The following is a 144,179-nucleotide window of genomic DNA, read 5'->3' on the forward strand; positions in this document are numbered from 1 at the left end:
CAGGAAGAACGTGCAAAGTGTTCAGTAAAAAAAAAAGAAACTTCTTGCTGTGTGAGCCCCCGCACGCCGTGAAAATGTTTCCTGTGTGAATAAAACGGGCCGACGAGGAGGCAATGGTGGTTTTCTAGCTGGAGCCCCTCGACCACCGCAAGTTCCTTCCAATACCTTGAAGTCCTGTTTGTTTTGTCTTTAGTCGGAGCACGGTGTCGGCATGGTTACCGGCCAGAGGCTGTCAGGAAGGAAGAGACTGACCACGAACCATCCTGTGGTTGGTTACACAGAGACTCAGAGAGCAGCAGTTATTGCCCTTTGGGTCTATGTTTTTTACATAACATCTATACATGGGGACTTACAGACTTTGTCCTCCAATTTTTGAGCCAATTTTTTTCTGGATATCAGACGACATTACAAGTAGCAGTTCACAGCGACAAAAAAAAAACCTTTGACGTACTTTCTTGGCAATAATGTGGTCTTTGCTTCATGCTATATATACTGCAGCATATGCAAACAGTTAAAAGCAGAACAATGTCCTCTGCCAACCATGACACTGTCTTAATTTCTATACTCAGACAGCATGCATTGTATAAAATATCAGCTTTCCAATTTGCAAAGGAAACTGAAGCTGTGCTACCATAAAACGCTTGTGTCTTAAGACAGAATGAGAGGACAGATGTGGAAGTTTTCAATGTTTTTTCATGCATTCTTGATGTTTCAGAATGCAGTTTTGGAATCGTTTGGCTTGAACCAATTCTCTTTTGCGCAAGGGACAATGTCAGCACAAAGAGTAGCTGTTTTCAACGACATCAGCATTCTCTAAAAAAATGGTTTAACTTTAAAAGTCAGCATCAGGGTGTATTGTGAGGTGGCGAGGGAAGGGAATGATAGAAAGAGGGGTAAGGAGAAATGTGCAGGTGAAAGATAAAATGAGGGTAAGATGATGAAGAGGCTAACATAAGATTTCCAGAAAAGTCCAGATGGTTACAAAGGCCTCCATTGCACCCAGCGTCCAGTTGGAGTGCCGGCCATCCTTTCACCCACGCAGGGCTAAAGGTAATATTTAGGGATGCATGGGTACATCTCCACACACACCTCGCTGTAATATAAAAGTTGGAAACTGGGAGGAAACCAGGGAACTAAACATGTGGAGATGCTTTTTCTCTCTCTCTCTCTCTCTCTCTCTCTCTCTGTGAGGTGAGACTATAAATATTAGCCAGTGTCTACTGAGCCATCACAAGGACTTTTACTGGACAGTCAGAATTAGTTTTTCAGAGATAAGAAAACAGGTCGGAAGACTTATAATTAATAATATACGTGTTTGGACAATGTTACTTTCATTCAGTAACATTTACGGGTGCTCTCTACCGCTGGTGTTTGCGTGCGGCTTGCCTCTCATCCTTCTGTTGAACGATGGGTACTCGGAAGCCTCCGTGTACCACATAAAAGGTGAGGACTACTTCTTCTTCCTGTAGAGTGATTTGTTTATCCTGCAGTTGTGCAGCCCGGCCCAGTGCAGGGGTTACTGCTTTCCCACCCTGGGAGCATAAATCAACTCTTGTTGTGATTTACCTCTAGCCATTCAACCAAATGTCCTCTGTACAGTGACCTTCCATTCAACCGCTCCTCACAGCAGTGTGTTCCTATTGATGCCCCTCAAAGGTCAATGACAAACCCCACGAGAATAACTCCAGCAGCCTGCAGGGATGGGGGGTCGCTAGATGTTATTATGCCTGACCTAGGGCAACAGGCCTTTATGTATTTCGTCTGCAAATCTTTGAAGCAACCTCTTGTAAAAGACTTTCACCTAACCAGGTCATACCTCGAATTAGAAAAGGGAAAATATGAATATACACACAAGAGATTGATGTGTCATACCGGTGCTCATCTCCTCCTACAGGCGTCTGTTCTTATAAAGACAAGCACTACAAAGCAGGAGAGTCTTTCCGGAGAGGCTGCGATAAGTGCTTCTGTCATGACTTTGGGTCCTACTGCCTCACGTGAGTAGATCACTCACTTCAGGTCCGTGTTAATGGATTTCAATTCAACACAAGTCTTGCTCATGGGAGTTCTGTCATGGTGAATATTTGACACGGTCTCTTCTCTGTCCCTCCAGGCCAATGAAGCCCACCTCCTGGCCCAAGAAGTGTCGTCGGATCAGGACAGAGTGCGGTTACACTGTGGTGTATAAAGAGGACCCGCTGGCTGAGTGCCGAGCCTACAGCTGGATACGTTGACATGCAGGACGTTATGATGGAACTGTAGATGATGCATGTTCTACAAAGTACATATTGTGTATTCGTGTATATAGTGTTGGTTCTGGACAGCATTACCGTGATATCTTTTTTTATTGACAAGTCAAATCATACTTTGATGCTTAGGGTCCTGCTGGAACGAAAGAGGGGGTATCATCCCCAACTAAAGGTCAGGTCACCGATGTTTGACTTCAATCTCGTTTGTTGCGTTTAACAATGTTAAATGCAGTTATGTCTTCACAATGGTGTCTTTGGGAGTAATTGACATTGGTTAGTACAGCATAGCATAACAAACCAAGTGGTCACAGTTTATACATATCAAGCTAACCATAACTAGTCAGATGATGATTCATTTCATCTTTATCCGGAGACCGCTGTTCGTGTCCCGCGTGAAACCAAAAGTAAATGTTTACTCATGTTTGTTACGTATAACGTTGTTATGCTTGTTAAGTAACGTTACGTAAGAAAGTTCACTAAAGGCGGTTGGTGTATACTGTTGTTACTGCTGTTACGCTACGTTGTTACGCTGCGTTGTTACGCTGCGTTGTTACGCTGCGTTGCTACGCTGCGTTGCTACGCTGCGTTGCTACGCTGCGTTGCTACGCTGCGTTGCTACGCTGCGTTGCTACGCTGCGTTGCTACGCTGCGTTGCTACGCTGCGTTGCTACGCTACGTTGTTACGCTATAATTTTAACACAAACCATGATGTTTTTTCTAACCCTAGCTTCAATACGTTAACCATGTGGTATTGTGGTATTTCAACCGTGATACGAGGCTGAAATGAAACTTGTTTATCGTTCAGAAATGACATTCAACATGTCCCGCGGCATCCCAACATTTTTCTGGCAGCTAGATTGTGCATGAAAGTGGAACGAGAAGAAGTGTTATAGTATTAAAGGAGCTAATGTTACCCATAGTCGGCACTATGATGTATGATAGGTTATAATAGGACAGCATTACGTTACTAAGAAAGCTACTGAATAGGCAATCTTCTTCAAAAACATTTTGTTATTTGTTGACATTCCCTTGACATCCCGACAGCCATCAATAAATCAAATACTAATGAAAAGAAATCTGGTTTCTGTGTCTATCGCATATTGGACGGACTACCTGCCTGTCCATCCATGCTAGTTTGACAGCTGTGAGTATTAATAACCATGTTCGTTGTTTACTTTAATTTTTTGGGGAAGTGGCTTTTGAGGCAGGCCTGAAGGGATGGGTTGCAGAGTTGGCAACACTGGGCTGAGTGTTTCGGTTAGACTCTTCTTCTTTTTTTTAATCCAGTGTACTCTTGCTAGTTTCTTAAGATTACCAACCCTAGTTCTAAAGTACATAAAATATGAATGATCATGAAATGTATACTTTAAAAGTTAATAATTATAATCATTCACAATGAATCTCACTGAATAATAGCTTCACTCATAGTTTGTATCAAATAGACAACTTCTCACTGGCTAGTCGTGTCAGGCCTGTCAGTTTAGCAAGAGATGATGGAGAATCACTCTCTGGAGCTACTTGTAGGACTCTGTGTGGTAGTCAGACTTATAGTAGCTACACTAGAGAAAATCCATGTAAAACAACAAATAAAAAAAGCAGCATGAAGTCCATGATGGGGCTCCAATGGGGACGAGTATCCTACTCTTTATCTGGTGCTGAATCTGGAAAACACCACATTCTACAGGATTTCACTAATTAAAGTGAGTAGGTCTTTGGATAGGAGGCCAATAAAATCGTCAAAGAAGCCCTGTGCATTTTTTAACGTCTCACAGATTGAGTTTGTGGCTGGTATACGTTCACAAGTCAGCCAGGCCGAGCTCCTGACAGCGTCTGGCCCGCGAGGACGGCAGATGGGAGACGACGCCTGAGGTGTCTGTTGGGAGGCTATCAGGAGGTCAGCCAAGGGTGGCGGAGGCACTGTGCAGCGGTAGCCCTCCTCTCCGGATGGTAGTCCAACATGCGAAGAACGAAGTCTGAGAATCCAGTGGCCTCTTCCAACAGGAAGTGGTATTTCTCCACCAGAACGTCGAAGAGGCTCCAGAGCCTCAGCGGGCCGAATTGACGTAGGTCACCTGGGTGACACGCAACCAGTATTACAGGAGGATGCTCACCAGTAGCAATTTTGAAATGATTTACTGGAATGATATCAATTAAAAGTATAATTACAATAAATACCACAAGACATACATCAAAAATAAGTTGTGGCCTTACCGCTGCGGTTGAAGTACTCTGCAGAGTATTTACCCGACAAGGCAACAGCTGGTGGGATTTTACCAAGCAGCTCCATGATCTGGACTATATGGTCTGAGGTGGAACGGACACACGTACGGTACAAGTCAGCATGCACTGCATCAACATTTACCAAGTAGCCACGGTGTAATCTCAGTTGTTCCTGTGTCAGTGTTTGTGACAAACACGCGTATGTCAGCGTCAGCGCACTGAACTAAACCTACCTTCCTTCAGGGAAATGGACTCGCTGGCTTTGGGTTCAAATAGGGAGTCTCCAGTAACCAACTCGAAGGCCTGAGAGAAGGCAAGAGACAATCAAAAGGGTGAGATGTGTGGCCAAGTTAGTGTCTCAATGTTAACCACACTGATTGGCAAACTGCAAACTGCCCATTGTTACGACCGCCCATCAATCAGGAACCCTGATAGTCCACAAAATGTCACATTGACCGTAAGCCCATTTGTCTGACAGCCCGTCATCCTGAAAAAAGAGGACCATTATCCCAAAATACACACTCTCCCTGCAACAAACAGAAGCACATGGCTAATTATTCTGCAAAATGACTTTATTGGAACTTCCCGATTTTTTTTCTCTCGGCGAAGGCATTACCCACCGCTCTGCCTCTTGGTACTCGTTGCCTTCGTTAGTTGGGTTGGTTAGGTTTAGGCATGAGGAGTGAGATTAGTTAGGTTTAGGATTAACAATACCAGGGTAAACCAATCAGAGAACGAATAGGGTGGATCATGACTTTGCCATGAGTGTGTATTTTCGGAGCAATGGCCTTTCAGAATAATGGAAGTTAGATGTCGGGATAATTCGCTGGGCTTTCAGTCCAAAGGGTCCTTTTTCAGGACTATTGGTGTTTTCGTTGGAACAATAGCATGGCTACCATGACTGAAATATCTCAACAACAGTTGGATGGATTGCCATGAAATTTGATTATCCACTTACTCAACATGTGCACCCACTAGCAGGTCAAAGTTGGGAAACATCTCTGCAACCACAAGATGGATTGGCACATACCTTCGTACAGACCTTTATGATTCCCAAAGGATGAATCTGAATGCACATGATACATCTTGTATGGCTCAATAAATGCAGAATCAGTTTATAGATTACCACCCCAGTGACCTACTGGTGGGTCAGTCACTATAGGCTATTGCTATGCAGACAAACTTTGTTGAAACTTGCATAACTTTATGCAACAATCTAGTGGAAATCCCAAAGATAGTCGGGTCAAATTTTTTGAAAAATGTCTGCGAAATTCCCCACAAAACTAATATTGTGGGTTTGAATGTTTCAGACAGTGAAACCTTAGTATCATGTGTTTTTCCCCTCACCATGCAGGCGACGCTCCAGATGTCAGCAGGAGGACCGTACTGAGATCCCAGTAAAACCTCCAGTGAGCGATACTGACGGGTCTGAATCTCCTCACAGAAATGTTTGTACTGGTCCAAGAAAGAGAGACAAACAGCAGACAGTAAAGTCTAAAGTGTCTTTTTTCCACAAGGTGTTTTTAACTGTTAATAAACCTGCAATAACATTTGTTTTTGGCCACTTGGGGTCAGCGAAAGCAAGTTGTGAACACAACACGAACATATTATTTACCTTTTAAGTATATGGCAAACTTGTTAGCAAACACTTGCTTCTTTACACAACCAGCAGTTAAGGAGCAAACATTAGCATTCCAACGTGATCTCCCTTGTCGTCAGAATTTGCCGCTTGGGCAGAAGCTGTCGTGTCTTGACGCAGAAGGTTTGCGCGTGGTTAGCTTTGCAACATGTCGCTCGTAGCTTCAGGCAACAGAAATACTTGGTTAAAAGAGATCATGGTTGGGTTAAAATAAGTATGTCTGTTACGTAACTTAATACAGAGGTACAGTACGTAATTCGCTCTGAGTGTTTAATAAGATAGGTTATATATATATATATTAATAAGATAGGTTATATATATATTCTTTCCACAAAAAAGTAGTATTTCTCTGGTTCTCTCTTTTAGCTCTATTTGTCTCCACCTACTCATAAGAGAGATGTCGGGCTCCTTAACTTCTAAATACCCAATAATGTTAACAAGCTAATCTCTTTTTTCTGTCGGCTGTGGAGCAGAGTGGTGGGTTTTTGAGTTTTTTAAAAGCTCTGCCTGTTGCGGCTTGAGACGATGATAGTGATCAAAATAATAATGAAATAGAAATGATTAATTGTTTGTTCAACACTATGAGCGACCGCTTTCCCATTACAATTTTTTTTACATTGCCATTGGAAAAAAAAAGACAAATTTTGTTTCCGAACTACATACTTTGTACTTTTATGAGGTCAAATGTCTTGTACAGATGGACCCTTCTTGTAGGTCTAGAAATTGAAAACAAATTCAGCACTTGGCTAATGTACTACGTCAAACTGTACAATGACTGTGTGTGAAAGAGCAACTACTGACCACCCAGCAGGAGCTGCCCAGGTCAGCAATCTTCACTCTAATTTCCTTTAAACTGTACGGCTTCACCTGCTCCTTCTCTGGAAGAAACAATTATAAATCATGTTTTTAAAATCTGATTCTTTCCAAGATGGTATTTTGGATTGGACACATCAAAGCATTTTTTTGTTATTTCTTACTTTAGATGTCAGTACAACCTGTTTGTTAACCCCGAACATTTACAAAACGTGTCTACAGAGCAGAGACTCTACTTTCAAAGCATGTCATTGGCACACAGGTTTGCCTCCTCGCCGCTCAGACGAAGCCTTCAGACTTCACTCCTAAACAATCTCCAGCAACTGTTTTTATATATTTAAAAAAGAACGTGCCTGTGGACTTGGCCTCTTTGCCAGTCAGTACATAGGAGGAGCTGCTGTCCCCTGCTGGTACTTTGTGGGACTGCTCCTCCAGACACAGCAGGATGTTCTCGGGCTTGACATCCGTGTGGATGATTTTACACCAAGTGTGGAGGTAGTCCAGGCCTTGAAGAACCTAGACACAACCCAAACATGATGTTCCCCTTACATACAACCAGTACTGAACTTTTCCTCTGATCTCTGGCTCAATCAGGGTGAACTGGTGGTTTAAAGAGATGAGGATTACCTGAGTGAGTATTTGTTTAACTGAAGGCCGCATCAGTCCAGGAGCCCCCAAAACACTTCTCAGGTCGGACCCCAGCAGCTCCATCACCAGACACATGTCTGACCAGCAGGCATTTGAGAACGTTTACACGTAAGCTATTGGCTAGCAGCGCTTACTGTACGATGCAATCAGGCGTCAAACTCCGGTTCTGCCAAGTGAAATCCATGCGGAAGTGTCTTAAAACTTGCATTCTAACTACTGACCAGCAGGGGGCGACTCCTCTGGTTGAAAAAAGTAGTCAGATTATATAGAAGTCTATGAGAAAATGACTCTACTTCTCTCTTGATTTATTCCCTCAGTAAACATTGTAAACATGAGTTCATGGTCTCAATCTCTAGTTTCAAGTCTTCTTCAGTACAGCGTGATGTTCATTTGGTAAATGATGGTCCATTTAGAGTCAAATAACCATAAAACCATAAAGCGGAGTATGCTTTAGGGCGGGCTTACTATGATTGACAGGTCGCTGCCTCTATCAAAGCCATATACGGCGTCACTACTTCACTCCTCCGCATTTCAATTTCCGTTTATCGGTTGCATAGAACAACAACATGGGGATAATCCAAGATGGCGACGGCGAAATCGTCAAACTCAAGGCTTTCAAAATGGCAGTCTAGTCATGTCCACTTCTTATATACAGACAGTGTATGGATGCCATGCATAATGCCATCTGTTGTTTACATCTCTGAAAGATTCAGTCTGTTTGAGTTTGCAGAAATAAATCAAATACATGTTGTTGTAGAGTTGATATTGACACATTTGACAGAGGCGTTTTAGTGGCTCTTTTAGAGACAAAAGCTCTTCAGCCCTCGGTGTCAGGTTGAGAGTGGACGCCCAAGAAATGGTTTGTCTATAAAAAGGATACGAACCCCGTTGACCCCGGCCAGCTTGAACTCATCCAGCAGCTGAACGATCCTTCGACTGGAAGGATGCCTGCTCGTAGGACCACTAGCCTGATTAAACGGAGAGGAGGAGGGGGAGCGGTGAGAGGAAGAAGGGGGATGAAAGCAAAGAATAAAGAGGACAAGGACGGATAGAGAGGGATGGCATTATTGTGAATAGTGTGACTAAGTGTTGAGATAAAAGTGGAAAAGGGAGATGTCTGACAAGGGAAGAGAATTCTAAACCCAAAGGCAAAACAATCAAGAGAAATAGCATTTGACAGAAATATCAGGACATGTTAGAGAGGCAAAACACAAAGAACGTGTCACTGACGCATCTTAGGAGAGCGAGTTCGTCCTGTCCTGCCTGGGTGAAGCCAGCTCCGCTCTTCAGCACCTTCACAGCAACGCGCCAACCGAGCCTGCTGACAGACGCTGGATCAGATCTGTTTTTCAGATACAGGACAGAATCCTGCTCTCTGCTTAAAAAAAAAGAAAGAAATCTGAATCTTGCCTCCACATCCCCTGGGTTGCCACATTACACATTATGTTTATTTACATGTAGCCATGGTGACTGATCAAATGCGTATATCGGTATTTGGGTTTTAATATGCGCATATAACAATATGATATCAAGACAGAAGTTGTGTGGCCGTTTACAAAGGGTGTCAATTCAATATTTCTTCATCCAAAACTGAGTCAAAGCTGAGACTCACTTGGTCACACGATTACAAACAGTCACGTTCTCTGACATGGGCTTGTTATTGGTCCGAATTGTATTAACAATTAATGTTACATATTACGCAGTTGGGTGAAAAGTTGTATCTCAATTTATGTTCATGAATCAGTTGGCAAACTCACAAAGAGCAATTTTTCCAACATCGAAAGATCTAGCCAACGTAAATTTCTTATTCAGAAACAGAAACTGGCTGAAAGTCATTTTTATTATTAAAACGCCTAAAAATGAATATCCCGTGACTAGTCACGTACACTGAGGTGCCGATGTAAACGGGAAGTAGATTGGTTGCTTAGTTGAAAAAAATACCAAAGGTCGTGTTTGATACTTAAGATCTTCCTCCATAAACTCAAACAGACACATTTCATGGAAAGTTGTAGACGTTTTATTTTTTATACTTAGTTACAGCGCTGCGGGTCTTGCTCCATCTCTCACACATCAAATTTACTTTAAAATCAACACTTGCACATAAAGGTTTACTAGATTATGGGTCCATAAATATGGTCAACACACGTCTCTCACTCGTTCCCATTGTTGTCTGTTCTCACTCGTAGCTCTGCTGGTGGCTGAAGTCTCTGTCCTACTGGAGAGCAATCCATGTTTTGTTCCTTTAGTTTATCTGTGGACTTCACAATAGTTGTGCAGAACAAAATAAGCATTAATAAGGATAGAAAAGTCCCCCGTTTTGTGTCCGTCCTCCTCAAAGCCGCTAACCGTGACTTCAGACGGCCGCTCCGTAGGTCTGATAACGCCGCTCACTGATCGCTCCAATAACAGCTGCTTCCTCCGCAGAAATGCAGACTTCAACCAGATAACAGCTGCTAGTAAATGTTGAATTAACCTGGTAGTCGATCGGTAATCAAGGCTGTTGTTTGTAAATTTCCGGGTAAGGGTCACGTGACAGGGGTGTGACCAATCAGGGAAGGACACGTCGTGACTGCTAAGAACCAATCAAGTAGTGAACACGTGATCGTTTCCACGTATGCCGTCGACACCCTGGAGTTTTCAAACATATCCGTCTTCGGCAGCGTTTTTTCAAACTTAGTGTGGACACTCAGTGTAAACGTATCAGAACATGTGCATTTTTCAAATGGAAGTGTAGTAGTGTGGACATGGCCTGAGGCTTTGACAAAGAATAACATGAAAATAAATAACGGTATTTTAATTCAATTTTTGCACAGTGGACAATCTTTCAAACGGAACACCTCTTATCTTGGAGTTTGAGGTGATAATATGTCACTGAAAATAGCAATAAAATGTCAAGAATTGTCTTTATTCTTGTTCTATATTTTCATAAATACAAACTATAGTTTTTGTATATATATATATATATGTATATATACATATACATATATATATATATACATATATATATATATATATATATATATATATATATATACGTATATATATAAATATACATATACATATATATATATATATATATATATATATATATATATATATATATATATATATATATATATATATATATATATATATATATATATATAAACTATATCTAAAACTTTATAAGCTGTGATATCAAATAGCTTTTGCGGCTCCAGACACATTTTATTTGGTGGAAAATAGGGCAAAATGTCTCTTTGGATGGTGATGGTTGCTGACCCCTGGTACAGTCCTTAACTAAACCTACCTGAGGTCCAGACACAGCCACACAGTGGAGTAATAGCCCCAGCCCAGCTTGGAAAGCACCTGGTATCGTCTGTTGAAGGTGTCTCCTATCTGGACAGGGTGGTACCCACCTGAGATAGAAACAAGAGAAACCTTAGAAAGGATCTGTTCGCATCTATTATCTTTTTGTATTATTCCATGATTGAAACGTGAAACCTTTTTATCATACAGTAGTTTCCATCTGTTGTTTAGAGAGCTTAGAGAGCGAGGACTAAACTCTGGCACTTCAGCTATTTCTGTGATGACAACTTCCTCTAAAGCTATACCATGTCTGCAGTGAGTATTTCTAGACAGTGAGTACAGTCAAACCTCTCAGCGGGACACTGAAACATTAGGATGCAGAAGTTTGTATCAGTTGTCTTTCAGCCGGCATGACACAAGCGTCTTGGACATCGTCAAGAACTCTTGAAATTGAATCTCTATTTCTATTCAGAGTGACATGATATATATATATATATATATATATGGTGGTGTATGAGTTATTACTGTGTTAGGGATGTGTGGTATCACACACTCACCAGTTGATCTACTTTTAAGAGGAACAGGCAGAGACCTGCACAGCTGGCAAGAGGTCAAAATGGCAGGATCAAAAGGATGCGGCGGGTTCTAGTGATATATAATAGTATACTATAGTGCAGGGGTTCTTAACCTTTTTGACCTCGGGGCCCAACTTTTCAAGTACAAAGTGTCCCGGGGCCCACTCTGACTATATGCATCAAAAGTGTCAGACAACCTGTAGGTCATACAGAAACAGAGCAGTGGGCCTTTGGAGTCAGTACAAATTTAAGATTTTTGTCCGCATAAAATAAAAAAGTATCTTTCAGGATAAATAACTGCTGGTGGCTGTATCTGTACAGGTAAAGGATAGTATAGGGCTGTAACTACACTATCAGTGAACAACTGCCTCAGATTTGAAGAAGATTGGACAAAGTATGACCATTCTACAGTCTTTCTTCCATGAAGAGATCCAGGCGGAGCTCCAAAAGGACATTTGGAGACCCAAATGGACACATGGTAACCACATGATATTCTGACACACTAAAGGTGTTTCTCCCTTTATATTTTGATATTATATTATTTTCCTTTTATTATTAGCCTTTGCAAATTGCAAAAACGATGTATATATGGCCGAAGACATGGTGTGTGAGTAGCGGACTTGCTGTGCTTAATGGCTGCGACCGAGCACACGAACGAGAATGAGAATAGCTCAGTTACGCAAACGTTGGTTAACGGCTTATGGAAGAGGAAGATACGGTTTGGACTATAAGTACTAGCGTTTTCTGAAGGCAGTAGCTCCATGGTAACATCCACTAGCACGTTGTCGGGTCTGTAATGTGTCTTTTTCCGTCGAAATGCTGCAAGATACGACTTGCAGCGGTTATGGCGACTTTGGACAGTGTGTGTGGGCTCCTTTTGTGGAGAAACCATAAGAAATGAAAGACAATCGATGATTTCTTTGCAAAGATGAGGATTTTGGGCATGCTGGGATACCAAACACGGACATGTTTTGTGACGTATTTGCGCAAACAAGCCGTAGGAACGGAAGGGGAGGGGATCGAGGATGCCGGTGTTGAACAGGCAAAACCCGTGTTAAATAAATGAGATGATACAATGTGATGATCACAAAGACATTTATTATCATGTGTATGGAAACCTGCATACACAACAAGAAGCCCAACAGACTTTCCCACGAGCGTTGGATGTTTCGTCGCTTGGTGTCGCTTTATTTTTGAAGGCTTCAGTGCTTCGTTTGATAGCATTAGCTCACATTCCACACACTGAGCCCTCGGCTCTGCCTCGTTGCCTCCGTTCACAAAGCCGTACTTAAGAAAGTCAGGGTTGTACTTGCGCACACATTTAGACTTGTGGGGGGTATGGCACCACTGTCGTCTTCATTTTTTCTTTTTAATAACTTATCCATAACTTTCGCTACAGGCTAGCGGCTAGCTGAGTGTCTTCTTCTGCTTATTGCAGCTTGTTAAACAACTGACTGACGCATTACCGCCACCAGGTGGTGGGAAGCTATATTGTAACTGAGCGTCTCATGGATAACAGATATCTCTGGTGTCTTCAATTGATAACCTATGCGGTCCCGCGGCCCTCGCGGCCCACGGGTGCAAAACTGAAAGTTTTTCGCGGCCCTCTAGGTGGCGCTCGCGGCCCAATCATGGGCCGCGGCCCTATGGTTAAGAATCACTGCTATAGTGTGTTCACGCTGTGAAATGTCCAACTCAATACATCTTGGTCGCAATTCTATAATCACCAATGGTAACAACAGCCCAGTCGCCAGGAACACATTCTGGCTCCTATGGTTCTGCAAATTACCGATACGTTGAATGTAGACGTTTTTGCATTCGGTCAGAGCAAGTGATGAAGTACGTACCGGTACTGTGTATTGAGCGAACGTTGTTGAGATTAACTTGGCATAATCATGAGTATAAGAATCAAGACAGTCCACAAAGGGCGGGTCGGCAAGTGGGTTTGGTTGTAAACACAGGACTTTCACTAAGGTAACCACTGTTTGTGTCCCATGTGAAACTATGATTTTACATATTGTCGTTTAATAGCGGTTGTTGTTTATTTACGGTCATTACGTCACGTTATCGTTTCAACACTAACCGTGATGTTATTTCCAACCGCAAGTAGTTTTTGTCGCCTAACCCAAACCAGTCGTTTCACAACTTTAATCCTTTGGCATTGTGTTTTACGAGGCTGATATGAAACGTATTTATGAAACATATTTGGTTCAGAATCTGCGATGAAATGAAAGCCAATCAGAATAAAGAAATATTTATTTTGCATATATTTGTGATACAGTATATTGCTTTAAGTAAGATAAGCCTGTCTCATTTGAAGCAATATACTGTATCAAAGATGTGGGCTGCTCTGATGGGATGGACGGGCTTCGGATGAAAGTGTGGTGACATTGGCAGCGGTGAACGGGTACATCGGCAGATGATGGAGTGAGTTAAGAGGCTCTGATGTACCAGAACAGTATTCTCCTGGGTCCTCAGAGTCTTGCCTGTCCTTTGGATCCAGCTGCTCATGGCGTCCTAGGGCCTCAAAGTTATTCAACGACCTACAAAACAAACACACCGACGTCACATGAAAACTTGATTCCATAGTCTCATGCCTGCCTGTGCATCCTCCTGCTTACAGTGTGTGTGTGTGTGTGTGTGGGTGTGTGTGTGTGTGTGTCAGTGTCGAGTTGCTGGGGGCAGCCGGGAGAGTTGCACTACTTTTAGAGTTTCCACATGGACTCGTCTTGTCATGGAAACTTGTCCGACCGCCCGGCTGAGAGTGGACACTCGGCAGCGGAAGTTGCACTATTTCTGACTCAACTGTCAATCATTTTGCAGCGTGCGGTCACGCAACCTGATCACTCTCCCTCCCAGCTGCTGTGGCCATCGACTGTAGCGACGGCTGGGGTCACGTCATGGCTGAGAATACTGAACACAGATCAGGTGTCTGTGTGGCTGGAGGGACGTGGAGGTTGGTGTGCGGTATGGTTTGCTCACTTCAACAATTGGTGGCTTTCTTTTTGTTCTCTGTGTGTAAGACTCGTGACACTTTGATATCCTGTCTGAAACTCTAAACTAACATTCAAAGCTACAGTAGATAACGTCAATAGAAAAATTGAAGATTTCTGGTAACTAATTTATAGTCTATATGAAATAACCACATGGTAAAGCCTATTTTTGTTTACTCCTGTGCACGGACTATTTTCTTAATTAATTAAGAACTTTTGTGCAAACTTAACTTAACTGATTGTAAATTGCATTTCAATGAGTGATAATGATTTTCTCAGGAATTTAAGTTGGTATGTGCATGTTATGAATTCAAAGAACGTGTGTATCATGATATCTTGATGTAGGAATCAATCACGACACACGATAAATTATCGTATTGAATTAACGTCCGGTCAAACTGTCACTAAATCCTGACACGAGCACATGAACACCAAGTTCCTCTGCCTCTTTTTATGCCCCTTTTTAGTGCATTTGCAAAATTCCACCGTACCTGGAGAAAAACAACCAATCAGAACAGAGGAGTCTGATTCTATTCACAGTTTTTCAGTCTCGTGTATTACTGTCAGGATACAGTGACAGTCTGAGCAAATAGGACTAAAAACCTTATTTTCATCAAAGTTACCAACTGTCACCTCTGTGATGTCTAAAACAATGTCGGCATGCTTTATTTGTGCGTTATTTGTGCCAAACTTAACTGCTCCATTGCATTGCTATTGCCATGGAAAAAAATAAGTTCACCAGCCAAGCTGCATTTAGTCGAGTTGTGTGTTTCAGGTTTAAAACACACGCTGTCCACAGTGAAATAATCCGGTTGCTTCCAGTGTTTCAAGTACAATCAGAAAATGTTTTCTACAGTATCCCGTTATTATAAAAGTCCCATACTTACGCGTGAGTCTGCTGAGCAGTGTTGTGCGTGGAGTGGGGACTCCGCTGCATGGTGCGGTCCAGCAGATGCAACGTGTGGAGCAATTCAAAGAGATGGTCCCTTGAATTAAGAAAGTGGTGGATGAAATCTTGCAAGTGAAACTGCAGTGTTGCACCCCTTGAAAACTGTTTCTCTCCGTCTGCTACTGTGGGAAAGCCTCAACAGAGATCTGAGGGGCTAAATGATGAGGAGTGTGGCATGAGGCCGCACCGACGGAGGAGAGGGAGTGACAGCTGCTGAATCCCCCCGTACCCGTCTCAAGGGGAGTTTGACCTTTTGGGCCGCGGGGATCACGCATTCCTAAACCCCGGGCTTGAGAATGGGATCCCCGTCCTCCAACAAGAGATCAAGTATCACAATAAAGTCATCAGAACGAAGGTCGGCTGAGGAACTTTTTTTTTTAATTGGGCATCCATCTTTTTCTTCTCTGACGTTACGCATCAGACATTGGCGCTCAAAGGGGTCGATGTGTTAATCTGTGTGTTGGCGGTTCTACTCCACCCCTCTTTACCAGAGACCCATTGTTGACTTTTTTCAGGGCCCCGGACAACCGCCAAGTCTGTCAGAGTCCAGGACTGCACCGCGGGAGCTGGCGGACCCGTCACAGTCCGACACCCAGCCACCGTCGGACCACAAGAGCCACGAGTGTGAAATCCAACAAGCAGCTCGACCAGAGTCCTGATCCACCTACAGGATCTACCTGGACTCCGTGGCTCGTGGCCACAGTGTGTTTTTGCTGCAATAATTAAGAAGCTGATTAAGAATCTGATGAATCTGTGAGGAGCAGGATGTCAAAGTGCACAACCTATAACTTCCTGGTGCCACTAGGGGCAACTGTTTCTATGTTGTTGTTTTTTTACCAGTATAGTTTTTCTGATTAAAACATTTTGGCAGGTGTTTTATTGTTGACAGGTTAATTTTCAAAGTAGTTTTTTCCATCTGTGAAAAAAGCCTGAGCTGGCTGGTACTGTTTCCCATTTTTAGAGCGCTTTAATAAGACACCTCCCAAAGGAGCAGGAAGCGTGCAGTGTACGCTGCGAGACATCCAAACAGCACCTGCATGGATCTAGATCACTGGGCTAGTAGGGGATAAATATTAGGTGATAAGAGAAGTTTGCCTCACATGTTTTTGTTCCAGTTTTACTCTGAAACGTCACACTAAATTCATATTTCGTGATATAATCAGACATTTGTCATAAAACACTGGAAAGTAAATAAAAGCGCGAGGGCAGCTGGTTGAGCATCTTGTTTCTTTATCATAAGATATATAGCGTGGACACATATCCATGGACTATACATTAGGGGTGTAACAATACGCGTATTCGTATTGAACCGTTCGGTACGAGGCTCACGGTTCGGTTCGCATGACGAACCGAACAATACGTTTGAATAAAAAATATATATATATCTATATATATATTTTTTTTAACCTTTATTGAACCAGGTAGCCCCATTGAGATTAAAAATCTCTTTTGCAAGGGAGACCTGGCCAAGACAACAGCAACACAAGAAACACATCGTTAGACAGAAAAACACAGAACAAGACAAGAAATTAAATTTCCGCCACCCAGCCACCCATTGATCAGCATTCTCATACAATGTAACTTCTTTACATTCTAATAGAATGTAAAGAAGTTACATTGTATTACAATGTAACTTCTTTACATTCTAACAGAATGTAAGCTACAGTGTGTAGAATGATTCTATTGAAGTTATTCCTTTTTTAAATGTTTTAGACGAGTCACTAATCACTTTTAAAGAGTGATTGTAGCTGATTTAACTTACAGACATGAGATTGATCTTCTCATGTCACTCTCTTTATACAATGATATAAATTCATCCCCGTTTTATTGATATCTTATGAAAAGTTACTCCTCATTTTTCGTGTGTTTTTCCTGCAAAAGTCCAGCAACATGAGTCTGTTTTGGCTTGTTACATGCATACTGTCTTTTCAAAATAAACTTCCATCTTCACAGGAAACAACTGAGGTTTAGGCGATGAAACTACTTAGTCAGGTTTAGGAAAAGATCGTGGTTTGCGTTAAAATATCTACGGAAGCGGCGTTGCTTAAGTACGGAAGTCACGTCACAAATAAATCAACATTGGCTTCTCGTTTCACACACGGCACAAACTGCGGCCTCCTGGAGGAAACACAGTGTTAGTTTGACCGTCCACCTCTCCTCATCCCACCCGTCCTGAGTGGAATGCTACTCATGTAGTCGCTCGCTAGCTTATAGCATGTAGCATCCTGGCATCACTGGGAATCACAACACCGCGGCTTTGAGAGCACTTGTTTGCAATTGTGCATTAACGTGATGAACCAATGATTTAACTTGCTGCTAGGACCACTGGTTCACCAAACCTGCTTGCTTGCAGTCTGTGTTCCACCATAGTCCCCGACGCTGCTCTCGTGATTCATTTTGTTTCTAAAGATAGATTTGATTTTGTAGCGAGTAACGAAGGTTTCAGGGGAAATGTATCGGAGTCAAAGTATCAGTTTTCTTTGCAAAATGTAGTGAAGTAAAAGTAAAAGTCAACAGAAATATGAATAGTAAAGTACAGATATCCAAAAAAACGACTTAAGTACAGTAACGAAGTATTTCTACTTTGTTACTGTACACCACTGGTAGTGGGACAGTATAGGAGGACTAAGCTAGCAAGGCTAATTCATTAGCACTTTTTGGCAGCCCACTCACCTGTGGTTATCCGTGACTGGAACACACCCCAGGTCGACTCTCCTAGATACCCGGGCGTCAGTTTACAACTGACATGGAGTGTTCCGGTACAAAATGTCTGCACTAGGTGTCCAACAGCAGCTACACTGTACTATTACCATTATTATACTATTATGATGACTACTGGTGTGTCGTACAATGGGCAGTGTGCAATTTATTATTTGATAACAGTCTGCATGTACTGTTTTGGCATTGTGTGCGTGTGTGTGTGTGCGCGCACGCACGTGAACTAGCGTATGCATGTTATTTAGCATTTTCTAATACAGCAGTGATGTATGTGTCCAAGACTTTTCTTTCGGGACAATACAGACTATCTCATGGTAGAGCGCTGCAGGGATGAGGTATTTCTGTAGGCCAACAGGAAGTTATAGCATCAAACTGGTTCCCTTGACAAAAAGCCAATGCGGTTTACTTTTGTTATGTAACTTGCGTACTTACAAGCTAACTTTCATCTACGCGAGTTATGTAACAAACATATTTATTTTAACTCCGATCTTTTTCTAAACCTAACCAAGTAGTTCTGCACTGCAGACGCACTGATCTCTTGTGTTGCTGGACATTCGTAGAAGGTCTCCGCAAGATGTCTTTTTCTACTACAATAAGTTGGCCTGTGACATTTTGAAAAATACTTAAAATGCAGTAATTTGTTTCGATTTTTGATTCAAAGGATTTCATTTTTTTCTTAGCTGGACTAACGACGAGGCATCAACACTGCACTGCATTAAGTAAGAAGAAGATAACTTCAGACATTCATTAACATCGGGACCACTTTATTGCGTCACATGAAGTCGGTGTTAGGTTCATCCTGTCAATTAGTCAGAGAACACTTAAGTCAGGAGTAGTTAACAGCAGAATGCATCGACAGGAAAATGGTACACACATCGGAGCTTTGCATACACAAGTAATACACAAGCAACACTAATGTGCAAAGAATGGTGTTTGAATGCAGAGTTAAAATCATATTTCTCTTTTGCTTCTAAAATGGATGCAAAATATAAAAGGAGATATTGAAACTTTCAGAATTTCAGGACAGCTGATGTGAATTTGATTTAGACTTGAGTAGGACAAAAAGAAAACACCGTCAGGTAAAAAATAAAATAAAAAATAAAAACTTTGTAAAAAGGTCCCTTTGAAAAATACACGTCTTCTCAGATTCAGAGGGCATAAGCAGTATTATTTCATGTATCGGAAAATAAGAACTAACAACATATGCAATAGATAATAAATACAAAATAAATTTAATTTGAAAAAACTAGTAAAATACTTTCACATGTGGCACCTTTGTTTATTAAACATGTCTGATTTAAGTCTTGAGAGAAAGGGAGGACTTTCTAAAAGATGGAAGACGAAGTGCAGCTTTGCTTAACACGGTTCAAATCTGGCACCAGATTGTTCCAAAAGTCCATTATTCTGAAAACTAGACAGTCCGAAAAAATGTCCCACTGAGGAGGAAAGCCCGTTATCCCGAAACCAAACGCCCATTATTCTGAACAATGTCATGGTGCTGTTCATTCAGCATGAAATGTTTGTGTGCAGAACTCATAACAACCATCCAGTGGAGGCAGCTGTTACCTTAATATTGTTCAGTATCAATAGAAGCCCATAATATTAAAAAGGTACGCGTAATAGTTATAGACTACATTTCAATAGCCAAATGTGACTTCTGTGTATTTAAGTGGGGGAAGAGAGAGCCAAGCTTTTGGGAACTGGCTGTGTGGAAATCCAAAAGCAGAACATAAAGTATAGGCAATAGCGACACATCTTATTAATATGGAAGATCAAATCAGCCTTAAATAAATTTAAAAAAATAATTTAAAATGAATTGGACAAAGCTATTAAACACATCTGTGACATGCACCTATATGCAAGGTAACTGTATCAATATGTAGCGATGTAATTCTGCAACATGTATTACAGTCACCTCATACTGTCAACCACACAAACAGTGTTGAAGGGAAATAAATTACACAAATAATAAATGAGGACGGGAAATAAATACTGAAGGGCAGTAAGACCTACTAATTCCTCAATTCCATTAGACATTATTCATCTATTTGTGCATTTCTTATCCAAAAGGCCGGCTTGATCTTCCATACAATATAAGATGTGTTTTCATTGAATTAGTACAGACTACGGTACATCTGTGAAGGGTTTTGTCTGCATGTAATTCATTTCACTTTGTGGTTTCTAAGGACGGATCAGTTTAACGAGTTAGCTGTAAGTTCCTCCGCCAAATTGTCCGGGGTAATACATCGTCTACAAACTGGATAAACATCTGTGCCCAAGAAAAGGAACAGTCACAATAGCAGTAGGTCATCATAGTGTTTGTGGACCACATCCTCAACCAAATGAAATCAACGCTTTCACAGAATGCCGGTGTTCAGTTCAAACTACAGGCAGCATGTAGACATTGCGGTAAAAGCACAAGTGGCGATGTGAAGCTTTAAAAAAAGGGTAACGGTTCACACAGGACAACAAGCTGCCCAACAACAGCTAATAAAAGGTCAAAGAGAAAGACTCGTAGAATGATTTAAGGAAGATAAAAGCAGAATGAAAACATGGTTCCAATAGGACAGGCCTCCACGGTACTCTGCCATTATCGCTTCGTCCTTCATGTAAGACTTTGACACATCGGAGGAAAACTACACGGCTGTCGACATTTGAGTCCTAATTTTTCCCTTTTCCCTCCTCGTCCAACGGTTTCTTCAGCTAGAGGACGAACACGTGGAGCTGGAAGCTTGCAGGACTGTTCAGTGCAGTTTGTCAGAAAAAAAGTCCACGAGACACGTAGAGTGGGAGGAAAAAACAGAAGGACCGCTTCTCATATTGTCGCTCCCTTTAGTGTGAATGCAACATGGGAAATCCTTACGAGAGGTGTCATGAAATCCCTTTGTTTTAATGTGCTTCATTTCACAGGTCACCCCCCCCCCCAGCTGTGTCACTTTCCTCCCAGTGTTGGGACCTGTGGAAGTTCCAAGGGGGCCTTACTGTACCTCCTGGACTCGGGACAGGAAACATGGCCCAGTATCAGTGATCCTCTTGAGATCATTTGTCCCTTCGCTAAAAATCAGTCCGTCAAAATGACAGCAAAATCACAGCATGTGCCACAATGATCCGTTGTCCTCCATCTTGAAAAAACGAGGGAGGAATTTTCTCCGGGAGACAGAATATTCGTCCCCATCATCGTCCATCACTTCAAGGTTAAAGGATGAATGGTACCCGGCCCTTTGGGTCATAGGTCTGTGACTTTGTTTTCTACGGCGGCAGCAACCTGTTGGAGCCTGTAACCGAGCTGCATCTTCTGGGCAGTGGCGTCCTCCTCCAGGGCTGTGATGATCTGACAGGATGGAAGACATTAGGTTCACAGATGTATACATTTAGGAAATATTGTGTAATTACCTCAATAGGCTTATCCTTTCATGAGTGGACGTGAAAGGCTGAGGGGATTTGAGCGACGCATTAATATAATTGGCCTTAGCTAAACCCCTCCCCCAGTGTCTACACTTTGAAACAGTGTGCTTGAGTAAGAGAGATACTCTGCCTTTAAAGAGTTTGGAGGGCGGTGTCATTTTATAGCTTACATTGAATTTAACGAGAGTATTGGTCTGCATTCCTAGTTTTCTTACGACAGTGATGACATCAAGGCCAAGAAACACAAAGTTCAAGGGTTGAACCTAGACTGTATGTAAGAAGTGGATGTAGTCATCGTGACGTCACCCATTGGTTTGTGGACTGATGTTTTGAAGCCGCGAGTTTGCCGTCGCCATCTTGGATTACAGCTGCCGCCATGTTGTTGTTTTTGCAACCAATGAACAGAAGTTACCATATTTGGAATGCGGAGGAGTGACGTCGTGTCAGTGACCTGTCACTCACAGCAAGCCCGCCCTAAAGCATCCCCTGCTTTATGGTCTGTTTGACTCTAAATGGACCATCATTTACTAAATGAACATCATGCTGTATTGAAGAAGACTTGAAACTAGAGATTGAGACCATAAACTCATGTTTACAGAGGTAATAAATCAAGAGAGAAGTAGAGTCATTTTCTCATAGATATCTTTACAATCGGACTTATTTTTGCAACAAGAGGAGTCGCCCCCTGATGGTGGGTAGAGAGAATGCAAGTTTTAAGTTTCTGCATAAGCTTGGTTTGCGCCTGGTTACGTCTCACTGTACGTCCTCGGGTCCCCAGTAATACACTTGGACTGGGAACTGGAAAAACCTTTTTTTATGTAATTTTGTAATATGAACAATCCTACATGTTGTACATCAAGTAAAATGGATCAATCTTGTGGACTTTGAGAGCAAAAGTTTTAAAAGTTGTAGCATGACGAGTTAATTTGCCAACGTCGCACGTCCTTCGCGGTGACGCATGTCGATGCTAAGACGGTATATCTGCAGCCCTACCCGCTGGAAATGAAATATTGGCCCGAGACTGTTGTCAACCTACTCGTGAAGCCAACGTTAGCTTCACTAGCTAGCCAGCTGACCTGCCATGAACAGTGTTCATTGCAGCTGAAAAAATTTGATGTCAGCGTGTCACTGTATCGTGTTAACTATAGGGGGCGGGGCTTATGTTATGCATATTATTATTTACCTAATGTGGTTCTGTATTGTCACGATTTCAGAGATTCAATCACTTTGACTTCCAGTCAAGATGCATCCAAACTACAGCGCGACATTCTTTGTATTTTTGTACGTTATACTCACTTGATCGTAGTATTTGTTGATGTACTTGTACAGCTCGTGTAAAGCCACGAGACAGTTGACCTCGGCGGCGTAATTCTGTTTTGTGAGAGTAAAAAGAACAGAGAGGAGAGGAAACGTCAGAGGGGGGGCCGTTAAAAGCTGCAATGGTTGTCATTGATATTTTATTTCAAACTCCACATCTAGCTTGTCAGACGCCAAATGATTCATGTGTTCAACTGTTAGCCTTTCACTCTTTAAAATGGGAAAAACAAAGAGCGGGTAACGTACACGAGAGAGTTCGGCTAGAGCAGAGTTCATCTCCTGGTCACTGGCGGAGATGGTCTGACGGATGTCTGCGTAGTACCTGTACACACACACACACACACACACACACACACACACACACACACACACACACACACACACACACACACACACACACACACACACACACACACACACACACACACACACACACACACACACACACACACACACACACACACACACACACACACACACACACACACACACACAGAGAGAGCGAGAGCGATGTACAGAAAATAACTGAATGGAATTACTGATGACAGAAAAACAGCAGATGCTCTTTCTGCTATTTTATTGTTTTACAGTTAGAATAGAGTTTGAAGCCTTGCGTGTGTTGAGCCCCTTCATGGCAGTATTTTAATGGCACAAATTAAATTTAAGTTTTGAATGCTTTCATCTGAAACCTGCAATAACATTTCTTTGCTACAGTGAACACAAACATTGAGGTTGTTACACATGGGCTGTAAGTTGGAGTCTGCTCCGGGTGATTATTCTCTCTGTGGAACGTGAAAGGGTTCATCCAAAGACATGAACACAGTTGTTTCTGCCGTTGTCGTTATAAAATGACGATTAGAGCAGCATTAAATATGAGCAGGAAACAGAAGTGTTGCTGTACGGATGAGCTGCTCGGCCTGTTGATTGAAATACATGTGCTGTAGAAGCACAGCTGCTCTGGAACCACTCGGCCCGACAGACTTCTTTTAAAGGGGACATATCATGAAAAACTCACTTTCGTGCTTGTGCACTAACATCTTAAGTGCCTGACAATCCACACACGGTGGAATAAAGACAACCCAGGCAACGCCGCATTGCTTCTCGAAAGCCAATCGGAGAAAATTAGACTTATTTTCAGGAGGGTGTCTTAAAGAGACAGGCACTTAAACGGAGCGTTTCAGACAGAGGGTGAATAAAGGTATATTCAGACGGACGGTATGAGCAAAATAATGTTTTCTAAACATTAAAGCATGTCAACATGTTCTAGTAGAGACCCATAAATACAAGTATGAACCTGAAAATGAGCATATGTTCTCCTTTAACTTAAAGACTCATTTTATTTCATTTAATGACAAGCTGAGAAGCCTTGTGATACACCGTTCGCTCATCCGACAATACCGTGCAGTGATGTCAGAGTGTACCGAGTACACTCTGACATCACTGCAGTATGGTGAGACTTTAAACAGCTGGAGATCGGCAAGTACAAGTCTTACATTGATTGTTAAGTTACTTTAAATGAAGCCAGCAATCATCAGCCAGTGAAATCGGAATGGTTAAACTGGATGAATCTATAGCATGTACTGTATAGAATATAAAGAACACGGTTTCCTGCAGCTTTATCCTTTTTTTAAGTTTAGATCAGAGTAGTAAGGCTTATAAAACAGGCCTATTTGTCACAAAGCTTGAACACACCACCGGTGGAATCTGCAGAGTTTAAAGCGCAGCAGACCGGAGCAAGTGTAGCAGTCTGCTCTGAGACCATCCATGCATGGGAGCCTCGCGGGCTTGGTCTACCCTCTGTCTGGTACTGACAGATTGTTCTCGGCCTCCCTCCCTCCTCCAGAATGTTTTCATGCCCGGGGTCAGTGGGGCGACTGGCTGCCATATTCTTACCTCTCCACCATCTGCTTGTAGCGTGGGATGTCTCTGGCGTACAGCAACTTGTTGATGGGGGAGTCCTGTGCGAGGAAGACGTATGCATGAAACGCATCCTGGATTTGTATAACCTACGTTTTCTACGACATTGGAAGTGCCTCGAAACGACGAGCTCACCCGTCCCAGTTTGTGGTCGGCGATGGTGCAGGAGTCCATGAAGGTCTGGGCGATGACGGACAGCACGGCGTCCACGTGGTCTGAGGTCTGCACGTCGAAGATGAACTGAGGGTTCTTAAGGATGTTGATCCAGAACCGCAGCGGCAAGCTGTTTGGCAAGACAAGAAAACAGTGACCCACTGGTTATGATGTTTATTGAGAAAGCATATTGATATATCCTATTTTTCTGGCCAAATGACCCAAACGACGAGTGTGAGAGGAACCTGAATATGGTCTGGTTTTCCCTGCTGGGGGTCAAAAAAGGTGCATCGTATCTTAAACAACCCTTTGATGAAAGAGTTGATGAGCTTTGGTGATATTTGGAGGAACCACCATAGATATTTCTGATGTTAGAAGTAAAAAGTACTCGTAATGTCAAATGCATCTTTAGAACAATTCATAGTAAAAACACGTGTTTATAACTTGTGACCAGAGACCGGTCCTGGCCTTTTAGTGACCAACCGGTTTACCTGTTGGTTTTCCAGATGTGGATGGTCTCGGGGTCCGCGATGTTGTGCTGCAGAGCCTGCTCGTCCAGCAGGTCGAAGAAGTATTTGACCGCCAGAGGCACGGGGCGACTGGTGCTGAGGATCGCCGTGAACAAATCGTCCACGAACTTCTGCAGCGTGCCCTGAGACGGAGGAGCAGAGAGAACCAGATCCACTCACAAATCTGCACTCGTAGTCGTCTCACTCAGCTCCTCTGCTGGTCTGGAAAAATCTCACGCTGATTCTTACTTAGTGTATCTACAGAGGAGCAACCGCCGCCAATGTTGAGCCTGATGGTTTCTGCCATAGTTGACAATCGCTTGTAACACTTTTTTTTTTTTTACATCTACACAGATGTGGCACGGCCTTGACGGACACCGGCTCTGATCATGTGGTTTACCTTCATGGAGAGCAGGCGTGTGAGGTAGATCTCGGGGATGGCCTTGGCCCTCTCGCCGCCCCGCTCCCTCACGCTGCCCCTCCTGTGCTTAGGCAGCTCAGACTCCTCGCTGGCTTTCACCAGATGCCAGAGCCTCACTCCTCCCTCCTCCCCGTCGTCCAGCATGGGGGTCTCTGGTGAGAGGAGACAACGGTTGGGTCAGTACGGCTGGTGGGCTAAGATACACCAAAGCAAGGTGCTGTTAAAACTCTTTGATGGTCTGGTGTGGTGCAACAAAGTCTCAGCATTAAAATAATGTATTCCATGTTTTTGGCTTTTTCTCTGCTGCTAAGTGACTCTCATCTCTCCCACTTCATCCTACCCAATAAAACAGAACTGTAGTCAAACAGCGCCCCCTCCTGGTTGTTCACGCTCTGTTCAGATAACACACGACTGCATTAGCTAGTACAGTGGTGACATTTGGCACACATCACACACACGTGGATATGATATTTTTTTTTCAGGTGAAGGTGTTTTTCTACGGCTCCTCATAGTCTGCAGCGATGACAAACTACTTGTGTGTGTGAAAGTGTAGTTTGCTGAGCTCCTTGTGAAGCTTAACTCCACGGAAGATGTTTTTGTCATGTGACTGTTAGTCTTAGTCGTATCAATCATGGCTTCCTTATTGCAGGATGTGGTTTCTTCAAACGGTTTATTGGGTGCGAGATTTTAAATGAGACGTAGAATAAATTTTAAGCTTAGTTTCGGTTGAGAACCCCAGAGTTAAATATTATTATATTATATTGAATATATTTTATATATTGAATCAACTTTATTCAAAGTCAACGCTATCTCAGTGATCAATACAACTGTTATTCTAACAGATTGTAAAACATGTTTTGTTCAATCTGCAGTAAATATATCTACACACATTTCAAGCAAATCGATTTGACAAACGACCATATTTTTGTTCCCTCTGCTGGTCAATGTTAAAAGTACAAAAGTAATATTTCACAGTAATCTAAATGAACAACTTGTTCTCTGTTTCCCCACTTCTTACCTCCTGTATGCATTTGTTTTGGTATTTCGGTTCATCCCTTGCACAGCGGCTACATCTCGGTGAGCACAGTGAGCACCTGAACACAACCTTTTTCTCTGTTGTTCCACTTAAAGAAACAGTTCACCCCAAATTCAAAACTACATATTTTCCTCCTTACAATGTCGTGCTGCTCATCGATCTAGTTCGTTTTGGTGCGAATTGCCAGATGATTCCAACTGCGTTATCTGTGGTCATGTGACATCAAACACCATGACGCACAGACTCAGGTTAGACTTCATGAGGTTTCAAAACGGGCGCTACAAACACGAGCGCTTCCATCCGTCAGATCGCACAGTCAATAGCTTTCAGCCACCGCCGGTGTTTCAGTTTAACGAGTGACCGCGTTAACTGGTGACTCTCAGCAGAATGCTTCGTGGTTGCCCGTAGTGACGGCAGCTGTTAAAAACACCAACAGAAGCAAAGAACCAAACATGAAGGCGTCCTCGAGAAAGCCTTCAATCAAAAGCATGGACGCATTTGGCCGAGAGTCACCAGTTAACACGCCACTCAGGTCGTGATCCTGAGTCCTGTAGAACTCAAGTCAGAGTCAAAACAGCATTGAAAAAAGATCTGAAACGCCCTCCGAACCGTTTTGCATGAACTTTTCTTGTAATGCAAAGTAATGCAAAGTGCCGGCTTCAATATCAGATCACCAGGTAAGAATATCAGCTTCATCCAGCACCGATCAACAAATCTGTTAACGGTGACACTTTTATTACAGGAGGTTTCCGTTAACAACCATCCATATCTGCATGCTGTCGTGGGGACACTCACTTTCTCCAGGCATGTAATCATGGCTGTCGTGGACGTGGTTCTTGGTGTTCCTGGGCACGAGGGCCACCGTCGCTCCGTCGGGGACCTGCGTCGCACAGTCACATAACAACGTTCACGCTTCCTGCCTCAAACAGTGTGTTGTGCGTGTGTTTCAGCGGTCGTGTGACTCGCGCTCACCTTGTAGTGCTGCAGTGTGTTGAGGCGCTTCCACAAGCCTTGCACTACCGATGTCAGATCCTCATCTGATAAGATCAGGTGACCCGCGACACCTGAACGCCACTCTGGAGGGAAAACAAAGGAAATGTTAAGTAACCTTGTGCTTTTTCAAGAATACCAAAAATGGAAACAAACTCACTACAACTATTAGTGGTGCAATGGATCATAACGCTCGCGGTTCAGATCATATCACTGATTAGAGTCACAGATCAGATCAGCACAAAAGAAAAAGAGCAAATAGAACTTGTTTTGCCGCTGACACTAACTGATGATCATTGATGATCTATATTAACAGACACAGATCCCTGTGTTTGGTTATAGCAGCTAGTCTACAAGGATCCAGACTATTTGTTTTTGCAACTGTCCAAAAAATCATTTCAACTGCTCTGAAGTCAGTAAAACATCAAAAATGATCCTTTTACTTTCTTCATAAAAACACACAATTTGAACAATAAGGAAGTAAAAGATTGTATTTTTATGGATTAAAACAAATCTAGTCATTAGTAGTTTTAACGATGTGTTATTAGAGCTGGTGTAAACAGCTCATAATTCATCTCTAATATATATTTATGTTGTTGTGAAAACATCTCCTTCAAACTACTGGATTCATTCAAGTTTCTCACCAACACTACATTTGACGAGATCACATTGAACACATCATGATAACGTTATAATTTACCTTCGTTCAAAACTCATTTTCACTGACCAGAGCCTGAACGCATCATAATGTAACTGAAGAGAGCCTGAACGCATCATAATGTAACTGACCAGAGCCTGAACGCATCATAATGTAATATTCGTTTGTTAGCCGTTAGCGGTGCTGCTAATGCTAATAGTTCTCCTGTCAGTTTAAACACAGAGTTACACAGTTAACAATGTAACATTATCAGAGACTAGAAAAGCATAAAAGATGTCCTGATCACATATCTGACTGAATATTGGTGGATAGCGATAGTCAGTAAAACTTTATTTTTACACTGTGATGGTTAATGTTAAAGTGTGTCAAACCGTGAGGGGGATCTGTTGCTGTGGTCCGTTACACCACTACTAGTTTGTGTGATGGACTGCTCTGATACTAAAGAGAAGCCTGGTGTTGTGAAATGAACTGACCGAGGTGCAACGAGTCAACGTGTGGCCTCTGGGAGAAGGAGGTTCCCTTCCAGGTCTGCTCCAGGAGTTTCTCCTTCACTTGGGTGATGGTGTCACAGTCCAGGACTTTGGCCGGCACCGTCTGCGTGGTGGCGCCTCCGCTGGTGGCTGAGGCCGGCATCGCTACATTTAGGGTCTGGACAGATTAGGAACAAGTTAGTGGTGGAAATATTGGAAATAATATTGGTTTGAGTCAAACTTGCCATCTAAATGTATCAATTTATGTCATTAAATAAATTTGAGTAGTACTAAAAGAAGGCTAACAAATAACCTGAAGGGTATTTTTGGTATTTCTCAACCTGGACCCTATTTGCCCATGTTTTTGTGTAGTTTCAGTCCTATTGGTCCAGTATTGAGCGCGAGGGCTGCGGCCTCCAGCTGCTCAACGGACTATCATGTCATCCGTCAATGTACGTCCACTAAAGTGCTTGTTGTTGGCACTGACAGGCTCATAGTGTTATTCTAAGTGTCTGAGAACATTATGGAAAGTACCCCACAGAGAAATAAAACAGGTTTCTTTCCCTTTTCGCTTGATCCCGTCTGTTTGTTATTGTGTCCAACAAAGTCTCGCTCAAGGGAAGTCTCGTTCTGAAATCTCGCCTCACATCCACATTGTGGAAAATCACACTAAGCGGCGCTTTCTGTCCTCCAACACAACTAAGTGACAACACCGGCACTCCTCTCTCTGACTCTCACGCGGGTTTCCACCGGTGTCTCCTGGCAGCAATTCACCTCTGGTGAGATTAAAGAACGAGACTTCTCTTGAGCGAGACATGGTGAAGCAAAGTAAGGAAAACAGGTTGTATTTCTCTGTGGGGTTCTTTCCATAATGTTCTCAGACACTTAGGCTCATATTATTATTCTGTCAGTGCCAACAACAAGCACTTTAGTGGACGTACATCTACGGTGAGAAGTTGCCAGGTATGATTACATTGCAGCCAGTTTAGCGGCTGCAGCGTTCTCCTTCCATACATTTGTCCCCACTCGTCATTTAGACACCAAAAACATGGGGACATATCCAGGTTGAAAAATACATGTTACCCTTCAATACCATAAATAATTAGGAAAGGCAGCATGAGAAACAAGGAGAAGGAGTCAGCTATGTCTTTTGTAACATACAGAACAGATTCCCTTCATGTCCTTGCCATGACTAACCCGGTCTGTGTGAATGTATTCAACATGGTGTCTGTGTGTGTTCTGACCAGCGTGCGGTACTCCACGTCCTCTCGCAGCAGCCGGTTGTCGTTTAGCGTGTACTTGGCTTTTCCCGTCACGGCGTCCACAGGTCCCTTGTCCACCTGGTGCTTTATTGCTCTGAACAGCATGTAGAACGACTCCCCTGCGGATTCCTGGCCAAGCATGAGAGACGAGAGGTCAACAGTGTCCTCCCACGACAGAACATCAGTCAGGAGTCGTTCAGTGACCGAGTCACGCTGCTGAGCTAAAGATGCACTTACTTCAGTGGAGAGTTATTGTGAAGTGTTTCTAACTGAAAAGATGTCATTTGTGTATAATAAATATATTAACATTATTGATTGTTGTAGATAAATAGATGGACTTTATTTCAGACTCGGGGTCCATACAGATAGATACATAAAAAGACAGACACAAACAATAAAAGTACATAGGCCTAGCAATGCCTTACAAAGAGACAGCTGTACCAACGTAGACAACGTTGCAGAACGAAATATGTGATTTATTAAGAAACAGAAACCGTAAAATAACATGTTGGGGCTCAAGACAGGGTCTAAAGATAAATAGATGAGGTCCTTGGACAAATAAAAAGGAAATCAAATTTTAAAAGTTATGTTGCGCAAACATACGTTTTTTTGTTTGTTTTTCTGACTAAATAAATACTTTATTCACTGATCAGGGGTCACAGATAGTAGTGGACATACCCTCAGAAAGGTAAACAGACAGATGGACATCCAGTTCGTCAAAAGCTTCTCAACCACTGATTCCGTTCTGGAGAAAGAAGAAAGTAAGCACACGATTTATGGACGAATGTGCTGAAGACACCTCGATGATCTGACCACCTGACTTCGCCCTCACCTCCTGAGCATCAGCTTGGGGTTCTTGGCCACATACTGTTCCACTAGGTCATTGAGCAGTGTCTTCAGGATGTCCGTGAAGTACTCCAGCTTACCGTGCAGGGCTACGGTCAGCAGGGAGGCCACATAGGCCCGGTCCCTCGGGGAGAACGTCCGCTGGACCTCCAGAGTGTGGATAAACTGTGGAGACGACGGGGATAAGAACAGCGAGTTATTGGGGAAATCTGTTTTACAGTTTCTATTTATTCTATTGGCCCTAATTCTGACAGAGAGGATGGGAACATCGATGTAAAGACCTTTCCCAATGACAAACTGCTCTATTTAAAGAGATCCATTCCCCTGGTGTCTGACCTTGGTGAGAAAGAGTTTGCTGTTGAGCAGATTGGACAGCTGAACCAGCCCTTGCTCCACAGTCTGCCTGCGACTCTCAGGGACGTCCAGATCTCGTCTCAGTGGCGACTCCTGGTGGCCGGGGAAGAAAATGCGCTCGGCGTACACCCGGTAATCCAGGATGGGGATCCCTGAACCCACCAAATCACTGGACACGTCCATCATCTCCGTCATCAAGTCTGAAGGAGGGGAGGAAAGGGAATGAGGGCATTGGTTTGCGTATCTCTCCTGATTTTGGTGAGCTGATGTTATTTCCTAAAAGTGAAGAGGAGTGTACCTGTGAACTCCTTCTTACAGCGGTCTCTCACACTGGTCTCCAGGTTCTCCAGCTGGATCTGCACCTTCTTGTAGTCCCTCATGGCCTGTTTGCTCTTCCTCCTGATAAACGACAACGATGCAGACAACATTCAGGCTAAAAGATAAACCAGCAATGTGTTATCAGAAAGAGGAGGATGAAGGAAGAACAAAGGAAGGAAGAAGGAAGGAAGAAGAAGAAGGCAGGAGGAGGAAAAAGAAAAAAGGAAGAAGAATGACAAAAGTAGAAGAAGTTTTTGATGGTCACAAGATTGCCACACATTAGTTTTACGTCCACACACACACACACACACACACACACACACACACACACACACACACACACACACACACACACACACACACACACACACGCACACACACACACACACACACACACACACACACACACACACACACACACACACACACACACACACACACACACACACACTGTGGAAGTTCTTCAGCGGTGGTGAAAACGAAATGTGTCACAACTGCAAGTCCAAAATCACTTGATCAGACTTCTCATGTAGTATTTCATTGCCATCATGCTGCTCAGAGTGATGGACGTGCACTATGATGTGTTGTTGTCGAGCTCTAATCAGTACAAATGAGCATGAGGAGCAGGTAAACTATACCGCAGGCATGATGCGTTCACATCTGGAAAATGTAGTTTTCGGCCAGAAACTTGAATAAATACAGTTGCGATTTGTTTTTACAGCAATATAAAATAGATATTAAAGAGGGAATTATGAGCTGTTGAACACCCTAACAGTAGCTTTAATATATAATATATCACTACTACTAATGCCTCGGTTTTCTTTTCTTAAAAACAATAAAAAATGCAATAATTTATTTCCTACTCATTTGAATTGTGTGTTTTAATGCAAATAATCATATTTGACAACAGTAAAGTAAAACAACTACATTTAGAGATTTTGATGGTTTACACACCGACCTCCGGATGATTGACATTTTTTTTCAGGACAGGGTAGAAAACAATTCTGGAGCCTTGTTAATTATAGTAATTATTATAAAAATTGGAATCGGCAGGACAGATTTTGATATCATCAGATACCGGCCAATCAAACCTAAAGAACAGCTTGTATGACTGAAAATCAGATTCCAGCGACTGTACATAGCAGCCCGTTGAGGCCCATGATGCTGTCTGCTTACCTGTATATGAGGACGATGATGAGCACAATGAGAGCCACTATGGAGGCCCCCACCCCGACTCCCACCTGAGCCTCTAGAGGAAACGTCGACTGGGCCTGGCTGTCGTACTGCACTCTACCCAGAGAGAAGTTCAGATTCCCCATTTTCACCTGGAAAACACAGTAAAAAAAGAAAAAGAAGAAGAGGAACAAGTTTGAATCAAACACTTGAGTATGAAACAGTTTATGATTTCTGATGAAAAATAAGATGGATGAAAGCAGCGGGAGGTCTTCACTGAGACCTGGATCCATCGTGGTCCAGGATCAAGCTGCACTTGTTGACTCAGGACTCTGTTGGACCAGAGGAGGAGGACTCTGTGTTCACATCATGATGCTTGGTGCTCAAACACAGTCACAGTTGATGGACAGTGTTTTCCTCATGTAGAATATTTAATGTGAAGATGTCGGACATGTTATCTGCCCAGAGAATGGTCGTCGTTGCTGCTGTTTACATTCCTGATGATGATAATTCAAAGATGTGTCCGACAGGAATATACGACTGATTGTTATTTTGTTTTGTTGTGTTTTTCATGTGTTTGTTGTGTTGAAAATGGGCTCAGCTGCATTTCGCTGTGCATCCCTGTGTTGCAGAATGACAATAACTGATCCTTGAATCCTTGAATGTGCAACTTGACTTCCAGGTCCACGGTGACATTTACTCACCGTGAACTCAGGCAGACTGTCCATGCCATCTGCTTTCTTGCCAGCGGTGACAGAGGGCTGCTGAGCTGGCGGCTCACAGTACAAGTGGTTGTGTGTCAGGGTCTTCACGGAGCACACCCCCGCCCCGATCCGAGCCTCCACCTCGTGCTTGTAGATCGCTCGATCCAGGTTCTCTCCCTGGAGCGGGGAGATGTGAAATGAGTGAAACTACAATATTTACAAAGTATATCGGGAGTTTAAGTGCGGATTACTATTATTACTGCACTGTAGTTATTGGCACCCACCTCGACGGAGATGATGCTGCCGGGTTTGTGGTGGTACGGTTTGCTGGGATCGTTCTGGTTCAGCAGGTAGAGCTGTGGGTTGGGCTCATAGCTGAAGGCCCCGTTCCCCACGGAGCCGAAGTCAAAATGGAGGCTGTCCAACAGGAAGTGAACTTTGACCCGGGCCTTCCTGGCCTCTGGACCCACTGCCGGAGTCGGACACAGGATGAGGGTGGAGCCATTGACTGTGCAGCGAGTCTCGTACTGGAGGGGAGGAGCAATAAAACACAAAAATATGATATTTTTAAGTGAAAATGATGTACACCCATATATATATATATATATATACACTTACGTAGAGAAAATAGTTATATTTTCTTCCAGGTCATCCTTTGTTATTTTTTTAATGCAGTTTTTTTTTTGTCCTAAATTGTACATTTGGAAATCTGCATTTTTTAAAATGGTTTTGAAAAAAAATAATAATAATAAAGACAAAAAAAATCAAAAGGTAAATTGTGATCATGATCCCTACTCTCCATTCTGAATTGTATTTATGACTACAACCTTATTTTTCTTTTTTTTACGCTCATTTGCTCTCCAGGTGTTAAGAGAAGCTCACAGATGCACACAGCTGTATGATTCATACCTGTTTGACGTGACACAGCGCACCCTCGGGGCAGTCTGCCTCCGGGACGATCCTCCTCCATCTCTTCAGTGGACCCTGATGATCCCGTCCTCCGGTCGGGCTCCCTCTGGCGCTCCTCCTCCTCCTCCTGGGAGGAAGAGTATCAGGGGGACTGAGGGTCACCCTCATTTTCGGCTCCTGGACCACATCCAGGTTCTGACCAGAGACCCTGATGATTCGGCCTCCGCTGAAGGGCAGAGTAGTGGAAAAGAAGAAAAAGATTCCTTGTCGTGACCTTTAGATGACGATCAGAACAGACAAATACTTCTTCGATAGATTTCTGCCTAAAGTAAGACGTTCAAAAGTCAGTGTCCAGGCCACAAGCTTAAGATAGACTATCGCGTCAGCACAGCAGTTATGGAATCTAGATTATGGACATGGGTCAAGATTGCTATTGAGACTGATAAGCACCTGAGGAAGCTTTTGGAGGGAGCAGCCATTGAGATGTTGGGGTTGGGGGTGTAATGATACACCAGACCCGGTAGGTGGCGCTCTGTGCCACCAAACCGCACGGTGATGCCATGCGCTCCTGTTCTGTTGCTGCCTCTGGTCAGACAGCTGATCTGATCCTCCTGGATGTTGAGCCTGAACGGAGAGAGAACTTTTTTTATTCATTTTTGACATTTCTACCAATTGTATTCCAAATACAGAGAAAGAGAAAGTCTGCCTTTATAACTCTCAATGTCAATAACTCAAAATGGTCTTAAATCACTGTGGATTGGAGACACTTACACCACGCACGGCACCCCTCCGATCAGGACGCCGGCCTCGCTCGGGTGTCCGGTCCTCAGTCTCCGGCCTCTGATGGTGAGAGAGGAGCCCCCCGCCTTGGGCCCTCTCTGTGGGAAGATGCCGCTCAGAACTGGATCCTGGTGGTGGAGGGACGAGGAGAAGAACGATGTACAGGATAAAATGCAAAAGGTGCACAAGAGAGGAACAGAAAACGTACGATCAATAATCTGATACTGAGCTGGTGATTTATCGGGCAGATAAGAGACACAGGGGCATTCTGGGAAAACGCTAGAAGGTCGCCTCACAGCCTGCTGAGTACAGCAATTAATTTGCTTGTCACTCGGTCTAATTAATTAAGTCAACCTACAGAGCTTGTGCTGTTATGGTAATGAGGTGACGTGCTGCTGTGACTTCAGTGCATTGCAGTGGTTCACTTACATTTCACACGGCACAGTTCCAAGTGATGCCTGATTAATGAAAGCCATGTTGTCATTCAGACTAGTAAAAGTAAAAAAGTCACCTATTAGAATACTACTTGAGTAAAAGTATCTGATATTTATTGTACTTAAGTATCAAAAGTAATTTTCTGATGTTAAATGTACTTCAGTATTGAAAGTAAAAAAAAGTACAAGTAAATGCAAAGGGTCAGAATTTTGAGAATTATGAAGTTTATTATTTTATCCTCGCCACCTTGATGACTTCTCAAAGCTGCTATTCCTGCACTAAAGGAGAACACAACGGCCTTTGTGCTTTGTTCTCTGATCCGCCATCGAGTTAAACGTCTGAGTTCATCAAAGAACTGAACAAAGAAAGGAGCGAGAGAAGCGAGACATAGTCGACCCTCATCTTACATTGAGGCACGCGATGTTGACACTTCCTGAGCGACGGGTTTTGATACGAGTTACAACATTATAATTTTCCCTGAAACATTTAACCGAATAAATAATTTCCAAAAGAATATTCATATTCTGGGTTATTAAATAATGAATTCACATCACAACATCAAGAAACAGACGCAAATCATGAATAAATAATACAAACGCATCTTGTCATCCAAAATGGACAGTACAAATACAGAATGCAAGTTACATGTTATTCATATAACTGGGTGTCGTTATTAGTATTAGTATAGACCATAGACTGTCTATAAGAAGTGGACGTAGTCATCATTGGTTTGAAAAAATAGAATTTTGCTTTCTTGTCTTTATACTTAAAGACTATTAGTTTAAAAATGAGAATAATCTGGTGTTAAACATTGAAAGGAAGTGACCTCGCCAGCCCTAGAAACAGTGTGGTAGAACTGTGGTGACAGCTCTGCAGCAGTTATACACCGAACCTGTATGAACACATCTCAGCTGATTTGCTGTTTCTTTTCCTTCCGTTTACCTGAAAGCTGAAGATCTGAGCGGACAGTCCGACTCCTCCTCCCCTCACTTGGACGGAGGCGTGGCCGCTCCTCTCTCCTCCGCTGCCCGTGGTCTCACACACTATCCTGCGGGATCAAGACGTACGATGGTCACCATTACAACTACAAACGCTGCTGTGTGCCTCCGCCCACCATCACGTCATCCTTTTATCTTATTAGCAAATGACATCTTGGGTTCAGACCAAACACATGTTTTGTCAAGTCAGTGACCTTTTGACCTCCGAATTCCAATCAATGTGCCCGAAAGCACCAAGTGGACGTTTGTGCAACATTTGAGAGCATTACACTCGATGCGTTCCCCGAGACGCCGCTAGAACGTCACAGACGTGAGACCTTCACACTAGAATTTGCCCATCCTTTGAGTAAAAGGACAACTCGCCTCGAGGAGACTTCGTATCTGCTGTGGATGACGCTGCAGGGGACCCCGGCCACCGTGACAGAGTTCTGGATGTCTTCACTTCTCTGGCCGAGGTTGGAGCCCGAAATAGTCACGACCGTCCCTCCCTCCACGGGACCGGATGCCGGGTCCAGCTGAAACACAAGAGGACCAGATGTTTGAAACGTACATCGGGATCATCGCCTCAGACAGCATAACAGCGTGACAGACGTTTTGTTCACCTGTTCTTAAGTCATAAAGACAGGAGAGAGAACATTTGAGCCTTCCGTACATTTCTCCTACTGTCCCTCTCAAAGCAAAGAACGCATCTGGAGCGTCTCAGTGCCCCTTTGTGTTCCAAAGAAAGGACGAATAACACTTACGAAGTGAATGACGGGCGCGGGGCAGGTGTGTTTGACCTCCTCAGCGCAAGAGTCCCGGTACACACAGCGAGAGCCGGCAGCGCCGCCGCACCAGACGCAGCCGTATTTGGGGTCGGCGGTGCGACACCGGCTGCAATCCGACCGCCCCACTGAACAATTGAACAGAGTCACTGAAATAAAAGAGCGACGGGGAAAAGTCTGTGAGGAAGTGGCATTATTTGGCATCAAACAACACGTCTCAGACACGCCGGCGTAAAACACGCACCGTACAGATCCTCGGCGCTGTCGATGAGGAAGTAGTGTTTCCTCCTCACGTTGATGGTGGCCGGGTATTCCTCCATCGAGGCAGAGTAGGCGTACTGAAACCAGAATCAGCAGACATATTTGTGATGTGGTATATGAGTTGATGGTATACCCGCATCTGTCAAATGATCTGGCTAGAAGAGCTAATGAAACACATGGAGATGCAGACGTACATGATTATATTGTATTATTAGAGCTGGTGTAAACAGCTCATAATTCATCTCTAATATCTATTTATGTTGCTGTGAAAACATCTTCTTCAAACTACTGGATTCATTCAACTTTCTCACCAACACTACATTTATGAGATCACATTGAACACATCATGACAACATCATAATGTATTTGTTCATTACTCATTGTCACTGAACAGAGCCTGAATGCATCATAATGTAACTGATCAGAGCCTGAATGCATCATAGCCGAACATGATAAATGATTATATATTATTTTCAAAAATCATATTATAAACACAGTTATGGTTACTCTCTCTCCTCCCTACACTCGTATTATGAGTGGAATACATTTGCCTCAAAAGAGAAAAAACACAATAAAAAAGTTAAAGGAATATTTAACTGACAGCATTATTATTATTTTGTCACAATAATATCGTTAACATGAATGCTTTTGTCGATTATCATGTAGTGAAAATCGGACATTGTGACAGCCGTACTGTGATTGTTGATTATTAATAGTTTATGTTGTTGGAGAAATACTTTCAAAGATCTGAAAAAAAGTTTTTAAGGGCTGTAAAAAAAAAAAAAACAGACAAATATTCCCAGGACTAAACACCACGAGATGGATCACTACATGGAGAATGTTCTGACCTGGTGGGGTTGGCAGGTGATAAAGAAGGCTGATGGCTGAGTGGCGTCCGGCTCCACGGAGGCGTCCACCACTACTGACTGATTCTCAAAGTCCAGCACACACTCGTAGTCCAGGTTCTCATCCTACATGTGAACACCACACACATGGAAGTGAACGGGCACAGCCTCTCATAGGGGCAGTGAGAACTGAAGTGTCACTGCAAAAGCTGATGAAGTTGTGTGACGACTTTCCATAATAATTAGGGGTGTAACAATACGCGTATTCGTATTGAACCGTTCGGTACGAGGCTCACGGTTTGGTACGCATGACGAACCGAACAATACGTTTGAATAAAAAAAAAAACACCTTAATTTAACCAGGTAGTCCCATTGAGATTAAAAATCTCTTTTGCAAGATGTAAGTAACAATACTACATAACATTAAGGTGCAGTTTTTGTTTTTTATGCTGATGTGTTGCTAAGAAGACACCCCAGAAGATGAGTCACTCAGGTATAGTTCCATCATTGTTCAAAGTCAAAGAATAACTTAATGATGTTAGTTGTCATGAATAAATATATTTTAAAATCAAGTACATTTCTCCGACATTTATAGTTTTCTACTGTACCGAAACTGTTACACCCCTAACAATAATGCATGCTATGTTATGGCAGTATGCATAAAAACTCATTTGAGCCTTTATATCTCTAGAACTAGTATTTTTTTAATGTTCATTTTATGTCTGTCTTCCTTTAAGCACTTTAAGCAGCACTTCTTGTATGAAAGGTCCTATTATGGTATTATTATTGTTTGCTATCCAAATTAACGTAATTATTATTAATATATTATTTTATTATGTACTATACAAATCAAGGTTATTAGTATTGCATTAGTATGTGCTATACCAGGGATTCCCAAAGTGTGGAGCTGCCTCCAGGGGGTGCGCGAGAGGAAAAATGTAATGGTGGTCTAATGGTGTAATAATTAATATTAAATATCATTTTCACAAAATAAAAACATGAATGGAACAGACTGTCTGATGTTTGTCGTTCTGGTGTTGACGATGATATGTCCTTGAGGGTTGCCGTAGCGAAGGCGCCTCTGGCCAAAGGAGAAAACAATAATAAAGAGAGTAGCCGTGGTCTGATACAAGATGTCTCATCTCCCGACTCCAGTTACTACTGTATGATAAGTGCCCTTATACACGAACCCAAGACGCTCGGTTACATGAATTATACTTTTACGTACACTAGCTAGCCTAGCTTGTGCAGCTAACAGCTAAATTCATTCATTCAGTAACATTCATGCAAATATGCTAAACTGGAAGAAATCGAATGGGAGTCAGAGGAAGATGTGACAGAGGAAGGAGGAAGGGATAGCACAGACACATCGGGAGCACATCGGCCCATCGCGGAGTCAAGGTGAAAAAAGAGGAAACGAGAGTGAGCATCAGACTGGGAAAAAAAAGAGGCAATATGATGAAAAGTATGTGTGTCTGGGCTTCACTTGGATTGGCAACGCAGATTCCCCAAAGCCACAGTGCGTGGTGTGCAGTGAGGTTCTGGCTAACAGTCTGAAGCTCTTATTTACGTCGCCACCTGAACACCAAGCATGCCAGTGCAAGTCAAAAGCCCCTTACATTGTTTATATCGAAATTGGAGGAGTTACAAAACAGCCCAAAACAACTGCAGTCTCATTCTATGTGTGGTTGATTGTAAATTAAATGTGATAATCTGCCTCTGAGCCTGTGCTCGCATCCGTATTGCTCTTTAAAAGTGACGCCTCGTGTAACTGAAAGTTATTGAAACTTTGTTGCAGTGTTTCAGGGCGTTTTCACACCTTCAGTTAGTTTGCTTTGTTCTGATTCAGGGATTAATATGATACAATGTTGCAGTTGCTCCTTTGTTCGGTTTGTGTTCACACTGCAACATTTAACAGCGGACTAAATCTTGTAAACAAACGCCACGCGCGAGCAAACTGTTCTCTCATTGGTCAGATTTCTATGCAGCAATAAATCGGCTCTGTTGCTTCTTTTTTAAGGTGTGGGGGATTGGGGGTGCGTGAACCCGGTCGGGATGTAGAAGGGGGTGCGCGGCCTAAAAGGTTTGGGAACCGCTGTGCTATACAATTAAGTTTATTATTATTATTATTATGTGCTATACAAATATAGTTTCATTGTTTTATTATGATGTGCTGTGTTAATTAATATAAACTGAAACAGAAAATGTACTTTACTAAATGTTTGTAAAGCTTCTCTTGGACTTTAAAGGGACAGGTCAACATAGTCGCCTAGTTTCGGAGAAGCAGTTTCATGTAGGAACTATTTTCCTTCAACCAGAGTTCCAGCAGGAAACTGCTCACAACGAGGTCTGTGGATTATCCTGAGTGACAGCGTCATTATTTCTGAAAAAAAAGTATTTTTATGGCACTTTGAGCACAACAAGACGATAGCCATCTAGTCGCATTATATTGGAGACTCACGCCAAAACAATCTCGATAGATAGCGCGACAGGTAAGAGGGAGAATACGTATTTCTTTTACCTTTAAGACTTACTTATTGATAATAACATGTAAACAAATCCCTGAACATTTGTAGCTGAAGAGATACGATGTATGAATAACCTGCATGATTACAGCTTTAAAAGTTGCACCCAACAACTCTAGTCCAATACACTTTCTGTCCATCAGTGCGCTGTGAGTGCGCCGTGTTGATACAGTGTGAATGGGAAACAAACCGTCCTCCAGCCAGGAGAGGGGAACGGCCATGGGTGTGTAAAGACAAAGGCAGTGGGAGCGAGAGGGGACGGTACATCTGGAGAAGAGTGTTGTTTGGTTGGGTGGTTGAGGTCAAACATCAAGTCTTTCTCCAGAATGGCTGACCCCACCTTTAGTGCTAAGACAAGACAGTAGACGGCTACATTACCTGAAACAGGTTCAGGTGTTGTCCCACCAGAGTGACCTTCCTCTCCACGTTGACAGGGAGAAGAGAGGAATCCTGAACTTTCTCCACACACGGACACTCCTGCAGAAATATCATTAACCATTTCAATGAGAAATATCTACACAGAAAATACAGCTATACTTTATAAACCTTTATCTAGAGCCTGCTCAAAGGGGTTTCTGTGAACAGATACACTACACAATCATTTGTACATGGTGGGTCTAAACTGCTGAGAACTTTTGCGTTCTCTTAATTGTTCCTCCTTACCAACTATGAAGCTGGGCATTCTCCAATCCTCCAAATCTATTTAAACAATAACTCAGCGACCACAGTCACAAAAACACAGCACATAGATGAAAGATCAGATGTTCGAGTGAAACGCGAGGAACGTGGACTTGAAAATGTCACGATGTTCCTGAGCTCAAGGGAGGAAGTGCAGCTCTCGCTGAGTGGAGTGAGTGGAGTGAGTGGATGAGTCAAGAAGACCTGACGGGTTAAGTGCCTCGAATTTCTCAGTTCCATCCTGGCATCTGAGAGGACATTGATTTTGTGATTAGCCTCTCTTGTTGACAGGAGAGCTGATAAAGATTATCAGTGCAGAATTCAGTATTCGTCATTGCTGGCCTTGCTGTAGAATGAGGACCAAGTAGTTATATATTTACTGTTGATTAAAGCTGAGATGTTCTTGGGTTAATTATCATGTGTTGTTTTACAGGAAAATGTCCACAGTTTGGGCAATGCCCTTTTTAGTCCAAGATCAGAAGATGGATACCACTCTATAATCTGTCCGGCTTGGCTTTCAGTCTCTATGCTAAGCTAAGCTAAGCGCTCTCTGGCTGTCGCTTCATATTTAACACATATAAATGAGTGGTATCGTTCTCCTCATCTAACTCTCGGCAAGAAAGCCCAAAATAGTATTTCCCACAACCTTTCCTTTGAAGTCCCAGTGGAACTGGAGTTAGAGAGTAGATTGTATATAAGAAGTCGACGTAGTCACCGGGGTGTCACCCATTGGCTTGTGGACTGGGGTTTTGAAGCATTGAGTTTGGCATTTTGTCCGCTGCCATCTTGTTTTTTTGCAACCAGAAATGAGAAGAAATAACTTTCATGAACTGTAAACACACTGTGAAAAGGGGGAAGCTGTAAAACAAAAAAACCTGGACAAGCACAGACCGGACAACGCAGTGGTAGAGACCTGTCAATCACTGTGTAGCCCCGCCCTAAAGCATCCCCTGCTTTATGGTCTGTTTGACTCTAAATGGACCATAATGTACTAAATGAACATCGTGCTGTATTGCAGAAGACTTGAAACTAGAGATTGAGACATAAACTCATGTTTACAATGTTTACTGAGGGAATAAATCAAGAGAGAAGTAGAGTCATCTTCTCATAGACTTCTATACAACCAGAGGAGTCACTAGAGAGAATGCAGCTTTAAGGAACTTCTACATTGGTTTCACTTTTAAGAGTGAGTTAGAGTGTCTTTAGCTTCTGCTACGATATCAAATCTTTGATGACCCATCCTGCACTCAGGGGCAATAGGAAAAATAATCCAATCAAATGAGACTTTGGACGACTAGCTAGGTCAACCAGTCATATAAAACCGCTCTTTGCCGTTTGTGGATAGTAGTTGTTAATACAACCAATAAGGAGTGATAGAAAGAAATGTGTTTGGATATCTGTGGGTAAAAACAATTGTTTTCATTTCCAAAAACAATGTGACTGAGGTCTTACTCATTCAAGGGAAGCGGATGTCCGCCGGATGAGAGCGGAGCTCGGGCGCTGGTGGCACGGAGGGAGGCCTGGTGCCGTTCTTCTACATGTAATGCGGGGAAGTGTACCTCCCATCTCTCTCAACAACGAGGGAGGTGTGTGTGAGGAGCAAACAGTCCTCCCAAGCTCCGTATCGTGCTAAACTCTAAGCCCGCCCACTTTATTTAGCGGTCCAATCAAATGCACAGGATTTGATTTAGACTCCTAAGGTGAAATGCACACCGCTGAGATATTCGGTTTAACTGTGAAACGCGTCGTTTCACTGGGACTTTAAACAGCTTGTCATGGCGACTGGAGCGCGGTACGATTTCTAGACTAGCTGCACGCGAGGCTTCTGCACTCACCGGAAAATAAGAGTTGGTTGATGAATCTAATTGATAGTCTGCTGCAGACTCAGAGACGGGGGCGATAACTGTTTCAGGCGGTTGTGTGAAGATGAGCAGCTTTTCGCTGGAGCCAGCAATGGATGGACCTGTTGCGGAGTCCACGGCGGGCTCCTCCCACTCACTCAACCACAGAGGTAAGTCATTCTCTTCATAGCTGACCGGAGGAATGGCGTCCTTAGTGTCGCTGATAGAGAGGTCTATTAAACGGGACACTTCTCTGGAGGTGGTCGGGCTTACATCGGAGGAGGAGCCAAACGCTTTGCCAGACGGCTCTAAAAACCCCACGTCACGGTCTACCTTTTCGCTAGTGCTGCTGGGTAACGTAGTGTCTGGGGTTTTGTCAGTGATATTCCAGCTATCGGTCTCCTCATCCTCTGAGAAACTTGCAATGCCGCCGTTTCCCTCGGTCGTTCCCTCGCTTGTGGTGGGGGCATCGGTGTGCGTCGTAGTGGCCTGGCTGAAGATCCCGACAAAGGGGGAGGTTGCGGCCAGGGTGAGGGGGGAGGTGGGCTTGGTGGTAGGGGTGGTGGGTGGTGTCACTGCGGTGGAGGTTAAAGGGACAGCTGCTGTGGTGGGGGCAGGAGTCTCTGTGAGTGATGGCTGTGTTGCTGCAGCAGCACGGACAGTAGGAGGTAAAGGGGTCAGATTTCTGGCGGGTGGTGGGATGGTGGGTGTTGGCGGTTTGAACTTGACGATGGAGAAGCACAAGTGTACAAAGCGAGGACAGGAGGGGGACAAGAACAAAAAAAGCAGGGGAAGACAAAATTAGGATAAAACAGAAAGGGTATGCAAATACATTGAGAAGCAACTCATGAGTGGAGAAAAAAAAGAATGATTTATGGTGAAAAAAACCCAATAAAAAAGACAAACTACACCAAACAGAGTGAACAGACATAAACACACTAATATGTGCAGCATGTTGCACAGTGCAGTGTGATACATGCTCAGCAAAACAAACCTAGTGCCTTTTACTGACACGAAAAACACAGTAAACACAGTTTATTACACCTAGCTAAAACTATTGCAGTCTAACACATCTCTCCTGCAACGAACCAGACTTTCATAAAGGACGTAATGTTTTGCTTTTGTTAAAACAGTTTGACAAAGGTTTTGATTCAAATGTGTTCCTTGGTCGGAGGCTGCAAATGATATTATACTCTTAATGTGCCCCCTTATTGATGTTAATGATGTTTGACAAAATAAAAATAAAAACCTCTGAATATAAGGCAATACTATTGAACAGACTCAACGTTGACTCACATTGTGGTTGTAGATGGTGACCCCTCGGCTGCAGGTGCGTTGGTGCGTACAGACGTGCTGGTGGATACACCAGTTACAGCCCCAGCGACTGCTGACGCAGCCTTGGCATCTAGCGGAGCACACAGCACGGGTACAGGCAGGACAAACAAACAAAAGAAACATAAGTGACGATAACAAATTCTATTTTCCCCCAAACAATATACAGTGAATGTTTAGGGATGGTAATTTAAAAAAATGAACTATGCATCGATGTCTGTGTGTGTGTGTGTGTGTGTGTGTGTGTGTGTGTGTGTGTGTGCTCACGGCCTGCGTCCAGAGAGCTGCTGCACCAAGCTGCAGTTGTAGAAGGTGAATTCGGTCTCCGCTACCGTCACGTTAGTGAAACGCAGCGACAGGGCCACCGTCACGAACTCTGCATCAGAATGAATATATGTCAACTTGTGTTGCAACTTCGAGTGTCTATTGAAAATCGATCTAAATGGCGCATCGCTATGTAAAGCAGGATCGTCAATTCTCCCCGTAGTTTGTTTTATATTCCCGCCCCCCTGTCCATTTTTCTGAAAAAACACTACGAAGTAGCGTCGCTTACTGGTAGCCTCCATCTGCACTGTTCGAGAGTCCAGCCACTGCTGGATTCTGAGATGACAGAGAAACAACAGAACTGGAAAATCCTGCTTCCCTGAGGTAATCATTGTGGCAAAATTTGGTTTCCCCCAGAAGTTATGTAAACAATGAACGTTGACAGAAACACTAGAGTTTGCAGGCCATCATACATGCAGGTACTGTACACTGCCTCACCACCACGCATGCTGTTGCCATCTAGCGGCTCAATTGATTGGAAAAATAAATTATTGACAGAACATTTCAGTTATTGTTGTTACACAATCTTCAGGGCGTTCCAAAGATATCACAAGAATCGGATGGACGTGAAGTCAGAGTGACCTTGACCCCCAAATAATAATCACTTCATCATTGAGTCAAGGTGGGGACCGAATGTAACGAAATTCGCTCCTGAAGTTCCCGAGGACAGACAGATGGACGGACGGACAAAATCAAGATTCCACAACCTAGCAATGGCATAGCAGTCAGTCAGTTTTTTATTGAAAGTCGAATGGAATCATATATTTGGAGTATCGGGACGCCCTTAATGTTTTGTGCATACTGAAAGAAAAAAAGGTGTCCCATTGGGTACAATTGCTGACAAAATTCAGAAAGTACTCACCATCTCCGTGAGTAATGGGAGGCAGGCTGCCGGCTTCAGGGGTCGAGCATCTCACACCGGTGTCAGTGAGTGAAGCAGGAGCTTCCGTGTCCTGGAAAAAGCATGAGTAGGCCTCTCCTTTTCCTAGACTTGGGAGGCCCTCTACCGACACCGTAATCTGAAGGGAGGGAGACAGAATGGGACAGGGGTGTCAAGAAAAGAGAGGAGCGAGATGGAAAAGAAAAGGAAAGCGAGCGGAAACAGATTCCCCCTGTATTACATCGGTTTCCTCCCCGCAGCTGATGTTGTAGAGGCTGAGGCGCTGGATACCGAGGCACTGCTGCGTCTGGTTGAAGCTCCACAGCCACTGGCCCCGCACGGACCCTCGCTGGCACTCCCAGCGCTGGCCACACCTGAAACAACATGGAGAGGTGAGCGAGGCAAGGAACAGACAAAAGTAGATGGGGGGGGGTGGGGGGGCGCAAGTGAGCATTGGCAGTAGCCCCGCCGTTACATGTCTACTGACTCACCGTCCCTCCAGGACGCACCAGCCACAGTAGGGGTCTTTGGCGGACAGACAGGATTGACAGTCCAGGTGGTCTCCGCATTCCGCCACCGGAAGCTTCTCGACCTGGAAATGACAGGCACGTGAGTACTCAAAGACAGATCCATGGGGTGAATTTAGGCGGACACCAGGGGTGTGCTGCTAGTGGTGATCGTGTCATTTTCACCTTCACGGTCTCCTCATAAGACTAATAAAGTACAACATTCGAACACACTTCATCACAAAAGCTGCTGCACTATTTTATCTTGGGAAACTCACTGCATCATCATTCCCCGGCAAGAACAAAGCTATGGTTGCTCAGCTCACTCACAATCAGTGTGGAGTTCAACAACCTTATGGTTCGCGATTCAGAGAAATCGGAGTCCTTCATTAAGGCATGAGACCTCATAAAAGATCTTTAGTGCCTTGGGCGTCTTTTGATTGTCAACCATATCGTTATAGACTTACATACTGACTGAGTAAGCAGAATAATCATTGCCGTACTATAACTGTTCACCAAATCCTGGAGAGCACTTCGGCCTTGGTTATGCTCCGCCCGTTTGCTTTGTTAAAAAAAAAAGGTTTGACATGGACATGCAAAAAACTCGTCGCAGGGAACCCCTGCAAGGTCCGTGTCCGAGGGTGCAAATTACGCTTCAATGGTTTCCAGTTTTCATATTTTTTTTAAACACTCTTTAAAAAAACATCAACGACAGAGTAAAAATGACTTTATATTTGCTTCCATTGTAGCCAATGGCCTCTTAATTGGTTTTCCCAGAGGAAGCATGAAGCAGCTGCAGCTGGTTGTGAATGCTGCTTCTAGAGTTTTACCCAGGACTATGGGAACAGAGCACAGAACTCCACTTTTGAAACTTTCACACTGGCTTCCAGTTAGTTACAGAATAGATATTTTAAACTAGTGCTACAAACTTCCTAATCATGGTTTAGGAATACATTTCTGATATTCTAAAAGGATATGAATCGAGCAGGGCTCTTAGATCCATGGACTCAGTCCAAACTAAACATGGTGAAGCAGCATTTAGCCGTTATGGGGCACACAACTGGAACAAACTGCCACAAGATGTGCACCAAATGTAGCAAGTTTTAAAACATTTCTCTTTTCATGTGCCTAGAAATGTAGCTACTATGTTTATGTAATGTATTTATTCTGTTTATATACTTATTCATTATTTTGTACCATATTTTACATGTTTTGTCTTTTAATTACATTATACTCTATTTAATGATCTTTCAATCATATTTTATGCACGGATAATTCTGTTTATTTATTTCTGTAAAGCACACTGCATTTTGTGAATGTGCCATAGAAATATACTTGCTGTAAGTAGTGATTGCTATCATTGTTTTTTATATACTATTTAATCTTCTTATCTTTTTCTACTTTGTTTTTTATTGTGTTATTTATCTAGCCATAGAATCAGTCTTTGCTCACACTCATACAAAATATAATAACTTTTCTAACTCCAAGAAACTAAACTTAAATCAGCTCATGGCACACATCAGTAGCTCCAGGACAACTGCAATGCTTGTGATCATATTTTGTTACAGATTGATGTTAAATATAACTCGATTAGATGAAGGCCTTCAATGGTCTGGGATTGAGACTAGCCATTCAATGTATAGACTGGCAGTTTCCCATTCATCAGCATCTATGGCTTCCACACAGACACTCAGTAGGGAGTGTGCCAACACAATGGAGGCCACTTTCCCTGATCAATACCATTGTTATTTCTGACCTACACCTCCTGCTGACTGTTGTACCCATTGCAGCGGGGTTAGTGGCCTTTGACCCCCACAACCAGCTGGCCTCTCGGTTTTCTCTTATGTTCATTGCCTCTTATTCTTTTATCCTATTTCTGTGCGAGAGAGACACAGCTTGAGGAAGTATCAAAGCCTGAAAAAACTCTGACAAACGATCATTTGTCTGACGATGAATCACAAGCCATGTTCAGATCTTGTGTATGGAGACATCTGGGCGAGTGGTTTAATGGGCAGACGGGCCAAGAAGGGCACGGCTGTTCATACATCTGTTGAGTAGTCCAAAGAAAAGCGAAGGCTGTAAACAGAAAATGACATTTCACCACCTCTAGGTGTTACATTTGTATACTTACAGTAGTTTTGGTCATGACGTAGATGTGTGCTCCAGACTGGTCCAATAAAAGGTCACCGTTTATGGGCGAGTTGAGCTGGATCGTCGTGTTCGCGTATACCTCCACCTGGCCGTCTTGGCCCAGATATACCTGTAGGAAAACAGACACGTTGGTGTAAGACTCAAATGAACAGCTGACGAAAAAAGGAAAGAAGAAGAAGAATACAAAAGGAATATCTTCTTTGGCTAACAACTCAAACGCAAATCAAATCACACTTGTGCAGAAATCGCAGCAGAAGTGGCCGTGAATGTGATTACGGCAAAGCCAAATCTAATATGAAGCACAGGAAGACACCTCTGGCTTAAGTGATTCCCAGGCCCTCAAACTCTCATGTTACCTCATGTTGATGGGATTAGCAGAGGTTTCCGTGCCTCTTTCCAGAAGGCTCTCACTTGATTGCTGTGAACAGGATGGAGAATCAGTTGTCCCATTAGGGGATGCACTCAACGCATCACGGGAAGTAGCTCTGATACGGGCGCCGACTTTTATGCAGTTTTGCATGTCACATTTTGTAAAGAATGCGATGCTGTATTGAAGATGCAATACCTGTGCAACAGGTGTGTGACTGGATTAAGCTAGGGAGACAAACGGGAAGATATTGGTTGATCAACTAGCTCAGCATTTTGGGAAACAGTGTTGCACTAAAAGGTTGCTCTTTTTGTGAACTGAATATATCCGTTTGCAACTAATGAACATGAGCGTCGTTAACTCTCGGGGCGGTCGACGCTCGTTACAGCTCCGTGCTCTCAGAAAAACATTTGTGCGTGCGACGCAAAAAAGGTTTGATGGCCTTTCTGTGCACTCCTATCAAGTGCACGCGCCTGGTTCTTACATGCATTGGTTTTGATATGCACAGCAATTACAACAGCATGACTGGAATCTACCAGTAGCTGTAGCCGCGTATATGGGAACTGGCAAAGACTTGGGTTGCGAAAGCTTTACGTAGTCCGAGGTGTGTTTGCTTTGCTAAGAAATAACTCCATGTTGATCCTGAGACGGGTTAGGCAGTGACAGACACATTGGGTAGGGCTGAAAACTAGGACACTGCTGTAATAGGAAATTTGTTTTGTGGCCTGAATTTTTCTCTGTTATCCCAATGATGTGTCCCAGGGCGTCTCCCTGCCTCCCTCCCAGTGCATGCTGGGGCATGCTTAAAGGGGCCTGAAGAAAACTGGAACAACAATTCAAAGCACTACGTGGAAATGAGCTACCTTGTGCAGAGTCCCTTTGGAGTCTCCGAGGAAGGCGATGCTGTGTCCATCTCTGACACTGACGGCCACCGCAGTGAGACGGGCGGCCGAGGTGTGCCAGGAGGCCCAGGTCTCCAGGGGCGCACGGCTCGCCATGGGACTGGGGGTGTGGTCGGAGCCACAGGGGTACGCCTTGAGGGTATTCTGCAACACATGAGGGAAAGTTCGATCGCTATTGTTGTCCTTGATCTTACGTGTTTATTTGAACTGAACGCACCAAAAATACTTTTGTTTTATTGCTCTTAATATGTCAAACAGCTAAGCTTCAGACTAACAAGTTCATGCTCCCATTCCTTCCTGCTGTTGCCCGAGGAGCCTTCCAATGCTCTCGATACTCCGTAAAAGGATTGCGCCACAGATTAAAGCAGACTCATACAGACACAGGCCACTGGCTGTTTTGGGTTCACAAAAGAAACGCTTTTTAAATCCTGCTTTCTGGTAAGTCTCAAAGCTCCGGCTGCACATAATTGGCCCTGAAGGAGGAAGTAGAATGAGACATCTTGAGTTCGTCGAAAGAGAGTTTATCAAAAAAAAAAAGAAAGAAAGATGGCTTATCATTGTTTCAAGGGGAACTGTGATCTAATACATCCTCTCCTCATTCAATCATCTCTCTGTGTGTCATTCAGCGTTTCCTTTTCTTCTTTCTCCCTGTCGCTGTGTGTGATAGTCTTTCTATTCCCATGTGCATGCCCCCCCCCCCCCCCTTCCTTCTCTCAACTTTAATCTCTATGTTATGTCAGTGGGTTTAAAAAAACAAAACTCCCTTGTCAGAGCTCATTAAGCAGCGGCACAGCTGATTCAGGGTTAGCTTGGTTTATTGATCCCTAATGGTCTCATTAAATGGGTCTGAGGGTTGGCAGGACCTGGGTGACAGCAGAGGGGGTCACCGGAGCGCTGCAGCTGGGCAAAGCTACTCCTGGGGCATCTTGGAGTTGTGGGCTTTCCAACCAGGGCCTCATTACAATGCCTTCATTCTTCCTGTTGCTAAACTTAATCTGGGCAATCCAGTCATCCCTTGTTACTGGGATGTGCTTTCTGTTTGCTCTTTTTTTAACCACCGAAACTAATTGAGTCAGTATACTTCAGGTACATAAAGACAGCAGGATATAATTCGTCATGATGCCCTACTTTACGGCATGCAATCCTGCTCTCGTTATTGACTAAATCAGTTTTAAAAAGCCCATCTCTCCAAAATATTTGCTCTTTTTCCGTCACGGAAACAGTCAGCTTCCTTCCCTGTCCTTCATCCGCCGCATCCTTACCAAGGGCAGGTTGGCGCAGCTGGACTTGACCTCGTACTCTATGTAGGCCACCTCTCCTCTTCCCTCCACCCGGCCGTCCTGGGTGTAACAGAGGTCGCGGGTGGAGTCGATGTGTCCGTCGAGCTCATCCAGCGGGTACACGCACAGAGCCGAGGCGTCCAAGGCAGCGTTGTTTGTGGAGCCGCCGCGGGTGGAAAAGACTCCCAGCAGATCCTCGCCTTCCCGGCCGACGCCTTGTCCCACCTGTTGCAACAAAGGCATGGGAAAGCAACTCAGTTCAACACAGCCAGCATCAGTAATACCTTGATGTTAAACCATTTCCGAAAGACTTGAAATTCAGACACACCAAGTAGTTAGGATAAAATACCTGGGCAGCCTGGAGCAGGTTGTAATTCCTGGAGGGAGAGGAAGTGGATCGGCAGACCAGAGGAACTTCCACATAGGAATAATAGGAGGTGTCATCCAGGCACACTCTGGCGGCATAGGTCCGGTACTCTCTCGATGCAGACTTGATGTCTCGGCGGTAAAACAAGAAGTACACGTACGTGCGCCGCGTGAATGTCATCACAAAGTGGTGGTCGTATTCCGACAGGCGCCCGGCCACCGCTAGCTTGGCCGTCTCCTCGTAGGAGAAGACGGGCTCTGATGAGAGGTGGCGGGTGGAGATGGGCGGGTGGCTGGCGGTGTAGCCCCTACCCACGTACATCACTGTCCTCTCACCGCCGCGAAGCCCAACCACCAGCCCCACGGTTGACACCAACGGGTCATTGGCGGCGACGTACTGCGTGTCCACGGGCCTCTCGGTGGAGAAGCGGACCTTCTTGATCGACGCCAGGCTGCGTTTCTGGCAGGTGCCCTGGTGGATGCTGCCACAGGTGATCAACTCCAGCGCCTTCGGATCCACCAGAAGTAGTTTGTTGTGGTTGCTGGTTCTCCTGGCTTGGGGACAGTTTGACTCGGTCACTGGGGGGAGGCAGTCCTTGCTGTCGCTCACGGGACCGGTCGTCTCCTCCAGCTCCAGCCGGAGTCCGTCCGATCCGTCCAGCTGGAAGAGGTGGTCCCTGGCCCCCACGTACACCGTCCCCATGAAGGGGTCTGGGTGGAGCACCAGGTGCTGGAATTCAGTGTCATTGCGGGAGAAGCGAGGGTAGGAGCGACCGCGGGCTGTGGCGAAGACGAGTAGGATGAGGAGTAAGAGCAGGGTGGGGTTCAGAGCCTTCCCATGTGGCATGGCAAATATTCTGAGGAAAGAAACAGAGCAGTTTAGAGGCCTTCACTAGCAGATGTTTGAGGTTAAACATCAACATTACTATATAGATAGATGGATAGATAGACTTTATTTCAGACTCGGGGTCCATACAGGCAGATACATAAAAAAAGACACAAACAATAAAAGTACGGAGGCCTAGCAATGCCTTACAAAGAGACAGCTGTACCAATGTCGCCACAGCTGGGACTGGTAGCGTGTGGTGCTAAACCTTATGTTGGTTAAAACAAGTATGATCCCATTTACAGAGTCATTCAGTCGACAGATGAATTTGTACATGGAATTTCTTAAAACTGTTTGGAAAGTGTTGACTCGTGCAGCCACAAACATTTCATTGGCACTGCTCCATCTCGGTCTCTTTAAAAGTATTCTCATGGCGTCATTGTAAGCTACTTTAAGTCTCTGTAGACTCTTTTTTTTGTAGTTTGACCACAAGTGTGCAGTGTAGAGTGGAGTACAATATGCTCTGAACAGAGACATCTTCACTCCATCTGTACACAGACCAGACTAACGTGAGAGACTGTTTGCTTGTGCATACATCATACCATATTGCCTGGAAATGTCGTTATCATCAGACATGTGTTCTGTTAAAAAATGACCAAGATATTTTACTTCACTACAGACACCAAGATTATTGTCAGACAATTTGAAGTCAGGGAAGTTTAGACATGTGTCCTCTTTAGTGCTACAGATCAGAATAGCACTCTTACTGGCATTGTATTTGATGTCATGTTCCACACCGTACACAGTACATATGTGAGGAGCTGCTGAAGACCAGCGCTATAGTTGAGTATAATGCAAGTTTAAGAGTTTTAGAGAGAAATATTAAGATGTGGTGAGAAGAACCTCTTCAGAATTTAAGCTACGGTAGCAAGAAAAAAAAACGTTTCACTGTTGCAAGGGCCGACATGTTCCATCAGTATCATAAACACACACACACACGCGCACACACTGTAGTTTTTCATGCACTATGTACTCCTGTTTCAGTTGCTGCTGCTTAAAAAAGACAGTGCCAAGCTGCTGTCGGAAATGATGTAGCCCTTAGAAGGAACAAATGAGTGTGACGAAGGTGTAAAGTATTGAGAGACAGTTTAACGTACTGTTAGTTTTGGTCTTTTCTTTGAATGAGAAGATGTAAAAAGAGAATATGGACGTTATGTCCAATGAAGTAGCAATCTTGCTGGATACACCATGCTTTTGTAAGTGATGCAAATCTAAATTACAAGGTAATTGATTTTCCTGTTTTAACTGATCTTTCTAGACATTTATCTTTCACCAACAGACAACGCAGTGCTTAGAGGTAGACCTACTACTGCTGTGACTAACTATGACAGTACCGTAACAGTACGTATGACTATTTACATATATTCTTCAGTAAATATTTCATTTTATAGAATTTATACAAATATTTAATTAATATTGACATAATGTGCTGCGGGTCAATTATAATTTTTTCATCACTTTTTGTTAACTGGTCGAGGATCCCAAAAAGATAGAATTTCTTATGTAGGCTTTTGGGACGTGTTCCCAGGATTATATTGTGTTTTTCTGGATTTCTGTTCTCGTATGTGTAAAAAAAGACCAGTTTTTTTTTTTACATATGAAGAATACATGTGTACGATTGGAATCATTTTCCCAAATTCCCTCGATGGTCGATGGTGTTCTTATGCATCTTATATTCATCTCCCAAGCATATTCCTAAGAGTGATCTAATGTAGAGGGAAATATCTTTGAAGCTCTGCTTGTTCCCAGATCCGACTCCCATTTATATTTGAGTCGTTTTGTCTCTATTTAAGTTTAGTCTCCCGGTTCCTTACAAAGGGGTGGAGATCCCAGAGAGCTTTAAAACGTCTCAAATAGTCTCTCACGTGCAAAAATCCATACAAGTTATTACTACAGACACCATATCTATTTGCTAGATTTTTAAAAAGAAACCTTCCTTCTTCATTGTACATTCTGTAAAACACGATGTTGCCTTGTGTTCTTGCTGAACTAAACGTGCATGGCTCTGTGGTGTGTGCAAGTGTCGGACAGATTTGCATTTGTGACGTTTTTATCCCACCCCTCAGTTTCATCTTGGATCTAAAATATTAACAAAGCGCCTCCGGCCCTTACAGTTGGAGCATTCAAAAACAATAACTCTCACTCCCCCATTTGGATAGCCATCACTCAACACCTCTGGAGAGGAGAGTGGTCTGTGGACACTGAGAGCCTTTCGCATTAGGAGATAAAAACCTGTTTAATTATTGAACAGGCTCCTCAGACCTCTCACTGACCTTACTGGGAAAGGTTGCATAGAAATACATAACTCCCATACACATAAACCGGGGATGTGTAAGAGCTCTTAGCAGAATCAAGCTTATTTCGTAGTTCCCTCTACATTACTGGGATAACCTTTCAGGCAATGCTGGAATAGATGGGGCAAGATGATGGTAATGCAACACTTAATGGTGCAACCGCCATGAAACTCAACAGATGAGAAGAAGAAGAAGATGTAGGTGTACGCGGTGGGAGGCGTCTCGAGGAATTGGTTTTGTCCGGTGCCATTGTTCTCGGAACATATTTGACTTGCAAGAAGTTTGCGATACAAGTCAAATCCCCCCCAAGCATTGGCGCAAATACACCATGAACCAGTCGTGGAATTCAGAGCGGGGTCTTGTAATTGGTTCGCCTGCTCCACATGAAGGCGTCTCCCGTCAGACGGACGTCCCCCGTCCAGTCCCTGCTAGGATACTGCTTTCGGCCACAACAACAACCTTAAGGTGGGACATCGACGGCACAGATTTCCCTGAATGTCGATCTCCTGCTCCCGTTCACACACACGAGCCCATGAGGGGGAACGTTCCTGAACGTTTCAGGGATGGACTGCATGTGTGAGAGGGACTTAAGATGCACAGACTATTAACTAAATTGAAATTGTCATTGTTGCCATTATTTATGCCCCAACACTCTGCGTAATGACAGAGCAGGAAAATGTGTCGAGAAAGCTATGACTACACTGTGATATTTAGAATAATTACCATTACATGGCAGTGTGAATAGACTGCTAAGACATCAGACATGCAGCGCCATCTCACCCAACTGTCCACCCCCTGGGGCTGCAATCAGGACGAGGACGAGGGGTGTCGAAAGGGAGGAGAACGTGGATCTCTGTGTGAGTGGGTGTGGCTTTGTGCTCGTGTACATAACCAGGGGGGCCATCCAGGAGCAGCTGCATGTGTCTTAGTGTGTGACTGGTAAGTGGGTGAGTGTGTCCCAGGCCTCCTCTCTTACTTATTCATGAGCAGGATAAAGCGCATAATAAGTAATAACCTCCACGCCCACTGTCAGAGGATTTGAGTTGGGGCGTGTAATGCGTCAAGAGGAGTGGCCATTACAGAAAAATCCACAGTGGTTTGAGACAGGGGAGGAATAGTCGTCATGAAATATAGATATAAAACAAACCTCATGTTTTATTGAGCCGAACATCTCGAGCTCTCAGATATAGGTTTTCTGTCGTGGCTCTTTAGTCGGTCCACCACTGACAGATAATCACGGTCACCTCAATCACAACTTTGGTGATACCTTAAATCTTTTGCAGCGCCTTCAACTTGTTGGACGGAATGGAATAATTGAATACTTTGCAAAGCATATTGTCCTTATTCGAGAACGTATCTTGGACTACATCTAAAAACAATTAGTGTGTGAAGTATCTAGACTAATACCGTTTTAAGCTTCTGTAACAGAGAGCCTGGGAACAATCCTAGAGGAATTGTCGCTGCTACTCTGAGCAGGGCGTCCTCACCTGCTCTTTGACCGGACGACATATTTATAGCAACGACCCCCATCGCCATGGGAACTTCCTCTTACCAAACAGCAATGACGGCTTACTATGAGCTACCACAAGATGAGAGTTGATGACTCTATAAAAGCTATACGAGACCCATTGAGGCTATGAGACTCTTTCACTTAATTCAGATGAGCACCCTTCAACATAGATAGCTCTTTCAATAATCATCCATTTAATAAGTGATTCTTCAAGGAAGTTTGTGGATTTTCAATGGCATGACTCAACAAGCTTATGTTTAAGCACTTTAAAGTAAGGGCAGATCCATTATGCCAGAGAGAGTGTGGATCCAAGAGGTTCACGTTTATTCACTTCATTTAGAAAACAGTGCGTAGGATCCGCACTATGCTTGCTTACGTGTAAAGGAGGAAATGCCCGTACGCCGGAAAATATCCAGAGTCACAAAAACTTGCGTATGCATGCCAGTGCTCGATTTCCTTTTATGAATCCTAAATCAAGCTGTAAATGTGTGCAGCTGGTTCAGCCTCACATCCCACCCTCTACACGCCCACATTCAACCATAAACGGTCAACGCAAAGCACCTTATGAACGTTGCATATCAATGAGCTGCTGATCAGTGAATCTTTACTGTGAATCACGGAGTCTACCGAGAGGAAGAACACTCGTTCCCTCCTATTTCTTCCATTTACAGAGTCCCAACAGTGCCAGAGTATCTAACATGCAACATAACTCGTCACGAGTCCCTAGTATTTATGTTTACAGCAACACGAGCGATTGCTTCCAAAATGATCGCGACAATCTGTGATATCGTCACCCTGGATATCATTAAAAAATAAAAGTTTGATAGGTGAACACAATATATATATATATATATATATATATATATATATATATATATATATATATATATATATTCTTATGGCTTTATGATTAGGACTGATAATGAAGCTATGGAGTGATGGTGCGAGAGCTGTCACTACCTTTATTGCCACACTTTGCTAATTTACACAATCGTTATTTGCAGGTGGTGAAGATTTGAAAGTCGTGTTCACAGCAGCAACACTTAATGAAAACTAAAATTGTACTTGGTAATATATGCAAAGTATTAGAAGAGTATTCTTTGTTCTGCAGATCTTTAAAGCTATTTGAGATTATCTTACATATGATGATAATTTAATTTCCTCTGAGGAGAGCAGACAGTGCTTTTCTACAGTCTGGCTTCATTTCACCACCTCACCATGTGCTTCGCTAATTTCCCGTGTTTCCAAAATGTTCGTAGGCATGGGTCAGTGTTTCCGTACAGGTGCGTACATTCTCCTGTCAAGTTTGTGACATGCGTGGGAACGTTTGCATGGGAAGTGGCGTACGCCTCTTTCAAACCCCGTGTTGTGCGTGTGCAACGGTTATAAATGAGACCCCAGGCCTTTGCCACAGTCTGTCTCCTAAAGAGAAACATCTTATTTCACTCCTACTGTGGAAGTAATCCAAATAGCACCGCCACCCTTCAGAGGAGCGGTGTCTCTCATGCTGTTCACCAACAATCTCCAGAGCTCATCAATTGTGTCTGGAATGCAGCATGTTCGGGCACAGTCCAACGCCTATAAATAACCTCAACTGAATTGGGGGGGTGGTCACAAAAAGGAACAAATGTCCACATGCAAGCAAACATATGAATAAACACATGAGTGATTTCTAGGGCTGTACCCGAATCACAATTATTTTTGTTGAATAAGATTTGACTCGTCAATGCGATGATTCCTTCAATTTGTGAACTTTTCCTTTCATATGAACTATCATTGGCATGCGTTTCAGTGATGATTCTGAGCACATTACATTGTCAAATGTGGTAATTTGCTGAAAATATTGTTAATCTTCTCAACCAGTGGAGTCCATGCAGGTTGCCACGGGGGATTCAACAGGTATGGCCGCTCGGTGTGGGAGGATCCCCTCACGGGACCTCTCCCTGGGATGTTGGCCCTTGTTGGGTCCATTTTATCAAGTTATCAAGCTCCTCTTCTGTGGAACCAGCTTCCCGTTTCTGTCCGGGGGGCAGACACACTCACCACATTTAAGAGTAGGCTTAAGACTTTCCTCTTTGATAGTGCTTATAGTTAGGGCTGGCTCTGGCTTGCCTTGGACTGGCCCATGGACAAACTGGTATAGGCAAAAACTACAGGACGTCCTACACTGAGCACCTCTCTCCTCCTCTTCTTCACCTCAGTCTGTATGCATTGATGTCGCATTAATGCTCATTGCTAACTTTACTTCTTCGCCGGAGTATTTGTGCTTTCTCGCCTCACAGGATGACCGCAGTTTTATCTGGACACTGGTTCTTCAACCAGGCATGGCCCTGCTGACACCTACTACGATCTTCATTCTTAACATTATTAATCCTATTACCGACACCATTAATGCACAGTACTGATTTTGTCTCTTCCCCGGAGTCCTTGTGCTTCCTCTCCTCACAGGTTTCCATGGAGCATGGTTTCATCTGGACCCTGGTCCTTCCTCCTACCATGGCCCTGCTGACTCCAACTGCTAATATCACTTTTATTATTACTCACATTACTGTTTCATATTACCGATACCATTAATGCACATTATTGACCTGCTTCTTCACCAGAGTCTCTGTGCTTTCTCGCCTCACAGGTTCCTGTGTATCCGGGTTTACCTGGACCAGGTGTTGCCTCCTGTCGTGGTTCTGTCATACATTGCATGTGCTGTAATTACATTGAATGTGTTGTAATTCACTATCCTGTTCTACACATGACATCATTGCACTTCTGTCCATCCTGGGAGAGGGATCCCTCCTCTATTGCTCTCCCACAGGTTTCCTCCTCTTTCCTCCCCGTTAAAGGGTTTTTTTGGGGAGTTTTTCCTATTCCGATGTGAGGGTCCCGGGACAAGAAGATGTCAAACGTGTACATATTGTAAAGCCCTCTGAGGCAAATTTGTAATTTGTGATTTTGGGCTGTACAAAAATAAATTGAATTTAATTGAATTTCCTCTGTGGAGGTGTGGAGCAACTGGCTCAGAGTCAGCTTGGAAAGGCCTGGGGTGACGGTGGATCCGGCTGGGAGCTTTACAGTACCCCTTGCTCGGACCTCTCCTTGGACTGAGGGCCCGCTGCACCCTCTCATGCTGGAGGGAAGAATGGGGCCCTCTGCTCCCAGTCTGACTGTCAACCAGCTGGACTGTCCTCAGTACGTAAGGTGTCCCACCAACCCGTCTCATTGAGGATGCAACTTTATACGATATATTAAACAACCAATGCGTGTTTGACTAAATTGTTTTCTGGACAAAACAGTGGACCAGAGCACAAACTTAGTCATCGGTCAAGCCTACAAAAAGAGACGGTTTGACTTGAAGAACTGTGAGTTGACTGAGGGTCAGGGACAGATGATCAGAGTCACTCAGAATTTTTGTCCTTCTGAAACAGAAGCTCGACTTCAACATTTCACTTCAACCAGAATGACTTTCTTTTAACTGCGGATGGTGGGGTGACATACCCATCCCGATCGGCAGCAGTAGAAAAGGTGATATATACGAGTGTGTGCCAAGTGTATTCATGCCCCCTATAAACTTCTCAGAATGTGCTCTCTTCAGTGAACTTTTGCCCTAACCATTCCGATCTGCCTCCCTTTCGCTCTCTGTCCATGTTTATTAATCGCTGAGAGAGTCTGCTGTGCAAGTTCATTTCTATAGCTCTTAATGAGCCGTGACAGCCCACTGAACGCCTAAGACCCTATAAAATATGTGGGGTCAGCAGCAGAGGGACAGTGGGGGGGACAGTGGGCCTGGAGCCATGGAGCACTGCTTTGCATTGTTATGTTCTGGTGGGTCGGCTGGGTCTCGCCCCCCGGGGCCCCCCAAACTCTGCGACACTCCAGAGAGTACAGTAGAGAAAAGAGCATCAGAGTGTCTGTTTTGAGATCAGCAATGACCACAGGCAGGCAGGACGATACAGAACAGGCACAAACGTTGGCCAGTTAACAATTGGGTAGATTTAAAAGTCGCGTCTGGAAAGACTTGCCGTATGCATTAGAGTGGTGTTCATGACAGTTAAGGTAAAAAAGCTTTTTTTCTTGACAAGAAAATCAAAGCATTTGCTGTTTTTTCACCTACAAGTTTCTAATGCTGGTAGTGAAGACAACATGAAGGAAGTCTTGAAGAATGACGACATCTCAATCCCCACGGTGACATCATCGTATCTTTGGCTGGACTGTTAACCTCGAGCACCAAGCATGAATCCAGCTTTAGTGGCAGCTCTTGGATGTGTCGCTGTTTCGTTGGCAGTAGGTCTGGACCTGTTTTTTCACATTGATTGAAGTCGTTAATTATCACAACATATATTTAATAATAATACTAATGTTCTCCTTAACACAGAACCCTTAAGAAACCAGGTTATTTATGGTTTGTAATATATTTATTTATTATCACAATGGGTCAGGTTGTTGAGGGTTGATTAAATATGTAAAGTGTTTAATTCTCGTTGGCCATCTCACTGCTGCGTGCTACTTTTGAGCATGCCCACCAGAGACTTCTGCCGGCTCAAGTCTGGTTAGCGCGATGCTAAAAACAATTCAACCGTGCTGCTCTTCTAACCTTCCAAATATATGAGTGGTAGACAGAATTGTTTCAGTGGCTCAGCCCTAGTTCATGTCCAGTAGCTCTACAGGCATTGCTCTCCAATCTGCATTATTATTTTTAAGTTGGATGCTGGTGTTACGCAGCTAATACAATGGCTTCCTCCATTCCGGACTCTCCGGTTCTTGCTGGTTGCCCACAAGGTTGGCAGATTGCAGTTGTTTTGTGACGTGAATTAGCTTGTTGAAGTCAAACAAATACACCAGGGCTGTTAATGATCAACGGTTTAACCGTTGACCGCTCACAAGCATTTCGCCCGGGTTGCCTGATTCGTGTATACACTGCAACTGGCAGTCCGCCCATCATACTTGTTCCCCTTTCTGCTGATGACTTCTCCGGCCTGATGGGACGACGAGTGACTCCAATAAAACAAGCTACTTTGAGTGTGAACCCAACTAAACAAAGGGAATACCTGCGTAAACCAAGTCAAACCTTCCACTCGTGACCAAACGCAACAAACTGGAGGTCACTCCAAATTTACATCTATTGAGCACATCCACATACCGTGTAGACGCTGGTTGTGTCTCCCTACTTAGTTAGATCAGCGAGAGCGCTAATATTATGAGAGACAGATGCACACATGCTTGGCCCCTCTCCACTTCCGTCACCTTGTCCGGGGTCAATAGCAATTTCTCCCCCACCCCTGGTTCACAAGCAGACACAGAGGGTCTCTCTCTCCCCAGCCCTCCGGTGTGCTGAAGGGGCTCTCTGTCCGCAAACGGAGGGAATAGTGTCCCTTTCACAGCGCTCTCCACCGAGTGGCTGCGCTGAACGGACACAGGATAAAAGCCACTTCCCTTAGAAAGAGAGCCTACACACACACACGTCGGGATAACACAACACACTTTTTCATGTGCACACACACACACACACTCCGTTTTATGACAGGATCTTTTCACCCTGGAGACAGTAACGCCCTCCCTGGGGATAAGCAGGTGTTACGCCTCGCTGCTTGGTACAGCATGACACACACGACCTGAGGTCCACTGCGAGACCAATGGACCACTTTACACACACCAGCGCATTTTTTTCTTCTTTTTTTTTTATTTACAAAATGCATTATCAATGCAGACCAAAAAGGCCATTCGTGTATACTATGGCAGCTTCATCAATATGCAGATGAGAAAAAAAAGAAACGTCTTTATGGAGCCCCACACTTTAAATGACCAACCAGGTCAGAAGTGTCCTCAGGAGAAATATCATTATTTCTTTCAATTTAAATGACCAAAACAATGACTTTTATTTTATTAAATTATGTAACTTTTTATTTTAGTCTGTTTTGATTTACCATATATATTTCATAAATACATTTTTTTATTATTAAAACACATTTGGGTTTCATACGTTCACATCCTTCTGAAATCATGTTCTATGAATTGGTCATCCATCTATGTTATAATGAAACATGAAAATGAATAATATCTCTATGGATGGTTATTGTTTTCGATGTAACGTGCAACTGGTTTCTCTGAGCATCCGACAACAAGGCCTCTGACCTTCTGATCTGGACTAAGGAGGAGAGAGGAGACGAGCGATGTCATGGAAATATGTGCTGGAACTCTTCAGTTCAACATTCAGCAGACTCAAGGATCAAAGAGCAGTCAAGAGGAAGCAGGCGGGCTGGATGTGAGAGAGCGAGAGAGAGAGCGAGAGATTGACAATAGCAGCCGAGGCCCGATTTAACTTTTTAAACCGGGGACGGGCAAGAGGCTGTGGGACCCAAGTTGCCCTGGAGTGCAGTAAAACGTGGCCACTTAATAAGCATGCCTGTTATAAATCTAAAAATGCATGTTTGAATATAGTGCTGGTTGTGTGCTTTCATTAGCTGTGTGTGTGTGTGTGTGTGTGTGTGTGTGTGTGTGTGTGTGTGTGTGTGTGTGTGTGTGTGTGTGTGTGTGTGTGTGTGTGTGTGTGTGTGTGTGTGTGTGTGAGAGAGAGAGAAAGAGTTAAGTGGCCAGTGGTCACATCCTTAGAAAGAGCCTCTGCTGACAGGCTTGGAGAGCACACAGCCAACAAATGCTGCCACGATTACAGGCCTCTGCTCTCTGGCCATCAGTAGGAGAGTCAGCCGGTCGGCCACACTCGATAACTACGTGGGAAACGGGGAGGGATGACAATGCAAAAACATAATGAAATCATCAACAAAAAAAAAAACTTTCACTTTCCCTGCTTCAAGTTTCACCAAAAACTACAAGATTACATTCGAACACATCATAATAACTTTTTTTCCTTTTTTCCTGAGCTGTAAGCTCCGGTGCTGCTAAGGTTTAAGGCTCTCTTCCTGCCAATTTCACCACTAGTGATTCATTGTTAATATACCCAATCAAAGTAAAAATAAACTTTCCAAACTTCATGCTAAGCTAAGTTACTGCTGGCTGTAGCTTCCCATCTCATGAAAGTCATGAGTGGTTTTGATCTTCTCATATAACTCCGGGTAGAAAATCGAATCAAACATGTTCCCCAAAATGTTGACCTATTCCTTTCAATTTAAGCAAACCTGAAATGAATATCAAGCAATCCAAAACGGACCAAAGTAATGTACCATAGTAACACACCAGGACCAGTTACTCTGACCTATGGAACAAGGAATCATTGCCTGCAGTTCCCTTTTGCTGCTGGATATAACCTGCTGGTTGGATGGATAACATTACAACCAACAGGCTGAACTCGAAACTAACTCAAATAATGTAAGTTAGCCACACTAACTCACAACTTTACCGCCGGCAAAACACCTCCACTAATTACATTCATGTTATAAACGCGGCCGTGTTGTCACAATACCCCCAAAAAACAGGACACGTTTGACGTGTCAATACATGGTCGTGGAGAATGTGAATTATTGTACCATAGTGTGTAAATACATTTTGATATCCAATCAGAACTTGAGAAACTCTTAGTGTAGATCTTTGCTGTTGCTTATAACAGGTTCAACCCGTGCAGGGATAAGTAGGAGCAGTACTGCTGAGTTCCCTCTTAGCGAAATGCTCTGAGTGAATTTAAGTGCCCTCTCATAATCAGCAATACAGTGTATATTTCTAGGGCTTTTATTGTGAAAGGTAAAAACAGAATACTTTTCTAGTATCGGTATACCATGCAACACTAAACCGCGGTGGTTATGTCAAAGCATGCGACGATCACGTCTCTTTAGAAATTAAAGGAGTGTATTTCAGCAGAGTTTCTGACGGCAAGTAACCAGCTGAGGGTGTGTTTTTATTCATTGTGTATTTTACCGATGCTTCTGACCATGAGTAACCATACTTAGGTGTGTTTTTTCTCATGAATCAGAGTTTATGTCACCAGTTTTTCAGAGTAGCCGCAACTTGGGTGAGTGACGCAACCGTGTCAGGAATGGCAGGTGTGTTGCTGAGGACCAAAGGGAGCGCAGTGGAGTTCTTCAGAAAGCTTCGGCCCGTTCTGAACGCTCACCGGACTGGTACTACCAATGTAGACAAACAAATGCTGCCCTGACTCAGGGATTGAGGTTTAAAGCCACTACCAAACACACTATCGGGAGCCATCACCGTAGCCGACTGGAAAAATAAACAGACAAAAGGCATTTGCATTCTGTCTACAAAGAGACAAAGCAAGCTCAAACGGCTCGTCTGTGGCTAGTTTGGGGTTGGGCCATATGCTGGGGTGAAGAGTCACGTCATCGAGGACGCTGGCATGGTCATTGTGTGGCAGAATGCTGAGGAGGTGGCAGTGGGACGTGCATGCGTATTCATTTGTTTGTGGACGGGCTGCATACATTACCACCTATGGCTTGTACAGCCACATTTCCACTCCAAGTCTCACACACACACACACACACACACACACACACACACACACGGCCGCCTCTTCTTTCACAAAACTCAATAGCCTAAGAAAGCCCTTTGTGGTCCATCGTTGTCATGACAACGTGCCTGGGTGGAGTGAATAGAGTGGAGGTCTTGCTCTCCCAGTCTGTGGGCATTTTAATCAGCTTGTCACACTGTCTGTGGTCTGAAAACACTTCGGCCAGTGATGCTTCGTAGCATTATTTGGGTTTTTTTTGGAGTAAGCACATTTTAGGATTCAGAGGGCTCTGCGAAACATCAAGTTGACAATGAAAAAAAAAAAAAAAAAAAAAAAAAAAAAAAAGAGCGCCATGTCTCAAGACCAACGGTAGCGGACCAGAGTAGTGTTACTGCTAATATTCCGGGGCTTAGGCTAGAAAATCTGGTCTGCTTTCTGCCAACTCTCCAGTTTAATAAGTTCCATGGTTATGAAAAATGCAGTATGCCTTCTCCAAAGCCCAGAATAAGCTCCCATGTATTCCCTGAGGAACTGGGATGTTTGAGTTTGAAACAAGAAATCGGAGGAACATGATTTGTTTTATTCATGAATGGGTTTGCAGTTCGTGACCCACGGCGAACCTTTGACTCACAACATGCTAAGTGGAGGCAGCCCCGCGTCCCCTCTCACCCCTCCAGACCAATCCTCTCGCCTGTCCCTCCTTCTCTCCCCCTCTGTCCGCCGCGCTCTGTATCTCAGGCGCCTATCTGGATGCCATGCATTTTTCTAAATGTTTAGTCAGGGATTCTTTCTGCGGCTGTTGTCCTGTAGTAGCCGCCGCAGCATTATATCATTACATCATTCCTTAACGAGAAAAATATACTCCAGAGGTTAGAACTGACCATGTAGGACTTTAAAGTTGAACTGATTTTATAAGTAAGCCATTGTTCACTAAGATGATACTGCAGCTGCTTAAAGCGTTGACCCTCTGGGTGGGTGGGCCGATGTCCCATGGCAGCGGTTGACTGACATTTGAGAGACGGCGTTGCAACGTAATCTCAAAGTAATACGTGGAATTACCACGACCTCTTAACCGCGCATTATGTGGTGGTGGTAAATGACGTGCCGCCGCCACCACAGGAAACAAAACTACATTCTATTCAGGAAATAAAAGATCAGGGTTTGGGTTGAAATTACTAGAGATGCACCGATCCTGATATCAATCTAAACTTCCACACAGTGGGGCATACAGCTTATTAATTAAACACTGCTTTCTGATCTGGAATCCGTAATGGACAATACACAACAAAGCCCGTGTATCAGTATTGGGACTGAAAAAGTCTGATCTGTGCATCCCTAAAAATGATTTACGTACCCTGTATAATTTAAAATAAGTCAACGTTGCCTTCTGGTTACGTAACTTAACTTGCGGAGCAGGCTAGGTTAGCTAACTGTCACTTTGTTAGCCTAGCTTTCTAACAAAGACAGTTAGCTTACCTAGCCTGCTACCGTAACACTGGGTCCCACTATGTCACCATGTTTTGCTCTAGCTCTTTCATGACTCCACACACAGTGACGGCATACGATGTGGAGTGTCTGTTTCTTTTGTCTTCCTTTGCACTTGAACTCAGCCACCTAAACAATTACCACCAACTCTGCTGCGCGGTAATGATGAAGTATCTAATATCCTGGATCACTCGGTCATGTACGTTTCATTATCAGCAAAGGTTTTTGGTCTGTTGAAACAAATAAGCTGCAGCTTGTAGATAAATAAACTTTAGCTGTTCCATTTGTAATCTACTTCGTCTTATTTCCATATTAGCATTATGCATTGAGAGGTAATGTCAGTTGGGGCTTGCAGTCAGTTGGGGAGTGGTGACCTGAACTTTCTACTCTATTGGCAGCCTGATGAAAGCGCTCTTGTTGGGTTAGTTCTGCTCCACACTGACTGTTCTGTCTGTCCGGTGAAAAATCAAATATCAGTGTGGGCACCTGCAGCCTGCGTGTGTGTGTGTGTGTGTGTGTGTGTGTGTGTGTGTGTGTGTGTGTGGTTCAGCCCCGAAATAATTTCTAATAGCAAGTCCATTATGATGAATGTCAAACATGATGGAGACTCTTTCAAAGACCTAAACGATATTGTTGATTTAGTATCTATTCGTGGCTGAGACATTTCTAAAAGCACCTTCTGTGTTTGTCAGCAGTTGTTTCTACCCCTAAGTTTTTTCGGGGGCAACCTGACTGCTAGACCACAACAGAACCAACACAACAATACTCTGCCTTAATACGACACTGGCGGGGCTGGTCCACTCGGCTTTGCATGCATGCAAAGACTGCCTACTTTCATCCCAGACGCATTTCATCTGCAGCCAGGGCACCCACGCAGACATAATCCCACTGAATCCCTTAGAAGGGACCAGTGACAGGCGTTCCTAATTCACATTTCATTCCGGATCACACTCTACCGTCCTAGAGGCTTTTTGCTCATTCGGTAGCTACTGGCGGGTACTTCCTGGTCCCAGTGTGGGCCTTACATCAGAAAGGGCTGGTTAAACAGCTTTAAAATGATCATGCTTTCATGTTGTCACAGGACCGGTATCTAAGTAGAGAGAAATCTATGTCATTTATTGAGCTGTGTTGGTCGAGGAACGGGTCACAAGCTGAGAGGAATGCTCTATTTAGAGAATACTGATGTCACGGAACAATGATAAAAAACAACATTTAGAAAGATACAACTCCTCAGAGAAATATTCGTGATACAACATTCTATAGCACTATAGAAATACAACATTCAAGTTATTGTGTCACCAATTAACAGAAATCGGATCCAGAAAGCACACGATCAAAAGACATAAAACAAGAGTCAAATAAGAGTTTCTCTGAAGCTGTACTAGGCACTGGAGCTCTTTGATCCTTTGAGGTCGCTGGTATGATTTGGTATTTGGTAACATGGTATTTCCATGTTCACGATCTACAACAAGTCAACGAGTTTTACGTATTTGCGTGATGCTGTCTGATAGACATTGATGTTCTTCAAAGAGAAATGGAGAAAAACGATATATAGTAGAGGTCTACCGGATGACAAAAAGGAGATTGTATAAATAACACACTAATATTAAAATAAATACTGCAGTATTCATGGCTACTTTACACAGCGTTATTTTGAGTGTTGATTGGGCAGCTACGATGTGAGTAGAGCATAGCACTGATCCATTCAGAAAACAAAGCATTTTAAAAAAAATTCGTTTGTGTTCGTTTTGCGGACAGACCTGATAAAGCATGAATTCAGACTCTTCAAATCAGCATCATTATGTAGTTATTTCGGCATCCGTTTCCCCTATTTCTTGCAATTACATCAAAGCTAAGCTAGCATCAAGTAGCTCTGGCGGTGAAATTCACCAAGCGGTGTGCGCCTCAGAGTGATGCTATGAACCAAGAAACGACTTCCAAGTACAAAGCAGCACTATTGGTGATTTCCACCATGATTGAGGAAGGAAAGAAACGTTGTTGGTATCAACTGCTGTGCTGTAATGATTAAGCTACTGATGAGTCAACCATTTTAAGCAATACTGCTGAAAAGCTATTTTCCAGATTCCAGCCTGTCTGAATGAATGGTTGTACAATGTTTCATGACAATCCATCTCACAGTTGTTGAGATATTTCAGTCTGGGCCAAACAGACTGACCAAGCAACATTTCCATCCCTGGAGGCGAGTTACAAGCAGGCCTCTTGTGTTGATGATGAAAATGATTATGTTTTGATTTTGTAAAGACATCACAAATTAATATAAAGTCCATCCGATGAGCTCAATGAAGATTGTTCCAATCATAACATATTGATCATTTCCTAGTTGCTCTAAATGAGCTCAGCTCATTTAGAGCAACCAAACGGGTGGCTCTGGAGTGTGGGCAGGTGGGAGTCATATCCTGGCCTTCTGTCAACAAGCCGTGTGACAGACAGCTTCATTAGACAGAAAATGAACGCCCCCCGGAGACACGCCTTTGTCCCCCCCACCCCACGGCTTCCTGGGATTGGGAGAGAGGACAATCAGAGCAGGTCTTTTAGAGTGAGAGGTCTTCAATTGTCAAATGCTTAATAGACTGTGCTCTCTCCATCTTGCTCAGGAACACGCACGTGAGAGTCGGCCGTACGTGCAATAAACACACACACACGCTCAGTGTCCCTATTCACACACATTAGCCCAGTATCTGAATCTCTGGCAGAAAATCAAAGATGATTGATGAGGGCGGCCCGGCTGTGTTGAAGGCCTGAGGTGTGTGATTGTGATCTGGGGACAAAGGAGTCATTGCCAAAGGTTAAGCATGTGATAGAACTCTCAGGGAGGAATGGAGAGGAGTCTACACGTCATTAATCACACAAATTCACTCTTTTCATTCAATTGTCATCTTTTTTTCCAATCAATAATCAACAATGGCATCGTTGTATTGTGGGCATCAGCTTAGGGCTGGGCGATAAATCGATTTAATCGATTAATTCGAATGTGTGCTTTAAGGCGATGTGTTTTATTGAAAATCGAGAAAATCGCCCCCACCCCTCCCCCCCGTTGGGTTCCCGTAGTAGAGTGCGCGCGCATTGTTTACAAACTAAAACAATGGCGGCCAGCAGCTTCACTGCTGGCCGCCGCCGCCGCCACCTCACAACAACAACCCAGCATTTTGGAGACATTCACCAACTGTACTCCGCATGAGAAGAAGAGTGCCCGGTGGAAAGCCATCACGGATGCAGTCGCGATGTATATCGCAAAAGATATGGTGCCCATATACACCGTGGAAAAGCCGGGGTTTATTCACCGTCTCAAAGCTTTGGACCCCAGGTACGTGCTACCAAGCCGTAAACATTTTTCTGACGTTGCCTTGCCTCGGCTGTACAATAGTACACGCCAAAGGATCTCTGCGGAGCTGGAGGGGATGTCATTCTACTCCGCAACAACTGACCTGTGGTCCAGCAGGTTGACCCAGACACCGATCCACTTGACTGGTGGAAGCGTCACCAACTTAACTTTCCAAGGCTAAGTACTTTAGCAAAGAAATACCTCTCTGTGCCAGCTACAAGTGCCCCCTCTGAGAGGCTTTTCAGTGTGTGGGGGGGGCATTGTTACATGCCACCGTGCATGCCTGAAGCCAGAGGTAGTAGACAGGCTTGTCTTCCTGGCAAAAAATATTTAGAAAAAACATGCACTACTGTTTAATACTGTTGGTTATGTTGTGAATGCACTTGATTTTGTTTACATGCACTTATTTACTGTGCAAAATATGTTATGTTGATGTTAGATCAGATGTTGCACTTTTGAAAATGTGAATGTTAAAGGGTCATATACATTTTATTTCATGCTGTGTTTGTATCAGTGTATTCAGTTAGAAAAGCTTACTGTAAAAAGTTACATTTGCACAGTTGTTTACAATGGAAGGCTACTATTTAATGCCATTTAATGTTATGTTTAATTTAATTTTATATTTAAATGATTCAGGCAAACAAAAGAGTGACCAAATACTTTTTGTATACTACAGGCACCTTTCTACAATGTTCAGGTTTTGTTTGCACTTTATTTTTATCAACCTACTTGGGAAAATCATCACAAAATAAAAGAAAAAATTGTTTTCAACAGCTTCTGTCATCTGCAAAAAATTTTGGGGGAAAAAAATCGATTTAAATCGTGAATCGGATTTTTTGTAAAAAAATCGGAGATTTTTTTTTTAGGCCATATCGCCCAGCCCTACATCAGCTGTAGTAATATTCAGAGGCTGGACCAAATCATTGTTTTGGGAGTCACAAGCAAGTTTTTGCACTCAAGTCCTGAGACAAGTCCCAAGTCAAGTCATGACAGGCAAGCCTCCATTCAAGTCCCAAGTCAGGTCCCACGTAAAGACAGGCAAGTCCCAAGTCAAGTCCTAAGTCCTAAACCACGAATTTTGAGTCCTAAACAAGTCATTATGTGCTCTTCACCAAATATGATGCCATTTTAATAAATGTAATGGATCTGGGTAATTTGGTGTTGACTTGCTGGGAATCAATAGCGCCAACGTTAGTTGATTCAGGAAATTAATTGATTCGTGGTGTAGCCGATTCCCTATATGTTCTTGGGGTGCAAGCCTGAGTTTCATCATCAAGTTACTATTTGGGATTTTTTTGAAAGGTCAATCCCCCATATGGATGCATGAATCAGTGTGCCGTAGACTTTTAAATCCGTACCACCAGTTTAATGTGAGAAAGTGTATTAAAGGTTTAATGTAAAACAATACCCAACAAAAGAAAGTGTCCTTCACAGGGAAGTCAAATGCAGACTTTGAGGAGATTTTAGATTGTGAAAGAATTTTGGGACTTTGGGATTTTGTCAAATCAAGTCGAAAGTCATAAACTTTGTGGCTCGAGTCAAAGCCATGTGACACTAGTCCACACCTCTGGTAATTTTCAGTGAGGAACTCCACCTGGAAGACCAGCTACATGAAATCAACCATAAGACGGCCATGCTGCCACCGCCGACTGTGTCTTCAAGAGGGTGTGGGGCTATAAATCAGTAAATCTAGACAAATGCCAAACAAACGGCTCTAGGAAGCATTGAGAGGTCTTTGTTCAAGAAGGGGCACGGGCACGGACCCAACACTAATACGGCTAATGGCTTAGGAAACCCCACTGCTTCTTTAATTGAAGCCGCTCTCCTGTGTGCAGCGGGGAGAGAGGGGAAAGAGTAAGATAAGGAGTCGAGAGATTGGAGAGTACGGTTTTACTCTGATCTTAAAAACCAAGGAGGGGCAGTGAGGGAGGGGGGGCAGAAGGTGTGTCGAGTGGGTGTGGGGATGTAGCCAATCAGGATTCCCCCCCCCCCCCCCGAGGTTTCAGGACACCTGGGATCATCAATGATTGATCAGACCAGAGGGTTTAACTGAGGGAGAGGTGGGTGAAAAAAGGACTGAGGGGGCAGGAAATACAAAGGAGTGTGTGTAGGTGTGTGTGTAGGTGTGTGTGTGTGTGTGTGTGTGTGTGTGTGAGAGAGACAATGACAAATAAAAAGAGAGGGGGTAAGTGAACAAGAGATGGAACAGAAATGTTTAGGGGGGAAAAAAACATCAATGTTGAGCAAAGAGAAAGAACAGAAGAGTGCATAAAGAAGGCAGACTGTGCGGTGAAAGCAAACATCCCGATCAAAGCCAAACCACTGCTGCAGCTCTGCAGAGACGCTGCGGCCTGCCCACATGGTTTGGGCTGTGCTCAGACCAGCGAAAGACAAACACAATCTATGACCGATCCACACGGACTGGAACACAATAGTACACACAGTAATTATTTGTACCGCCTATTTTAGATGTTTTTGTGTCTGCAACTTATTTTAAATCTCATCTTAAATAGCTGATAATAGCTTTGTTTTTTACGGTTTTTGTACCTAATTATGTGATTGTCTCTGCCTCCTCTGTGCTCATAACCTTTTGTCTTATCTCATATCTGCCTCGTTTGGTTTTAGTTTATTTTGTTTAGCCCTTTGTAACATTAAGAAAAATGCTATCGAAATAATGTTTATTATTATTTATTTTTTCATATAGAGTCTATTTTGGGCCCCTTGTCCCTTTTCAGATGTTGTTAGTTTACATTATTTCCCTTTAAATGCAGTTTACTGTTCTTGGCCCAAAAATGGCCAGTTCTCCAATATTTCACCAAAAGGAAAATGCACAAAATATGAAATATGAATACAGATTTCCAACCAAACTAATTATGTCACAACCCCCACAGACTCATCTTGTGAACCTTTGAAGGGGGCCTGAACCCCACCTCAACAGATACAAGAGTAAAGTGCTGCTTACACACTGTACACTTAGTATAAACAATTTAATGTAATATATAATAACAATACATCAGTAACTGGGGCCAATTTTCTGTAGAACCAGTACTTTTAATTGTAATACTTTGTTGATAATAATTTAATATTTAGAAAGCAGGACTTGTAATTGTGATGAGTTTACAAAGGAGTACTACAAATGAAGTACTCTGAAGGCCCCTACTGCAAAGCTTCTTATTGGTCAGATTGGAACAGTCTGAGCCTTTGAGGTAAAGTTATTCAAGAAGGCAGTAGGACACGTCACATAGCCAGACCTATGTCCACACTTTGTTTCTCTTCCATTGATGTTACGAAGATGTCCGTATCAAAGACAGCACATCGGGCCGGCAAACTGGACCAGGAAGTAGTTCTGCGTTTTCTGTTTTGTAGAATTTCAGCTTTTATTCGTTTCTACTTTGGTATGAAGACAAGATAATGGACTGGCATGAATTGACCTCTGAATGTATTTGAATTGCCATGCAAATCCATTCTCCTTATCGTTTCAAACCCTACAACATGGCGGAACGTGAAACGTGGATTTGTTTTGGGGGGTTGCTGGCTTTTGGGGGGTGAAGCAGATTGGCTCCGAGGGTTGCCTGGCATTGTTACTGAATCTTTGAATAAAAGACTTGGATCCACTCCCCAATGTCAGGACTGCTGCTCAGTAATGCATTATTAATGAGAATAGTCCGACTGATGCTTGGGATTAATTACAGTAGCTTTGAAAGCCCCCCCCCTCCCCAATATTTTTTCTTCTCATTCAAGATCAGAATTAAAGTGTGCGAGTGCTTTTTGTCTGGAGACACCCGAACAGACATTACTGTCCGGGTAGATAATTTACTCTCCACTCCGTAAAGAGTGCACTGTGCTTTTTTCTTCTTTCCTTTCTTCCCCGTTGAGCAGAGCAACAGATGCGCTGTGCTGTTGTCACCTGCTTGGTCGCACAGAGGGAAGCTAAAAGGGTCAGAGCTTCTTCTTTTTGTCACCCAATTTGCATCCCCTTTTGTCAACAGTTTCGCTCGCAAGTGCAGCTGCCTGATGCGGCGCAACCGGCGCGTGTTGAAAGTCCATTTAGCGAGAGAGTTCTCTCGTGTCATGTATCCAAGTGCTTCATATAGACACGGATTATAACGGCGTGTCACGGCGAGATGATCGTGTGAACTCTATGGCTCCTCTTTGGACAGCTTAACATCTGCTTGAGTTACATTTTATTATACTTTTATATGCCGGAACATTCTTTTCATTCTCTTCTTTTTACACTTGGTTAATCAGCAGACAATGAAAGCAAATTAAAACAACCGCAAACCACTTCTCAGTCACATGCATCTAAATATATATGTCAAAGATCATTTTTTGGTAGGACTGGATGGCCACTACCCTTGTCCTTCAAGTACCAAGATACTAATATTATTCATCAAATTTTTCAGACGTAACTCTCAAGCCACTTTCATCTCGCTGTCGTAACAGCTGACGTGCTTGCGATGCAATCTTTCACACTAATCTCGCAAAAAAACAAAACAATACAACTCAACAATAGCCCGATGACCGGCCGCTGTGAATGAGACGGATCCTCCGTGCTCCTCATTCATCCATCACGGCGACACACATCAGCACGGGAAAAAATGGTCATTCTGGCCTCGCCGCGGGTTGTTGTTGGTTTCAATTAGCGGGCCGACATCTGACACCGGGGGGCCACGCGAGTTCGCATTGATTGGCCGGGCGCTGTAGAAATGCATGTGTCGAGGGCAACTGGGGTCAAACTGTGGGACCCCGTGAAAAATAAAAAAGAAGCAAAGAATGACAGGAGGGAGGGACAGAGTGAGGGGAGAGGGGCAGACAGACATGGCCTATCTATGCCTCTGTGGGGATGATGGGGGAGAGGAAGGTCCATTTCGATGGGACACAAAGCCTGAAGGCCACGGTGTGTGTGTGTGTGTGTGTGTGTGTGTGTGTGTGTGTGTGGGTGGAAGAGCTATAGGATGACCCGCTTTGTGAAAACCAATTAGACATTCAAAGTGAGGACATTGGTGTAAAGTCCCAATCCTGAAAAAAAAACTAAATTTGGCTTAAGATTTAGGGTTAAAGTTCCCGTTTGTTTAGGATCAGGAATGAAAGCCAGTGCAACACACACGCGCACAGAATAACAACAACTTCTGGTGTGCTTCTCATATTGCGTTCAACCACTGAAGGCATGACATTACAATAACAAGCACGCTGCATAGCTTGTGGGCTGGACCTGGTGGGAGGTATGGTAACCCAAAACAACAGAAGGGGGGGTGCACCACCTGGAGAAGGACGCACAGTGAGCAGCTACCATCTGTCTATGTCGTAAAGTTCAGAAAAGTAAATGTCTCTATAACTCTGTCCAAAAGTAACAAGATGTTCACACCAACAAAGCGCAGTCTAGCGGGCTACTGTAATAAGAGAGCTTTAGATGAGCGTGGTATCTAACTCGTCCGATTATGGAAGAAATCATAATCATGATTGTTTTTAATTGAGATCAGGCTTATGTAACAAGAATAGCTGACTAACTGACTTTGGAAACATTATGCATTTACGGAGCAAATGTGTATAAAAATGTGTATTTAGGGGGCATTTCCTGACCCTCCGAGCGGGGGTGAAAATCTAAAACAGAGTGCGGCACGTTAATTATTTTATCTCGATGACCTGGTTTTCATTATGTTTGGAAGCCAAAATAAGAAATAACGAGAAATTTACGAGATGTCGGTCCATTTAAGATGGTTTGATGAGTCAGACTTGGAGCAAACAGGAACAACTAAACAATGAAGAGATTTGGGGTAAGAATACTATAATCTTCTTGACCATTATTGTTTAAGGAAAGGTAAAGTCAGCTAGGCTATCAATCTGCGACATGTGAAATGTCTTTACATAGAATATGGTTGTAGTCTGCTATTGAATCTGAAACTCGGGGGAAAAAGAAGTGAAAACAATGTGACAAGTGTATTCCTGAAATCGGTTGCATTTCCTTCATATGGGGAAGCAATCCGTGTTATTCTGCCGCAGCAGTGGACTAACTGAGAATTGCATTTGACCGAATGTGAAACTGAATGACTGCATAAGATTGAAGAAGACAGAAATGTGAAGCTGTCACACACACACACTCAGGAGGACTATAATTAAATTTTTCAATTCAATTCATGTTTGTATAGCCCAAAATCACAAATTAGCCTCAGAGGGCTTTACAACATGTACACATTTGACATCCTCTTGTCCAGAGACCCTCACATCGGAACAGGAAAAAGATCTGTATAAAGATCTGGTTACTGTGTTTGTGTCATTTCCTCCTGTTCTCTCACTGTGTGGTCAGCTGCACTGCAACTATTGTGAAAATCGACATAGACACCCCCCCCCCCCTCCACCCACACACACGCGCTCCGTGCCCCAGACTGCTGGATCTGGAAACAAGTCTACACAAAGCACTGAGCATTACGTCTCTTCAAACAGGAAATAAGATGTATTTCATGAGAAGGAGCTGTTGATCGGTACCAACGCGTTAACTCAACGTCTAAACCACCCGCTCATACCGCTTTACCACCAACATACCGACCACAATTTAATTGGTTCGGAAGCCGAAAAATTGGTTCCCAACTGGAGCCCAAAAAATATCTGAGAACCAGTTAATCAGTGCGAGCCGCCATCTTGCTGCCGCTGTTCACTTCCTTTGTGAATAGTAAAACGCAACCCATTGACAACACGTCCTTGATTACAATTAGGGATGCACCGACATCGGATGTCTGACCAATACTGACACAAATAGCTGGATAGGGTATTGCTGACAATGGGGCCTATCTATTCGACTCTATTCTTTGTTTTTATCCTCTACACCTTAGATACCAATGGCACACTAGCAAGAAGTGTGGAAGAGAGTTTTTCAGAAATGTTGAAGTGCCCTCTTGTCCGCATTTAAATGACCTCTTTCCGAGCCATTGGCAGTTGCACAGCCCGTTATTTACCGTAGTTTGATAGATGTTTTTCCTAAGACCCGCCCTACTCTGCCTCTGATTGGCTAGTACATGTCCCGATGCATGTTGCTATGCACGTTGCCGATATCGATATATCTGTTGCAAATCCAATTTTTGATACGTCGTAATTCAACCTAATGTTAACCTTAATGTTGATACCACTGATTAACAAGAACATTTAAAAACGGCACTTTGTATCACAAAAGGTTGCTGACCCCCGCTATAAATGTAACGGAATTTTGAGCAACTTGTTGTGTACGAAGCTGCTTGCTGGTGCATGATTTATTATTTTATAATAAATAGCAATTCAGTGAACATGTATGTACATCTTTGTTTTTTCAAAGGTAGGGAAATGCATGTTTAAGTCAGGTTGCCTTACACGTCAAAGGACGATCCCATTCACGTCCACACAGTGAGGCATACAGCTTACCAATCAAACCCTGGTATCAGGTTGGTAGGCAGTTTACCCAAAGCCCTGGTATTGGTATGGGGACTGAAAAATCCAGTCATCGGTGCATCTCTCATCACAATGGTTCAGCTAAATATCTGGTGGAAACGCAGGCTGGTTCCAGAACCTGAACGAAACCGGTTCAAGACCAGAGCTGATTTGGCGTACAAGGGGTGTAATGAATGAAAAAAACATTGTTGCATCACTGATGGCTGGTCTGTGATAAAAAAACATTTAAAACCAGATGCTATTTATCAGTGCTATAATATACATGTGGATAAAGTAGCCACACACTGTAGAATTTGACATGTTTGGTTCCGTGCCCTTGACCGGCCGATTTCAAAGGTCTTCGTGTGACTTTGACTAGGCCGAGCTTTTGTTTGTGCAACAGAGTCTGCTATCCTGCTGTGAATGTTCATTTCATGTGCTGTACCTTCTGCAAGAGTCTGTCATTTTAATTAATAATTGAAGGGGTTCGCTCGGATGTGTTTGCATGGCGGTTTCTTGAATACGTAGCTTATCTGTTTCCGTTAACTGTATTGATTTCCTGTGCAAATGAATTACTCTTTGTACTTGTGGAGTGCGCCACCCTATTGTTTAGTTTATCCACAATAAATAAAGATCGGTGAACTAGCACTAGACATAAATATAGTCACTAATCAATTCCAGAGACAGTTCTAAGTAAAGTCTGAATGGCTTGTTGGTTTTGTGCTGCACATAAATCCAGTATAGAAAAAAATTTCCACAGGAGCTTCTAGGTTACTCATGTCAACAATCTTGGCTTTACGTTAGTAAGCACGCATGTTTTTACTGTGGCTCGCTGCCAACTGGATCACAGAAAACGAGGCACACTTCTCAACTGCCGTGGTCAAACAAACCCTCCAAATGATTTCCTCCTCTTTCCGCTGCAGCTGCTGCATTTGGAGCGAACACACGCGGAATCTTTTCCCTGCTACGCTCCAAGGCCCTTTACTAAACGATACCGCTGAGCGCGGAACAGTAGCCCTCTCCTCTCCTCATCTAATAAAGCAGTGAGTGAGCAGCCACTCACTAAAGGCTTTGGAATAGTTTGGCAGAAAAAAATAAAAGCATCTATTTGTCAGTTCCCGGAGGGAAGGGTAGTTTAAAGCCACTTTTCAGTTCGATACAGAATGGAATGAGATCGGCATTTCCCGTTGGCTGGTTAACAGGAAGTGGAATACCGACATTTATACTCAACAATCAGCACGACAGAGTGGACTATTCCATTCACATCATTATAGATGGCGACAGATTCTACAGCACTCAATTCAAGATCTTTCTAGATATAAAAAAGCATCCATATGCATGTATGGTACAGATGTTTCTATTCACAACAAGCAGAAATAGGGCCAATTACTTCCAATAGACTATAGAGGAGAGGAGCGCACTGATAGAATAACAAGTATGCCTTCATGGTTCAAGTCCTACACTGCAGGGTTTGTGCAGCGATCGTTAGAGAATTGAGTATGACGGTCAATAAACAAGAAGTCAATAATCACTGAGGTCAATGTCCAACAGCCAATCATGTAGTGACAAAACTTACATATTTAGCCAAAACACTAATCTTATCACAAATGATGTCGAAGGCCTGGTCACGTTTTAGCATCTAAGAAGGCAAATATTTGCAAACATTTAAAAAATGTACATGATTTGCAGTAATCTGATGTCCACTATGCTCGAGTTGATGTGATTTGTTTGATAGTTATTTTTGTATTTGTAACCAGATATCACATTAAACAGTAAACCTTTTTTGTAAAACAGCACCCCCCGCCGGCACTTCAGTATCAGTTCAGGCAGAGAGTGGTACTGCAGCAGGAGACCGGGAAAGGCTTCCGAAACAAAAGCCCACAAAATGATAATGAATTCAGATGAAGTTCTGTGAGAAGTAGAACAGAGACAAAAAGACACCACACACTGTCGCATCCACGCAACTCATACGAAATACCCTATGGCTCTTATTTATAAACTGAAAGGTACTAATAAAACAGTGCAACGTACCTTCTTTAACAACGTGACATTGCGATACCCTTCTAGTATCGGTGTAAAGTGCAACACTAGTACTCTGTTGATGTCTGATAAAACCTTGCATGCTTGATATTTGGGAACAGTTTTATGTTGGTTCTGGCATCCTACATTTTGACAGTGGACAAATGTAGATAACAGTATCCCAGAGAATTGATTTTGACATAACAAAACGTTCCAACATATGCGTTTGCTTGTGACACTTTCAGTGGCCGGCTTTTTCTGCCCTGGAGGGGACTTCATATTGGGTGGCCCTGGAGGTATAATGGTTTAATCTTCAACCTTATTTCTTTCCCTCAGCTTTTCATTAATCAGCGGGAGACTGAAGAGGATTTGACGTCCACCAACATCGCCACATACAAATCTGAGGCACTGAGTGAGCTGATTCCACAGTGTAAACACTGCTAGAATCCTCTTAAATACTAGAAACTTTAAAAGGAGTTAGAACGAAGCAGAGTAGATCAATTCAATAAGGTCGGGCGATGGAATGAAAGCGATATCCCGCACTGGAAGTAATGGCGCTACGACCAATATCTTTAAAGTCACATCATCAGCAAATATGCAGCAGAAGAAGAAAGTTAATTGGGTAATACTAATAATTTCAAAAAACAGATTCAAAACTACATTTTACAATGAAATCCAAATACCCATGGGTCCTAAAACCCTAATAACATCAGTGACAGTTTAACACAGACAAAGTAAATACAGACTGCATGGCTTGCAGATAATCAATGGGCTAATCAAGAGTATCCAAACAGATGCAGGAAAAAGATCCTCTTTTCTTGAGTAGCCTTAGGGGATTTAAACCCTTTCACTTTCTATCAGGATCTAATCTGAGATTGTGAGAAGACCCTCCACTGCTGATAAACCTGAGGATGAGCTCCTGCAGACAATGAGAGAAGAAAAGCTGATTTAGCGATCGCCTCTGGACCAGCTTTCTGTGCGTACAAACGAATAAATCCCAAATCCATGAGCTCCATTGACAGCTCAGTAAAAGCAGTGGAGTCCGTTTTGATCAATCCATTCCCAGAATGTTATCTTGACAAGTTTGCAAATGATATTGATCGTTCATTGACCACAGGTGATTCTCAGGGCATGTAACGGAGGTAATTAATTCAGGACCGGCCTTGAAAACGAACAAAGAGACAAATCAAACGTTACTGGGGGGATTAAACTTTGGAGCATTTGTGACAGCTGTCTGTACCAACAGACACCACCAAAAAAAGAAAACTGGAGACAAATGCAGCGGCATTGCTTCAGGAAAGGGAATGCCCCACCTGTGAGTAAGTCGGATCGCTAGCATAGCTCCACTGGGTCAGAAGGCAACTGTCCGGGGCCTGTGGCTGGGTGCCAGGGGGCAACAGCTTAGGGGGAAGAGGGTTTCTGGCAAACGGCAACTGGGCCCCACATACGCAACTGTCCAACAGTCTGGGTAGTAAGAGCTCAGAAGTAGCAAGAAGTGGAACAGGCAGAATGGGAACATCAGTTTCCTTTCCGTTTTGTGGCGCATCGACGTAGCCGGCGGCCAGGGCCCGGCTCCCCGACAACGCCTTTCTAAACCCAATGTTCAATAAAGCTTAAGCACTGCTACACCGTAAAAGGCGAGGAAACGGGTGGAAGGTTTCTCCGTCTGTTAAGTTTGTTTTGAAATTAATTTTAGTCGTGCGAGTCCGTCAAAGCACTAATAGGCTAGTTTAAATGAGCTCAGAGAGACACTGGATCAGCTGACTGGAAGTAAACCTGGAGCTGAGCTGTTGCCAAGCAATGCAATACGGTGAAAGGGTCTAGAAATAAATAAATAAATATAAATATATATATATATATTTATATCATCAGTAAATGGCGATCTTTAGTGCAGCCTTGAGCTAAATCTCATCAAATAGATATAATATAAATTTCATCATACAGCACTTATCAAAGCTCTTCACAAAAACACATTTAAAGACTGGCTAAATAAACAATAAAAAGACAATAGATAAAATATGTAAGTAAAAATAAACAGACATATGTACACAGTATATACACACAAATATATAATCAGTGCATGGCTGCATTCAAAATGTGTGTTAGAAGAGCATTGTACAAGAACACGAGGAACGTATTTTATCTGATTAAAAACCAATGAGTTAAAGTAATGATGGACAGATTTATTGATTATCAAAATACTCGTTAGTTGCAGCCCTATTCATCTGGGTAGCAGATCTATTCACCATCAATCAGCGCCTGGTCACTATCAGCCAATGCAAGGTCATCAGTGATAATTGTTTTTTTTACTACCAATTCAAGGGATCCCCTTGTAATCAAAGTCAGACTGAGGACTGTCATGAACCAAAAATCGGACCCCAAAGACCTGACTGGTGTGTGACCGGTTTTCATGTGAATAGCCAGTAGTATAGTGCTCAGTTGCAGCAGCATCACTGTAACATCTGCATGGAACCTACACTTGTCAGTCATTGTGAAACAACACAGATGAAACATTGACCAGGATGGAGATTTCCTTCCAGTTATCTTAGGCGTGACAATGACTCGCCTTGATTACACACAAGGAACATCTATATATTCTGGTTCCACAGTTAATCCAGTGATTCAGGGTTACTTGTGGTTCCTAGAGTCTTAAAAAGTAGGATGGGAGCCAGAGCCTTCAGTTATCAAGCTCCTCTTCTGTGGAACCAGCTTCCCGTTTCAGTCCGGGGGGCAGACACACTCACCACATTTAAGAGTAGGCTTAACACTTTCCTCTTTGATAGTGCTTATAGTTAGGGCTGGCTCTGGCTTGCCTTGGACCGGCCCATGGACAAACTGGTATAAGCAAACTGCTGACTCCAACTGCTAATATCACTTTTATTATTACTCACATTACTGTTATTACCGATACCATTAATGCACATTATTGACCTGCTTCTTCACCAGAGTCTCTGTGCTTTCTGGCCTCACAGGTTCCTGTGTATCCGGGTTAAACCTGGACCAGGTGTTGCCTCCTGTCGTGGTTCTGTCATACATTGCATGTGCTGTAATTACATTGAATGTGTTGTAATTCAGTATCCTGTTCTACACATGACATCATTGCACTTCTGTCCATCCTGGGAGAGGGATTCCTCCTCTATTGCTCTCCCACAGGTTTCTTCCTCTTTCCTCCCCGTTAAAGGGGTTTTTGGGGAGTTTTTCCTGTTCTGATGTGAGGGTTCCGGGACAAGAGGATGTCAAATGTGTACATATTGTAAAGCCCTCTGAGGCAAATTTGTAATTTTGGGCTATACAAAATTAAATTGAATTGAATTGAATAGTGGACAGGGCCTGAGGAGGCGGTATAGAAGAGGGCAGCTGGGGGTCGAGGGTTCTGTCTCGAGGCTGGACTGCAGGCTCTCCAGGGAGCTGGTTTAGGGGACCGGGGCTGGTGGCATGGGATGAACACAACTGAACAATAAAAAAACCACACCCTCTGGGTTTAATATGGCAGGGCAGATTTTCAAAAAGGATTACATTGGTGAGGGTTGATCTTGACCAGACTGTGGTATTAGACGCTGATGTAATTACAGTAAAGAGTTTTTGTCATTTAGAAACTAAATTTTTTTTTTTTAAATCAAGGTCTTGATGTTTTGAACACTTCTATATGCAACTAGGGCCGGGCTATATTGAAAGTCCCCTACTGATGATATTGCTCAAAGAAAATATGTTGCAAAACCCATAAGTGACAACAAAGAGGCCACAATGTAGAGACAGAACGCACTATTTACACAAGGGCATGCTGGGATCAATAAATCAGATTGATCAGCTGGTAGTTATTTCCCTTGTAAATTATATTTGGTTGTTTTGTTGTATTCTGCTGGATGGGGGGGGATTTAGGATGGGAGCGGGGATTTGTGGTGTTTCTCCGCCTCACTCCCCGTCACTCTGCATAAGGACAAGCTAGTCAGCGAGCTAACTAGCCAGCCACCGTGTGTTGTCACCAGAACTACTGACAACAACCGCAATTTTCCTTTGTGCTTGTAAACTGACCACGGAAAACAGGTCAATGTCCGTTCTACTCCTGTTCTTCTTCTGGTATGTGGTTAATAGGAGGAGAAGACGGAGGGGGATTTCCATTTAAGTACAGTGGATCGACGCTGGCTGCTGATGAACAGAAGCATTTACTAAGCTGCCAATCTGCCCGTCGGCCAAACTCCCTCGAGGGCTGTTTGAGGCCTGCCATCCAATCTACCCAGCCGACAGCGGCCATACCTGAACCAGGGGCCACCATTGGCGAAGAACTTTCACTGTTTGTCGAGGAAAAAAAAGAAAAGATCAAGAAGTGGCTTCAAGTCACAATGATGGTACACAGAGGAGAGGAAAACATGGGTTTGGGCTTTTTCCTTATCTTCTCAGGGAGGCCTGTGGCTCCAGTGCTGCCTCAGCAAGTGTTCTCTGTGGAATCTCTCCTCCCACACCCCGTTACAGCACTAACCCACACACACACACACACACACACACACACACACACACACACACACACACAGAAGAATGTAGCATGAGGGACCACCAGCTGTCGCAGTGACCAACATGGGGAACACCATGAATACTTCGATCATCAAAATCTGGCATGTACGCATTCTCTCTCTCTCATACACTCCTAAGATCACCTTGGCTCTTTACACTCCATCAGCTCAATCTAGATGCCCTCCTGCCGGTCGTGAGGGTTAAGCTAATATTTACAATGAAATCATACCGGTCTCGCCAAAACAAGTCACCAACGTAGTCATTCATTGACAAGTTAGAGAGCTTATCGGAAACTCAATCATTCTGAATGCACCACCCGGCAGACTGACATGCCTGTACGACAAAAGCGCTAAAATTATATCCGACATCCTACTACAGCTCGGCGCATCCTTTCAACAGCACTCCTCTCCCTTTAATTGCCAGTCTCACGCTGTGGAGAGGAAAAAACGACATAACCCACGGTGTGTTCCAGACACTTGACACCTATGAATCATTACACTCCGTCCTTGCTGCACACGCACCCAGCAGCATCGCTTCTTCAGGGCGAACGGGGCTGGAGAAGAGTCACTTTCAGCTGCAGAGAAACGGCTTTTCAATGACCAGCTGCAGCTGAAGTGGCCTGCGACCCAATCACCCTCTGTGTGTGTGTGTGTGTGTGTGTGTGTGTGCGTGTGTGTGTGTGTGTCTGAGAGGTTTGAGGTCCGGATGGTAAGCCTAACCACTTCCTGCGGGCCAACCTAATGAGAATAATCACCCCACACAGTTTGATTTCAAAAGCGCCGCGTGCAGAAATGGCAAGAGTCCTGCTATATTGTTTTTGGATCTCCGGTTATGTGGCGCCCCTGAAAGTGACTGATGTCTATCAGACAAGTCACAAATGTGTCCAGAATAGATATATAATAGTGTTGGTTCAATGGTTACATGGAGTGTATGAACTTACTTTCATTTAACTTTCAATCAATTGGCAAAGTAAATCAAATTTGTATTGCTTTTGAAATAAATCTAAATTGAATGCATTATCTTTTCTTTCACATCATTAAATTTTCTGAAAGCTTATGGTAATGAGATGGCTGAGCTGTGTTTGTGTACTGCATGCAAGTGTAGCATCGATCAGATACTGACTCCAACAGCTGGACCGGGTGTTGGCACTGTTATCAAACTAAAGCTTGTTAGTTTTCACGTTAGGTGTACTGTAGCGCGTTAAATTAACTACTGAAGGATGAGGACGTCTTGTAAAGTAACGTCCTGGACAGTGAACCCGACTAACGTCACATGGCTGCTGTGATTGGCTAAAGAAAGTAAGCTGAGCTCTGCCAGCTGATTGGGAAAGGCACGATGCATTTTACTTAGTTAACAAACAATATGATTTATTCATGTGCTCAGTTGTGTTCGTCTGCGAACAATCGAACTTCTCCACACACAGTAGTCTCTGATAACGCCATAACACTTTCTCTCTCTCTCACACACACACACACACACACACACACACGTCTGGAGCAGACCCTTAGCAAGCAGATGGCCAGTCATTCAAAGACGTCTGGATGCCGAGACCTCGAGCACAAAAATCCACAAAAAGCAGAGAAAAGAGTGGAATGAGGTTTAAGGTTTTAACACAACCGAACGAATCTTAACAAAAGGTTGTGTATGAAATGTGCCTCATAAACCTCCTTCACTCAAACAGCGACTGCTTCACGACAAGGGGAGAGGAGTTCATATTCAAAGAGGCTTTGACTTTGATCAAATCTAAACCGCCGTCTCTTTCCCGAAATAAAATCCAGCATGCACCCACACATCGGGTGACCGGCTGCCATGCTTTGCAAACGTAAAACGAGTGACCAAAGAGCCCCATCTCCATCATTGCCCATCATCGTCATCATCATCATCATAACCCACCAATGGCATGAAATTCCAGAAAACTAATCACACATCTAAAAAGCTGCTGAACTCGTGTAGAGTTCAATGAACATTGTCAAAGCACATCCTCTGTGTTTCCTAAGTGAGCCAATAAACAGGCAGCTGCGTGTGTGTGTGTGTCCGGCAGAATGCTAGCAGGTGAACAAGGCATTTGGCTAACACACATTCCTACATCAGCTGACAAAAGAATGTGTGCATGCATGTGCACGTGTATGCATGCGTGTGTGGCGTGAAGCCCAGTGCTCACCACAGTCCACAGCTATGTATACCCATTGTATTGAACAGTCTAGTCCGAGTGTGTGCTCGTCTGGTGTTTGGGTGTAAAAAAAAAAAAAAAAAAGTGCTTTCACACTTTCTGCACCCTCCATTTTGAGACCAATCAAACACTTCATGATGAAAATGTGACTTCTGAATGGAACACCCTGCAGCATATTAGCAAGCGGCGAGCCGAGCCAGCCGATATTAAGTTATTGTCTTCAACAAGTAAAACTGATGCTTTGAAGAGTTTTTGTTTTGTTTTTTACCGCGAAGCAAACATCCTCTCGTTTTTTTGTTTTACATTTGAACAAATGATGGCATTGGACGTACCTGTTGGGTCACTGGAGACGTGTGAATCAGCCGTCCATCGCGTTGAGTGGAACCGAGCCTCGCATCCACGCTAGCCAACGAGCACGAAGTACCTGATGAAGTCCAGCTTGTTACTTCACGACACACTGTTTGGTTATTCCCTCAAAAAAAATGCTGCGCAGTTATGTGAAGTCACCGCTGTAGAAGTAGAAACAAACTCCGAGTCCATGAACTGTGTACGTCTGTGTGTGTGTCAGAACCAGAGTCGGTTGTTCGGCCGCAGGTCTCAGCATCTGAGAGGCTTCAACAACAGTCAGAGAGACAGCGGAGACAAGATACACGGAGTCAGAAAGGGTGGGACAGGAAATGTCATTGGGTCGCCTTCAAAATAAAGCCCGAAAATGAAGATATGTAAAATTACAAGTATATATAATTAAGGGCTGCCCTAAAGCGCAACTGAGAGGTAAATTATTCGCGGGCAAAATGCCAAACTTCGAGGCTTCAAAATGGCGACCACAGAGCAGTCATTCTTAAGAAAATACAACAATTATTTTCCGGTGATTTATATACTGAAGAAAACACAGCCTAATTATTAATATTGAATTCCATCGCTGCCAATATGTCTCCTTAAATGCTACATACTGCCCCTTTAATAAATTGTTAAATATTAGTATGGATTACAATTAGCCCCACCTTCACCAGCTGCAACATCAGTGCACCATTAAGTGATCCTTCCAATGGAGTGGTCTCGTGTGACGTCACAGTTTAGCTGTCGGCCATGTTGGAGTACACACAAAGCCACTGGCATGCACGGCTGAGTCGCATAACCTATCGGTGGTGAACTTTTGTGCGGTCTTTGGTTGTGGCAGCAGAGCTGATAGACAAGAAATCATTCTTTCGTTTGCCAGCGGTCATTACACATCAAGGAAATGACACGAAGGAGCTATCCAAGCGACGTCGCGAGAAATGGCTGTCACGCATCTCTCGAGATATAAAGGAATGGAATTTGGCGTACACTCGAGTATGTGCGGATCACTTTATAAGTGGTCAGTGATTTTATTTACTAATTCGTTTGTGAACAGTATTTAATAAAGGAAATATAAATTAAACTTTTACATGAGAAGGTTACCGAAGCTTCATCGGCCCGTGACAGCAGTCGGTGCCAGAGACGTGTCGAGCGTGTACAACAGGCGAAACACAGAGATGCAGCCTCAGCATTGCTTGATATGAGTTTAACGTCGGATCATATATATATGTATGTATATATATATATATATGTGTGGGGGGGGGATGAAGTTAGGAGTTAGTTGAAAGTGAATTCCTACACACACGCACACAATGACGTGCATGTACAATGTAAACAAACACACGTGTCTGTTTGCACTGAGTAAACATTGAATATTGCTAAATATCTGACCAGATCTGTATATATTTACCCTCCCAATGACGAGATGAGAATTCCCGACGACCGTTGCTTTGACGTCTCGGACCCATCCACTGACAAACTGATTATAAGCGTCGAGCCCTTTGTAGCACTCCAGCTCGTCTTTCGTGTAAGGACTGGGGGTGTTCACGAGATACGTGTAGATGTTGGCGTAGTTTACCGATGGAAGATAAGTAGGATCGGCACTGAAACCATCTGCACTCATCGTATAGGGATCCAAGTTACCAATAACCTTCAATTTGGCCAGGTAGCGAACCTTTGATGCACTATCCAGTGATTCAAAGTATGGTATTTTCGCCGCACTTCCTTGTTTACGCGCCGCCATGTAGGTTCTGTATGTACTCCAACATGGCCGTAACTAAGGAGATCGTGACGTCGGTGAGTACGTTCCTTTTTTGTCTTGTCTTTTTTACTTTGAAATACCTTTCACTCATAAAATGTAGAATATATTCTGACAGGGTATTTCTACATTGTAGTATTGCTACTTAGTGAAGTAAACCAACCTGGGTACATCATATCGTTCCCTGATAACAACAACTCAAACACATGTGAAGAAGCCTACAAAAAAAGTTTGACTTCTGGCTTTAAAGTATGTCCTCTCAGTTTGTGTCTTCATCAATTTGTATCCTCACTGTACCGGACTACACCATACAAGTTTTATTTTGGAAATGCTACTCAGAAGTGTCGCCATGCCTCTGCCGGCTTGACACTGTAGCTTTGCGCGGTGAGACCGGTTCAGACAGTCAGCACCAGTTTGCCAATGGCACTCTGGATTGATTGTGGAAACATGAACGTAATTAAAACTCATTTGAAATATAATATGATGTGTTGCTTCAGTGATCCTGTTCACACTGTTCAGTGCTTTTCCACCAATCAACACATAGTAATGTGGATGTGTGCACGCTGACAGGTTAACAGTATTTCGGATTCCCAGCCCGGGTATAGATGGTGCTGTTTGTTTGACCATACCAGTCAAGTTCTGCAGATCGTATTGTATATTTTTAATTCTATACAGAACACTGTCTGTTCTGATAACAACTCTTTGTTTAGATTGATAGTCATTTTGTTCAGTCGTGGCAAACAGCTGAAATACACCATCTATCTTTATGATTTAAATCATGGTTTTTAAATCCTCCGAGATGAAAATGAACAATGACTTCAGAGTCGGGACTCCCCTCCTTCTCTAGCCCACCAGAATGACGTGCGTCTGCCCTCTGCTGGTCTGTGGTCGGTTTGGTTCACCCAAAAGGATCCTATGAAAACATAACAGATCACTTGAAGCCACTTTATTACTGGTACAATCTAATGCAACCAACACAACTGTTCTGGTTCGGAAAAAACACCTCAGGATATAATGTACGCAACTGAGTAAATAAGCATATACTTGTATTTACACATTCCCAACAACCTCAACAAAAAATATGAACATCATGAAGAAAAACAAAAAGTTTTAGATTATCTAAGCGCCAGCGCGAGCACTCCTCCTCCAACCCCCGTTTGAGAGGAGCACTTTGGTGGAGATTCTGCAGCCAAAGAGCTGATATCAGATCAGCCTGACCTCACAATCAGACAGCAGACTACATGCGAAGCTTCTGTACTAGCTGTACACCAGACAGGTTTGGCTAGCTGGATGACGTCATGCTAATCATTTATTTAGCTTTTTAAAACAACGGGGACGGATCCAGCACGGACAGTTACGGGAGTGAGGGATGAGGAGGTAAGGAAACATGAGAACACCAGGGTAGGGAGTGAGGGATGAGGCGGTAAGGAAACATGAGAACACCAGGACACACATGGAGAACTCTGTCAAGCTACATATTAGGCAAAGTGAACATCTTTTCTTCTACACAGCTGTTCTCAGTCTCATCTGCTTAACTTGGTCATGGAGGCATCAACATGTAATAGAGATGTTAAATTAACAGTGAAAACTCATCATAGCTTAATTTAACATCAGTATTCATAATTACACTTCATGTTTACTTCTCCTGATCTTTACCTCCTATAACAAGGTCCATAGGACATCTCAATAAATGAACATGTTATATTATATTATATAAGTGTTATTTACTGATTGTTTTCGTGTTGGAATAAATGTTAAATATTTAACTGCCAAGTAATAATGCGTGTTTGATACTTACATTTTTTTTGCATTAAATCATACTGGGATGTTTGCTGAAATTGATAGGATGGCCCTACCTAGAACATGTTCCACCAGCCGCCACTGTTTAGATACATAGTTTAAAATGAATAACAGTTATTTGAACAAATCAAATAATTAGCACTTTTTGCAGAATTAATTCCCGCACGCGTTGTGTTTGCGCCACGCTATATATTCTTGTTATTGATGCCCTCTTCGAATGGCTTCGAGGTTATTCAACGCAGGACATCTGTCGGCATGTTTCGGACGGCAGATTCATTTCACTGTCCTCAGTGTGGGAACGACTGCTCAAGCATGTGACGACCCGAGTGGGCAGGGCAGTGGGGGAACAGGGGGCGTTTCCGAGCGCTTACCTTCTTACCTTTTTTTTTCTTTTTTTTTTACACCGCGAGCCCTCTCACCTGCCAGGTTGAAATTCCCAAAGCTCTTACAAATAGAACGCTTTATATTACTTGTAAACCCATACCCTGGGAAACGAGCCAGCGCCATGGGGTCTCCCATGAAGGATTCCCCGGTCAGACCGGGCTTCCTCCGACAGGAGGTCCAGAAAACCACGTGGGACGTCCCGGAGAGGTATGCGGCGCTGCGGCCGATCGGCTCCGGAGCTTACGGGACAGTTTGGTGAGTTTACCCGGAAGCAAAGAAAGAAAGTATTTTTTTGTGGACAGAAATATGCACGGTGCTTGAATCCTTTAGTCTAATAAGCATCCATGACTGAAGTCATACTGGATATAATAATAATGTTACTCACAATGAATTCCATCCTATAGGTATAATAACTATCCCCCTATATGGACATAAAAATGTTTTACTTTACATAATAAAACACATAAGGCATTTAAAGTTGCAGTGACCCACCTCCAACACACATAGGTCATTATTACAGCACTAACACTTTTTGTTGTCCACGATCACCGTTTCAATACTTGGCATCGCATGGTTTTCTACATGTCGGCTATTTAAGCCTCAAGTATGCATTCCGCTCCCAGACAGTCCGAGAGTCCCAGATTACTCTGGCATCTGCTAACAGACGCACTATTGTCCGCCCGAGGCAAGTCAGCAAGTCGATACAGGTCCTCCGATACGACAGGAGTCTCCTCCACCGAAGTGGAGACACCCAGTCAGGAATCCAGGATACCTCAGACATTCTATCTAATGATAAGCCACTGACAGAGGAGATCTTATCACTGACTTTAAGGGAGGGGGCTACCAGATAACAGAGGGGACATCAGCCCTGAGTCATTAGAAAGTTTTATTTCAGATATTAGTAGAGATATAAGGAGCACAAATCATTTTTCAAATGACATGTACCAGAGCATATCCGAGATGTGTTTTATTTCACCCCATAAACCACAACGGAAACTTAAAATGTCTTGATGGGAAGCAGATAGAAAGGGAACTCATTGCTACACCATTACAGTGGAGCTGAAATGATGAGTCAATCAATGGAGCCGCCAGAGAAGTAAGAAGGATTGCACAAAATTTGACAACAGATTAATCATTTGTGTCATTTAGCAAAACAAAGTGCAGATTTCATGCAGATTTATTTTCTGTTTACATGATTTCAAAATTGAATATCTTGAGGTCGCTGGGAGTTTGTGATGGGCATTTTCTGACATTTTATCGACGAAATGATTCATACATTTTTTACAAATGAAAAAAAAAAAATACTCTGCGGATGGTTATTATTTGGAGCCCTGGATTATGAATCACTGTGTGTGTCATGCCCTTTACACTGTGGTCTCTTAGTTCTGCCATGGACCAGAAGACCAAGGAGAAGGTGGCCATCAAGAAGCTGTATCGTCCGTTCCAGTCCCTCATCCACACCAAACGGGCCTACAGGGAACTCAGGCTGCTCCGACACATACAGCATGAGAATGTAGGAACTTCGAGTTTCTTCTTAAATTAGTGGGTGGCCACAACAACATTAGAATTTAATTGATGTGATACAATCCAGTACAATAGCCGGCCAAAGGTACTCTTTTTGTTGAGACAAGGTGTTGTGATCCTATTGTATTTGTTCAGTCCTTATTCAACAGGATACGCAAACTGTGTTGACCATTCAACAAGAGCCCTTAATCTCATTATAATGCCCCCTGACAAACTGGGAGTGTTGTGTATTGTTGGAACCCTCATGATTCAGTGTTTTCGCTGAAAACCTTTGAGGAACTTTACGCACTACATGACCTCCTTTTACTGGGATAATCTTTGGAAGGCACCGATTTCAATGAGTTCATTTTATAAGTTTTGTGTTTTGTTTGTCAAATGGAGAATTTTGATTCATTTTGGATGTGTAATCAGTTTTATTTTTTTTGTTTTGTTTTTAGAATAGATAGAGAAGCTAACTTTGAATTGACACGAGAGGGTGGAGCACAAGTACAACCAAACACAGAAAACGGCATTTTCAGGTGATCCAGAAATTAACTTTTGTTATCTGAAAACACACTGGAAGGGTTAAAGTTAGCGACCTGTCAAAACCAGGTAGCCCGCCCTAAAGCATAGTTCTCTTTATGGTCTATTTGACTCTAAATGGAGCATAATGTACTAAATGAACATCATGCTGTATTGAAGAAGACTTGAAACTGGAGATTGAGACCATAAACTCATGTTTACAATGTTTACTGAGGTAATGAATCAAGAGAGAAGTAGAGCCATTTTCTCATCGACTTCTATACAACCAGAGGAGTCGCCCCCTGATGGACACTAGAGAGAATGCAAGTTTTAGGCACTTCAGCATTAGCATCACTTTTCAGAACCGTTGCCCACATGAGCCCAAACTTCATAAACAGAAATTTCAAGAACGATGACATCAGTGCCCGGATGCATGAATTCTTTACAAGCAATCTCTGGATAATACACGACAGAAACATAACAGTGACTGTGATACCTTAGAAACAGAGCTGCAGGAGCCAGGAAAACATCGGCACTGTAAACATGACATTTACACCAGGTGTTACTCCAGGGTTGTGCAATGTTACGAACTCTGCACTGGATGGGAACTCTTGACTAATGTGTGCAAGCGTTTCTATAGATTTGTGTAATAACAGACATATGGTATCACTGGTCTTTTTTCTAAAAGGTGATCTGCCTCCTTGACGTCTTCACACCGGACCCCTCGCTGGAGAAATTCCAAACCTTGTGAGTCGGGATTCGGGAAGCACATTCTTCTGCTCGCTGTCGCAGCCTGTTGAGAACCCCGTGTGCATGTGTGCGCATGTTTGACAATTTCAAGCAAGGATGTGTGAGAGCAAGCTTATTCACGTTTGTTTTGGTTGATTTGTGCATTTCCTCAACATGGCGATGTACTGTTGTCATGGACAGTATTCAGGCCCACTTTATGTCCCCTTACCTATTTGTTAATTTTGTCTTTCAATGCTTTCTCTCTCTCTCTCTCTCGCTCTCTCTCTCTCCCCAGTTACATGGTAATGCCATTAGTAGCCCAGGATCTGAGCCACATTATGAAGAAACGGAGATTAACTGATCGCATCATCACATACCTGTTCTACCAGCTGCTGAGAGGACTCAAGGTAAGAGTATCTTTATTTATTTACTTGATTGTTAAACATTCATTTCCTGAAAATACTATAGACAGTAAAACAAAACAATAGGCTTGCTCGCAGCAAAATGCCTAAGACATTGTTGAAATGTTGAAATGACTTGAAGTGGAAGTTGTGATACAGTTAAAGTGAAGTCACAGGAACAGAATTTGAAGTGGAAGTTAAAATAAGGGTGCTGATATAAGCTGTTTGTAATAAGTTTCAGTTTAAGTCTGAGCACTGAATATAGTTGAAGTGTGAATTTAAGTTTAAGCGCTAAAGTGGTCAGTCACAGTGAAAGTGATTATAGGAGTTGAAAATTCAAAAGAAGTTCAAGCACTGAGAAGAACAGACTGACATGATCACATTTTGAGCTGAGGGTTTCCGCCAGTGTATTAATAATATACAAAGTGGGAGTGGAGGCGTATGTCTCTTCACCCAGGAGACCGCTGGTCTTGTGAGGAAGTCTGCTTAGGGCGGTTGTTACGTTACGTTTGTACGTCGTTATTTAACAGAAACCGTGATGTTTTTTTCGAACCTTAAACCAACTAGTTTTGTTCACTAAACCTAATCAATCGTTTCACACTGACCACATGTCATTGTGCGTTTCTGCAAATGTGATTCGAGGGTGGTATGAAACATGTAAGGAATGTTTTTCTTTGGTCAGAAACGAACAACACCAACATTTCTTTTCTGGCCAATGTGTTAGGGAAAACAGCAGGTCTGACATCTTTACAGAAGGTCTGATGATCTTTACCCTTCAACTTATCACAAGCTAACGTTACCCATCAACCTTAGCTCGCTAGCCAAAATGTCGGCAACTGATACGTCTCATGGAATCTGCCTGTCAACTCCAGAAGGAATTCATTGAAATACTCAAGGTCAGCTGTGTTACTGGCATATCAAGTAAAACATTTTCAGTTTACTGACTGACTGCTTTACCCTCAATTATGCCCTTCCACTCAACGCGCGTCAATGTGTAACTACGAGTGGCCAGTGGAAATGAAAGGGAAAGCACGTTGGAAACCGGAAAGAAAGACTTCTCGTAAAAAGGCCCCTTTGTCTTCGAATTAAGCTTCAAACTTCTTTGATCCCGGGATGTTTTCCTCTTCTTATCTGTGTGTGTGTGTGTGTGTGTGTTTAAGCGCTCTTCTGTGCTGTGACAGCAGTCTAAATTTGCTCTGAGGGCTGGAGAATACACAAAACACAGCCCTCACAATCCACTAGGTGATGCGTAAGTCCACACCGGGCCATTTAGAGGGCCATTATCCATGTGGGTCCGCTCTGCTACACTTTGTGTGTGTGCAGTTTGTCCATTTGTGCTGTTTTATACCGTGTGCTTAAATCTATGTTTTTCTTCTTTGCAGTACATTCACTCTGCAGGGATCGTTCATCGGGTTGGTTCCATTTACTTTCTTTTTTCAAACGCTACCACTCATAATTAATGTGTGTTTTTTAAATTGTACACTTAAAGGAATAGTTCGACATTTTGACATTCAACATCATCCCCATTTGCTTTCTTGCCAAGAGTTAAAGGCACAATAAGTAGGATTTTCCTCCAAAAAACAATGTATCGACTCGTACAAATCCCTCTCAATCATTACTTATGACTGACTAGAAGTGTGTGGTGGTGTCTGTATCTGCCAAGCGGCTGAGAGTGTGCTGAGAAAGAAAAGCCAACACTCAAGTGGCAAAAATCGCAGTTACTCAAATTGCCACTTGAGGCAATGTGTTGTTAAAATGCAATGTTAAAATGACAAACTTTACAGTAGAAATCAACATGTTTAGTGCCTGGTACAAAATTGCCATTTTGGTTTCCGTAGCTTAAAAAGGCGTTTAAGTGAAAGGTGCCATCTCAGGTCGCTAGCTGCTAGCTCCCTTGTCGAGCCGGGGAGGAGGGGCTAACTTTGAATGTTGTGTTTACAATCTACAACCGACCAATTCTACTCAGTGGGCCTTCCAGTTGAAATAGATACAGTATTTATAAGGAGTTGGTTGAGCTTAGCACACCTTTTGGGGGAACAGTTAGGAACTTCCTGGACTCACTCCACCCCTCCATCCTACCCATAACGCCCCACAAAAAACACAACTTGGCTTCTCACAATTTTATGATTTTATACAGATTTCCCATGATTAAGCAATGTGGTCTTTGAAAGAGTAGAGTAAGGGATTCCATTTTGAAACGATGTCATGACATTAATTATGACACTAATGCTGTCTTATTTTAGGGGTTGGCTCGTTTGCTGTCTTTCTGGGACTTGGATGAAGGTTTAATATGAAATTAAAATCTGCAGTGGACAAACTGGTCTGGGACCTGCTAGCGTGGGTTGCTGGAGAAATGTGTCTCCCAGTAACTCCAAACATGTCTCATAGCTGCATGATGTGTGTTCTTAGTTGGCTGGACAGGACTTCTGGAGTGAGTTTTGTGACCTAACTGTTTCACCTTGTTTTCACTCTGTATGCTAAGCTAAGCTAACCGGCTGCTAACTAGTATAACACATTTAACATGCAAATGAGTGTTTTCAGTGTTTTCATCTAACTCTCAGCAAAAAAAGCAAATGAGCGTATTTCCCAAAATGTCAAACTATTGCTTTAACTTTCTTTAATTTCAGTGTGTATTTAGGTTTTGTGCTATTAAGAAACCTCTTGTGGTTGGACTTTAGGATCTGAAGCCTGGTAACCTTGCTGTGGATGAGAACTGTGAATTAAAGGTAAGTTTAAGGTAAAAGCGTTTACGGTAAAAAAGAAAAGAAAAAAGAATTAAAAGAAAGCAAAAAAAAAGGCTGAAAGCAAAAAAAATATATTGTCGATACAAGATATACCTAAGGTCAAGATGATGATGAATTCCGACTACAAATGAAACATTATTTAGACATTTTAATCTTCTATCCATGATCCATTGCAATACACTTGAACTGAGATCCATCAAATGCAACAGAAATGGAAATCTAAACTGTAACTGTTGCCAGATCCTGGATTTTGGCCTGGCACGACAGACGGAGAGTGAAATGACCGGTTATGTTGTGACACGCTGGTACAGAGCACCAGAGGTCATATTCAACTGGATGCACTACAGCCAAACAGGTCATAATGTAACCTCGCTTTCATGCAAGTCGTTTTCAGTTTGTTGAAAATATCACGGAATATTGCAGCTACAACAAAGTATGACATTCTTTATTAAAATTCTCTCTCCTCACAGTGGACGTCTGGTCAGCCGCCTGCATCCTGGCTGAGATGATTACTGGCCAGGTGCTTTTCCCAGGACACGACAGTATCCTCACACATTCAGCTGGAGGTGTCTACTTCTTCTTCTCTGTTTACAGAGTTTGTTTAGCTTCAAACCAGTTGATGGAAATTTCTTTTTTTTTGCAACAATTCAAAGTTTGCTCAAAATTCGCTTGACAATTGAATGTGAAAACAGTTGAAAAAGACTGCGACACTGCGACCCTGCGACAGCAGAGGTTGTCCATGCACTACGTCTGTCCTGTCCATTCTGTTATCTCAGGAACGCCTTGGGGAGAATTTATTTGAATTTTGCACAAACATCTGGACTCAAGGTTGAACTTATTGGAATTCGGTGGTCAAAGTTCACTGTGACCTCACCAGGCGACAATCTCCGGTTCTGCCAAGTGAAGTCAATGTGGAAGTGTCTTAAAACCAGCATTCTCTCTACTGGCCAGCAGGGGGCGACTGCCCCCCACCTTTGTTGAAGTACAGTACTAGATGAGTATCCCTTAACATTCCATATTTTATTAACTAAATATTTGATCATTGTTGTATTCATTAATAATACTTACATTTTATATAGCGCTTTTCTAATTACCCAAAGACGCTTTACAAAGGGCATAAACAAACAGAAAAAAAAAGAAAGACAGAGGAGCAAACAAAACAAACAGACCATTTTGGTAAAAAAGAAAACTGGAGAAGCTGTGCGGAATGGGTCATGTAGTGGAGGGTAAGGTGCCGGGGTTAGCAGGTGAAGGCGAGTTTGAAGAGATGGGTTTTGAGGGCTTGTTTGAAGACCTGATGGTCTTCAGAGTGTTTGCACCGGCGGACCTGAGGCAACGGGTTGGGGCGTGGAGGGGGAGGTGGTCTGAAAGGTAGGGAGGGGCCAGGTTGTTTAGGGCTTTGTAGGTGGTGAGTAGTATTTTGAAGTCTATACTGTTGTTGGGATCTAAAGGAGCGTGTTTGGGTTATCAGCATTTAAGAAATCAATAGAATTATTGATGTATGTAACAATTATTAATGATTATTAATAAAAACGGGGCACCACCCTGCGAACAGGGACCAATAACCAAACGATAAAACTAAGTCTCATAATTAGTAGTCACTCATAATGTCAGTAGTCTGCGTATGACTATACATTCAGCGACAGTGAAGGGTTTTAAGTTCGAGCACAGGCTACTACATACAGTCTTATCAAATCGAGGGACCCGGACAAAATGGCAGAATGGGGCTGCTGTACGTAATTCACGTTTGCCTGGGCAGCCCGTGATGTGAGGCGCTCGTTTGAACGAGGTTCCCCAGGGGTAGAACTAGGAGCTGTGTGTGTGTGTGTGTTTCGTGAAAGGAGGAAAGAGAAAAAAAGAGCGAGAACTCGAAGTGAATCACGCTTCGGCGTGCGATGTGGTAGGGAGCCTGATTGCTGGTTCTATCATGCATAAATATACCGCTGTCGTCTTGGAACTGCCGGTAACTTATGCCGTGATAAGCCACGCACCTCAGCTCACTCACCGAGTCGAGTTAATGAAAAGAGAACTTCCACCCGGAGTGGAAGACAATGAATGAAAAGAAATCAAATAAATCCCAAGCAAACAGTCATAGTTGATACACCAATACAGCGGAGCTTCTCTGTTCCGTAATGATTGCGTAATACCTCAATATCACGCGACAGTCTTAAACACACAAAAACACGGGAATATCAACATATAAATGAATGGCCTGAATTAAACTTACGTTAATTTAAGCTAAGCTATGCCCAAATGCCAAGAATCTTACTTGTAGATGCTTCGTTGCAACGTTGAAGGGTTCGTGAGCAAAGTTGTTATTTTTCTTCGAGAGGAAGGGGGGGGGGTGCTTCTCAGCGCGGCGTTGAGCTGGCGCTGTTTCGGTCTGTCGTGGCGCAGCTCGCTCTGGAGCAAACGCAGACGTGATCTGTCCTCGCGGCAGGGAGCGTGATCTAACTTCGGCTGCCGGCGTGGTCCGTGCGTCTTACCGGGAATCGTCGGTGAAGGAGGGAGGCGTTGTCGTCTTTCCTTCGCCGGAATGTGTGCACCAAAAGAAAAAGAAACAAAAAGCGCTGAACTGATCGCTGAAGCAGATTCGTTATCGCGGGCTGTTTCATCCAGCGAAACGGCTTGTCAGGGTTTGAGTAGGGTTGAAGGGCCGTTGCTTCCTCGTGGCCAGCGTTGCGCTGGCGGGGAAAGTTGGTTCTTCTGTGGCCTGGACGGGGGTGTCCGAGCAAAGAGAGCGTGGTGTGCTCCCTGTTCGACGGAGGTCGACGAGAAAAAGCTGGATTCTCTGTGGCCTGGACAGGGGGGGGGGGTCCGGGCGAGGAGAGCGGTGTGTGCCTCCTGTTAACCCCGGAGGGAGAGTTGGAAAAAGCATAGAAGTGGGGGCAGCAGATAGTTTTATAGAACAGAGGTCGAACCACAGGGGTCCTGGGGTCTCTTGGCTCTCGGCCAATGAGATTGCCGCGGTTACCATGGTTATTTGGGGGGGGGGGGGAATTCACACCTGAGTGTGAAATCCCTTTGCTCTCCTCAAACTACAAGTCAGGATGAGACCTTTGCTTGAAAAAGCGAAGGCCTGATTGTCTTTGTCCACAGCACATGTTGAAGCCATTTATCAGACCCCAACACTGTATTTGACCGTGAGCCAGTGGAGGTTGCGAAGGACCGGGGTGATGTGTTCATAGCGGTGGGTGGAAGTGAGCAGTCGAGTGGCAGAGTTCTGAACATATTGGAGTTTATTGAGGATTTTGTTGGGAGAACCATAGAGGATGCTGTTGCAGTATTCGAGTCTGGAGGTTATGAGGGCATGGATGGGAATTTCGGTGGTGGAAGAGGACAGGGAGGGTTGGAGGCGTGCAATGTTCCTGAGGTGAAAGAAGGCAGTCTTGGTGATGTGGTTGGCGTGGGGTAGGAAAGAGAGGGTCAGGTCGAGGATGATACCGAGGATGTGGACCATTATGAGCCTTTTCATCCTTACCGTCCACCAACAATATGATTTTTAATATATTTATGAGGCTTCCTGAACCAGCCTGTTCAGGTATTGACCAGCTGAAAAAGATCCTCCGTCTGACAGGAACACCAGACTCCTCCCTGGTACAGAAGATGCAGAGTAAGGACGTAAGTGTTGTCTACATGCCTCGTTTTAATTTGCCTCTCCTCACTATTTGTGTCATGTTCTGTTCTGTTATTTAAAACTCGTGCTTTGGACTGAATTGTTTTCCAGGCGCAGTCGTACGTGCTGGGTCTTCCTCCGCAGAAGAAGAAAGACTTCAAGGAAATGTTTGCGTCCATGGATGAAAAAGGTGCACCAAACTGCCTCTGCTTGTCAACTTCATACTGAAGTTAATTTTTTGTTTTTTTTCATTGAAATATACCACAAATGTGGCACAAACGTCCACTTGGACTGAAGGACGAGCTGATTTGATTTGAACGCCTTCAGCGGAATTTGTTTTTGACCATAACTCATTCATTCATATGTTAATTATTGCAATTGTCTATGTACAAATGTCTAAGGAGATACAATGACAAAGTGATGACACTTTGGACAGACGTGGATGCAAACTGCAACTTTATTGTAGTTGCAAATTGTAGTTCACTTTGTTGTTGTTATGATGTGGTGTGTTCACGGACCTAAATGCGGCCACCTCGGGGAATAGTTCTATGGCTCAATCGTAGGGTCGGTGGGGTGGCAGGGAAAGGACTCGTTCCTTGTTGAATGCCTCGCCTCCGACACCAGGTTTTTTTCTCAGCAGCCTGTCGGAGGGATTAAAGGACGAGCTTGCTTGTTGATCTGCATACTCCAAGCGGGCCGAGGTGAGATCAGTTCCGGTAGTAGGGGTGTGGAGAGAAGAGGTCTGCCGGGGAATGGTGTACTTGAGGCACCTCGAAAGATATCTAGGGCTCCAACTGATGATTCTGTTTCCTGCCCAGTCTATCTGTGGGTTGTGGTCCCGGAGCCAGGGATGGCCCAGAACCAGAGGTGTCTGGGGCGTAGAGAAGATGTGAAAACGGATCTCGTGTTGGTGGTTTCCTGACACGTGCAGGGTAATAGGGCAAGTCCGGTGAGTGATATTGGTCAAGGGGCATTCGCCTGAAGAGGGCATTCCAACTCCTCCAAGGGAATCCTATGAGTGAAGGCCAAGGAGGAGTCTAAAAAACTCTGTTCTGCTCCGGAGTCAATGAGAGCCAAGACTGGTAGAGCACCGGATGGCAGACATAAGTTAGCTGGCAGTGTGAGACGGGACTTGGGACGGGGGAGTCGAGTGGAGTCGCTCGCCAGTATTCCCACTCTTACTGGCGAGCCCTCTCTTTTGGTCGCACCGGGCAGACAGGGATACGGTGACTCGGCTCACCGCAGTAGAGGCAGGCTCTGGAACGGTTTCGGCGCTCCCTCTCTCCCTGAGACAGGTGGAACAGTGCCAACTGCATAGGTTCATCCCGATCCTCGGGAGAATGCCGGAGCGGGCAAGTGCTGGTGGCCTGGGCTGCGGCGGTGAGGTGGAACTGGGGACCGGTGACCAGAAGTGGTTACTGGCTGACGAACCGGTGCCGGGAACCTGTCGTTACGCTCTCTCCGACGTTCCTGCATCCGAGTATCCAGTCGGATGGTGAGAGTGATCAGGTCTTCCAGTGTCTTGGCCTCCTCCAGAACAGCAAGCTCGTCCTTTAATCCCTCCGACAGGCTGCTGAGAAAAAAATCCTTTAGCGCCCTCTCCTCCTAACCGGACTCTGCGGCCAGGATACGAAAGTCAATATAATGTTCAGCGGCGCTAACAGAGCCCTGACGGAGGCGGAGGAGGTTCTGAACAGCGTCATGAGAGTATGTAGGGTGGTGGAAAGCTCTCTTAAATGTCTCCGGGTATTGTCCAAAAGAAACCGTATCCAACGGGTTCTGGGTGAACCAGGCCTGGGCCCAGTCGAGAGCACGGCCATGTAGCAACCCGGTCAGATAGGCAATCTTAGAACTGTCCGATGCATACGTGCGGGGCTGTTGGTTGAACACAAACGTCGTCTGGAGCAGGAAACCTCTACATCCCCTCATGTCTCCATGGAAGAGTTCAGGAGACGGAACGAATGACTGACGGACCAGTTGCGTGTTCCCCGCCGTCGAATCTGGGGGGAGGGGCGGGGCTGTGCGAGTCCCTGCACCATGCTGCCAATCTCAGCCACCTGAGACCCGATGGCTTGCTGCGATCTCATATCATGCAGCAGATGGTGTTGCTGTCCCAGAAGAACGCCTTGGTTTGTGATCGCCACCTGCAGGGGATCTGAAGGAGGAGATCCTGATGCGGCTGCTGGGTCCATAATATGGTCAGTCCGTTCTGTTATGATGTGTTCACGGACCCAAATGCAGACACAGGACAGCAGAGTTCTATTTCAAACCAGGATTATTTATTTCTCTCAGTCAGGGGAAAAAAACAGGAAAAAGATAAAGTCAATGCGGAGGTCCAAGCCGGAAAGTGGCTAATCCCTTGGAGCGGCAGACGAGGCCGACAGGTAAACAGTCACGGCGCTACGGAGGTGCGTCCTCGCGCTCCGCTCGGATCCGAGCCGGAAAGTGGCGAACCTGCGTCTGCGGCAGGCAGACAGGCTGGATCGACAGTGTGATACCCGGGGCTCGACACAGGATCGCTAAGACTTCACAGTTGATCTCCGAGGAACGAACTTGATGGCTTCTTCGTACAGGTGAAAACCCGAGGCTCGACACTGGACGGCAGGTGAGTTGAAAACAAAACGGATCGTTAGTAGCAGAACCTCAGAGTAAAAAAAAAGGACAACTCACGGGTCGGAATACCAGGTAGGTAAACGGACGGACTGACAACTGGCATGAGAGTAACCGGAGTATTTATGTCGGCTGGAGATGATCACAGGAGATGAGTATCAGCTGTGCCTACGTGGAGAGGCACGGCGGTGGACGGGACTCTGAGGGAAATACACCAGAGTTAGACATAAATCCTTACAGTTATAGATTTATAACAATATGGACATTTAAAGGCCCGTTATGTAGGAATTAGGAGGATCTATTAGTAGAAATGGAAGATAATATTCATAACTATGTTTTCATAATCACCTGAAACTAAGAACCCTTGTGTTTTCATTACCTTAGAATGAGCCCTTTGTTAGGGTTTGAACAAAGAGAAAGACCGGCCCTCCCCATGTGCTGTGTCGTCCTTCGGCAAGGCAGGGCCAAAAAGACAGCTGGTGCAGGTTATAATCAAAACAAAAGTTATTTAATAATAACTACAGAAGCTAAACAGTGGCAAACGGAACACACTATTAATAACAAAATGTACACATATATATAATGAAAGTGAGGCCCCATCCGGGCCACACGACAGACAGTTGTGTCTGCATCCATGGTCAGGAGGAGGTCAGAGGCCATATCCACACTAGGCCGTGTCTCGTTGGATGCAGAGTTCTCAAATAGAACCGATCTCCATCCACATGGGAGTTTTCAGCATTATTGGAGCATCCACACGGCAGCCTTCGAAGGCGGACAGCACGTGACCATTAATGTACACTGGGCATGCGCGTGATGGTGTAAACAGGAAGTGGATTGCTTGCTTAGTTTAAAAAAAATATGACAGAGTAATAAAGTAGTCTTTAATAATGAAAGGTTGTATTTGATACTTAAGATCTTCCTCTATGAACTCAAACAGACACAGTTCGTGGAAAGTTTTAGAAGTTTTATTTTTCAGACGTAGTTACAGCGCTGCGGGTCTGTCTGTCTATATCTCTCTCTCGCTCTCTCACATCAACTTGACTTTAAAATCAACACTTACACGGAAACGTTTACTCGATTATGGTCCATAAAGGTGGTCAACACACGTCGATCACTCGCTTCCTCTGTGTTGTTGTCTGTTGTTGCCGTGGGGGCTGATGAATGTAACGTTAGCTCCATTGGGGTATTCCTTCATGAGATACGGCATCAGGGGATAAGCTGGGTCACCCAGCAGAAAAAACAGGGACATCATCTTCGCCCTCTATCAATTCTTTAGGGCATTTGCTCCATCTTTTAGGACACAACATCATGCAACAGGTCCGACTCGCTAGCTTCTAAGCTAATTATAACATTACCGCCAATGGGGAAATGCTAACCGCGATTAGCATGAGCGAATATAATATATCTTCGTACATATTTTCATGAAGAAATACTTGCAGACTGAGGTCTCTCAAGGCTACCAAACGGAAAAAGTAAAACGAATCAGCGTCGATCACTCGTCTCTCACTAGTTTCCTCTATGTTGTGGTTTGTAGCTGTAGCTCTGAATTGAGTGGTCTCGTGTGACGTCACAGTTTAGCTGTCGGCCATGTTGGAGTACACACAAAGCCACTGGCATGCACGGCTGAGTCGCATAACCTATCGGTGGTGAACTTTTGTGCTGTCTTTGGTTGTGGCAGCAGAGCTGATAGAGACAAGAAATCATTCTTTCGTTTGCCAGCGGTCATTACACATCAAGGAAATGACACGAAGGAGCTATCCAAGCGACGTCGCCAGAAATGGCTGTCACGCATCTCTCGAGATATAAAGGAATAGAATTTGGCGTACACTAGAGTATGTGCGGATCACTTTATAAGTGGTCAGTGATTTTATTTACAAATTCGTTTGTGAACAGTATTTAATAAAGGAAATATAAATTAAACTTGGACATGAGAAGGTTACCGAAGCTTCATCGGCCCGTGACAGCAGTCGGTGCCAGAGACGTGTCGAGCGTGTACAACAGGCGAAACACAGAGATGCAGCCTCAGCATTGCTTGATATGAGTTTAACGTCAGATCATATATATATGTATGTATATATATATATGTGTGGGGGGGGGATGAAGTTAGGAGTTAGTTGAAAGTGAATTCCTACACACACGCACACAATGACGTGCATGTACAATGTAAACAAACACACGTGTCTGTTTGCGCTGAGTAAACATTGAATATTGCTAAATATTTGACCAGATCTGTATATATTTACTCTTCCAATGACGAGATGAGAATTCTCGACGACCGTTGCTTTGACGTCTCGGACCCATCCACTGACAAACTGATTATAAGCGTCGAGCCCTTTGTAGCACTCCAGCTCGTATTTTGTGTAAGGACTCGGGGTGTTCACGAGATACGTGTAGATGTTGGCGTAGTTTACCGATGGAAGATAAGTAGGATCGGCACTGAAACCATCTGCACTCATCGTATAGGGATCCAAGTTACCAATAACCTTCAATTTGGCCAGGTAGCGAACCTTTGATGCACTATCCAGTGATTCAAAGTATGGTATTTTCGCCGCACTTCCTTGCTTACGCGCCGCCATGTAGGTTCTGTATGTACTCCAACATGGCCGGCCGACCTCGTAACTAAGGAGATCGTGACGTCGGTGAGACCACTCCATAGCATTTATTGCTAACAGCCGCTCCGTGGGGGCTGATCGCTGATGGTCAAGCAGCTCGCTCATGGCTCGAAGAACAGCTCGCCTCCTCCGCATGTAGGCATTTGCAGCATTGTAAAATGACGAATTTAACTCCACAATAGCTGCTACTACAGACAACACAGCAAGCAAGGCTTGCCATTCGTTATCCATGTTGAAATGAATCGCTGCTGGTCGCCGGCTGTTTGTTTTCTTCCGGGTACGGGTCACGTGATAGTGCCTGAGGATCTCTGGGGATTCACATCTCCTTTTTCCCCCAAAGTCTCTGAAAAGTCTCACATTACAGATCAGCTCAATGATTGGCTGAAACCCAATAAGCCCCTCCTTGGCCCTTGACCTGTTGTTCTGATCTTAACACCTCAAGCAGCCACTTTCACACAACCCCAGCTCCAGCACATTTCTCAAAAACCCCCTCTTTCACTCAATGCATGAAATGACAACACTCCTTGGTTCAAAACGTCCTTCAAATAAATATACTGTGACATATCATATCCATAATTAGGAGCGCTATAAAACTTAAATTCCTCACACCTTCATATCTACACAGCGAGCGAGTCCGCCATGTCGCATCGCCACGTTTCTACAGTAGCCCAGAACCGACAAACCGAACACTGGCTCTAGGCAGAGCCTGTCGTGTTTTTACGTTACATGAATGTCAGAAAATTTATATTATATATAATATACAATTTATATTGTTGATAGTAGATTATCAGCGTGTTTTCTTGCCAGATTCCCTCAGGTGTGGAAAAAAAAGACCAGATACAGAAATTGCTGCTGTGTGAACAGCCCAATTGGTTTGCATGGTGAGTGGTTGTGGCTGAGAGGTAGAGCGGGTCGTCCGCTAATCGGAAGATCGGGGGTTCGAAGTGTCATTGGGCAAGATACCGAACCCTAAATTGCTCCCAAAGGCTGTGCTTTTGGTGTGTGAGGTACTGAGCATTAGTTTATGATTGTGTGGGGGAATGTTGTCATGTAGTGTACCGCACATTAAACGGTCGGAAGACTAGAAAAGAGCTATTAAGACCATTTACCATTCACCGTGGTCACCGAAAGGGAGCGGGCAGCGCTTCTCTAAGGGGAGAGGAGGGGTTCTCATTCGGTTGCAATCTGCATCCTCGCCACTAGATGGCACTGCATCCTACACAGTGGACCTTTAATGACTCTTGTGAATGAAAAGATTGAACTAAAAAATTACTTTTGAGTCAAAAAGCTGGGATCCTCAGACTCTTGGCCAAGTAACGGTTGAAAGCAATCTATATTTTCTGTACAATATTGTTTTCTATCTTGATGCTTCCAGCTGTAGGCATTCTGGAGGGGATGTTACTGCTGGACCCAGAGACGAGGCTGACAGTGAAGCAGGGACTGTCGCACCCTTTCCTGGCTGAATATCATGACCCGGAGAGCGAGCCAGACTCGGAGCCTTACGACGACTCCTTCGAGAGCCTGGAGCTCGCCGTCGGGGAGTGGAAGAGTAAGTTTTTGCCATGCCCTGTATTTTAAAAATGAAAGCTCAGGAGACTCTGTGCCATATTGTCTCAAAATAAATCTACATTTTAGTGCTTTTATGGGAAATTTAAACTACTGCTTACTTAGTTTTTTATCCAATCAGGTCTTATCCACATGGAGATCATGACCTTCGACCCTGACAACCCCAGGAAGACAGCCATGTAGGACGCTGTGATGGGCCGGCGCCTCTCTAAAGGCCAACAACACTGTCAGACAAATGAACACTAAACAACATCAAAATCATCTGATATTGCATCGCGATTAACATGCATTTCATAGGGTCGCTGTACTTGGTACGGTGGCCTGTACAGGACAGTATGAAACAGGTTAGGCTCTCATTAAGCCTGTTTTTATTCTGTGATATTCAAACAGCAGTAGCAGTTGACCTGCATGTTGAAGCTTGTCAAAAACACTGTGCCACTGAATTATAAAATGCTGTCTTCTGCCAAATGTATTGACTTCTTAGATCAAGGTCCATTTACTTCTCTCGCATCTCATGGTTTTCATGTGGAGAACATCCCGCATTTCTTTATTTCTGTGAAATGTTAGATCTTCGATCCATCTAGCAATAGTGAGATGAGGTTCAAGGCTATGAAAAAAGTATGGACGTTGAGATCACTTCATAAAACTTCAATTTCCAAAGTCAAGGATAAACTTTCGCTTTCTACAAAGTGTTTGATTGACTTCTGCAAAGTAGATGGTAAAACAAATGTGTGTGAAAATATCAGTTGGGACAAGTCAATTACCAAAGATATGGGCTGAGATACACAAGCACACACACTCACAAACGTGTGGTGTGTGCGTGTGTGTGTGTGTAGAAAGAAAAATAGAAAGACCAGCCTGGCTTATGATGAAAATCTCCTGAGTTAAATTGTATCTAAGGACAGTAATTGTGCGTGTTTGATTTTGTGTAACATATTCATGATATGAAAGAGGGAATGGACGGCAATAACATGTGGGATTTTATTTTCCGATCATATTTACTGCTGGAACACACTCAATTGTTTTCAAAATAAAACGTTGTGGAAAATAACTTGTTGCTGTTGATTATGATGCTACAGATGACCAGTAGAAGGATGGAGGTTAAAAACACAACAGGCACAAGGTGTCATGGAATCATCACTAGAGGGCAGCACTATATCACAGCAAAGATTCTGTGTGGAGGACCGGGATGTGTTTTGACTGTTCTTGAAAGGAAAATCCAAAATCCTTCATTGATCCCTGGGGAGAAAATTGCTATGTCACAGTTGCTCTTACGAAGGAGCACAAATAAATGCAAAATGTATATCATGTTCATAATTGTACAATACATAATCAATATACGTGGAGAATATCTGTAAATAATAAATAAGGAATGAGAAATATAAGACATATGTGCATCAGGCACATACAACCACAGTGTAGACAAGCGAACAGAACATCTATTAAGTGTGTTAAATATATGGACGTCACCATTGTTTAATATATATACAGTATATATAAAAAGAGACTTTTGTATCCATTTATATATCTATAGATTATGTTTCTTCTCTTCTTTCACTACTTGTCAGTAATGGCTAAATGTTTATGTTAACTCTTGCTCAGCTTTGTTATCTTTGTTTTTTAGCAGTTTTTATATTCCTGTGTATGTACATTGAGAGCACAGACGCAGTGTTGAATTCCTTGTAATTGTACACATACCTGGTAATAAAGCTGAATCTGATGCCTTAGCCAACCGTTGTCATAAACCCAAATTATTTATATTGAGTACACCAAAGATCAAAAAGAGGAAACCAAACTGCCAAAATGATAATGACATCAGATTTATTCCAGACGTTTTGATGTTACAAATTTCACAATGAATCTGGTTCTCCCAGTCAGCCTAATCCCAGTTTCTCTTTCATTCAGAGTGGAAAGTATTTTCTCTCAGAACAGGAGAAGGAAAAGAGGATCCCAAACAAACAAATATGAAAGTGTGATATGTGGCTGCTTATGTGATATCAAAATACACAACAAAATGACAGATGTAAGACAACTGAAGAGACTGCAGAAAAGAGGAGTTATGTGTGCTTCATAAATGCAAGAACATAAACATCCTGACCTCCTGTGCAAATGTAAGAACTGCTGTTGACATTTTGTGTGCAAGTATTGTTGCCTTTTGAGGATTCTCTGTCACGGCACTACAAGTATCCTCTTGTCTGCATGACAGCGGATCCAGCAACCAAAAGACAGCCAGGCTGACTGATCTAAGGAAGAGAGGGCTGACTCACGTTTCTGCTGCTCTTTGTTTCTGGTCCACTAATTACTCTGCCTCGACTTGACTCTCTGTAAATATGTGGTGCCAGAGGGAGTAGCAACACAGTGAAAAAAAGAGATGTTCCACTACATGGATCTGCCTGCTGATAATGGTCAAATGTGGATGTTTCTGAGGCTGCCGTGTCTCCAGGGAGTGAGGTGATGGGGATATTTGGAGGCTTTTATGAGTGGTTGTCAAGGGGAGGGGAACATGAGGAGGAGAAGAAAATGAGGGTAGGAGACGAAGAATGGAGAGAAAGACGGCTGCTGTTTTTAAAAACGTTGGGTCGATGAGGTCCTGGTGCTGCTCATTTTGATGATGCCGCCGCCACCACTGCTGCTGCCACCTCCTCCCGCACTGCTGCTAAAACTGCTGCCATAGCTGCTGCCGCCGCCAAAGCCACCACCATAGCCGCCGCCGCCGCCGCTGCCGCCGCCACCATAGCCGCCGCCGCCGCCACCATAGCCGCCGCCGCCGCCTCCATAGCCGCCGCCTCCACCACCATAGCCGCCGCCGCCGCCACCACCTGGTGATGAGAATAAAACATTTTCAGATGAGGAATTTGAGTTTCAATTAAATCATATCAGCCAAACTGATAGCGTTCTCATTTCTACTTTTACATTTTCATGCACTGGCTTACAAATTACGTGAATTGTAAAGATATATGTTGATACATACCAGAGCTCTGTATGTGGATGGTTGCACTTGCACCGCCAGAGGTGATTCTGCAAAGAGATACACAAAGGATCCATATTAGCTGCTGATGTTGCTGCCTGCACAATGTGATGCATTGCAGTCTCTTAGTGTTTCAGTAGACGAGACGTCATGTGAGTTCTAAGCAGCTAAGGTTTTACCTGTCCTCCTCTCCCTCCAGCAGTTTCCTGTAGGTGGCGATCTCAATGTCCAGAGCCAGCTTGATGTTCATCAGGTCCTGGTACTCGCGGACTTGGCGGGTCATGTCCTGCTTGGCTCTCTGCAGGGCGTCTTCCAGGTCCCTGATGCGGGCCTTGGCGTCCTTCACGGCCAGCTCGCCGCGCTCCTCGGCCTCAGCGATCTGGGCCTCCAGGTTGGCGCGCTGCGAGGTTTAAAAGTTAGCAGAAGCGATATTTGTCATCCAAAAACCCTTCTACATCGTCACCATTTGTTTTTTTTAAATAACAAATGTCTGTAACTTTTAGCTAACCTGTCCCTTGACTGACTCAATCTCATTCTGGAGGCGGCTAATCATGCGGTTGAGCTCAGCTATCTCAGTCTTGGAGCTGCGGAGGTCATTTCCGGCCTGGCCTGCATTCACCTCCATCTCCTGGTACTGAAAAAAAACATATATATTAGAGACTCTACCCAGACTTGTCTGGCAGGATGTGTTTCATACTAGAGTTGTTGTTGAGATTACTTTCGCTCTCTACTGACCTTCTGCACATACCACCGTTCAGTGTCCTGACGGTTGGCTTTGGCGATGTCATCATACTGAGCCCTGACTTCAGCCACAATGGAGTCCATGTCCAGGCTGCGGCTGTTGTTCATCTCCACGATGACTGAGGTGTCCTTGATCTGTCCCTGGAGCTCACGCAGTTCCTGCACAAAAGATATATGTCACTTAAAAAAATGAAATTAGAAGGTTAGAGAGTAAAGGCAGATATCTATTTCTCTTCTGTAACTGTGCCCACCTGTGCCATTCAATGGCTTCTAAAAAGAATTAAGAGCAAAGGAACAGACATAACAGGACTGTGGTGTGGCTCATTTTTCTTACCGCCTCGTAGACAGCTCTGAGGAAGTTAATCTCATCCTGAATGGAGTCAACCTTGGCCTCCAGCTCAACCTTGTTCATGTAGGCACCATCTACATCCTGCAAGCAGAGGACAAGGAAGCGGTCGGTATTGGTGACTGGTCAGAGGAAAAGGCAATAACTTATTCCACTGCAGTTAATGACATGGTGGAGCTCAACTCGCACCTTCTTGAGGAGAACAAACTCATTCTCCACGCCGGCACGCCTGTTGATTTCTTCTTCATATCTGACACAAAAACAATGGAAAAAGTTAGCTGATGGACAAAGAGACGGCATCAACCGCTGCAGTTCGGCTGTTGCTTTTCGAAGAGGTTGTGCAGGTTTTAACTCACTTGTTTTTGAAGTCCTCCACCATGCCCTGCATGTTCCTCAGCTCTCCCTCCAGCTTCATCTTCTCACTGCCGAGTCCATCCAGCTGCCTGCGCAGGTTGGCGATGTAGGCCTCGAACATGCCGTCAATGTTGGAGCGGGTGGTGGTCTGCTCCTGCAGCAGGCTCCACTTGGTCTCCAGCATCTTGTTCTGCTGCTCCAGGAAGCGGACCTAAAATGGGGAAATCGTTTCATGTTTAGATCCACTTTCACTTGGCGGAAAGTAACGCTTTGATGGCAAGACCACATTAATCAGATTACATATTCCACATCGTTATATTTCTGTGCTTGGCAACGCCTGTTTTCACTTCATCACTTTCAGCAAACTGCAAATAAAAGAGGCAAAGAAGTGGCTTTTCTTCATGATTAGACACGCTCACTGTGAGGCGATAAAAGATGTTTGTCATCTTTGTTTTACATTCCTCAGGTGATCCATTGAGCCACACCTGTGTGTGACTTACCCACACAAAAGGCTATTGTATGCACCAGTGCTGGCAGCTGCCATATTAAAATGCCCCTCGGGGCAGGGATGCTCCAGATGTAATCCGCTGTGCTGTCGCTCTTGTTGGACTGACACTTCTTCCAATGAGATCATTATTTGAGAACACCTGACGAGATCCTGAAAAACACGTTTCAGAGGAGACGGAAAATGTGCACTGCCATCCGGTTTTAAAACCCTGGAGAATGTAGAGCCCATCCCTCCACTTTGGGTGTGTATGTGTGACTGTAAACTGTTTTCTTTTTGTTTTCAAAGGCAGTGACATACCTGAGTCTAGCCACTCCCCTTAAAGCCCCAACGTGCCGCTCCCTCGCCTCCAGGATGCATACTTTCACTGAGTGAACTTGCCTGCCTCTGCCCTCAGTAATTAATGCTACATACCTGACGCCATTAACTGTCACATCAACATCACATATACCATTTGTGTGATGACTCCATTTCATAGAAAATGAAAACGTTCCACGAACACGACATGCTTTCCTGCGACTACAGCTCGTTTGAATGTTTAATTGCACTGTGTTTTGAAGCATCAAATAGTCAGAATTCTACGTTGAATGAGCGTGATGGGATCAGATCACCCGTGTGACCACCAATGAGGTGTGGCATAAACACACTGCAGAAAAAGCAGAGCATTTTCTGTTGCAGGGTGTCGTTAACTTGTTTGTCCTTCCTGCCCGAGAGACAAGGTCTCATTTATTCATAAAAGTGTAGATTGGTCAAATAAATAAAAAATCATCCCTCATTATTTTAAATTCATGACAAATGTTCATGCAGAGACTTTTGTATTATGCAGTGCATAGATGCGGCCCACTTCCTGCAGCACTGTTAAAAGCCTGTGAGTCCTTGTTGTTATGTCCAATTATGGTCAAAGATAAGTTAAAAGGAGAACAGGTCTGCTTTCAGCGGCAGTGCAGAGGCTAGCTGATGCACAGTATTGCCTTGAGGGGATGAGAGGTCCGTTTTGGATGACTTATTAAATAATGTGCACATTATTCAGGTTTGGATCAGTTGCTGTGTAATATTTAATGAGGCCAGGTGGCCCCTTGGAGACTGTCTGTTGCAGCTACACAAGACAAACCAATTAACTCTACTGTGGGCACTGTGCAGTGCATCAGATAATCAACATCTGTTGTTCAACCAAATTACAGTTGTCACATTCAAAACATATATATGACATTTCATGGTCAATGTAAATGCAGCTGTTCAGCGTTCTTTTGGAATGGCGTTGTACAAAGGGCAGCTCACCTTGTCAATGAAGCTGGCGAAGCGGTTGTTTAGAGTCTTGATCTGCTCTTTCTCTTGGGTCCGGACGGTCTGGATGGTGGGGTCGATGTCGATATTCATTGGGGTCAGCAGCTGCTGGTTGCTCTGGACAGCTGTGATGGTCTGCATGCCTCCGCCGCCTCCTCCACCACCGGTAAAAGCACTACCGTAGTTGAAGCCCAAAACATTGCCTCCACCACCACCTCCAAAACCACCACCACCACCTCCACCTCCACCTCCAAAACCACCACCACCACCAAAACCTCCACCACCAAAACCTCCTCCACTCCGAAAACCACCACCTCCACCGCCCATTGACATGCCGGTTGACACCCTTTGAGAATTGTTGTTGGAAATCATCGATCTTGAGGAATACGTTCGGCCACCGCCACCGCCACCGTAGGTACTGGTGTTCCTCACGGAACTTGTACTGTAATTTCTCGACATGGCTGGTTTTAGTTCCTCTGAAAGGGAAGGATTCACAGAGAAAAAGGGGAGCAGAAAGAGAGGTTTGGCAGAGCACACGAAGAGGAGAGTCAAGTCCCTCTAAGTATCTTCCCCCTGTCCGTGATGGATTTTTATCTGCCTTCAACTGTGGAGGAGGTCCCAGTGAGCTCCACCTTCTCTGCACCCGCCCCTCAACCCTCCTCCAATTACCTGTATCCTGGAAGGGGCACTTGCAGGCAGGTGGATTGGCTTGGAGCAGCTCAGCCTGTCAGACAGGTAACAGTGCCACCCCTGTAAAGCGATCGGGGCTCGACAACACCTAGCTGCTCGCAGAGGAATGGCAGCAGAGGCATGGTTGAGATTGGGGATGAAGACTTGTTTGCAAAGATATTTTTACTAGTTTTGCTTGGGGTGTCCTGCAAGGTTTGGGACCTGTATACTCACTGATCCACCAGTTTCTGCTTCTCCACATCTTGCAAGGTCAATAAATATGAAGATGTTATCAATGAAGTTTCTATTGGTAAAATCTCACTGAAGTTGCGGAACAAGTGACCAGCTGTTGTCAAAGCATATGTTTGAATGAATGCATGTAAACACATTGTCTCAATGCATTAGTCCATATATTCCTACACATTGTTCCGTACTCAAAATGAGTTGCATTTCGTCATACTCTCTCATATACATATGTCAAGAAACATGAAGACATTACATCGACAGAATTCTTCACGGAGTTTGGAATATCTGTAGCAGAGAACAGAACATATGGGGTATCAAAGCATGTTCGATGAATATAATTTGGGACTTTTTATGGAGTTAGAGTGACATAAACATGACACATTGGACTATAAAAATAAAGCTGAATTCAATTCAAGAAATAGTTGGTGGCGTTGATTTTTTTGTGGTTGGGGGTTCACTTTCACTTCCTCAAACAATGGCACCAAAAGTAAAAGTTCTTTTAGATTCAGTATTAACATGAAGAGAGTGAACACCTTATTAACCCTTCAGAGGAAACTGGTTTTGCAGGAGGTTCCCTGTAGGGAACTCAATAGATGCACATCGAGTAGAGCTCATACAGAGCACGAAAAATGTCTTAAAACAGAGATGAAGGGGGACAAATAAAGGGATCTTAAGATTAATATGTGAAGATCTACAATAGCTTTCAATTTTCAGAGTTATATATTGAATTCCACCATCCTGTTATTTATGTGTTCAAGCCTGCAGTTTGTAGTTGCTTGAGGGCACTGTACACAATGTCTTCATCAATACTCAAGGCATGTCTTTTAACAGTTTGCTATGGTCACCAAAGTTCAGTTAGCGTCACTACTTCTTTTTTTAAAAACTTAGTTACACTGTATGAACATAAATTTAACCTTTTTAAAAGATTTCATTTTTGTAAATGTCATTTTCAACTTAGATCTTGTTTGCGTTACTGCCAGCTTGCAGCCAACAGAACATCAGGAGTTAAAAGTAAACGAGATTCATTGCTCTGACAGAATTGGAATGGTTGCTACCTGTTGAAACCCATCTCAACAACTCTGATGTAGGTGTTTGCTTACCGGCCTCTGTACTGTACTGTAGCAGCATCTAAATGAGCTCAAGGGCACAAGTGAGTCACACCCCAAAAGAAAATGCCAGTACTTCACTCTCACTTCCAACATTGTCTCGTGTAAGAATTACATTCACATGCAACATACTGCATCTTCATGCAGCTTTGCATTACACACGTTTTGGGGGAAACACATATCCGAAAATATGTTCACATCTGCTAACATTGTTTGCTGGTGCATCTGCAGTTGTTTCCCGTATAATAGGTACATCAACTAAGGCACGCATATGATGAACATATCCCTGCTGCAAAAACAATAATTGATGTGTTAAAATGAGGGCCTCAACAATTACATTTTTAATCTTTGCAGAAAAACTCAGCAGCCATCACAATAAGCACCACCAATGCATACCACGGAATGACATTATGAACTTATTAACCTTTCCTTTCAGGCAGTAGCACCCATAAATCTGCTACAGGATCGTATTTGAGCTCACATGGTATGACAGGTGACATTTCAGGCATTCTAGTCAGCGCATGTTGTGGAATGTTCACAAGCTCCTTTTCTCTGTGAGAACCAGCCTTGAGATGGGAGTTTACTCTACTGAAACTTGGCAAGGGGAACTGCTTGGCAAGGGGAACCGTTTAATTACACACAGTATTGTGTGTACTTGCTCTTTATGCCAATTGGTACAGTGCTTGAATCATAGAGGGTTGTAATTTGAAACTGACGCTGTATCTGGCGTCTGACTTGGCACAATGTGACACACCTTAGTGGTCAAGCCCATTGAGATGAACTTTGTAGAACACAATGTCATGTCTTACTTTGTTTTACAATCATAATCTATTGGAAAAGTTGCTCTCGTATTGTTGTGTTGTTTATTTAGAGTTATATTGAATTGCAAGTGCACCAGGGCTTGTTAATGTAAGCCAAAGCTCATTGTACGATACTCAGTTGAATATCTTCAAGCAACTACCTATTGCCAAAATGGAGGAATGGGACGTGCATTAATAAGTGTCAACAGCAAACAACCCTTACCTGTGTGGAGAAACATGAAAAGAAGGTGAAGCCCTAAGGAGACGGGACACCTGAATAATCTGCTGCCAAGTAGTGAGGCCTGCTGGAGTGACATGGATGTTGCATTTGATCTTGCATATATTCTGTTGACTGTTTCATTTTGATGCCAGAATCACCTGCAGTTTATTCGACCTTGCAATATAGCTATTATTTTTGTAAAAAGAGTTTTGGAAACTGCCAGTTTGTACCACTATAGTTCTTATCTACTGGTTGTGCAGTGCGTTAAGGCTTCGTTGGTGTGCATTGATAATGTAATTGTGTGGGCGTGACCAGTTTCAGTTCACAGCTGACAGATCAGCTGACTGTGAACGGCTGATAAAACAGAACCTCTCAACTGACTGGGGAAATAGCTTTGCTAACAAATATTTTGATAATATCTAGTATTGTAGATTACCTAATTTGTGACAAAGCCACATTTTGTTTAATCTCCAATGAATCTTCTACTTATAAAATGCTATCACATATGGGGCCAATTGACTAGCCGATGCTACGCTATGATTGGCCTGTCTGCGTTGGGGACTTAGCATAGGTTCAATTGTTCATTTCTGACTGTGTCAGTAAAGTGAAGGGATTCTTCCTCCACGTTGTGAAGCTGAGTGCTACAGTTACATTCTATGATTAAGGCGTGGTGCTGGCTACTGCCCTCAGTTCTACTACTCCCTCTTTCACACACACACACACACACACACACACACACACACACACACACACACACACACACACACACACACACACACAATATTAACCTTACTCTACAAAAGCCACTACAAGGGAGTGTTAGTGGATCGAGTCCATCAAGCCAGAGGGGAATTATCTCCACCGTATAAAGGGCAGATTATGATGGTTGCCACACCTTCAGAAGAATTAGGAAGGTTAACTACCATGAACGCAGCAACGTTGCCTCATGTGTAAGACTCACAGCGCTTTTAATACAATTTGAATGACCGGGTTTTTGAACGGACATTGTCCATGTTTATCGACTCATCTGAACACAACTGAACATACATTTCACACAATGAATTTGCAGTGTCGGTGGAGAGCATCAACAGGGAAGAGACCAAGTATCTGCCCAAGCATATGTGTTGTAAGACTATCATTGACTACACAGAACCTAATTGTGACCTCACTATAAATATAATCACCCTATTTGATCTAAATGTGTCCAATGTATTTGCATTAGGGGGACTAGGTATAAAACAGCTCCTGGGTGCAACTACCCTCAAAATGAGGCTCAACACTTTAACTTCAGGGTCGTTTTATCTCAAAAATCAACGTGCAGAGTGCAGAGCTGCAGATCCATCAAATAAGAGTAGCAGCATCTGTAACCCATGACCTTGCTGTGTCTTCTTCTTCAGGCCATGAATGCGGCATAAGGAGCTTTCTGACAATGTGCCATTTATTGGGATACACCTTTCCGCAGTTCTAATCTTTGACAACCACACCCAGCCAGAGATAGCCAGAGGGAAAACTGGCACAGCTAGGGCAAAGCTTCAACTTGAAGATTGCAGCGTGGAACAAGATCCTTGCATATTTCTTTGCTGCCTTCCTTGACAAGAAAAAACAGGGTAGCTCTGTGCGTGTGCTCATGCATCAAAGCAGTGACTGTTTCTGAGAGCTGGGAAAGAAGAACCACACCCTGGTAACAATACCTGCGTCCTGAATGTAGACGGGTAGGGCGACAAAATAATCTAAGCACATGACATGTGCAAGCACTGCTGCAGTCACTTCCTGCAGTCACTCCCCTGTAACATGTCTGCTGACTATGTCTGAGTGCAGTGGCGGGGGTTGACTCTGAAGTCACCTATAACTCATCACTGGACCAGTAAAGCAATGTAACAAGACCCCATTCTTTTCTCAAAGGTTAGAGCAGATTTGTTGAAATGTTTTCACTCCATTCACTCAAACATCCGGCTGATGGAATGAAATAACAGATGCTTTAATAGTGTTACTAAAATCTAATACTTTGATTGTCCCAAGAGATGTAAAATGGAGCCGATTTCATCTTGACTCGCCATCACTGAAAAGGTATAGTGTGTTCGACTGGTTACCACGAGGCAAAGTATCATAGGAGTAAAGTAAAAACAACAACAATTCCATGTGTTGTAATGTATGAAAAGACCCAAAATGAACACTGTAAGAATGAATACTCAATTACTTTAAGCAAATTATTTAAACAGCATTTGTATAGCAATGATCCTGTCCCAAGCTTTTAGATTCATGTAAGCCATATAAACCTTGATCAGTATAATGACCTGAAAATAAACTATATTAGCTTAGAATGAACTCTTCACATCCATATAGGGAGTGGGTCCTCTTCACGTAGTCCTCCGTGTCACACCGACATGTTTTTTTCAGTAGCCCCAGAAGAGACAAACCAAACGCTGGTAAGGCCATTCAAGTTTTTGCTTTGGCCATGGTAGTACACTGGAGAAGTTTCTGTTGGTTGCAATCTGTTCCAAGTGTTCCAAGCTACTGAATATGTAACTTAAATATTGCTTTGCAACGTAATCAATGATTTTTTGTCGTTCAGTAAAATATACAGTATATATGCACAGGTGTATTTCAGTTTTTTTTTTTAAAGTATTAATTGTTACGAGGTAAATGTGACAAATAATTGTGATTTCAGGTGATATCATCCACCTTGACTGATTAGTAAGAGTTGAACACTTCTCAATTTTAACCAAGAAAAATAAATGCTTCAACAACTACAAATCCCAACGCACCATTATTTGGTGTAATGAGCGTAAACTGTACATTTTTGATGATTTTTCTGACAACAGAAAAGTTTATTTTGAAGACACTGCATGAAAATTGAGGAAACTGTACGTTTCCTGTAAACACAAAAGTTTATTTTGAAAAGACACTATGCATGTATTGAGAGATACATGTAAGTTTCCCGTGAACACTGAAGTTTATTTTGAAAAGACACTATGCATGAAATTAAGCAAACTGTATGTTTTTTGTGAACACTGAAGTTTATTTTGAAAAGACACTGCATGTAACGAGAGCAAACTGTAAGTTTCCTGTGACCACGGAAGCTTATTTTGAAAAGACACTTTGCATGCAATGAGAGCCAACTATACGCGTCCTGTGAACACCAATGTTTAATTTGAAAAGACACTTTGCATGTAATAAGTGAAATCTGACACCACACATGCTAGAGGGGTACCTAAAGCATCATAAATGGAAGCGTAGGGCCACTGATCAAGTGCTGCCATTTGATGCGTTGGGAGTGAGAATGTGTTGCAAAGATTCCTGCTAGTTGCTACTACTGGCTGACTGGCCTTGCAATGTGGTGCAGGCTAAATATACATAGTGCCCCAAGCATTGCTCATGTTGATGTTGGTAACCCTTGTGTCTTGTAAAAACAAAATGCCAGGCATCTTAGTAATTGGCACGATGTCAAAGCCTCATGGGAGTGAGAACGGGTTGGTCCATAGAATACTATGGTACTGGGCACACTGATTCATTTACAGGTAGTGACCTCTTAGAAATGAAGTGCAGCAACACCGCAGCATGCGAATGATGAGAACCAATAACACAATCTAAATAAAAAACCAAGTCAAAGAATGTCTAAGATTGTTGATTTAATGCATCTCTGATTGTAGGTGTGGCATGGAAAGATGCAGAAACAACAGATTTACGGTATGCACCCACACACTGTAACAAACTCATGCTGCAAACGTGCAGGACAGGTAAGCCTTATAAGCTTACATAACTAGAACCACCTCAGGCATATAACAAGTATGTTCCACATCATAAATCATATGTCCTGACACTGCATGGGATTTAAAATGAACGCACACACACACACACACACACGGACACACAAATGAGGATTATTCATCAAACTATTCATTTGAATGTACCCCAGCGATGAATTGGAGAAGGACTCACTCTGTGTGTACCTTCTCGCCCTCAGAACGTGAGGAAACTTGCCACAGTTCAGCTGTTATATACAATGGTTTATTGCTTTAATTCCAAGCTGTCACTGTGTCACTCCCTGAAAATGATGAAGTCAATTTATGTGACAGTCTCAGAAGCAGTGGTGTATAAAGTACTGAAAAGCCATACTTGAGGAAAAGTAAAGATACCTTACTGGAAAATTACTCCAGTAAAAGTAAAAAGTCACCTATTAGACTACTACTTGAGTAAAAGTCTTAAAGTATCTGATATTTATTGTACTTAAGTACAAAAGTACTTAAGAATCAAAAGTAATTTTCTGACATTAAATGTACATCATAACCTGAACATTAAATGAACATCATAACCTGTTCATTGAAAGTAAAAGTACAAGTAAATGCTGTTAATAAAAAAGCAAAGGGTCAGAATTTTGAGAATGATGAAGTTTATTCTTTTAAGTCTTGTGGCACCATGACCAAGGACATGGAGCTGTGTTGAACATAATTGGGTTGCTGTGATCCATCCAGGAGCAACAATGTTCAACATAATATATTGTACATCAGTATACTTTTGCATCTACAATGAACTTATCATCATAATTCTCCGAAAAGCAATATGACACTATGAAGGAGTTGTAACAGTGCGTTTATAAGTCTGCTCATTAGACTAGAGGATGTAGAGGACCAATGCATAATATTATGTTCAGCAAAACATATCCACTTGATGCATCAGGTCAGTGTTTAGAGAAAGGACGCCTGCCTTGTAAACTCCTGTGGGCCTGATTTGAACACAACAGATAAAGGTTTTGCTCAAGCTGAATCTGCAATTGGGCGACTGCTACCATCATAACTCCATCTGATCATCCACAACATGACTCAAATATCAAAACATGATCAATACTAAAGCAGCAACACAGTCATTACTTGAAACTGAAACATGTCCTGTTCATCTTCAAAAGAAGTTGGTTTTCAAAATTGCGAGAATTCAGTCTCGCTCTTCTTGGGCTGAAGACGAGTCCTGCGATGCTAAATAGCCTTTCACAGGCCGCTGAGGCAGGTAGAGGTGTGTTCAGCGTCACAGACAGCTTGCACACAGCTGCGAAGGATTTCCCTAATGCTAACACTAATGCTAACGCTAATGCTGCGCTCTCTCGGCTCCCGTCAATCCTATGGTGTCAACTGTCAACACTTCCTCAGCTCACTAACTCGCTAGCGATCCACGGGTGTTGGTCTTCGTCACCACCGTAGTTTGTTGCGGGAGTAGCAGGTGCTTCCATTTCTGCTTCCATCATGAAATCGGTCATCGTAGAGTGGAATTATACTCAGGTAGTCGCCCGCTAGCTTATAGCATGTAGCATCCTGGGAATCAAAACACCGCGGCTTTGAGAGCACTTGTTTGCAATTGTGCATTAACGTGATTAACCAATGATTTAACTTGCTGCTAGGACCACTGGTTCACCAAACCTGCTTGCTTGCAGTCTGTGTTCCACCACAGTCCCCGACGCTGCTCTCGTGATTCATTTTGTTTCTAAAGATAGATTTGATTTTGTAGCGAGTAACGAAGGTTTCAGGGGAAATGTATCGGAGTAAAAGTATCAGTTTTCTTTGCAAAATGTAGTGAAGTAAAAGTAAAAGTCAACAGAAATATAAGTAGTAAAGTAAAGTACAGATACCCAAAAAACTACTTAAGTACAGTAACGAAGTATTTCTACTTCGTTACTATACACCACTGCTCAGAAGGTACATAAATAGACAGATAGACGGATAGACGGATGGACAGACAGACAGACAGACAGACAGACAGACACTTTATTTCAGACTCGGGGTCCATAGAGACAAATACATAAAAAGACAGACACAAACAATAAAAGTACATAGGCCTAGCAATGCCTTACAAAGAGACAGCTGTACCAATGTCGCCACAGCTGGGACTGGTAGCGTGTGGTGCTAAACCTTATGTTGGTTAAAACAAGTATGATCCCATTTACAGAGTCATTCAGTCGACAGATGAATTTGTACATGAGATTTCTTAAAACAGTTTGGAAAGTGTTGACTCGTGCAGCCACAAACATTTCACTGGCACTACTCCATCTCAGTCATGTTATAAATTGACCAAGATATTTTACTTCACCACAGACACCAAGATTATTGTCAGACAATTTGAAGTCAGGGAAGTTCAGACATTTGTCATCTTTAGTTCGACAGATCAGGATAGCACTCTTACTGGCGTTGTATTTGATGTCATGTTCCACACCGTACACAGTACATATAGTGAGGAGCTGCTGAAGACCAGCGCTAGATGTGTGTGTGTATATATATATATATATATATATATATATATATATATATATATATATATATATTAGGGGTGTAACAGTTCACAAAATTCACGGTTCGGTTCGGTACGATACAGTGGAGCCACGGTTCGGTACGTTTCGGTACAGTAGAAAACTATGAATGCCAGAGAAATGGACTTGAGTTTAAAATATATTTATTCACTACAACTAACATCATGAAGTTATTCTTTGACTTTGAACAATGATGGAACTATACCTGAGTGACTCATCTTCTGGGGTGTCTTCTTAGCAACACATCAGCATAAAAAACAAAAACTGCTCCTTAATGTTATGTAGTATTGTTACTTACATCTTGCAAAAGAGATTTTTAATCTCAATGGGACTACCTGGTTAAATAAAGGTTTGAAAAAAAATGGGGTTTTTTTTTCAAACGTATTCGGTTCGTCATGCATACCGAACCGTGAACCTCGTACTGAACGGTTCAATACGAATACGTGTACCGTTACACCCCTAATATATATATATGACAATATACAGTATGTATATAGTCCATTTTGTATGAATGTGGTTGGATGCAGCTGGCGACAAATTTGTTTCATTGAAGCTCACTTTCTTGAAATCTGGGAAGCCAATCTCAGAAGTATAAATGCGTTTTATGCGGGTTGTGTGCAACTTGAAATACAAAGATCACCCTGGCTTTCTTGTGACACTTTAAGTAATGTATACTGATGACGCAACTGGAGATATCCCTGCTACTGTACAATTGTGGAACTTAAACAGCAAAAATAAAAATGACCTACACATTTCTTTTTATTATTATCTCCAGGAGAATCATGCAATCGATCGTGTACGTGAGTGTGCGCCTCTGTGTCTGTCAACGGCAAATTTCGCATTCTGCTGCAGCAAGCTGAATTACCTTTTGGGTGCCCCAAAAATAGGGCCAGTAAGTAATAATTCTGTAACACTTGTGTGGCTTTTATCAATGTCTCAAAATGGTTTATTGCTTTAACTCAAACGGCTTTATTGTTTTGGACAGTGTGTTTGGCTAACGGCTAACGTAACTAGCTGTAGACAAACTGCTGTACCTCGCCTCAACTCAGCCGCTTCAGCGCGGACAGATAACTTGGTAAGTTTAATTTAGTTTTTGGCAAGTTTGCATGAAATGTGTTATGCGACCACTTCAGGCCGATTTCCTGCATACATCACAGCTTGTTTTTAAGATAGCATGAAGTGCAAGTAAAGTACGTCATGGAAGTTAACTTAAGTAAAATAAGTCAACGTTGACTTCTGGTTCCAGACAATCCTGTGTGTGTCTGACCCACCCATGCATCCAGCCATAATTACTACGCCCACAAGAGATCGCCACCTAACAATAAACGCAAGTATGGGTTGTAAAAAGCTGCATGCACAGACATCCTATATGGATGTTTTTTCAACGCAATCTCACTCCCAACATTACAAATATCAGCGCTTGGTGGGTGTATCTAAGCTTCAAACTGTGACACTCTACGTACCGCTCTAGCGTCAGTTTTGGATGTGTTTATGGCGAGTAAATATTACATGTATGATTACATGTCTTTTCAAAACAAACTTCCAAATTCACAGGAAGTTAGGTTCAGGCAACAAAACCACTAAGTTGAGTGTCGTAAAAGATTGTGGCTGACGTTAACTTCACTAACGACTCACATGACGATTTAAGTGACTAAGTTAGATAAGTAAAGCAAAACAAGTCAACGTTGACTTTTAGTTTCACACGGGACATGTACAGCGGCCACCTGGGTGAAAGTCTGGTGTTTGTTGGATTTTTACTTTGTGAAAATGTCCTGCTCATTTTGTATCTTGGCGACAAGTTTTAGAAAAGAATATTTGGAATATCTGTTTCATGCTGTGCACATAAAGTGCTCTCTTGGTGACCGATTTCTTCATGGTTGCATTAGAGAAAACTACACAAACAATCAACACAAGGCTTCTTTTACCCAGCGATCTCGCCAGCTGTTAGTTGAATCAAATACATTTCTGTTTGTGGCTTCTGTTTGTGGCTTCCAATAACAATGCTCACCCAAATGTTAGTACATTTCACTGTGTATTGATAACTTACACAGTAACTATTGCATTGCACAATCACACTTTTTGACTGAAAGACTAAATCTGTGCAATGGGTAAGTATATGTGCTGCAGGGACTGCGTTAAGCAATGCAACTTGACAAACCAACTCAAACCTAGTCCCGACCCACCATTTCCCTCTTTTGTACGAGTTGTCATCTCAGCCCATCCTCTTTTACTTTGGCCTTTACTGTACATCATCGTACGTCTTGGGCGACATAGGATAGCTCTGTCAGAACAAAATGCCAACCACCTCAAGGTAAAACCACACCTTATCTGCAAAGGGCACATTTCATTTTTCACTCACTCCCTTTCTCCTCCAATGGTTCAACTCATTCCAGCTTTCAACACATTCCAAAAAAGGCCAGGAGGTTTAACTACATGTACCGAGCAATTAACTGCATTCCACAGGAGTCACTTTCACAAAGTTTTCCTGTTGGCTATCAATTATACTGAAGCCACAACTGACACTATCAGGTTTATGATGAAAGAAATATTTTAAACAACAAACAATTCAGTCAGTCAATCTAAATTATCACCTAATTTCTTGTCTTTGGTAACTTTAATTTAAGGTGAGATGTTACATGTTATTTGGGTAAAAGTTTTAACTAATAGATATCGCCATGAAACTTCCCCAGTTTCAATTCTACAATTATTTGATGTATTACAAGGTTTCTGCAATGTTATGTGTAAGTATGCATATGAGGTATTATCTCATTAAATATCTGCCAATTAGCATACATTTCCAGAGCAGATATCTGAACAATGGATAAAGCCAGGTTCAAAATACTTGTTTCATTTTGTTGGTCAATTTTCTTTACTGAGGGGATTTTGGATGTCTCTTTGTATCACTCCATCAATCGAAAAATACTGTCAAGAAATTGCCATGTTTTTAGGATGAAGAAGTCTTCAAAATATAGATAGGAATGATAGTGGAAACGTTGATGTATGTAAGTGCTACTGAAGTGGAGATTTCTGGCTCAGATTGAGAAAAAAACAGGCCTTGAATGATATGTATTGGACATACATTTTGAAGACACTACAGGGGAACATGGTAAAATAACCAACAGATATCACCATGAAACTTCCTTACTTGAGAATTAACATGAAGACAATTTCTGCATTCGATTTCTGAAATGTAATGGGTATCACCATAGTTCTGTTTTACATAATTAACACAGCTCTAGATCCCTCCATCTCTGTTATGCTGTGTACGTTTGCATATTTTACTAATGTGGCGGGTTTAACTGTCAGGGATGATGGAATGAACTACGGTAGGGCGGTTGATACTGGATGCAGAGCAGGCCTCCTCCTTCTTCTAATCCCTCTTCATGGGAACCCAACAACACTAATGCCTCATAGTCAACAAAGGTCATCAGCCACTCATTGATTTGGCAGCTGAAACAGTTTGGAATTAGTCATAAAGCCCTGATTTTCAGTCGACTCCCATCAACCACGAGATACAGGTGTGAGCTTTTCACTTCAGAGACTACACCTTTCCTAAAGCTGCAAGGCACTTCAACAAGTCTTGCTCTTTCAATGCGTTCCATTGTGTCACTGGTCCTTTAAAAGTACGGTATTTGCATTGAACGTGCAAACTATGGATACGTAAATGTGGCCTTTTTTCCATTCAGTCAAAGCAAGTTACATCGTTTATTGAGCGACTGTTAAAGTTTGGTCGATAACGAACAAACTCACGACTTTCACCCAGGAGATTGCTGTTCATGTCCTGCGTGAAAACAAAAGAAAATGTTGATTTTACGCTTTTTACACAAGGTTGTTTTACGTAGCGTTTTTTCTAAGTAATGTTACAAAATAAAGTCCGCTAAGAGAGGTTGTTGTTTATTTTTTGGCAGTTATGTTGTTGCAGTTGTTATGTTATGTTCTTTTTTCCTATTTTGAATCCTGTACATTCAAACAATGTACAGAATTGTATTGTGCCATAAGGGTTCATGCAGTTATGCAAGGTACGCCAACATATATTGTAAATATAAAGTATACTCAGTGTATATATATATATATATATATATATATATATATATATATATATATATATATATATATATTCAGCATTTTTAATGTAGGTAGATCATTTTGACTTGGTCATTTTAAAAGTAAGCCGCAAAAGTGTGGGCACCCCTGCTCTATCTTGGCTTGTACATTGGTCACATAGTTTAGTTATTGATGTTGCACAACAGAGTTGGCACCGCAACGCGTTTGATGGATTAAAAAAAAAACCTCTACTTTTGCTCAAATGAGGAAGTTTGAAAAGACGTCACCTTCATAAAAAAGCAGAATATCAAGTTATAACCGACCAGTCTGATGTGTGTGGCGGTCTCTATGGTTATACTGTAGTAGCAACATGTTATAATGAAGGCAAGCACAGATTTAGGCCCATTGACTCTACTTCACCACCGTATTCAATTGAAATGAAATGTTATATATATTTTAAGCATTAATCCGTTGTTGCAGCACGTTTACAGAGAATATTTATTTGCACTGATTTAATGTCTTTACATCTGACTCCAATCTGAAAATAACCCCTCCCAAGGGTGTGTACATTCCGCTGTGGTCGTTTCCATGGTGCCGAACTAAATCAGAAGTACAGTCACTTTTTTTAAATAAAAAAAAATATTTATTTTTAACCTGACATCTTTTGTGAGATCTGGGTGCCCTGTTGAAGCTTTCCTCTCCACACAACCTGTTTGATCTGCTGCACTTCACGACATGTTCCAGTGGTTTGGAATCAACCTCTCTTATTTCTGATTCATGCCTCCACACCCACAACCATGCACACACACTCACGCCCACGCCAACATGCACAAACACTTGACTCTCAGGCTGTTTTGCATTATTTGTTCCCACTTTGATTAGAAAACATCAAAAGACTGTTAAAGATGGATTTATACGTTCTACAAGTCACTGCTATTGCCGTGCACTGCAAGAGCCTCTGCATGAAGACAGGCTCTGACAAGAATGAATCCACGTGGAACTCTTATTAAGAGCTACTTTCCTTTTTTGTGTGAACTGCAGTCAAATCTGACTGGTTTCATACTTGGCGAGTTATGCCGATGTCTTGCCTGAACCTGCTTTCTGTTGGTAGCGGTAAAAAAAAATAGAAAAAACCAGCCTTGCCTACAGGCAATGATCAGAAACATGTGCAAGCATAACTGTTGGGTGAGTCAGTTAAGATGACAATGAAAGTGCTGACATGGTTTCTGTCCTGTGCCCCCACACGCCCGAGAAGTCCCTTTGGTTCTCTTAAAGCTTCTCATTGGAAATCTTTCATCGAGTTTCATCCAAAATGTATGGGGGATTCTGGGTGACATCAAAGGCCCCTGGAGAGATCATCATGTAAAAACACCTCGAGGAGAATTTCAGCTGTCGGAATGAAGTTTATAAATGTGTATATGTAAGCATAGAGCTAATCTTACAAGTGTAGTGTGCACTACAAGTACCTGCAGGCAAGTGGTAGAAAGTCAATTCGTCAAGTGCTGTACTTAAAGTTACTGTAAGGAACTTTTACCTGATTGTGAAACAGTCTCAATATAATACTGATGCCTCTATATGACCTTCATGAATAAACGAGACCATTGGCTTTTTCTCTGTAGTTATATATAATGCTTGTCGGGTCTGATTCTGGTGAAATCATTCAAGTTCACCAGAAACCTCTCCAGCGGGGCCTCCAGCAGCATCCAGCAGCATCCAGCCCACCGCTGACAGACCCAGATCCGGCTGCGCTGACAGCCTTCGACCCGTAGTTTGAGCTCTGGCGGGAGGTTCCTTCAGGAGCAGAGCTTCTCCTCGCTGCTCCGCTGGGAGCCGACACCGTCATGGCGCTGCTGGAGGCCAAGGAGGCACGGGAGAACCAGGACTGGGCGGGCAGACTGTCACACCCTGCTGCAGTAGAATGAGTGGTTTTCGAAAGAGAGTCTGGAAACACGAACGCGTTTGTCCACAGGGACTGCCAAAACCAACACAGGGTTAAAGTTTCCCATAGTAGCTAGTTTTGAGATTCTTGTATTTTTACTCACGCATTTTGATGAGACTTCATACTTCTACTCCATTACAGTTTAGAGGGCAATAGAGTACATTTTCACTCTATTAAATTGATCCGACAGCTACCCCCCTAATTACTTTACAGATCCAGATTTTGCATTCTGAACATATCTATAAAATAATGATACATTATTGTGTGTTGAAATAACCAGTTTGGGGCCCTTGTTTCCACCCTCCGCCATTAGATGACCAAGACCAACCAGTAGTAAGACCTGCCAACCCAGATAGGGCCACAGACATTAGTTATGATGCAGTTAGGTCTGCTGAGACCCTCAGCTCATTTAAATCAAGATTGAAGACTTTTCTGTTTGCTGCTGCCTTTAATTGAACCACATTCAATTAATATATTAATCAATTTCCTGCATTTCTGCATTTTACTACTGTATTTTATTTCTTAGACTGTTCTTAATTGCTGTTAAATCTCCTTTTCTTTTGCCTTATGTTTTGATGCTTTTAATGGTTTTAAAAGGACTGCACAATATATCGCCATTTCCTCCGGGACCGAGTTTGTGCAAGGCATACACTATAAAACGCAGATCGGCAGAGATCTTTTCCAGACGTGGTTTGTGTGCGAGTAATTGCAGAATTGCGGCAGTGTATGGTTGATTGCGTGCAGCGCAATGTCTCAGGGAGACATCGATTGTTGTTTCAATGTATGTTTTAAATCTCCTTTACTTTTGCCTTTATGCTTTTAATGGTTTCATGTGAAGCACTTTGAATTACCTTGTTGTTGAAATGTGCTATACAAATAAACTTGCCTTGCCTTGCCGGATTGAACATCTTCTACTCTACTTGTTCATGCATGAGTAACAATGATCCAATGATATAATGCAAACGGTAAACAATCTGCTGATTGCTGCGTCTTTCCTGAGGTGGGATATTGAATGCAGGACTGGAAAAGATGAAAGGTCTCCACCACCATAGGGTGTACCACCTCTGCCAAGGCTTTTTCATAATCAGAAGCTGCATCCACTAGCCCCCCAGTAGCCTGGCTTTTTGTAAAATACTCGCGTATGTAGTCCAAGAAGAGCTTCTGGAGCGGTTCCATTTAAGCCCCAAATGGTTCAACTGGTTCAACTGGTGCATCCGCCTGCAGCTCCTCTCCTGCAGCGTCAGCTACCACATGAGTGTTTTTTTTAACTCTATACTCATCGTACCTTTGTGAATGTAAAGGTGAGGGCTTCTTCCACCACTGCTAAAGGGACAAACCGAATCCTCATACAACACAGATGAGTGAAAGTTGAACACTTGCTGAACTGTATTTGATGGAACAGTCAGATGACGCGTAAAAGAAACATCCGTTGTCGACTGTCATAACAGAGCGCGAAGTGAGTGACACCTGCTTCTTTACCTTCCATTTGCTTTTACACACACAAGATTTATGATGTGGCATCTTGGCTGCTGTCCCAGTTTCTGAGTGAAAACGCTAATACCCTGCACTGTCAAAAAATACCTGTGCCTTTAAAAATCAGTAGAGTGTAAGAGTAGCTTTGACAGAACATACAAGTCAAGCATGAACGGTTTTACTGTTGTCACGGGACATAATGAGGACTCACGAGCAGACAGTCAGGTGAAGTGAAAAGAGGTCCTTTATTACTCGCGCACAAAAACAGGTAGTCCACGGACAGGCAGGCAGACTGGGAACAGGAACAGCAAAAAACAGGGGCGTAGGAATGAACACTAGAAACAATGATCTGGCAGTGAGTGAGTGATAGACAGGGGTTTAAGTAGTGACAAGAACAGGTGAGGAGAGATGTGCTGATGAGGGAGTGCTTGATTACAGATAAGGGACAGGTGAAGGGAGTTGGACTGGTGCTGAGGGAGTGACTGAGTTGAAAGGTGAGAAGCTACAGAAAACACACACGGCAAAGCCTGATTGTGACAACTGTGAAACGTATCAACCCAACTGTCGTGCTTGTTTTGTATATGATCTGCATAAATTCAGCGAGAACGTCGTCAATTTCTTCATAGTTATTCTTAATAATGGTTGTCATCGGTGCCACCGGATCAGTTTCTGGTGAAATCAGATGAAATCATGCAGGTTCCCCAGAAACTCCTTCAGCTTGGGTCAGACAGAGCAAGATGCAGCTTTGCTGCTGCCTTCGACCTGCAGTTGGAATTCCTCCTCTAGGAGCAGAGCTTCGCCTAGCTGCCCCGCTGGGAGCCGACACCGACGCCACGCTGCTGGAGACCCAGGCTGTATTGCTGGACCCGCTGAGGGGAAGGGAGGCATGGGAGAACCAGGACCAGGACTGCGCATAGCAGGCTGTCAGACCCTGCTGTAGTAAAATGAGTTTATTTTTAATTGTGCCACAAAATAGCAAGTGTTCGTGTTCCTGGTCAAAACTGACATGTATTTATTAGTAAAGAAAACACATAGGCATCTAGTTGTAGTCATTAGCTCTTTGACTCTGGAGGCAGATTTGTAATAGAGGGTAGTCAGCCCCCAGCAGCAGCAAGCTAAATCCCCCCCCCCCCCCTCCCTCCATAGAGTCCGGTGGAGGCTGATGATTCTGCTGAGATCGGCTAGACTGAGGATGCTGGTGGATCTGTGAAGGGAGGCGATGGGGAGGTGGAGGGGTGCGTGTAACAGCAGCATGAAAGGCAGAGAGAGAATATTATCTGAAGACAGCAGCGAGATGATTGGTCAAAAATGTAGGTGTATAGCTGTGCTATTGGATGCATGTGACCAGCTGATCAGAACAGCTGACATCATGATTGGTTAAACTACAGGCCAATGTATGCAACAGTAGAGTCTTCCAGACTGAACTTACACGAGAGCTTCATGCGACGGTGAGGGGTTTCTAAGCCGCTGTGTTGAGTTCATTCGGGTGCTTCTAACAACGGCGCCTGCAATCATGCTGGACGCACAGCTTTGGATGTCGGAGCCAATGAATGTTGGACAACGGTTACAGTTGCGACGGTAACGGTTCCCCAGATTTCATCTGATAGGGGAAGAAGCCAGAGAACCACTTCCCAACCACATAACACAGAAACATTTACCTGAAGAAAACAAATCCCACAAGTGCCTCCTCAATAAAAACACTTAATAATAAGAAGCCTCTTTGATAATAAGGAAATGTGTACAAAAGGGGGTTTCAATGAATAGAAACAAAATAAATCCTGCATGTAGGTAATCGTTAGACAAACACAAACTCTTGCAGGAATAGCACGGATGTGTGCTCTGATGCAGGAAACCGAGAGGAAAGGTGTTCTTTAATATTCACTCCAGCTGAGTTTCAAACCTCACACTCAATCAGAAAAAGGTTAACACAGCAAATACATCTCAAGGGGCCTGAAGAGCAGAGTTGCTGGCTGATTCTGCTGCAATGAGGTCTGCATTAAGTCGAGGAAGGACCAGAATGCCCCGGGTGTGGGGGTCCTCACCTCTCTTAAGCCCTAAAAGAAAGAGCGCCGTTACACCCTGACTGGTCAGGAGGGGAAATGCACCGAGCTGCTCTCATTCGGAGCCGAGAGGTGGTCTGAATAAACCTCCAATCAACTCAGAGGAACTGTGGCATTCAGATGAAACGAATTGGGGGCGGGGGGGGGGCGGGGTACCTCATTTACTTTTAGAACTGAACCGTGTTTGGAGCACGGACGGAAAACAAGCGACGGTCACCTTCATGCCCAAGCGCGACCACCAAGCGGGCCAATCGCAGTTGTTGAGGTCTGCATGGCCGTGACGCGTAGTCACATTACGAGGAAGTGGGCAATTCAACGCAGGGGTATAAAGCAGACTTCATACATATTCTTATTCAGTCCAAGAAACCAACACGCCCAACAATATGGAAGAGGATTAGGGCTATCCTGTCACATGTGCCCCCCATGTCAAAGACAATAAATAAAAGAGTTGGTTCAGGTCTACCTGCGTGTAAAAAACGAAACATGGTTGGCGGCCTAGTTACATAACCATCTTAAAACACACACACACACGCACCCACACCCACACAGAGTTGGTTCAGGTCTACCTGTGTGTAACTGATGGAACATGTTTGACAGCCAAGTTACATAACCATCTTAAAACACACACACACCCACACACACACACACTCAGAGTTGGTTCAGGTCTACCTGTGTGTAACTGATGGAACATGTTTGACAGCCAAGTTACATAACCATCTTCGTATGAACACATGAAGAGGGAGCCAAAAGACACACACACACCTCCAGATTGGAGTCTTCACCTCATGTCATTTTGATGTGCATCAAACAGATGCTGGTTGACTCGAGGTGTAAAGTAAAGCAGCATTTATTAGACCGATTTTTGTGTCTTTGTGTAGTTGCATCTTCTCTCGAGTGCATTGGGGTTTAAAACACTGTCAAGCAGGGACGTCGTTCGGCCTATTTTCAGGGGGGCTATTTTCAGCCCCCCCAAATAATAGAAACTGTCTCCAGTGAGCAAGAGTGTGAACGAGCGAATTAGAAATACAAGAAATAACTATCGACATCTCTCTATTCTTTGCATTAATATATCTCTCTAGTATTTTGAAACAATAATATCAGTCCCTGTAGAATGTTGTTGTTTATAATCAGTTAATGCTGGTGAAAACTAAATGTCATAGTGTCCCTCATAACGCTATATCATCATTGACCAGGTTTTTCATTTTTGTTATTCATGTTTTTTTTCTCCATTGAATGGTATATTTGACACTGAACTAGTTCATCTTTATCTCAGTGATAGTGTCCAAATGAGCATAAAATATCACTGGTATGTAAAAACAACACGGACAACAAAATAGATGTAAATGTTGATCAAAATCGGATTCCCTTCTGCTCATAATAAAACAAGTAAACAACTCAAAAGTTGACACTGTCAGGTCCATTCTCCATCCATTGTGTGCGTTAGGATTTGGGAGTGATGCGGATATCAAAGCTAGTTTATCCGGCTTTCCTTTACAAGCAGGACAATTATTTCTCTCTCTTTATTTGAGAAAAGTTCATATTTGTGTTGTCAAATTTCACTATGACCCTGAAATTCTGTCTCTTGTGTTATCATATACTGAATGCAAGCAACACTAAAGAGCAAAATCACACTCGTTCTGAGTGAACCAATCTATGAACTGTCTGAAACAATGGATATCCGGGGCCCCAAATGGGCCCCCAAAAAAATTGCCTCGCACTATGCGCGCAAACATGCCACTCCCCTTGGGGCTAAGCCCCCCTTACTTTGAATCCCAGAAACGCCCGTGCTGTCAAGTCAAGACAATGTCAAGTTACTGTTCATGTTCAAAGACACTCCCTTCTCATACCTCGCCCTGCTTGCACAAAATGCAGACTTTGGATGAACATCTGAGACGCATTTCCTGCAAAATGTTGGACATTTTCTGATAAGAACTGTTTGACAACATTCATGTTCAAAACTGTTAACAGCGACAAGTCACCAACATGTGAAGGGGTTGCTGGTACAGGATTTAAAAAGGGTCCTGTTGTGGAGGCTGCCGGTGAGACAAACAACACAATGCTGCCTCCTTGTGGGAAAGAAGGGAATGGATGCCAGCTCAGGTTGCTCCCTTATGAAATGCTGGATCTCGCTGATCCGTCCTCCTGGGTAATCTTCATTGAAAGGCCGCGATCGTTTTCGTCGATGCTGATATTTTGCAACAAAGATGTGTAGACTGTAGGACTACTGGTGTGACGCAAAGAGAATTTGCAGGATTCACTTTCTGCAAACGCTGCAGGGGCTTCACAGCAGAAAGTTTGCTGATCTTGCGTGGGGGTGGTTCGGGGCGGTGGAATTGATGTGCGGCCCGCTTTTTAACTCTCGAACTACCAGAATTATATATCTACGAGTGACCATTGCGGTCATTACGACCGCTTATACATTGTCTGAAGATAATCACTGTAAAATGTAAGAATAAATGGATCTCTAATGGAGCCTCGCTCAATGACCCGCCCACAGCACAATTGGTCAGAGTCAACACTGAAGGCTACAGTGCCTCTGTCGGTCAAAGCTCAGCTCCGTCAACAAACATCACAGAATGTCACAAAGTATGCACAGTCTGCACACTTCTGGTGCCGTTCTACTGGAAAACAGTAGTTGGCCCACTGGATGTTCAGTTCTGTGAGCAGGCCTCCGAGAAGTGCAGGAAGAGGAAGAGGAAGAGGGAGTGAGACGCTGCCAAGAGATGTGATCCACAGTCAGATCACCATAGTTCATAAAGATGCAGCGCAGTGACAACACAGCCAGTCCACACACCGCATTCAACCCGCGTTTGACCCGTTCAGAGACTCCAGTCTGCAGTTTGGTTCATACACTTCACTGACGAACCAGAGAAATGCACACATTGGGCTTCATGATCATCAGAATGTTGTTATATCACGTCCACACTTGAGTCCATACCCCCCCCCTGGGTTAATGACCTGAAAACACATGATAATGTAAGCGGTGTATATGACCGTTGTGGCCATTTATGTTTTTGTAATTTAAATAAAATAACAATGTTAGAATAAAATATGGCTATTATCATGTATGGGGGGCAGGCACCAGACCAGTAAGGGAGCCACTAAATAGCCATTTAAAGATTTTCTTTAATTCAGTTATTTATTTACTTATATTGATCTGTACTTTAATTGGCATTTGTTTAATTTATTTACTCTATTTGCACCATCTTATTATCTATATTTGCTGTACTCATTTTGCTTCCCTCATCTTCTATATGGGTATGCATGTATGAGTATGGGGATGTCTGTATGATCCCCATAGCTGTTTGTGAGTTCATGTTCTTGTCTGCACTTGTTTTATAATCACTTCATCATAATGCAATATAAATAATAATAAAATATATCCTGGAGTTACATGGATTTAGTTTAGACAAAGTTATTAAATTGCAAAATTGAGAAACGGTCACAATGACTGCCCAGGTAGTTGTTGTCAATGTATTGTAAAACATTTTACGTTCACATATTCAAGCCGTCTTTGCAGCATGCTTAATTAACATATGTAAAATAAATTTGCCTGCAAAAATATTGCAAAATAGAACCTTATTTTCCCCCAAAACTGCGCTGACTATACACACACCAAGAGTGTGTGCCGGGCTCCTGTGAGAGGGCTCGTCCTCACCTGCAGCGTAACATACTCAGTTCTAGTGGTGTGACATTGCTCCCTGGTGGTCACTTGCTAAACAAAAAGTGAAATATTGTTTTATTATCTTAACCTGGATGCTGTTCATAGATATACACTCAAGCTGCCTGTCACAACCAACCACCCCATTGCATAATCATGATTTATCAGTTGATATATACGTAAATACCCAACACAAAAAAAATATTGGCCATGTGCAAAGATGCTTTCCCCTCAAAATGAAATTTTCCGCACAACCAGGTAAGTTAAAAACACATTTACGGTAGAAACTTGTTGGCCATTTTATCATTCCGAGCTGTCCAAACATTCAAGCTGTCTGGCTATGCCAATCAATCTATTTAAAGTGCAGGAAACTTCATTTAGAGTCATGTTTTTCCCAATATATATAATTATGTGTCTCCTGCAAAGTCCAATCAGTTAATCACAAACAGACCTGATCGAGCAAAAGGTTAAAACAACTGTTTCATGTCTCTATAGGGTCCTCTCCACTTCTTTTCCGACTTTAATAATTGTCGGCATTATATACTTGTTTAAATTTAAATAGGATCCAGCTTGAACAATTTCATCAAAGTTACCCTTCAAGTCACGATCAAAGTGAACAATTGCACCACTCCAAATGAAGGCTAATGTTGCTCCTGTAAGAAATTTGAGCATAGAACTGTGTGTTTAGTAGCTATAATAAAAGTGTTCAATGATTCATATTTAAGAATTCATAATTAGTCATAATCATAAGGGTTTTGGAAATGCATAATTAAGATAAGCATGAAGTGTTTTAGGATAAGTAGCTAGAAGTAGAATTTGAGACATGAAGCTTTTGCCAAAATTGCAGAAGTTTAACATTTATACTGAAGGATTATTATAGAAGGGATTAAACAATAACTGACAGTCATTGAATGTGTTAGTAAACTCAGGGACAGAAAGGCAGACAGGCGAATACACTCCTGGAAGTTAGCCAATAGGAATCGGGATAAACGGAAGAGGAGGTGTTTCGAACGGATGTGGGTGGTTTAATTTCAAGTCTTTTTCTCTCTCACGTGATGGCTCTCAGAGGACGGACGGGTTTTATACCTGAGGAGCTGAGTTGAGTTTTTTGCAAACAGGGTTTTATTGATTTAATATTTCATGAAATAGTGTCCTTCACTGTAAATACTGTACTTGCATCAGTGGGATTAAATTCCTTATAATTGTAAACCAGTCTTGGTAGATTTCTTATTGCAGCGTGTCAACTGTAAAAAGCAGCCGGACACGTGCTCTGGCCTCCTCGCTGTGGAACAGACTCAAGCTTCCACACTCCCCGTCAGCTAACCTAAAAACGTAGCTCCTTGGACTAATTTGCTAACACGATCCTCTTAATAACTTTAGGAGATGATAAAGTTTAAATGGGATTTAACAGTGAAACATCTACAAAAATAAGTTGCAAAAACAGGATTGCTTCCACTTTACAATTCAAACGCAATAGTTCCTGCTTCGCAAAATTCCGGCAATGGCGGTGATCCATTACATCTTCTTTGTAAGTGTAAATGGCAGGTGAAAAAGGTCTCTCTACCGTAGACAAATTGAGAGTGACGACTTTTTGAACTCAAGTAGACCCTATACAGAGGTCAACAAGTCGGCACTCTCCCAACGAGCTAATTAGACCCATGAACTGTCAATAAAACATCAAAGGCTACACCCAGGGTATATAGCAGTGTTCCTTATTCAGACTTTTTTCCTCTCCGTGATAGAACACAGTTCAAACCGGGTGTGAACTCATAAATAAACAGGTTCTAATCATTAACACAGAGTTAGCTCCTCATTTGCCCACTATTTTATGTTTCTGGTACCCTTTAACTGTCTTTTAATTACTTTAAGTACACTGTGACCACATCTCACACTATGTTACCATGCAGATCTATCTATCTATAAATATATATATACTGAGTACACTTTATATTGACAATATATGTTGGCGTACCTTGCATAAGTGCATGAACCCTTATGGCACAATACAATTCTGTACATTTGTGGTCATCACCTTACTCTGATGACTTGCACTGAATGGAATTGGCCAGAGTTGCACAGTCCGGACAGTAGCTGCTGGTATCCGCCTCAAGCAGACTTCAGATGATCATCAGTCATGGTGGAACGGTGTTTGGACTTAATGTTCTTCATGTGGGAAAAGGCTGACTCACATAAATGAGTAGAGCCGAATAATGCAGTCTAAGGTATCACATGTCCTCATGTTTGGGGACTTTTGCTCTGTGAGGAAACTGTCCATGAGCCCTGGACTTCAGCTGAATGTCAGCTTGCAGTGTCAGAATCTCATCCTCCACTCCAGACGAGTTCAGGTGAAACAGCGTTGCATTTTGACGCAAGTGAATCAACCTCAATATCTTCCTGAAATGTGCAGCACATAAGTGTAGCCACTGGCTCGAGTAAAGCAAAGTCTGGAAAGCGTTTGTCAAACTCTGACAGACACTTGTCAACCTGCTCTGTGTAGCGCGCGCTGTCACGTTACGCACACGCCTTCCGTTGAGTCTCCAGTTCTGACACGAGGTTTTGGAAGTTTCCCAAATCATGGCGCTACAGCTTTAGCTTCTTTAGGAGAAATAAATTGGAAGGCTAACTAATTAGCTCGCCGGAGTTTTGCGGTTGACTGCACATACGTGGTGACCCGTGTGTTAGAAAATCAAGTGGCAAATGCCATGCGGACATCTCATTTGTTTTGAATGGCATGCGATCTACCCGCACTACCTCCGCTATCGACCGGTCGATCGCGATCAACGTATTGGGCAACCCTGATGTAGAGTATTCAAGGTGTATTGTATGTTTTGATTGAAATGATCACTATGGCCAGAGAAGTGTAATTTCATTGAATTATGTTTTACCATGATCGCAAAAGAAACAAGATTTGATAGATCCTAACCCTCACCTTAATCCGGATCAGCTCATGATGCTGTTACTGATACTGGTGTGTTCATTTTTCTTTTTACTTGTGGGACAGAATGTAGGATTTAGGAACATCTAGTGGCAAGGTTAAGGATAGCAACCGACTGAAACTTTTTACTTCTGTAGAAGAAATACTGTGGTCGATGCAAGCCTGACTGGCTCGCTAGCCAGTGTTTGGTTTGTCCCTTCTGGGCTACTGTAGGAACATGCCCGACTATTTAGATATAAATGGCTTATTGTAAGGGTTAAAAAAAAACATACTTCATAAAATTGTATTCCCTTTCTGCCAGTAGTAAATGCTACGCACTGAAGCTTTTAGTGTTCGATACATTTTCAAACATATTAATCAAGATAGTGTTAGTTTATAATTTTCTTTTGGATTTAAAAGAATGACTCAGAACTGTCCCTGCTTACAAAGTCTGGACTGCTTTAGTATTTTGATTCATTCCGGTCAGATTCAGATATATTCTAGTTTACTACAACTATATTTCTCTTTGAATCATCGGCATCAAGAAATTAAAACAAACGCATCATTTTCCTTCAGTAAACACATTTTTTAATTTGGTTTGGTAGCAAAAACAGCACCTCAAGACAACAGTATGATTCAGGCAGCCTCCTAAGGGGTCAAACTGCTTCAGCTACAGGACACGCACAGGGAAGACATGCACTACCTACTGCAGGCCATTTTTTAAGACACTGGTTGAGCACTGTTTCAGCACATTCACATTCCTTTGACAACACCACTGTCTACGCAACACCATGTTGAAGGAAACAGCCCTTTGTGCATGGAATAGCTGTTTCATAGATTTCAAGGGAGTGTTATATATTTATACATATTTATTTTTTCTGAGTTGCAATTTGCCCAGTTTCTATCTCACCTTCTGTGACAAAACTACTCTGTTTTAGTTCAGACAACCGGACATCAGACATACAAAATAAATTCTTTGGTCCCTTTCAGATCTTTGGTAGTGTTAGAATCGTTTATTGCTTCATGTAAATGTTAGGAGAGTGGCTGGCAAGCGTTTTTACTTCATAGTTGGGGGTATTTGTGTGTGTGTGGGGGGGGGGGGGGACTGTAAGTACAAAACTACCAGAGAGGCAGAGGAGATAATAGCAGACAGGTATCTACACCTCTAAGCCTGACAGCTCAATCCTCAATGACCTCAGAGGACTCGGACACCACTCTTCCGTCCCTGGTCTCGATCATCTTGATAACAACGTTCTTCTTGCTCTGGGTGGTGCTGTAGCCTCCGCCGGTGCTGCCGCTGCTGAAGCCACCGCCGCTGCTGTAGCCGCCGCCGCTGCTGTAGCCGCCACCGCCGCTGCTGTATCCGCCGCCGCTGCTGTAGCCGCCGCCACCGCTGCTGTAGCCGCCGCCCATGCTACCGCCGCTCATGCTCCCGCCATATCCGCCTCCATACCCGCCGCTGAAACCACTGGAGTAGCCGCTTGAGTAGCTGCTCTTCACGCTGTCCGTGGGGAAACCACCGTAGCTTGCTGTTAAGAGACAGGAGAAAACAGTCAAACGTGGGAAGCTGACAAAGAAATGTAACAAAATCCAATCAATGAAGACCGTTAGTTGGTCGGTTAGAAGTAGACTTCAGTCAATGAGGGAAAGGACAATGACGATGACTTACTGCTCTGTTGGGAGATGTTGATGGACTTGATGCCAGTCGCCAGCCTGTCCTCCTCTCCCTCCAGCAGTTTCCTGTAGGTGGCGATCTCAATGTCCAGAGCCAGCTTGACGTTCATCAGGTCCTGGTACTCTCTGATCTGTCGGGCCATGTCCTGCTTGGCTCTTTGCAGGGCGTCTTCCAGGTCCCTAATGCGGGCCTTGGCGTCCTTCACTGCCATCTCACCGCGCTCCTCTGCCTCGGTGATTTGGGCCTCCAGGTTGGCGCGCTGGGAGAAGAAAAATGCCCCACCAAAGAAAATAAGGCTTTGTCCACTCTTCTGATTGTTAAATGACAATAACAAACGATATATGATGGCTCATGTACCATGTCACTTTTTTTCCATACCTGTCCCTTGATGGAATCAATCTCTGATGTCAGTCTCTGGATCATGCGATTGAGGTCTGAGATCTCTGTCTTGGTGGACCTCAAGTCATCTCCGTATCTGCTGGCGGATGTCTGCATCTCCTCATACTAAACAAAAAACAACACCATACATTACAAACTGGAAACCCTATCGATCAGAACACTGCATGTGCTAACTCACAAACTAATGAATGCTACGTTCAGTATAAATTGAACTGATACACATGGCAAGTAGGGTTTGCAACACACACCGTATGTATCTCTCTCGATAAAGAAATGACAGAAATACGGACATAATAAGAATTCAAAAGGAGCTCCCAATCACCTTGCTTTTGTACCATGTCTCCGCCTCGGCACGGCTGCGGTTGGCGATGTCCTCATACTGAGCCTTGACTTCTGCCACAATAGAGTCCATGTCCAGGTTGCGGCTGTTGTCCATCTCCACGATGACTGAAGTGTCCTTGATCTGTCCCTGGAGCTCATGCAGCTCCTGAAGAAATACAAGGAGAGAGATTGGTAAACCCCACCTCATCGAGGAAACCTATCCGGCAAGTGCGCTTCAAGGGCCGGCACAGGAGGCGAGTTAAGATGCGAAACAGATTCTGAGAAAATCAGGTCAACAAACAACACCACTGAGATGATTTTTGTGTCGTACCTCCTCATAGATCGACCTCAGGAAGTTGATCTCATCTGTCAGACTCTCCAGCTTGGCCTCCAGCTCAACCTTATTCATGTAGGCCTCATCGACATCCTGGCACCGATACAAGTTGTATTAGAATAGGACATCACAAAGAACTCTTCAGGAGAGAGGTTATATTTTGCCAACTCAAAGGCAAGTTGAGTAATACTGATGCTTACCTTCTTGATGAGGACAAAGTCGTTCTCACACTCTGTGCGCTTGTTGATCTCATCTTCATACCTGAGAGGGAAAACAATACAGTTCATGGTGAGACTTTGAATGTTCACATCGAGACTCATCTCATGCTCCTGTTTAGTTTATACACCAATGCAACACTAGGAGGCACCAGTAGTCCATCCCTAACTCTTGAACTCCTTTGGGACATTTGCCTCAAACAAAGTAAGGTTGACTCAGGGCCAAGCATGATAGGTGTTACTGACATCTCTCCCTGGGGGGTGAGCTCCCTCCAGGGAGAGATGCCCCCCCCCCCCCTGAACTCAGCTGATACGCTTCATTTGTCTCTGCACAACTGGCCAATATGTATGGCACTATCGTAGCTGTTTGTGTTAGAGACATGTGCGTGTAAAGCTCTGCCAACTCTGTAAAATGATTTTCACCTTCGGTCACATGTAATGTATTGCAATGGGTGTTTGGAACATGCCTCTTCTGTGCTGTAATTCCCTACAGTTTGTGTATGACGCAAGATGATGGACAGATGTCGGGAGTAGTCCGAAAACAGGCGAGCTCAGTGCACTGCGACGCTAGTCTCGAAGCACACAAAAACAAATCCAGATGTATTTAATTTATGAATGAAGATTCTACTCATTTTTAAAATTGTCCAGTGCAACCGAAATGAAAAAGGTGAATACTAGATAAACAGTGTGCTTCTTTATGGGGCAGAACGTGCCCGACTCTGCATGGAACAGTTGGTTTTTTAAGTCCATCATTGCAGCCCTGCACACTTACTTGTTCTTGAAGTCCTCCACCAGGCCCTGCATGTTGTGGAGGTCGGCCTCCAGCTTCATCTTGTCGTTGCCCAGGCCATCGAGTTGCCTACGCAGGTTGGAGATGTAGGCCTCGAACATGGCATCGATGTTGGAGCGGGTGGTGGTCTGTCCCTGCAGCAAGTTCCACTTGGTCTCCAGCATCTTGTTCTGCTGCTCCAGGAAGCGGACCTGATGCGTGGAAAAAGAAGGGGGTATTCATTATGAGTTGTGAGTGAGCAACCGATCCAAAAAGCCTCTTACATGCGTGTTTATGGTGTTAATGAGTGCAAACACGGAGTCCTTGTCATCAATTATAAATGATTATGAAAAGGTATGATGTAACGGCTCTGCCGTGTCAAAACAACATCACCACCCAAATACTCAAGCATCAGGATCAACCTCGCCATGCACCCTGTCTCCAGTCATTGTTGTTCTTATCTAACTTTGGAGTTCTGTAAGCTGCTGTTGGCTTCAGACTGGAACGGGCTTTTCCAAAGGAAGGCCTGACCTAGTGCATCCTGACAGGAGGTAGGGGGGGGGGGGGGCAAGGACGAGGTTTGGAAAAAGCAGCTGGAGGAACAGGGCCAGTTAACCCTTCTCCCGCATGTCTTCCTGTTTTTGGAGAGCGAGGTTCGCCGCCAATACTGAGAGAGAAGGGGGGGGGTAGCGAAGTCGCATCCGCAGGCAGATGCAGGAAGGTAAATATTTAACCGTGTTATCGAGGTGATGATCGAAGGAAAGCAGAGAGTGGAGAGGAGGAGGAGGGGGAAAAATGAAGTTTGCATATTTGTGAACAGTAAAAAAGCAAGGTTGTGAACCCTGATCTGACACATTGCACAATACAGGTGGGATCCAACCAAGAACTTCTTGATTTGAACTGGCGTAAACACGGCGAGATAACAGGTGATAGAAGGGCAGAGGTTTATCTGCTTTGTGTCGAAGCATGCAAAACGCGCATTATCTTCCTTGTTGTAATCATTGCGACGGGAGAGGGAGAGCTGATATGTAACCAGTCAGCTGACGTTGACCAGAACATGAAACCTTTTTAATTATTAACCCACTGCCGAGGCCTCAGACGAAACACACACACCACCCTGAGTATAACATGCTTATTTGAATGATTAAAAGTCAACAAACTCCCAATGGACACTAAAATGTGTCACTGTGAAAGAAAGTTTTATCTTTAAAGGTAACAATGGCACTCAGTAGTGACTGTGTGTGTGTGTGTATGTGTGTGTGTAGTGTGTGTGTTTGGGAGGGGTGGGGGCCACCAGGGAAGCACAAAGAGCCACACCCCAGCGGAGGGAGGGATCATTCCCAAGGTAACTCGTATCACAAGCCCTGAGCTCTGGCCTGACACACCCTTAGCTTTCTCTCTCTCCTTCTTTGTATTTGTCTTTCCAAGTCTCTCCTTCTCTGCAAGTCTGTTTTTCATCACTATAAAAGGGCAGCCTGAGTCAAACGATCGACAGCCTAACCTTAACTTTGAACGACGGAATATTTTATTTTTTTCTGCCTTTGTGGGAGGTGGCGAGAGCAGGGGGGGAGGATCAACTTTATCCAGCGCTAGCAAATAGTGGGGGAAATCAGCATTGTAAGACATGTGGCAAACATATGGACCTCTACATCAAATATTGCATAACAGTTTATCAGCAGCTGGAGAGAAACATTCCACTTTTCTGACTACACCGTGACTGAGCTTTCCACGCACTTAAAATAAGTTTCTGTCCTTGTGAAGAGAACCCAAACATATTCAGGCCCTCGATTACAAGTTCTTACCTTGTCAATGAAGGAAGCGAAGCGGTTGTTGAGGGTCTTGATCTGCTCCTTCTCCTGGGTGCGAACGATTTGGATGTTGGGGTCAATCTCAAGGTTCAGGGGGGCCAAAAGGCTCCTGTTCACAGTCACGGCGGTGATAGGGGCCTGAGCACCCATGCCACCGCCGTAACCCATACTCATGCTTGATCCACCCATGCCACCGCCGAAGCCCATGCTGCCACCACCGCCCATGCCACTGCCCATGCCACCGCCCATGCTTGAGTTCAGGCCATAGGCGGAGGAGCTGGTGATGCCCCCGAAGCCCCTGTTGCCTCCTCCATAGGAACTCTTGACGTTGTAGCTCCTGCGGCTGGTGATGCCACCCGATCCGGAATAGGAGCTGCTGCTGAAGTTCCGCGGGGCACTGGAACTCCTCACTTTGTAGCTGCTCTGGTAACTGGTCATTCTGAAATCTGGAGGAGTTTCTTCTGGATGAGTCTGGGAAGGTCAGACCGAAATGACTCGGTTGGCAATGCAGGCAGGGCAGGCAGGCAGAGGGAAAGAGACCAGAGTGGATAGAAAGGAGAAGAAACCGACCGAGGAGTTTTAAAGCCTGTGGCTGTGGGTGGGGACTGTGGTGTGCTGCCATTGGTCTGCGAGTCTGGGTGAGAGAGGGAGGCAGGGCTGTAACATTACACTT

At 43.4% G+C, this 144,179-nt stretch overlaps 6 protein-coding genes across 6 annotated transcripts; 2 read left to right on the plus strand and 4 right to left on the minus strand.

The window, feature by feature from the left end:
- Positions 1–1,322: 1,322 nt before the first annotated feature.
- LOC306780942 (uncharacterized protein) lies at positions 1,323–3,582 on the plus strand (the record flags this gene model as incomplete). Its single annotated transcript, XM_079273494.1, has 3 exons — positions 1,323–1,443; positions 1,895–1,994; positions 2,111–3,582. The coding sequence occupies 3 exons, from the start codon at positions 1,323–1,325 to the stop codon at positions 2,229–2,231; spliced, it is 342 nt and encodes a 113-aa protein (XP_079129620.1). The 3' UTR covers positions 2,232–3,582.
- Positions 3,583–4,133: 551 nt separating this feature from the next.
- LOC306780822 (SRSF protein kinase 3) lies at positions 4,134–15,430 on the minus strand (the record flags this gene model as incomplete). Its single annotated transcript, XM_079273319.1, has 12 exons — positions 15,310–15,430; positions 13,881–13,972; positions 10,856–10,964; positions 8,797–8,884; positions 8,447–8,534; positions 7,546–7,643; positions 7,272–7,434; positions 6,907–6,983; positions 5,814–5,921; positions 4,700–4,769; positions 4,458–4,550; positions 4,134–4,318 (listed from the first exon to the last, which is right to left on the minus strand). Exons 1-12 carry the CDS (start codon positions 15,357–15,359, stop codon positions 4,134–4,136), a joined length of 1,221 nt encoding a protein of 406 aa, XP_079129445.1. The 5' UTR covers positions 15,360–15,430.
- Positions 15,431–18,886: 3,456 nt separating this feature from the next.
- On the minus strand, positions 18,887–86,264 carry plxnb1a (plexin b1a). The gene is made up of 38 exons (XM_079274292.1): positions 86,114–86,264; positions 51,750–52,623; positions 51,383–51,625; positions 50,082–50,264; positions 48,832–48,960; positions 46,686–46,786; positions 46,436–46,568; positions 46,177–46,333; positions 45,258–45,366; positions 44,955–45,063; positions 43,653–44,381; positions 41,518–41,616; positions 38,618–38,740; positions 37,753–37,846; positions 37,488–37,657; positions 37,108–37,259; positions 36,689–36,794; positions 35,303–35,439; positions 34,982–35,155; positions 34,532–34,757; positions 33,907–34,149; positions 33,623–33,799; positions 32,922–33,070; positions 31,726–31,826; positions 31,410–31,627; positions 31,060–31,238; positions 30,906–30,972; positions 30,210–30,356; positions 28,969–29,143; positions 27,820–27,923; positions 27,643–27,727; positions 25,791–25,963; positions 25,373–25,533; positions 24,864–25,011; positions 24,705–24,769; positions 23,058–23,133; positions 22,791–22,865; positions 18,887–21,420 (listed from the first exon to the last, which is right to left on the minus strand). The coding sequence occupies exons 2-38, from the start codon at positions 52,611–52,613 to the stop codon at positions 21,316–21,318; spliced, it is 6,486 nt and encodes a 2,161-aa protein (XP_079130418.1). The 5' UTR covers positions 52,614–52,623; positions 86,114–86,264; the 3' UTR covers positions 18,887–21,315.
- A 3,825-nt stretch (positions 86,265–90,089) lies between these two features.
- Positions 90,090–108,040, plus strand: LOC306781106 (mitogen-activated protein kinase 14A). Its single transcript, XM_079273794.1, has 12 exons — positions 90,090–90,315; positions 91,444–91,573; positions 92,774–92,832; positions 93,110–93,221; positions 94,598–94,627; positions 95,894–95,941; positions 96,200–96,314; positions 96,430–96,501; positions 99,501–99,580; positions 99,687–99,765; positions 106,173–106,346; positions 106,485–108,040. The coding sequence occupies exons 1-12, from the start codon at positions 90,182–90,184 to the stop codon at positions 106,544–106,546; spliced, it is 1,095 nt and encodes a 364-aa protein (XP_079129920.1). The 5' UTR covers positions 90,090–90,181; the 3' UTR covers positions 106,547–108,040.
- Positions 108,041–108,167: 127 nt separating this feature from the next.
- Positions 108,168–113,127, minus strand: krt5 (keratin 5). Its single transcript, XM_079273793.1, has 9 exons — positions 112,556–113,127; positions 110,775–110,983; positions 110,608–110,668; positions 110,407–110,502; positions 110,067–110,231; positions 109,840–109,965; positions 109,511–109,731; positions 109,335–109,381; positions 108,168–109,182 (listed from the first exon to the last, which is right to left on the minus strand). The coding sequence occupies exons 1-9, from the start codon at positions 113,018–113,020 to the stop codon at positions 108,929–108,931; spliced, it is 1,644 nt and encodes a 547-aa protein (XP_079129919.1). The 5' UTR covers positions 113,021–113,127; the 3' UTR covers positions 108,168–108,928.
- A 25,423-nt stretch (positions 113,128–138,550) lies between these two features.
- krt8 (keratin 8) lies at positions 138,551–144,059 on the minus strand. The gene is made up of 8 exons (XM_079273792.1): positions 143,501–144,059; positions 141,702–141,910; positions 140,915–140,975; positions 140,712–140,807; positions 140,382–140,546; positions 140,039–140,164; positions 139,655–139,919; positions 138,551–139,514 (listed from the first exon to the last, which is right to left on the minus strand). The coding sequence occupies exons 1-8, from the start codon at positions 143,942–143,944 to the stop codon at positions 139,165–139,167; spliced, it is 1,716 nt and encodes a 571-aa protein (XP_079129918.1). The 5' UTR covers positions 143,945–144,059; the 3' UTR covers positions 138,551–139,164.
- Between the last annotated feature and the right edge of the window lie 120 nt (positions 144,060–144,179).

The sequence above is a fragment of the Melanostigma gelatinosum genome (genome assembly GCF_949748355.1).
Source record: "Melanostigma gelatinosum genome assembly, chromosome: 8".
Classification (NCBI taxonomy): domain Eukaryota; kingdom Metazoa; phylum Chordata; class Actinopteri; order Perciformes; family Zoarcidae; genus Melanostigma; species Melanostigma gelatinosum.

What these genes read in the sequence shown, in the direction of transcription:
- plxnb1a (XM_079274292.1), bottom strand. Translation starts at nt 52,613, where the DNA reads ATGCCACATGGGAAGGCTCTGAACCCCACCCTGCTCTTACTCCTCATC. An exon ending in ACCTGCTCCAGGCTGCCCAG is followed by an intron (nt 51,626 to 51,749) that starts GTATTTTATCCT and finishes TTGTTGCAACAG; the next exon opens with GTGGGACAAGGCGTCGGCCG. An exon ending in TGATTACATGCCTGGAGAAA is followed by an intron (nt 25,964 to 27,642) that starts GTGAGTGTCCCC and finishes TCCTCTCACCAG; the next exon opens with AGACCCCCATGCTGGACGAC.
- LOC306781106 (XM_079273794.1), top strand. Translation starts at nt 90,182, where the DNA reads ATGGGGTCTCCCATGAAGGATTCCCCGGTCAGACCGGGCTTCCTCCGA. An exon ending in AGAAGATGCAGAGTAAGGAC is followed by an intron (nt 99,581 to 99,686) that starts GTAAGTGTTGTC and finishes ATTGTTTTCCAG; the next exon opens with GCGCAGTCGTACGTGCTGGG. An exon ending in CGCCGTCGGGGAGTGGAAGA is followed by an intron (nt 106,347 to 106,484) that starts GTAAGTTTTTGC and finishes TTATCCAATCAG; the next exon opens with GTCTTATCCACATGGAGATC.
- krt5 (XM_079273793.1), bottom strand. Translation starts at nt 113,020, where the DNA reads ATGTCGAGAAATTACAGTACAAGTTCCGTGAGGAACACCAGTACCTAC. An exon ending in TCGCCAGCTTCATTGACAAG is followed by an intron (nt 110,984 to 112,555) that starts GTGAGCTGCCCT and finishes TCCCCATTTTAG; the next exon opens with GTCCGCTTCCTGGAGCAGCA. An exon ending in CTGGAGGGAGAGGAGGACAG is followed by an intron (nt 109,382 to 109,510) that starts GTAAAACCTTAG and finishes ATCTCTTTGCAG; the next exon opens with AATCACCTCTGGCGGTGCAA.
- krt8 (XM_079273792.1), bottom strand. Translation starts at nt 143,944, where the DNA reads ATGACCAGTTACCAGAGCAGCTACAAAGTGAGGAGTTCCAGTGCCCCG. An exon ending in GTGGAGGACTTCAAGAACAA is followed by an intron (nt 140,976 to 141,701) that starts GTAAGTGTGCAG and finishes TTTCCCTCTCAG; the next exon opens with GTATGAAGATGAGATCAACA. An exon ending in CAACATCTCCCAACAGAGCA is followed by an intron (nt 139,515 to 139,654) that starts GTAAGTCATCGT and finishes GTCTCTTAACAG; the next exon opens with CAAGCTACGGTGGTTTCCCC.